Genomic DNA, 144179 nt, shown 5'->3' with positions numbered 1-144179 from the left:
GTGAGAAGTAACTTGTACTCTTTCTAAATGTTCTTTTTCATACAAGATTCTTGTCGAAGACTATATAATAATCTAACTATATATTCATACGTGAAGAAAAACTTTGTACCCCTTTTTACGAAAATTGCGCGGACGGAGGAGTTTGAAATTATTTCCCATACTTATAGAGAATATAGAGATTGCTGAATGCTAATATTATTTTTAAATTAATGCAAACTTATCATATACATTTTTTGGGTTTTGTTTTTTTGAACCTGTATTATAGTTTTTTTTTTATGATTGAGGGATTACTGGTGGCCCGGAGGCTTTCCAGTTTCACCAGGACAGGTTGGCGAGCAAGGGCTCTGCCAGGAGGGGTGGGATTTGCTAACAGCCACCCGAGCGCCTCTAAAGGACCTCTAACAACTCAAGAGTAGCTGTTTCGCGAATGAATCTACTACCGAATCGGGATCGCGACCCACTGAGAAGATCCGGCGAGAAACTCAGCGGGCTGATGTTTAGAGTAGGTTGCGACGGGTAACCCTGGTCCCTAAGCTTGCTCCTAGAACTAAAGGCGTCTAGTGCAAGGGTTATTGGATCTGGTGGATCCCTAAGGACGTCGACGATGACTGGCTCCTGCGTAATCAGGATTCGGGCAGCGATAGAGATAGATATACATATAGAGAAAAAGAAAAGTCGTGGCTGGAGAGATTTAAAGTTGAAAATCCCTTCACTCGATATGAGTAAAGCATCTTACCCGCTGCTCCTGCTATAAATCATTTATCAACAGCAAACAATAAAATACTAAAGTTTCTTTCGTATCGTTCGTAATAAATTGGTCGCATACAAATTTAAACGGTAGCTATAACAAACCGGTATATTTATCAACTGACAAATTAATTACTGGCCGACAGTACCGGTCCTATATCGGTTCGTTAGTGGCTTATTGGTGTCGTTCTCTTCATTTCATGTGGCCTTTATCTTATCTAAAGAGGACGTGCGGGTGGTAGGTATATAGGCTGCTTCATTGTTATGCATCTTCGTGGCGTACAATCGAAAATAAGCTTTAAATCAAAAAGCGTAAAAGTTAAATTCTAATATCAAATATATATTTTTTTCCGTAAATTTTCTCGCTGCCGATAACGTTGTAATTTGAAGGTTTTTGTAATCGAGTAAGGTCGTTTTTGGTTTGTCATTGACTGGTTTTTCCGGTAGTTTTACAACTAACTACAATGGGCAACTTGTTCGACGATAGACGTGTGAATAATGTAGATGGTCATCGACCAGTCGGAGTGCTGATAAGGTGAATTGGTGTCGCACAATTTTAAAACTGAACGTTTCGAAATTTATTTCACATAGCTGGCTCGTTGTAATTTTAACATTATTTTCTACCGTACTAAATGAAGCTCTTAGTAATTAATTCGTAGATAACAATGTTGCAGTTGAATAAACTGTTCTAATTCTCGTTTCACTACTCAATTCGTTTCTCTGATAAGAACTAAGAATAATTCGTAAATTCGAACAAATTTCAAGCAGTCAAAGTAATAGAATTTGCTATGAAATCACTATTACAGGTGCGTTGGAATTTAGAGGCTAAGCAAATAGCAGATCGATACTTCGATCCTCGGTACATTTTGGGTTAGGTAAGCGTATGTTGCTAATAAATTACGACTTTCTAGTTCTTAAGTAATGTACCTACCTTCTCTATTTCTCTAGGTGTTTTTTTTATTGGTCTTGTAGGCAGGCGGGCATACGGCCTAACTGATCGTGAGTAGTTACCGTCGCCCATGGACATCAGCAATGCCAGGGGCAGAGCCAAACCACTGCCTACCGCATTTACCGCACCGCTTACCGTATGACCAAGTGGCTTATACAATTTGTTGAAGGCGATAGTTTTTTGTTTAATTGCGTACACAAGCGAAGAACCTCATGGCCAACCTGATCTTGAGTGGTTACCAGAGATCATAGAGATGCTGTCACCCAACTCTTGTGTTTCAATTGTTTAGTAATTACGCAAATTACGATTTTTGTGCCTTTGATTTTTTTATACCACTTTTTTTCTTCATCGTGAAAGTTATTCGTCAAGCATGCATCGAGCACGGGCATCATCAGATAAATTTATACCTGACTATGGGATTTGAACTAGTATAGTCAAATTGCTCCATATAACATGTAATGGTGGATCCTTCCACTCTCGGTGGAACTTCCACATTCCAAGGGCCAATCACCGTTCTCGTCGAACTCGTCACAGAGTTCTACATGTAACCTAGCCTATAGACTTATAAGCTTAATGCCAGATCTTCTTAGTGGCTCGCGTTTCCGATACGCTGGTAAATTCAGCGAAGCACTGCTCTTGCTAGATAGACCAAATGTAAGCAAACTCTGTCAGACCAATTGATCTCGCCTATCAAATGACTGAAACTAGAATAGCCCTTCGAGGCTACCAGCGATTGGAAGTTATTAGCCAAAATGCATCGAGTATGTACGTCATCAAAATTTTTTTCGAGATTTGAATACCGACACAGTCGCATCGTTTGGTACGAATGCCCCAGGCTTCTTATCCTTTACGCCAGGACGTCTTCACGAAATTGCTTGCTTTTTCTTATTATGAACACGGCCAGACACAATCGAAGAATATTTCATGAAAATTTTAAGTAATTTGCTAAGCGTTGAAATTAAATTCATTACATTTATGGAGTTTCGTTAAATTTCCTAACAAACTCGCTTCGAGCTTCGGGACTTTTGACATTCTGATGGACAGTAGCCGTTGTTTACGTTACAATTTTAATGTTCGAATAGATTTAAATTTAATTTCGTCATGTCTATAATTTGTTTCGAAAAAGGGAAAGCTATCAGACTGATTTCGTGTTAAAATATATTAGGCGTTGAACGAAAATGACCGGGTTGTCGGACCTCACCATGCTAAGGTACAGTAAGATGTACTTTTTGTAAAAAAAACTTTACACCCCACGCTTTTTTTACAATAAAATCATTTTTTCTTACACTATTTTTAATCAAAATTTTTTAAATTTAATTTCTTGTTGACTTGTCATCGATCCTTAATACGAGTTAATCCGACGTTTTGAAGGGGGTCAAAATCATGTTCAAAGATTCCGTTACATACTAACATACATACGTCTGAAGCTAATAAAAGCGTATTAAAAATTTCACATATCCAATAGCATTCGTTTGTCTGATAGTATTTTGTTTACTTAAATTTTTTTTATGATAGTTTTGAATTTGCGTCGCAAATACAGTAGATCATAATGTACAATACTAAAATATACAGTCGTGAATACGTGTGATTTTAGATGGGGAGATCGGGGTCCCTGGCGGTACCACTCGCGAGTGACCACCGTGCGCCCGCACGACCTTTCACCTTAGGGGACCGAACAGACATTAGAATAGAATAGAAACGTGCTGATAAAATTTTAGGAAGCTTAAAGATTACATAATTGTTCTGATTATTCAAATCGGATCGCTATTAATATCTATTCCGTCGTACAATTCGTGTGAAATATAAATATAAAAATTATTTTCTTAATTCCATTATAATCTAAATGCCTTTCGTTATCAAAGACATTTTTATTTAAATTAGTTATTTATTTGAAGAATCTCTAGATTCCGAAAATCATTAATCACCCCTTATTCAAAATTTTTTACCTCCGCGGTGTTTCCCGAGCGCTATGACATGTCTTCTTCAAACGAGGCTTATGGAGAGTATTAAGCGGTAGGCAGCGGCTTGGATCTGCCCCTGGCATTGCTGAAGTCCATGAGCGACGGTAACCACTCACCATCAGGTGGGCCGTATGCTCGTCTGCCTACAAGGGCAATAAAAAAAAAATCTTTATCCGTAAAATATATATTACTTACTGTAAAATACTAAAATGCAAATTCAACCACATACAGTTACAATTTTCTATTAAGAATTGTTTACGCAATGTCCACTCTACAGTTTTATTCGTAATAAATCGAATCCAATACGTACAACTATCAGATTTAATGCCGTTGATAAATGAATGTGTACCGGCCAATTGCAGGGCTGTGATGAAAAAAAATTACCAAACCATGAATAATATCAGTGAACTATAACAAATCATCGTGGGTTTACTTGTAAACTTAAATTAAATGTATACCTACCTATATTTAACATATTTTACTTTCTAAACAGTTTCGGTAATTTTCAAAATATATTTTTGTCTTTGTGTTCATAGGAAGCAAGTTTGGTGTAATGATATGATTCTTTTGTTTAATTCTACATATTTATTAAGGAGTATTCTGAAATATGTGATCCACGCGGGCCCGTATCAAGCCCCACTACCAGCTATCAGGCAAGTTTCCAAATTTAGTGATTTTACTACACTACGTTCTTTCTTCAAAATAAAAGTAAATATGTAAATATTTGTCTCAAGGTTGAATCAAGGCAAAATGACACAGTGATGAGTACACCTTATCTTTTTTATATTATGCTACGAACGTTTCTTTAAATTTAAAGATAATCTATACAAAACAACTTTTCTAATTTAAAAATAAATAATTTGTTTATTTACAATTTTCTTACATTTAAAAACATAAAAGAATAATTAATAAATTACAGTATGTATGCTTTAGATAATATGAACTAAAACTTTTTTTAAAGTCAGTGTTTAAAATTCGAAATCACAAATTACTGCAAGGAATTTTTTTATTTTTTTTATTTATTATTTCTTATACTGGAAAGTATAAAGGCGGACTTAATTCCATAGGCATTCTCTAACAGTCTACCTTAGGGGAGTGCTGAGATGAAGCTTGGTAGGTGTAGTGTGAAGGTGATATTACTTAAACATATGTGTATATATAACATACATAATATTTATACATACAAATACTCGTACTTAAATAAATACATATGCATAAATATATAGATATACATAAATATATACATATAAAAACATATATAAACAAATATTATCAATTAGATGACTCTGCTAACTCTCTTCAAAAGAAATTCATACAGACAAACAGTTTCTACTGAATTGTTATTATGAGACTGAATATTATTCGGCTTATGGCAAAAGCCATGGTCCACTGGTAATGGTAGCTGACCGATTTGGGGAACGTTTTATTACTTTTTTTTTTTCTTCTATAAACGATTAATATAATGCTTACTACGCTTTAAGGACAATGCGCGGCATAAATTATATTGGACAAATACAATTTCCTCGTCTCCTTGCTTTGGATAATGAATAGTTTGTTCTATTTAATATGTGGTGACCATGAAAAACGCGATAGATGGAAATGGCTCTTTTATTTGTGGGCGACCATAATTTATGTGGATTTCGTCTTGTAATTTAGAATAGAAGTTTTATCAGTAGTTAGAGCTAGTCGTTCTTGATTTGGATTCTTCCTGAAAACGGTAGTAACGAGGAATGACTATATTAGTATTCCTAAGGTCGTAGCCGTGAATGGTTTTCGTCGCTTAGGGACATAGATATAGACAAGTTCATAGGCAGGCCGATGTCTATGTCAATTTCAATTAATGCCATCCGGAAATATTTTCTTTTTCTTTTCATATAAGGTGAATCGTGAGTCCGCACTGGTAGGGTTCACCATATTTTTCTGATGATAAGTAACTGAACGCATGCGTTCCAGTTTGAAGAGTGAGAAAATAATTATACACTTAGGTAAAAAAAAATATTGCTTAGATGGGTAGACGAGCTCTCAGCTCACCTGGTCTTAAGTGGTTGCTGGAGCCAATAGACAGCTATAGCGCAAATGCCGCCACCCACCTTGAGATATGAGTACTAAGGTCTCAGTATAGTTACAATGGCTGCACCGCCCTTCAAATCGGAACGCATTACTGCTTCACTATGTTTCGACCTTATGAGATGAATGGGCTACCAGTTGCCAACTAAGACGTTTTTATTGCCATTTCAGGCAGACGAGCACACGATCTACCTCATGATAAGTAGTTACCGTCGTTCATCGATATCAACAATGTCAGAGGTACAACTAAGCCGCTGTCTACCACTGAGTCTCCTCGAACCTCGTTTGAATAAGGCCTAGTGTATATCTATTGGTCACTTAGCCATTAAAAATAAAACAGAACTTATGGCCATTCTACTCTGCAACCTTGAGCAAATGTGTGGCGGCAGAAATAGGCGGACTTAAAAGTGTAAGCACGTAAATCAGCGAAAATAAACGCCGGAAAATCAAGTTACTGTGAATTTTCCACATTTAAACAAATAAATTAATTTTACTGCACACAAGGAATTAGTGTTATGACAAACGTTTTGTATTTATACGAGACAAACAATATTATTATAAGGATCCCAGAACACATCTGTTAGAGGACATCGTGAGGTTGTAAAACTGTACAGTCGCCATCGAAAGGTGGTTAAAGGTATTTTGTTTGAATATTCATTCCGCTATATGAGATTTTAACTTGGAGATATATATACATATATATGTATATATATATATATATTATTGCTTAGATGGGTGGACGAGCTCACAGCCCACCTGGTGTTAAGTGGTTACTGGAGCCCATAGACATCTACAACGTAGACGCGCCACCCACCTTGAGATACAAGTCCTAAAGTCTCAGTATAGTTACAACGGCTATCCCCCCACCCTTCAAACCGAAACGCATTACTGCTTCACGGCAGAAATAGGCAGGACGGTGGTACCTATCCGCGCGGACTCACAAGTGGTCCTACTACCAGTAATTACGCAAATTATAATTTTGCGGGTTTGACTTTTATTACACGATGTTATTCCTTCACCGTGGAAGACAATCGTTAACATTTGTATAGCCCTTAGTTTACCATAGGTACAAGCCACTGAGTTTCTTGCCGGATAATTTCATCCTCTTGCTAGGGCTAGTGTTAGCAAATCCTCTCAAGTTCAGCCCGTGAGCTCACCTATCCGTCCGAGCCTAGCTGGAATTATTATTTAAAAAAAAAACAATTGAAATGTTATCTATAATTACTGTCGTCCTTGCTAATTAATGCAGTCCGCTTAAATAGTAAGACTTCCATCTCATACCTGAAGTCTGAACCGACATTCACAGGGCTCATAGTCCAGTTAAGCAACTAACATCAGATGCAGCAGCGGCTTAGCTCTGGCTCGGGCGTTGCTGAAGTCCATGGGCGACGGTAACCACTCACCATCAGATGGGCCATATGCTCGTCTACCTACAAGAGCAATAAAAAAAAGATCAGCTCGTCTGCCGATTTAGTGAAATCAGCGTCAACTATGATTTTTTAACGCAACACCTAAATTCTTTTGAAAATATTACGCTCACGATTGTACATAAAAGATTGTGCAATCACACGGACGCAGCGTCATCGTCATTACACTAAACAAATAGGACGAGACTCCACAATCAAGAATTAAATAATGAAGCAAAGGCTTTACTGTCCTCTATAAATTACAACTCTATCTACTATCTCGTGACAAACAGACGCGGCGCTAAATTAAATAAAACAATCTGTTATCTGGCGAGACGCAATCGAAATGGACATAGTTCTTTAGGTTATTTACGTCATGTTATTTTGAAAATTCGCTGTGTAACGCTGATGTTTTTGTTTTCGTTTTACGTAGATGAGCAGCTGGACCTCCCGAAGTTAAGTGGCCACCAATCGAGAATAACACTTTGCTTACTTTGGGAACTTATTAGATCGAAATTTCAATGGTCTAGAAAATCTACTAAGCCATTTCCAGGAAACCAGTATTGCATAGAAATCGACGGAATCGGTACTGTAACAGCAGTATAACCGAACCTAACCCATGCATCAGCCCGCTGAGTTTCTCGCCGGATCTTCTCAGCGGGTCGCGATTCCGATCCGGTAGTAGATTCATTCGCGAAGCAGTTGCTCTTGGGTTGTTAGGTCTCTTTGGAGGCGCTCGGGCAGCTGCTAGCAAATCCCACCCCTTCTGACTGAGACCATGCTCGCCCATCTGTCCTGGTGAAACTGGAAAGACCTCCGGGCCACCAATACTCCTGCAATCATAAAAAAAGTATAACCGAATTAGATATCTTACTTATGCGCTACACGGTTCCTTTTCGAAATGTTTCACAGCAACGGTAATAAATGAATGTTAAAACTCGCCACTTTTCTGAAAAGATAATGGAAATAGTAGGTACAATCAAGAACTATCAGATAACGCTAGGATAGTTTCAACAAATATGTGTATTTCATATAATTAGCGACGCAGCTAGGCTCGACTGAGACTCATTAGTAATTTATAGTTTTCCGTGTTTATAAGCCTATGCGATTCGCTACAAGGTAAACGTTTTTTTCTCTGTACTCTGTCTTGAAATTTCATTGCGTGAACGAACATTCTTGATGTTACTAAACTACATACCCGATCCTGTAGACCGAATGGTAAGGCGTCGACGTCGCCCAAAGCACGTCATTACGGATCCTCCTGATCCATTAACGGTGCTTTTAGGCACCACAAGCACCGGTCATTGTCCTTGTCGAACCCATCGCTCGCGACGAAGGACTCAACGAGTGAATTAACCCATAGACGCAGACCACTGAGTTTCTCGCCGGATCTTCTCAGTGGGTCGCGTTTCCGATCCGGTGGTAGATTCTACGAAGCACTGCTCTTGCTAGGGTCAGTGTTAGCAACACTCCGGTTTGAGCCCCGTGAGCTCACCTACACATGTTAGGGTGAAGCTGAAATAGCCTCTCAAGGCTATCAGCATATGTGGAAAAAAAAATATGTTAAACCGTTCTTTCAGTAATAATTTACGAGCAGAAACAAGCAATACATCGAATATCTTTACCTGTAAAACAGTTTCTGACTGCATGAATTGTGTGACCCAGTAAGTTTAAATATACAAGGGTTCTGTTGAAAACTGTGTTAAAGACAACGTAAACTACCATCGCGGTCCATGCCACCCATGATCGAACACAGTGGAAGAACGTCACATGTGGTCGCGATGCTCAGTAGTGAGGGAACGATGTAGGAGAAGAAATTATACTATAAATTAAATTAGCAAGAGATGATATAATATAAAAAAAAAAAATTTCACACATATCCCTAAATTTGGAAAATCTAAGAGAATACAGCAATCTATATATTAATACGTGAAGCAAAAACTTTGTATCCCTTTTTACGAAATTTGCGCGGACGGAGGAGTATGAAATTTTCCATACTTATAGAGAATATAGAGAAGAAGTGCACAATACTAAAATGTTTTAAAGTAATGCATAAAAGATACATTAAATCAATAAAGAAAACATTACACACACTACATACCATGTATTTGACGCACACACGCATGCATACTATTTATTGTCAAACTTTTGTTCTTGACGTCTGTTGTCAAATTGAGATTAAATATTGTTTATCTTTGTTAATATTTTTATAGTGTATGTAGTCTTGGCGAAATTTGTGATTATAGAAGTATAAAATACAATCATAATAGTGTACAAACTTACAATTCCAATTAATTATAGTCGAATTTCGACTACTGCTGGACCGCTAGTATTTGTAGTTGTGACAATTGTGCAAAATACCTTGCGGCCTACCTGCTAAAGGGCGGTGACTACTCATGAACGTAGTCAATGCCATGTCACATGTCACTAAGCCCGTCACTTGCTATTAATGTTATTATTTGACATTGTAAGAGCCGCGTATTTGTTACATAATTACAAAACAAATTTTACAGTTTAACATTCACAATCGCACTTACGACCTTTCGGGATCAAATCGAAATAACATGCTAATTTCAATGCAAACACGATGTATATTTACCAACCTGCTACAGATAAGATGTGAACAATCGTTAGCTGTTCCCACTTGATAAGGGCGCGATTAATGTGGTCAAAGGAAACGCCGGTGTTTGTCTTCTAATGTTTGATTTAACCTCTTTCCTGTCGTAAGCTTTTATAGTTAATCTTTCCTATTAGTGAAGCTTGTCCGTCATATTAAATTTACACACTATTTTATGTATAACACCAGCGACCCGCCCTCGCTTCGCTTCTGGGACTATCATTTATTATTATTGATTTTTTATTTTTTATTTGAATATTCATTTATACAAATCTGAACTTGAGACAATGATGGAATTTTCAATATACTAACTTTGAAAGTTGGAATAAAATTTTCTTGAATAGCTTTTGTAGCTCCAAATGACGCCATTTGAAAGCAATCATTGTATTGCTGGATATGGGTCAAAAAATGCTTAGAATCTGGTTTATTTCCAATGAATGACCCATTTCCAAACCTATTAATGTAGTGGCTCCAGTGGCGGTACCAATTTGCAGCACGCATTCTGTCAATCTTGTGTCAAACGCCATAAGGTTATATTAAAAAATTACATATTGTGATTAAGTTTTTTTAGCTTTCCTAATTTTCCACGCAATTTTCTTATTTTTTTCTTTCTTAAGAACTTTCTCCTGGCAGTAACAAGCACAACAAAAAAGAATTAGCGCAATCGGTTCAGCCGTTCGCGCGTGATGTCGTGACCAGGGGAAATAGGGATTCATTTTTATATACATAGATTCAATGCCTAATTTCACGTTGTGATGTCTACAATTGCGTGGCGTCTTATTGACGTTGTGATGTCTATAAATATCTAAATTAAAACAAAAAAACCAGGTTGTTGTCAAACGTTGACCGCGACACGTCATTGTTATATAATAATGCACCCGTTGACTCCACATTACTGAGATGAGATATCTGAACGCGGAAGTGTCGGACCGAGCACCGTAAGCTGTCATGTCCCAGAGAGCATCAGAGCAATGGTCGCGGGACAATTTGTGCGGCAGCAAAGCGTTAAGATCGTTAACTCAGAACCTGCATTTGTCGTTTGGACCCGTGGCTAATGTGTGCGAGGGAACTGATCCGAAGCCGCCAGCGCTGTGACTATTTCATGGGTTTCGCGTTCCGTTTTGGTAAAGCAGTTTGGTTCTTGTTTAAGATTATTATGATTATTTGAAAATTATTTTTTCTTTTGTATCTAAGACGAATACGGAATCCATGTTTTTTGTCTATTACTTTAGATTTTAATCATCTGAATGGGTTTTAACACCATCCCTTTTGTGGATTCATATTTTTAGGTGCTGTAAATAGCATCCAATACTTTTTAGAATTTTTTGAAATATAAAACGTTCACCTTCTTAGTGTCGATATATTATAGTATTTATTATTCTAGTCGACAAGATATCAAGAAAAAGTTGAAATATCTACACAAGAATCTGCATTTCGTGCTTAACTAAAAAGTAATGAATAATCAAGGCAACATTGAAATGCTCTACATAAATCAAACCATTTTTTGCGTAATTCTAAGACGGTATTCCTAATAAAAAATCAGTACCAGCCTAACACAAATAATAATTATCTAAGTAAATTTATCAAATTATTATGTACACTAAAATTGCATTTGACGTTATAAAATGTCATTATTGTTTTGGTGTTATTTTTATTTGAAAATATCAGTATTTTGTAAACACCTTCCGAAGGTGGAAGCTGATGCCAATAGAAACAAGAAAATCATATCTTTATGAATCATCATACAAATAGTTATGTTAAGGATGAATTAAAACAAAGCATTTACCAATTAGAAGCTTAAAAACTTAAACGATTAAATCAAATCAAAGTACGTTCGTAATTGAGTGGGAAATCAACGCAACTCTGTAATCTAAACCTATAGTTTTACTAGCTGTCCCGGCAAACATTGTTTTGCCATATATAAGATTTCTAGGGAATTTCTAGTGTAGAAACAAAAACTGACTTATTGTAAGTGTGTAACAATAAGTGTAAGTGTGTTCACTGGTGGTAGGACCTATTGTTCACTGGTGGTAGGACCTATTGTTCACTGGTGGTAGGAACTATTGTGAGTCCGCACGGGTAGGTACCACCGCCCTGCCTATTTCTGCCGTGAAGCAGTAATGCGTTTCGGTTTGAAGGGTGGGGTAGCCGTTGTAACTATACTGAGACCTTAGAACTTATATCTCAAGGTGGGTGGCGCATTTACGTTGTAGATGTCTATGGGCTCCAGTAACCACTTAACACCAGGTGGGCTGTGAGCTCGTCCACCCACCTAAGCAATAAATAAAAAAAAGTGTAAGGATGTGGTAAATGAGTGAAAGAGGCATGTAGCGCTGTGAACGTTGAGGGAATAAATATATAATAAAAATAACAAAACCTCATTCAACCACATAATACTTCATTATAACAAAAAAAAAATGTCCAAATAAAAAAATATATGTTAGGGGTGGACAACCCTAATCACTTAGGGGTATGAAAAATAGATAGTAGCCGATTCTCAGGCTTACTGAATATGCATAAAAAATTTCATGAGAATCGGTCAAGCGGTTTCGGAGGAGTATGGAAACGAACATTGTGACACGAGAATTTTATATATTAGATATATCGAACTTATTGTAATATTTCTTAAATGACATTTAGACATAAAGTATTATTGGTAATTTAATAAGACAACATTGAAGATAATTTATATTTATGGGATAGCCACTCTAATCCTTGTCAGACTAGGTAACATTAAACTGTTCTGTCTATTATGCGGCTTGAGCGTTTTATCATCGCATTTGCTGATATGGTCCATGTCGGAAACGTGTTTGGAAGACAATGACCACTAGCACGTGTGTGGCTATAGACTAAATCATGCATGTAAATGGTTCCGTTTCTTTATTCAATGTAATTTGATCTTAATGTAATCTGATTTTAATTTGCGTAATTACTGGTGGTAGGACCTCTTGTGAGTCCGCGCGGGTAGGTATCACCACCCCGCCTATTTTTGCCGTGAAGCAGTAATGTGTTTCGGTTTGAAGGGCGAGGCAGCCGTTGTAACTATACTTGAGACCTTAGAACTTATATCTCAAGGTGGGTGGTGCGTTTACGTCGTAGATGTCTACGGGCTCCAGTAACCATTTAAAACCAGGTGGGCTGTGAGCTCGTCCACCCATCTAAGCAATAAAAAAAAACAGATTTTGATCTAGATTCTTAAGTAGTAGCATTTACAGTACGATGTCTCTTCTCCACTAATCAGTTAGATGTTGGATTGTCGATAAGCAAAATCTTTCAGATTATTTGGAACATATCTACTAAAGAATTTGTATTTTTTTTAGTATTACCGTATATTCCACGACGAGTGCTCTGCAAACTATTCTAGTTTAAGTTGGTTCTGCTATTTTCATTTTACAATCAAAGTGCTTTTTTGAAGACTGTCCCTCTAAAGCATGCTCAGAGATTTATGAGACACTTTGTTTATCTTCGAAAAAGGAGTCTTCAGTGATAATTATCGGTGTGGCTATGCCTCAAGATTTTATGAAATCCATGAGTGACCGTAACCAGTCACCGCCCGCCGGTCAGTAGGGGACCTGAACCCGGGTGTCACTACTAAACTCCGCCCCGGGAAGCTGTCCCGCCAACCGGTGTAAAATCCTGTCGTGCGGTCGTCGTGCCGGAGTCGGAGACCGGAGTGGATCCCGGCGATCGTACGCAGGGTGGACTGGGGGCCCTTCCATGCCTTGCGTCGGACTCTCACGGAACCCGTGATCGACCGCACACTATGTTCCGCGCTTTATTCAGGTGTTGTCATGTTTTCACTCCGAACATCCTACCTCACCTTATCCCACTCTCCAAAAAACAAAATGAAAATAAGAAAAAGAAAAAGGGCTATATCGGCGATCCCCTATTCCACATTTAATGTGGATTTCAGCAATGTCAGGGGCCTACATAGCAACCTTGACGCCGTACACCACCACCTTGAGACGGCGCAGCCTGCCCTACTGTTTCTGACGGAGACACAGATATCCGCTCCGGATGATACCTCTTACCTTGAATACCCCGGCTACGTATTGGAGCACAACTTCCTGCGTAAAGCCGGGGTGTGTGTATTCGTCCGGGCTGATGTTTGTTGTCGCCGTCTACGAGGCCTCGAACAACGGGACCTGTCCCTCTTGTGGCTGCGCGTAGATCACGGGGGTTGTACCCGAGTCTACGCGTGCCTGTACAGGTCCCACAGCAGTGATGCAGGTGCAGCTCTGATAGAGCATGTGCAAGAAGGGACTAACCGCGTGCTTGAGCAGTACCCATCTGCGGAGGTGGTGGTTCTTGGAGACTTTAACGCTCACCACCAAGAGTGGTTGGGGTCCAGAACCACTGACCTGCCGGGTCGGACTGCCTACGATTTCGCCTTGGCCTACGGCTTCTCCCAGCTGGTGACACAGCCCACCCGTGTCCCAGATATCGAGGGGCACGAGCCTTCTCTGTTGGACCTTCTGCTGACCACGGATCCGGCCGGATACAGTGTGGTGGTCGACGCTCCGCTTGGATCGTCCGATCACTGCCTTATCCGTGCTGCCGTACCACTCTCTCGTCCTGGTCGTCGAACGACGACCGGGTATCGAAGAGTTTGGCGGTATATGTCAGCAGATTGGGATGGATTGCGTGAATTTTACGCATCCTACCCATGGGGGCGGTTCTGCTTTTCCTCTGCTGATCCTGACGTCTGTGCGGACCTTCTTAAAGACGTGGTGCTCCAGGGGATGGAATTGTTTGTTCCCTCTTCTGAAGTGCCCGTTGGGGGTCGCAGCAGACCCTGGTATAACAATGCCAGCAGGGATGCTGCACACCTCAAGCGGTCCGCATACGTGGCATGGGATGATGCCAGGAGGCGTCGGGATCCTAACATCTCAGAGGAAAGGCGGAAATATAACGCCGCCTCCAGGTCCTACAAGAAGGTAATTGCCAAGGCGAAGTCGGAGCACGTTGCTAGAGTTGGCGAGCGACTAAAGAGCTATCCCTCTGGGAGCCGTGCTTTTTGGTCGCTCGCCAAAGCTGCAGAAGGAAACTTTTGCAGGTCTAGTCTCCCACCACTGCGCAAGTCCGATGACACTCTGGCCCACAGCGCGAAAGAGAAGGCTGACCTTCTGGTCAAACTCTTCGCCTCGAACTCGACTGTGGACGACGGGGGTGCCACACCACCGAACATCCCCCGGTGTGATAGCTCCCTGCCGGATATCTGCTTCACACAGTGTGCAGTCAGGCGGGAGCTCCGACTCCTGGACGTCCATAAGTCGAGTGGGCCAGACGGCATCCCCGCAGTGGTTCTGAAAAAGTGCGCCCCTGAGCTGACGCCTGCGCTAACGCGTTTGTATCGCCTCTCTTATTGCACTAACAGGGTTCCGTCTTCATGGAAGACTGCCCACGTCCACCCTATCCCCAAGAAGGGTGACCGGTCGGACCCATCGAGCTATAGGCCTATCGCGATAACTTCCTTGCTTTCCAAGGTGATGGAGCGAATAATAAACACACAAATCCTGAAGTATCTTGAAGATCGCCAGCTGATCAGTGACCGACAGTACGGTTTCCGTCACGGTCGTTCAGCTGGCGATCTTCTTGTATACCTTACTCACAGGTGGGCTGAAGCCTTGGAGAGCAAGGGCGAGGCTCTTGCTGTGAGCCTTGATATCGCGAAGGCCTTCGACAGGGTCTGGCATAGGGCGCTTCTGTCGAAGCTACCATCTTACGGAATCCCCGAGGGTCTCTGCAAGTGGATCGCTAGCTTTCTGGATGGGCGGAGCATCACGGTCGTTGTAGACGGTGATTGTTCTGATACCATGACCATTAATGCTGGCGTTCCACAAGGTTCGGTGCTCTCCCCCACGCTTTTCATCCTGTATATCAATGACATGCTGTCTATTGATGGCATGCATTGCTATGCGGATGACAGCACGGGGGATGCGCGATATATCGGCCATCAGAGTCTCTCTCGGAGCGTGGTGCAAGAGAGACGATCAAAACTTGTGTCTGAAGTGGAGAACTCTCTGGGGCGAGTCTCCGAGTGGGGTGAATCGAACTTAGTTCAATTCAACCCGTTGAAGACACAAGTTTGCGCGTTCACTGCGAAGAAGGACCCCTTTGTCATGGCGCCGCAATTCCAAGGAGTATCCCTGCAACCTTCCGCGAGCATCGGGATACTTGGGGTCGACATTTCGAGTGATGTCCAATTTCGGAGTCATTTGGAAGGCAAAGCCAAGTTGGCGTCCAAAATGCTGGGAGTCCTCAACAGAGCGAAGCGGTATTTCACGCCTGGACAAAGACTTTTGCTTTATAAAGCACAAGTCCGGCCTCGCGTGGAGTACTGCTCCCATCTCTGGGCCGGGGCTCCCAAATACCAGCTTCTTCCATTTGACTCCATACAGAGGAGGGCCGTTCGAATCGTCGATAATCCCATTCTCGCGGATCGTTTGGAACCTTTGGGTCTGCGGAGGGACTTCGGTTCCCTCTGTATTTTGTACCGAATGTTCCATGGGGAGTGCTCTGAGGAATTGTTCGAGATGATACCGGCATCTCGTTTCTACCATCGCACCGCCCGCCACCGGAGTAGAGTTCATCCATACTACCTGGAGCCACTGCGGTCATCGACAGTGCGTTTCCAGAGGTCTTTTCTGCCACGTACCATCCGGCTATGGAATGAGCTCCCCTCCACGGTGTTTCCCGAGCGCTATGACATGTCCTTCTTTAAAAGAGGCTTGTGGAGAGTATTAAGCGATAGGCAGCGGCTTGGCTCTGCCCCTGGCATTGCTGAAGTCCATGGGCGACGGTAACCACTCACCATCAGGTGGGCCGTATGCTCGTCTGCCTACAAGGGCAATAAAAAAAAAAAAAAAAAAAAAAAAAAAAAACCATCATCTGGACCAGAAGACTCATCTGCATTTGAAGGTCATCATACAAAAGTTTGCAACGTAAAAGCCTACATGTATACATGTATACCTAATGTTTTTCTAGATAAATTTGACAGAAATCGAATAGACAATTTTTTTTTCTACCTAAGCTGATAGCCTTGAGAGGTTATTTCAGCGTAACCTTAACTAGTAGGTGAGCCCACTGGGCTCAAACCTGACGACGCTGCTAACACGAACCCTAGTAAGAATCGTGCTTCGCAGAATCTACCACCGGATCGGAAACGCGACCCACTGAGAAGATTCGGCGAGAAACTCAGTGGGCTGTGTCTGTGGGTTAATTTACTCGTCGAGCCCTTCGTCACAAGCGACGGGTTCGACGAGAACGATGACCGGTGCTTGAGGTACCTAAAAGCACAGAGGTAGACTATTACACTTTACAACTTATGTACTTATACGATGAAGTTTAAGCTCAACAATAGATTTTATGTTTACGTATATGCAAGCCGACAAGAATCGGGTCCACATGTGACCGCGGACGCGAGCTCGATCATCGCTCGCCGTGACGAAGCTTCTAGTAGTTACTGTATGGTCAATTGCCGGAGCCCTAAAACAGCGCTGGTTAACTAAGCATTGCCACAGAAAAATAATGGAATTTGATTTAATACTTACATAGACGGCTCCTTAATTAAAATTAAACTATTTTTAAAATTAAACAGTAATTTTTCACCAGTCGAAATATCTTTATTATCTTAAATCTATTAAATTTTGACTATACAGTAATCGTACATTAATATTGTCCGTGAATTTATATATATTAGTCCTAGTATTCTACCTTAGTTCCACACTGGCTCTGAATGCGTTCACTTAAATTATATAACAATATATGATCGCTAAAATATTTCAATAATACACAACCAAAACAAAAATGTTTTAAAAGTGACGCTAAAATGTTCATTGGTTTTATTTATTATATTAATATTTATTAATAGTTAATGGATAATGAAATCAAATGGATAGCAAAAAGCAGCATTTTATCACCGAAGTCACCGTAGTCAAGGTACGGAACACGAGAGTAGTAAATTGGAAAATGATAAGAATACATTACGGTATCAGATATTAGTTCGCTTACTCAATGTACTAAATCGTACGGTGTATTTTTGCATTCATATGTCACTCAAATGTTACTTTTACGCATTTAGACTATTTGTTTTAGAACACCCCGTTAGCGTTTTTTTGTTGCTATATTTGAGTAAAGAGTCTTGAATATTGTCATTTTATTCTTGTGGAAGAAACGCGCTCGAGACAAACATGTCCATGGACATCGCAACCCATACGACCGACCTTAAGATTTGATGTCGATATTTGAATTACACTGAAGAAAGTGTTTGTTGTTTCTATCTGAAACGTTGCAAACACACGAAGCTTGAAGTATGGTTGACTGATGCAATAGTTTGATAATTTTTTTCCCTACCAATGCTGATAGCCTTGAGAGGGTACTTCAGTTTCGCCTTCACTGGTAGATGAGCTCACGGGACTCAAACCAGGAGTGTTGCTAACACTGGCCCTAGCAAGAGCAGTGCTTCGCAGAATCTACCACAGGATCGGAAACGCGATCTACTGAGAAGATCCGGCGAAAAACTCAGTGGGCTGTGTCTATAGATAGTTTGATACTATTGAGTTGTTCTAACTATACACCCGACAGTCGACTACTCTTGTACAGCTATTTTAAAACTCATTTAGTTATTTGGCGTTAAATTTCTTAACTGAATAGATTTTGTTCTTAAATCGTGTATTCACTAGATTAACTTTTTCTTAAGACTTATGACCCACCGCAAACTCACACTCAAAATTTAATGTGACGAGTTAGCCGATGCTTTTTAGTTTCACCCAAAAAAAAAAATACGTCAGGTGGTCATGATTAATAAAAACCTCTCAGAGGCACGTGGTCTCGTATTTTATGTATTTTTTATTAAAGTAAAGGCTTCTACCGGAAATAGCTTGATGGATGTCGGTCAATGGGTTAAGTTGTTAACAACAAAAACACATGTTACGCTGTAGGTTGTTTGGAGGACGAGCTTCGATTAAGGAATATATATTTCGAAGACTACATTTCCACGATGAATTAAACTTGCAGGCAATCCAAGTGATTCCTATGGTATTTCTGCCGTGAAGAAATCATGCGTGCGAGTTTGAAGGCTTTTATCCTATATTGATATTTCGATGTGTGCTATGTTTCACATTGATTAGATAGTGGACTACATCTGAAGTAAAAAAAATACTTTAACAAAATATATTTTTTTGTAAGATCTTAATTCTATTTAGTATATACCTTGATTTTCCATGAAAATTGCTTTCGCGGTTTGATGATTCTTTACTTATTTTCGCATTAAAGTATTTTGATCGTTGGTAACAAAAGTGAAAAGTGTTTTTAATTAAGTATACGACTCGCAAAATCCAAAGCTAATTTATTGTTTTTCTTCAAGAAACACGGTCCGTGTTATTAGTCCGTATTGTTATCTAGCTGTCGTGGCCTTAGTGACAAGACTCGGTCGGATCTCGTATCAATAGTTGCAGTTCTACCAAAAATAGGTACTATTTACGATGAGAAAATAGGTACCTGACACGGGTTCACGAACAACTTCTTCGATCACAAAATAACATTGTGTCAAAAAATTTAAGGCTGTAAAATTTCGAAAACGATAAATGTACTGGTACAAGTAAGCTCGCGTAGATAAGTGATATTTATATATTTTTTCAGCCCACGGATGTCCAATGCTAGGCTTAAAGATTCACCACAATAACCAGCCCTGCATAGCCTACATCTCGCGGTTTCCCGCGTTTTTTTTTTTTCACAGTAGAAAATCGCCGGATCCCCACCCGCACGGCAGGTGGGGTATGTGGGAGTCGAACCTCACTAAAAACTCCTGCGGGTCACAGCCGGCGCCCTACCCCGGACCGGGCGGGAACCCAGTCGGAGCTATTGAGACGGCCGGACAGGGTTTACGCAGAGCATATTATTATTACATAGCAGGTTTTCGGTCCATCTCGTGGACGGCGTAACCACGCTGCGCTTCCCAGTACGTGGTCACCACTCGAAAGCTTTTTAATGCCAATGGATATCTGTTCTACGAGCAATGTGCCCACTACCACTTCTATCTTGCAATCTTTCGGGCTATGTCAGTTACCTTGGTTCTTCTACGAATCTCCTCATTCTTAATTCGATTTCGGGTGAGATAGACGTTGCTTATTAAAATTGTGATTACAAATCTCAAGGCAAGTGGCGACTTCAATTCTGTGTTGTCAATATGTTTCGGGTGACCACACAAGCCCAGCTAACTTATTCACCCTCCCGAAAATTTATACACGTAACATTTTTTTTGAAGCATCCATAAAAACTTGTAACACATCGTAATTGAGAACGGAATTTTATCTCGGGATCAAAGTCGCAATAACCTTTTGTTCCATCAAGCTTTACCCCTTATAAATATGTTTTTTGTTCATTATCCTCATTGAAACTAGCTTGGTCTAGTTTTTTTTGTACGCAAGTAAACTACATACATGCAAATGAACTTCTTACCGATAACATTGTACCTTCGGATCTTTCCTAACGGAATTTACTTACAGTATACAAAAAAGACGGCGATGCTATTTTTTCAAAGGATACATAATAATGGAGTGTTTTTCGTACTAGTTTTTTCTTACTACCCTACTTAGTAGAACGAGTTCAAAGCCCACCTGGTTAGGTAATTACAAAAGTTCATTGACATCTCAACGTAAAACCACCTTGAACTTCAAGATCGACGTTTCAGCTGTATCGTATATTAGTACATTATTTGCCTCACACTGCAAACTCTTGGCTTCTTTACGGTAGAAACAAATAAGGGTGTTGGAGTTATACCTGATCACAAGTAACTTTCACTGCTAAGATAAGCCCTTTTGAGGAGTCTGCAGAATGGGTGGGTAAAGACTTGGTGATTTGCAGCACAAGCCAATAATCAGGTTTGCTGTAGACTACTCTACCACGTTCGCCATTAGGACCAAAACGAGATTAATAATAATAATAATACATAGTGTTTTTAAAAAAAAATGTATTTTTAATATCTTTTAAAAAAAATATTAATTTATTTATTAGGTACACATCACAAGCTAAAAAGATACATAAAAAATACAAGTAAAAAGAAACAAAATCTGGCTTGCAACATAAGCTTAAGAGGCACGGGCACGACTAAGCAAGACAAAGTGCTGAATTTGTACACAATGGTCCTTAAAACTATACGGCAAAACAACACGATAAAGAAAACTAATCTAACTTATAATGTAAGGAAATAATTTTTTTTCACAATATAATTAAATAATTGCGCTACTTACCCTATTATTAACATGGAGGGTGCCCTTGAACATTTTTATAAAGTCACTAACCTACAAGTAAAAATATCCAACTCAGATGACGACTTTGCCAGTTCGTAATAGGTACGACAAATAAATATAAGCTATAATAATACAATAATTTATTGCCTTTCACATAGATTTAGCTTAATACATTTAGATAAATAGAAGAAAGGAAAAATAAAAAGGCAAAAGGAGGTGGTGAAAAGAAAAGAAAAATAAAATGGCAAAAGGTTCGGTAGGCAGCGGCTTGGCTCTGTCCCTGGCATTGCTGAAGTCCATGGGCGACGGTAACCACTCACCATCAGGTGGGCCGTATGCTCGTCTGCCTACAAGGGCAATAAAAAAAAAAGGGGGCTCAGCTAATGGTGTTCAAAGTAGATGAATCGCACAGCGCTGATTTTCAATTACCCCCTTAATGAATGTTATGTTAAGGAATCCATATTCTAGCTTCTCTAAAGCATTCACAGACAAGAAAAAAACAATAATACCAGAAATGTCAATCTTTTCTAAAGATTGTTACCGGGAATCGATCTAAACGCCATACTGCACTCTTCAGAGCCACTAACTACAACAATGACGATATGATTTTTTTTTTATTGTCAAACTATACATCAAGCTCTAGTGAGAAGTCATTAGCCCACTGAGTTTCTCGCCAGATCTTCTCAGTGGGTCGCGTTTCCGATCCGGTGGTCGATTCTGCGAAGCACTGCTCTTCTTGCAGGGCCACTGAGCTCACCTACTAGCTCGGTGAATTTAGAATAGCCCTCGAGGTTACTAGAGTAGGAAAAAAAAGAGAAGTCAATCTTAATGAGTGATGATGGGCGGGTGTCTAGGGCGGGCAATAGCCACGGACCACGAGTGGCGGCGCCATCTCCGCCCCGCCCGCTGCGGACACCCCCACGAGAGCCTCACAGAAAAATGCTATCTAAGAATGAACTTGAAGAAACTATTTTCGTAAGCAATAGATTATCTAAATCGATTGAGTGTGGATTTGAACAAAAAACACATAGTGTATTCATTTCAGACGTTGCAAGGTCTTGAATGATTCACGGTCATAGTTCCAGTAAAAAACGTTTGTATTTATAAGTTTTTCACAATTTTGCGGGTTGATTTTCATGAAAGCAATTAGATAGAACAATTGATAGCCATTTAGTTTATCAGTTTAAAAAAAAAAAACAATTAAATTTGTATGTGGTGTGAGCTGAATACGAATTTCACGCATCCACGATTTTATACCGCACAAAATTTTATATGTTTAATACTATTTAATAATCTATTTAATTATGCAATAAAAAAATATTGTTTATTTAACTTGACTACATTTAGTAGTAAGTCCAATTTCCCAAAAATGTACTACAGTCTTAACTATAAGAATGTAAATTTTCTATCTTTCCTGACCTTTTACTTTAATAGACCCAAATCGGTTTACTGATGGTAGGATTTCTTGTGAGTCCGCACGGGTACGTACCACCGTCCTGCCTATTTCTACCGTGAAGCGGTAATGTGGTTCGGTTTGAAGGGTTGGGACAAACGTTGTAACTAATATACTGAGACCTCAGAACTTATATCTCAAAATGGGTGGCGCGTTTACGTTGTAGATGGCGCGTTTACGTTGTAGATGTCTATGAGCCACTATAACTACTTAGCACCAGGTGGGCTGTAAGCTCGTCCACTCATCTAAGCAATAAAAAATAAATAAATGAAAAAGATATTTCGATTTACCATTCTAATTTTTTATGACTATAATTTATGAATGTTATATAAGTATAATAAATTGACATGTTAGTAATCTTCAATTAGTTCTATATTTATTTTATATTTGCACACTTTTTATTCGAGTAAAAACATGCTGGAATTTTAAAATTTTATAATACCATTATTTATGTATACCATGTCTCCGGCAAATAAATTAGTTGAATTGAATTATATTGAATTGAAAATGGATATTGTTCGACAAAGTTGACGGACCTTTCTTCTTCAACCCGTGTCCACCCAGTGCTGAGTGTAGATCTCTTCGAATGCATCCTCCATTCCCATTCTCCCAATCAGTAGACGGACCACTAATACAATAATACATCAGATATTTAACAGAATTGTTAGGAATATGGATAGGGAGCTATTGATCCATAAGGCTACCCGGTCGTGGTACAGTCATCGACCACCGCGTCCGAGGGCGGGGCGGCGATGGCCGTGCCAAGACGTGTGACCTGTGGCCTCTGCCCACCTTAAAGTAACACTGCGTGGTACAGGTGCGACGATTTTACAGGCGTATTGTAAGCTCGTGCGAAAAAATACCACGATTCTGCCTATTTTTGTCGTGAAGTTTGAAGTTTGAAGGATGGCACAGATAATACAATTGAAACGTAGATGTCATGACGCAAGGTGAGTTGTGACATATACGTTGTGATCCGCTTTTCCGGTAATTACTTAACGCCTCATAGCTGGTTAGGCATCTATGTTAGAAAAGAAAGAAAAATTGTTTTCATCGGTTTTCATTTTAATCATCAGTTTTTGTGGTCACGAACGTCTAAGGTGTTATTCATCGCATTTGAATATTGTGCCAACTACCGTCTATTTTTCTATAAAAATAACAAGATTTTTTTAAAAAGGAAATATACGCTCAAAAATAGCTGATCAGTGAGATGGGAAACAAAGTAGTTTTATTTACTGAAAGAAAAGAAAAACACTACAGTCAGTTTTTATAAGGCAATAATAAAAAAATGCATAATTAAAACCATATCTGTCCACACGTACATGACTGTAGTTTACCAATACCAAACCCATTCAATAAGGTACCGTTTCTATTTAAAATCCGGTCAACTGTCGCACAGTTGTTTTTCTGATGTAGAATAGACAGCTCGCGGCGTGTCGCACGGAACGTCCCAGTGAAAATAAAGGCAAAGTCACGAAGGACAGTAGGTAGAGTCCCGTAGTCATGCAACCTAAAATATATTATATTAAACGTATTTATGAGATTTCTTATAATGAATTTTATAAATTTTTGTTAAATGTAAGGTCTCTGTCTTGGTAATTAAATGTAAACTTAGTTTTTCAGTGCTGGTTTCAAAATAATCTCATAATTTGTTTAAATTTATTTGGACATGCTAGTTTAAGTGAATAAATCGGACAACGTCAGTTAGTTTTCCTTTTCTAAGTACCTAAATAAATATAGCATTGAAGTATGCCAGATAAGATACGAAAGTGAAAATTCAAAATTATATCATTCGCAAAAAAATATGAAATAACATATTTATGACAAATATATCACAAAAATGTGGGTCATATTTAAATAATTTTATAATAAAATCATAGCAGGAATTAAGTGTTAATAATATAGTCCGTTATGCAATGAGTTACTTACTGTTAACTCGATCGAATAGGTCCGTCTTGTAGTACAGTTCTGCTTGGAAGATGGTGAATTTTTTTAATGGATTTTTTTAATTTTTCTAATGAAATACGTACTCAAAAAATGTTCATGATTGACTTCCACGGTGAAGAAATAACACCAGGTAATAAAAATCAAACCCGAAAAATTATAATTTGCGTAATTACTGGTGGTAAACCATATTGTATGTCCGCGCAGGTAGGTGCCACCACCGTGCCTATTTCTGCCGTGAAGCAGTAATTCGTTTCGGTTTGAAGGGTGGGGCAGCCGTTGTAACTATACTTGAGACCTTAGAACTTATATCTCAAGGTGGGTGGCGCATTTACGCTGTAGATGTCTATGAGCTCCAGTAACCGTATCTTATTTATCGATTGAGGCACTACGAAGTCTGCCGGGTCAACTAGTTTTCAAAATAAAAGTATAAAAAACACAGAATTTGATATTTGTGAAACAAACATGTCTTCATCAACAATATTACGTTACGTTTTTAATTTGTTTTAAATAATTGACTACTTAAGTCGGTTCTCGTTTAAAACGGAATCAGTCTTAAAATTATTAACAGCTGCCACATGGGCTCTCGAATGCCTTTAAAATCGAACGTTCTCTTTATTAATTACCGCCGTCAAAGATATTCTATTGTCGAAGCTGGTGGGTACGAGAATTGAAGTGCATTCCATCCCCCGCATTTAGCAATAGCTGTAACTGCGAACAGAGATCAGCGGGGTAGATACGTTTATTTCATTAATGATGTGGAATTTGTTTGCGGGTTCGTTTATGCAATTTTTTTTATATATTGCTAATATGGGTGGACGAGCTCATAGTAAATGCGCCACCTACCTTGAAATATAAGTTCTAAAGTCTCAGTATAGTTACAACGGCTGCCCCCACCCTTCAAACCGAAACGCATTACTGCTTCGCGGCAGAAATAGGCGGGGTGGTGGTACCTACCCGTGCGGACTCACAAGAGGTCCTACCACCGTAATTACGCAAATTGTAATTTTGCGAGTTTGATTTTGATTACACGATGCTATTTCTTCACCGTGGAAGTCAATCGTGAATATTTGTTAAGTACTTATTTCATGAGAAAAATTGGTACACTAATGCGAGTAGCGAACACCGGTGCATCGCTACATACGAATGCACCGGACGTCTTATCCTTTAGGCCACGACGACTAATTTTTTTTTTTAATTTTTTTCACTGAAAAATGTACCTAATGTATGTAACAGGAATTAACAAATACATTGTAAGACGCTAATAATATTTAAAAAATCAATTAAAGATTTACGAAACTACATTTTTTACTAAGTTCTTGAATTTATTTGTTGTTTTTTTTTTTGGAAACTATAACATAAACAAACACGCAAATCCATGCCGCTCGATATGAATATTATACAGGGTGTTGATTTTTTCATATCCGCCCGTAGTACTTCAAGTACTTTGATTGGTACTAAAGTCGGCTTGTCTTTGAACTATAGCGATTTCATTTATTGATTACGATTACAAAATTTCATAGAAGGTTCGTGACTCTTTTGCGCCGAGTTGTAAGGTATTTGTTTTTATACACACGCATACATATCCAAGAATTCCCGATTCTTTGGTTTCAGATTTGTCGTAGTTGGACTGGATTGACAATTTCGTGCTTTGGCTAGTGTCATTTGATCTCTTCTCATCTCATGCTTGAATGTCACTTTGAACCCTAAATTGAACGTCAGCTTCAATATCATCGTTCAACTTTGAGATATGAAGTTTAAGTCCGGCTATACTATAAGTCGGATTATAGGATTGCTTTGCGGAAAAAACAGAAATGAATGACGCAGAGAAAAAATAATACTTCAGTAATGCGAGCGTTATTGTCATGGATATGTGCGTATGAGTACCCGTGAGTATACCAATGAGCCGTGCTAAATAATAATGTTGTAAGTTGTAAACTTTTTTATTGCCCTTGTAGGCACACAGGCATACGGCCCACCCGATGGTGAGCGTTTACTGTCGCCCATGGACATCAGCAATGCCAGGGGTAGAGCCAAGCCGCTGCCTACCGTTAATTAATAGTGTGTATAATTTACTGCTCTGGTTTTGTGGACACACTGAAAATATACTACGTTTATCTTCTGTTAAATATCCGAACCGACAATTTTCTTCAATAATAAGATATTCAGATCATAATCAATGTAACCTTACAATAAATGATTTCAACGTACAAATCCTAGATCGCAAATGCCTGAATGAACTACAATTGAAATATAAAAAAAAAAAACTTTAATGTAATGTCAGCAAAAAACCTGTTTATAAAATATACGTAATGATAGAATATAAAAAAATAAAAACATTAAAACCGTTAGCTCAATCCGTTTGCTCGAACAATCAGAAACTTCATCGGCTCTTTAGAATTCACTAATACACTAATACGGCATATTGTAAGGGGTCTGCTTCTTTTCATAAAAAAAAAAAAAAAACGAGGGCCAGCAAGGTAAGAAAGGGTCAGGCAAATGGTTTTTTGTTTAAAAAATCCCATACCAGATGGCCGTGGCGTTTGCCAGCAAAAAAAACGTGCGTGCCCATGTTTTGTGCAAGTCGTTGGTAGCGGTAGAAGAGACTTTAGATCGATGATGAGATTTCGAAGCGGTTTTACAAAATCGAAATGTTCATTTAACTTACTTATTAACCTCTATTACCTGTAAAAAAAAGATTAATACACAAATAGTTACTTATGGCTATGCGATTCTATGTATTTTTTATTAGTAGGTTTGAAGGGTGGGGCAGCCGTTGTAACTATACTGAGACCCTAGAACTTATATCTCAAGGTGTGTGGCGCATTTACGTTGTAGATGTCTATGGGTTCCAGTAACCACTTAACACCAGGTGGGCTGTGAGCTCGTCCAAACATCTCGGCAATAAAAAAAAAAAAATAGTACGCAAATAATTTGATTATTTAATTTGGGCCGGCCACATATGCCGCCGCACTGACAATCGGTGGGGCACAAAAGTACTGGAGTGGAGACCTCGTACTGAACGTTGTAACGTGGGCAGACAACCAACGAGGTGGACCGATGACCTGGTCAAAGTAGTTGGTAGAGATTGGATGAGAAAGGCAAGAGACCGAAGAGAATTGTGTGCATTGGAGGAGACCTACACTCAGCATTGGGCTGGACACGCGTTGAAGAAGAAGAAATAATTTGATGAAAAAAGCAAAATTTGAGAAATCCTATATATTTGTGGACTAGTCGTTGAAATTAAATTAATTATTATTTTGCTGACCGTCCGTCCCTAAGGTGGATAGTACAAACCGAAATCGTGTGTCGAAACACATAAATTTCAACGAAATTAATGAGGTGTGCCTCTAACATTTTGATATAACAGGATCCATGGCAACAAAACAGGTGGTCATTTACCGTTTATTTTGCCACATCATGCCGTATTATAATTTACGACCCCGTGACCAAGACGTTTACCGGAATTTCGTTTTTTTGTGGCAATGACGACAAAATGCTTTAATGTTTTCTGCGTTATCTGGAATCTTTAATCGTTCTCGGAAAATACGACTTTGGGGTTCTGATGTTTTTTAAACACACACGAAATTTATCTGAAAATGATAAGTAGTTAGAACATATTGATATTTTAAGTACATATTTATTATAGGCCACGTACCATCCAGATTTGGAATGAGCTCCCCTCCACGGTGTTTCCCGAGCGCTATGACATGTCCTTCTTCAAACAAGGCTTGTGAAGAATACTAAGCGGTAAGCAGCGGTTTGGCTCTGCCCCTGACATTGCTGAGGTCCATGGGCGACGGTGACCCGTCACCATCCGGTGGGCCGTATACCCGTATGCCTACATGGGCAATAAATAAAAAATACGATATAATTAAAACTTTTGTATTATTTCAGACGGATGTTTATATAACTGATGATGGTATAAGTTTGTTCCGAACACCATTATTATCACGAAGAAGTCGTTCTTGACTTGAAGGGTCATGATTTAAATGCAGCGGGGTAATTGGTACCTTTTTTTTTTTTTTTTTTTTCCTACCTAAGCTGAGAGCCTTGAGAGGCTATGTCAGCGTAACCCTAACTTTTGTAGGTGAGCTCACGGGGCTCAAACCTGATGACGTTGCTAACACGAACCCTAGCAAGAGCCGTGCTTCGCAGAATCTACCACCGGATCGGAAACGCGACCCACTGAGAAGATCCGGCGAGAAACTCAGTGGGCTGTGTCTGGGAGTTAATTTACTCATCGAGCCCTTCGTCGCAAGCGACGGGTTCGACGAGAACGGTGACCGGTGCTTGAAGTACCTAGAAGCACCGTTAGTGGATCGGGAGGATCCGAGATGACGTGTTTTGGGCGACGTCGACTGCTTTCCATTCTGTCCGCAGGATCGGGAATGTAGTTACCGGCGGCCACGATGAGAGGGTTCTCGTGTCGTGCCGCTTTATCGAAGTGGCGCATGGACGCCGACTGAAGATACTTACTGATGGACTCTAAGTCCAGGTCGTCATGGAGGTCGACATTCCTGACGAACCACGGGGCTCCGACGGCTATCCTGCAAAAACGGGATTGAATGATTTGAAAGGATTTTAAGTGTATGCGGGCCGCGTGAGCGAACACAATTGGTACCAGGGATAGCTTATGGTTGTATGCTGGCGCTACGGTAACCTCAATTGAGGCTCTCAGCACAAAAGTGGCCTAACCCACATTTTTTTTATATTCAGGCTTATATGTATGTATATTATAATTTATTTAAAATATAATATATTTTGATGCATTATCGGCCTAGTTTCACCCATAGATAACCGATGGCTTTGTTAACATTATTTTTGCGCATATTGTTTTTTTTGCCCACTCAAATTCAAATTCATGAAAATTCAAACCTCATTGCCTCCATACTAGCTATGGCAAGCTTAGGCCACTTTTGCGCTGCACCTCAATTATCTTGCATGAAAACTTTAGAAGCTCATCGACACTAAAAATAGAACGCGGTAGTCCTTGAGATCTGAGATCAGAGTCTGAATAGAATATCGTAATAAATTTACCCTACCCCTTAAACTGGAAACAATAGTTTCTGTGACACAAATAACTAGAATGTAAGCACCCGTGTATTTAACTATGCATCCCGCAATATCTTTATATACAATACGGTGGACTTTTTGGCGGGAACGCGAAGAGTGAAGTTGTGTTATTTTATTTTGTCTATTTAGTGTTTCTTCAGGTTTAAATGTGTAATCACGCTGGTTTATTTACTGTTTAATATCTGTGAAAGTGCACAAATGTGGTAAAATGAAACAAAGCCGCTGGACTAACTTCTCGGGATCCTCCAAAAAGTCCACTGAAAAAATCTCAGTAAATGACCACCATTTTACTGAGATTACATTTCATCCCATATCATCTCATTTCATTTAATTTCATCCCAGTTGATTAATGTCTCAAGTTAATCAACTTCATTTTATTTCACTCCATATTATCATTTTTCATAAAAATAAGAATATAAAATAAAATTAAATAAGACATGACTTAAAGGTTTTAGTTACCAGGTCATAAGATCCCTTTAAAAAAAATACAATACAGAGCAGACACATTTTTGAATTGAGATCATGCAATTTTTAAATGTACTCCTACTTTTATTCTAAAATATTACGCAAGCAAAACATAGTGCAGTCGCACAATAATCGTTTCTCAGACACGAAACTTGAATTAAACGTATGATTAATCATAAAGAGCCTTGTGTCAGCCTTCGTGGTACAGTTAAGCCTTTTGTCGCATATTACGAGTGCACGTCTACAATCAAACGAGACATTAAAAAGAATTATTACTATATATAGTTGTCAAACTATGAATGGCAAATCCGTGGATTTATCTGTGAGACTTATAGGTTATGTCGGGCCGGTGAACACTTGAAGTAAGAAAAAGAATATTGCCACTTATTAGCGGTTAAGTTGAAGAGTTAATAGGTAGCATTCTAGATCTGATCTGAATGATCTGATATCTCTGCCTTACCTATATCAAGCTTCAATAAAATTAAAACGTGGTCTTTAGATCGATATTTCAAGTCCCCTTTTTATGGCTCTAGGCAAACGAGCGCACGACCCACCTGATCCTAAGTGGTTACCGTCGCCCATGGACTTCAGCAATACCAGGGGCAGAGTCAAGTCTCTGTCTACCAAACGTACTATCTTGTCATAACGTGACGTACTTTATAATTGGAATGACTTATTTTAAATGCATGTGGGCGTTATGTGTATCACGTTTCGCTACTGAAACAATACATATATTTTGTGTACATTTTCGTCACTTTCATCTCTTGAGATAAGGCGGGTTGAACGCATGCGCGATAAAACGCTTGATGGACGATCGCGGTCGACTACGTTCTCACTAGAGTATAAATAATCGAATAGACATGACTGAAAAAAATATCCAACGCCAATTTTTTTTTAATATTAGGTTTTATTTATACAGATATAAAAAAAACAATATATAATAAAAACAATGAACCTAAAACTAAAAAACCTTAAAAAATATAATATAATAACTAACATATATTATTAAAAGCAGTCTCTTTAGGCAAGTTTCCGAAGATACTGACAGCGTTCCCCTTTGAATAGCTAGACTAATTCTTGTCTTGTCTAAGATAGCTGCCAGCTCTTCGGTCTCCTGTGATGTCGACTAACCTTTTTGCTATTTCTTTAAAAAGTCTTATAGCGATAGGACTCCACGGACCAAATGTCTCGACACCGAATATTAGGTTAAATGTTAATTTAATAAATTATATTAAAAATCGTGGATTTGAAATTGGGCTAATACTTCTTCAGTTTCCAACATATAAATTTAAAATTATGCGTTCACCATATCCTACTATGACCATAATGAGCGTTTGATTCACATTGTCAATGTCATAGGCAACGATTATGCCAACGCTTGAAAACGTTTGCTGATTACGGCATATTCTGAACTCGCTCACCCGTACGTATCATCTGTCTAATACGATTATAAAAAAGTCATTTGTGTGTTTGAAGACAATAGACCAGCTTACAGCGCTGGAGTATACAGACATCATAATGCAAATATACTAGTGTTGCAATATTAAAAAATAAAAAATAAACTTAATTAGAATCAGGTTTTTTTCTTACCTATTCACTGATAGTAAAAGCTACGCCAGGACGGTGAGCTCACGGGCTCAACCGGAGAGAATTTGTTAACACTAACCATAGCAATAGCAGTGCTCCGCAGAATCTACCATTAGATCGGACAAGACATGTTATGGGCGACGGCCAATGCGTTGACCTGTCGCCTGGGTCGGATAAGATAATCATGTATGAAACATTACAGACGATTATAAAAATGCCGCTTCTAATTGTATGTAGGGTCAGAGTCCGCGAGCCGGATACTCGGATGATAATGCACGCTTGCTGATGGAGATTGATCGCGTCAACGATGCGATGTGTACACACCTTTATGTACGTGCGAGACCGGTGCGGGGGTGGGTAAACTGGACCGCTTTATACACATTTTCATTAAAAAATACAACCGAAAAAAAATCTCCTTCTCACTAGAAGTCGGTTAGCAAAATCTGTAATTAATTGCTTAGGCCTCACTGTGAAAGCGTGATTATATGCAATAGGCATGAAACATAATTTAAGATATGAGTTTATTTTTATTATAATCGATATCAAAATATAAATAAGTATAATATTATATATAAGAAAATATTAACTAAATAAAAATATCGTATACATGTATATACACAAATAATATTGCTAGATACAGGTAGGTGACACAGGATCGGACGTTGTGGCGAGGATTGGGGTAGGTCTATGTCCAGCAGTGGACATCTGTGGGCTAAAAAGTAAATAGATATCGTTAATTATTTTGGAAAAACCGACCAGAAGATACTTCGATGTTAAGATAATGCAATAAAAAAAATTGTCACCCAAGAAATAACATCCACTTTTACTGGCGTAACAGATATCGTAAGTCACCTAGTAACAGTCGGCTACCAGAACCTATTAACGTCACAACGTAGGTCCTGCTTCATTAAAGCATGAAGTGAATATTCTGCTCCATTGTGTGACGGCACAAAACTTACGCTAAAAACTGGTTAAATCAATCAAATTAAATCAAAAAAGTTTTATTCAACATAAATGAAAGTACATACTTGTTGAACGTCAAAAGAACTACCGCCAATTCACAAGAATTAGCCTCCGTCCTGAGAAGAATTGGCAAGAAACTCAGCGGGCATTACTTTTTTTTTTTTTTAATATTAGAAATTTTTTTTTATATTTTTTTTCTTTTAATATTCAATAAGTAATTATAACATAACAATTATTACAATATTGAAATGCCCGGAGCGAGCAACTCATTCCCACTTTGTGCAATCTTCTAGATAATCATTGACTTTATAGTAAGCTTTATTGCACAGATGTTCTTTAATAGTTTTCTTAAAACCTATGTATATGTAGGTTCTGAACATCTTAACTAATCCAAGACATGAATAACGTTGAAAATTTGGAAAGCAAGGTGAAATGTGATAGGGAATGCTTACTTAGATATAACCACTCGGTGCTGAGTAAAATATACAAAACAAATTACAGAGCGCGCCGCAATAAACATCATCGTGCAATACAATAATTCAGTAACGCCACAGATTCGGTTGTGGCAGATGGTAACCAGCAATAAATCGGTGTTGTTTTACGAGAGACGGGCCCTGCAGGTGATCACGATACGTGACCCTTTAGTAGGGCTTTGCGGTTGCTGGAAGGTACTCGAAAGTGGTGAAAGAAAACGTGCAATAACACTTATATAATCTATATATTAATACGTGAAGCAAAAACTTTGTATCCCTTTTTACGAAAATTGCGCGGACGGAGGAGTATGAATTTTTCCACACTTATAGAGAATATAGAGAAGAAGTGCACAATGCTAATATTTTTTTAAATAATGCATAAAAGATACATTAAATCAATAGAGAAAACATTACACACACTACATACCATGTATTTGACGCATACACGCAAGCATACTATTTATTGTCAAACTTTTGTTCTTGACGTCTGTTGTCAAATTGAGAATAGATTAAATATTGTTTGTCTTTGTTAATATTTTTTATAGTGTATGTAGTCTTGGCGAAATTTGTGATTATAGAAGTATAAAATACAATCATAATAGTGTACAAATTTACAATTCCAATTAATTATAGTCGAATTTCGACTACTGCGGGACCTCTAGTAATAATACTTACACGTATTATAATGTAGCCGAATTACTTATTGTTACTGAGCTAAACATTTTTTTTATTGCTTAGGTGGTTGGACGAGTTCACAGCCCACCTGGTGTTAAATGGTTACTGGAGCCCACAGACATCTACAACGTAAATGCGCCACCCACCTTGAGTTCTAAGGTCTCAGTATAGCTACAACGGCTGCCCCAACCTTCAAACCGAAACGCAGTACTGCTTCACGGCAGAAATAGGCAGAGTGATGGCATCTACGTCGTGCGGGCTCATAAGACGGTAGACGGACCAATAACTACGCAAATTATAATTTTGTGAATTTCATTTTTATTACACGATGTTATTATTCCTTCATCGTGGAAGTCAATCGCGAAAATTTGTTAAGTACGTATTGCATTAAAAAAATTGGTACCCGCCTGCGGGATTCGAACACCGTTGCATCGCTAAAAACGAATGCACCGGACGTCTTATCCTTTAGGCCACGACGACTTCTTAAGCACATTTACTTATGAATTATGTTGGATTTGCTTTCATGAGCATTGAAAATTTTAGCTTGTTTTATTAAGGGACTAACTCGGTGATGCATTAGCTAGCGGCTCCGACTGTTTCGCGGAGAGTTCCATTCCCATATCAGGTAAACATTCGTGTGATGAACAGATTTTTTTATTTATCTGGGTGCCTATTATCTATATGTGTATACATTTAAATCTAGTTGATTTCCGCGATGTTAGCCGTGGTTATTCTCGTACCACGGGTGACGCCGCGGGGCGAAGCTAGTCTAAAAAAAGTAGCTTCAGCTACTCCTTATATCATCAGCTACCTATCAGTGAAAGTCTCGTCAAAATCGGTCCAGCCGTTCCAGAGATTAGCCGGAACAAACAGACAGATAGACAGACAGACAGACAAAAATTAAAAAATATGTATTTTGTTATATTTTATGTACTGTGGTACGCATTTAGTAAAAAGTGGTTATTTTATTATTACAAACAGACACTCCAATTTTATTTAGATGTATGTATATAAGTACAAGCGGACCCGGCGAACTTTGTTCCGCCACACAGTTTGTTTTAAACACATCAACTTCAAAATACTATAATTAACCATAGAATATATTACGTTTAGCTGTCAGTTGCGTTTTGTTATTCCATATCAGTTGCGTTTTGTTATACCACGTTTAATGTCACGTCCCACGGGAACGTGATAAAAAGTATCCTATGTCCTTCTCCTGGTTCTAAGCTATCTCCCCACCAATTTTCAGCCAAATTAGTTCAGCCATTCTTGAGTTATAAATAGTGTAACTAACACGACTTTCTTTTATTTATATAGATGTATATCAGTCTCTGGTTCTCATAACATAAGGAATCCTAGTTTAGGACCGGATGACCGTGCGTAATTTTGTTTTCAGTTATTTATTTATATTTATTTTTTTAAAACAAAAATATATATTCTTTATGTAATATTTGAAGAAAATATAGTTCAGTGAATCCTGAACTTAGTAATTTGAGAACGGACGTTGATTGATTGGATATCGGTAGCACAAATTGCATAGCAAAGCGATTGCCCACTGAATAAACCATTAGATATTTTAAGCCAATCGCAATGGCCGTTACGTTTCGCATCAAGCGTACGCGTTAAAAAATCACCAACTAATCTGAAACCAAAACTTAATTAATAAACTGAGACCAAACATCCGTTGCCCAAAACTAAGGACTATCACAAAAAAGTCACCAAAACCTTTCCCACATGCGGTTAGAGACGACTGTTTTACATATGCATTCATATTCGAACTGATCGCCTTATATCTACCTGTATAGAGTCGATTTTATATTTTAATTGACTTATACGATGTTGGGTTTCGTTTGTTTTTTTTTTTTTTTCATATCAGGATAAATAGGTCGCAGGTTATTTGCCATTTGCAAGGTGCAGGCGACTAACGGAACATATGTACGCGGTACGGTAAAATAAACGAAACTTTGTTGGTGTTATATAGATAAAGGAAGCTATTGTTTTTATGGTGAAACCTGTGTTTGATTTCAACGGATATCCTAAATAAAACTATGAGCGATTTTAAAAAAAATCATAGGTACATGAAGCTGGAGATTAGAGTGTTATTGTTGATCTGAATACGAATTTACGCTAGTGGTAGGACCTCTTGTGAGTCCGCACGGGTAGGCACCACCACCCTGCCTATTTCTGCCGTGAAGCAGTAATGCGTTTCGGTTTGAAGGGTGGAGCAGCCATTGTAACTATACTGAGACCTTAGAACTTATATCTCAAGGTGGGTGGCGCACTTACGTCGTAGTAACCACTTAACACCAGGTGGGCTGTGAGCTCGTACACCCATCTAAGAAATAAAAAAATAAAGAACATTGTTTACTAAGATCGTTGATAACAAATTTAAAGTTACGTAAATTAAAAAAATCATATTTAAATGAATAATAGTAACAATAAGACATTATTACTTTTTTTGAAATTCTTTATTGAACTTTCCACAGTATCTCCGTGGACCGAACGGTGGTTAAAAATAGTTGTAAAGGTGGACAAAAAATTAAACCGCGGCCCATCTGGGCTGACTCCACGCAATATGGATTCTGACCCTGTTACCAACGGATATTTGTTTTATCATCGGCTTATCCTGTGGGATTTCGTATCGTGGTAAAATTAAAACAACTGCTCAGGGAATTAAGACTCAGGGTTTGACTAGAGAAATTAGTCTAGGTATAGCCAATGACAACTAGAAGTGCTTTTTATATTCAATAATAACTTAAAGTACTTGTCACAGCAGAGTTGTGCAAATATTTTGGATTAAAAAAATGTTGATTATTGTGAGATTTTTTTTATTGCTTAGATGGATGGACGAGCTCACAGCCCACCTGGTGTTAAGTGGTTACTGGAGCCCATAGACATTTACAACGGTAAATGCGCCACCCTTGAGATATAAGTTCTAAGGTCTCGGTATAGTTGCAACGACTGCCCTACCCTTCAGACCGAAACGTATTACTGCTTCACGGCAGAAATAGGCAGGGCGGTGGTACGGGGTACCTATCCGCGCGGACTCACGAGAGGTCCTACCACCAATACAAATAATAAATAAGAAGTAATTGGTCGAATTGTTAAGTTACTCGTTGCTAGCACTCATACCGAGTGATGCTACTATTACCCACTATATTTAAGGGTTCAAATCCACCGCAAGGCAGCTATTTTCTAAAGTCCAATTTTGTCAATACCTTCGCTCTAACAAACGACTTGCTCTGACTTTTTAAATGCTATAGTAACTCCGGAGCAGTTCAATTAAAAGTCGTGTCATAAATTATGTTCACACAAGGATAGCATAAAAATGGTAACATTATTAAGACTTCACTTGCTGTCATCAGTAATCAAATCAGACAAGATATCTTAAGCTGTAGCATTAACTGATACTGCAATTTCTTAGCATTATAAGCTTGCTTACGCCTACATATCACATATATTTTTTTGTGGTCGGCACACTGTAACGGTGTGGGCATGGAAACGACATCCAGATGTGGCGCTTAGCGGTGTTCAATCGACTTGAGAGAGAAATACGCAAATTAACTTTTATTCAATCATCGGAATTATTCGTGCCTATCCCAGTATCGAATCATGGCTAATTCGAATGACTTTGAGCATTTCACTTATTAGGTCAAAGACGCCTAAAAAACGATTTTTGAATTGCATTCACTGCTTCACATCACATCATCACGTCGGCTGATTAGGAGAGCTTACTGTAGCTAGAATTGCAAACGCTACCGTTTAGAACGTTATCCAAGAAGCTAATATACGAATAGAATCCGAAAATGAGAAAATGAAATGAAAATTAATAGTAATAGGGAAATGGATTAAGTTGCACGATAATTGTAAGCTTGTGGTGCTCAGAATACCTACAGAAAAATTCTGAATTGTGGTGATATAAAATTGTATCTACACAGGAGTATTTTAGTCAATCATAAATATTTCTATGAAAGAAAATGTAAAATCGTTTTTGTTTGTTTATGTCCGTACTTAAATTCGAATTTTTCCATTTTCAACTGATGTTTTACCATTACCTACTTATATGACGCTGGCCGAAACTCTGAAAAACACCGTAATGCTGCTATGTCTTAAGATTAAAATTGACTTAAAAATATACGCATATTACATTTGCATGTATTATTATGTCGTTTTATAAATGTACTGGCTTGTATAGAGGACATTATATCAATTTATTGAGCCAACATTTGTCGCGGAGTGACCCATATGGTCAGACTGTATGAAAATATTTAAACATATTATAACGGCCTGTACTATTACCAATAAAATATGTTTGTGATATTTAATTTTAAGTTGTTTAAAATTAAATTTGTATAATTAAAACTACTTTTTATTTTCATTATATTATTTTTAAGGTTTCGAATACTCTTGCAGTTTTCCGTTAAAATAAACTTGTTTTAATTACGTTAACAACTCGCGAAAAACGTAGATGATATAAATAATATTTAACTTCAAACGACGCTTGTTTCTGATAATTTGTTTTATTGTAGTGTCTGATGTATTATGATATATTAAAATTGTGTTCAAAGAATGAATAGGTTTTGTCATTATTTCGAATTTCGAAAATCAAGAATGTTAAATTAAATTTTGTAACAAAAAGATATGCTGTGTTAACAAAAATATAATAGCACCATTTTTTAAATCCTATTGAGAAGCGATTTAGTTAGAAATGTGTTAAAATGAAACAATATAATCTAATGTGTCTCGCAAATTGTGCTATTTTCATCTAATTTTTAAAAACAATTCATTGAAGAAATCCACGTTGTGTTTGTTTAAGAAAGATTATTATATTATGGCTAATTTAACGTTATTTTTAATTCTAATCATTCAATCGCTGACTTTGACTGTCCAGCACACATCATGGGATATAAATTCTCATACAGGACAAAGTGGCCACGTCACATATGTCCGAGCTGCGCACATGTAGAGCTGGCGACCACGTGTTCTTCGCTATTATAAACGCCCGGCTATGTGTCCTCTGAAATACTTTATAATATACTTTATACTTTATTTATACTTTAATATTATTAGAAAAAAAGGTAAACAAAACAATAATAAAACAAGTAAAAAAAGTAAACAATTATAATATTTAAAATATGTATTATCATACTATACTAATAATATTTATACTTTTAAATTTTAAGCCCCAACAAAATTCGAATTTAATATTTTCATTGAGCATCGAAAATAATACAAGAAATTTCCTTTAATACCTCAGTCGGCATTGTTGTCATTAATAAATCAATAAAGAATATCTAATAATTAATTAAATAAATAACTGGGAACCTAATTCACGCCCGGTCCGGGCCCTAATTAGGATTCTCTGTATTATCGGAGACCGATGAACATATTTGTATGTGTTTAAATATATACATATATAGATAATGACCACCCAGACAAAGAGCAAACAAACCTGTTCATCACACGAAAGTTCAGGAATGGAACCCACGACTACTTTGAAGAGGACATTGAATAGTATGACTTAAAATCGAACCTTTTATGGTCACCAATAAATATTATTAAAAACTTTCATCAGATGTCATAATTTTTTTTTTTTATATTTTTAGTATCGGTACAACGAATGTTCTCTTCGAGATATTTATGTAATTACTAAATAAAAAATTAAGGTATTGTGTTGAAGCCGTGACTACTCATCAATATTCGTGAAGATGTCTACTTTATAGGTATTTAAAAGAATACTAAAGCGGCCTTGAACTCACAAAGCATAAAGTTTCGTTTGAATAAATAATTTGTTTCAGCTAATAATAACACATAAATTCTACATTTGTTTTTAGATAACATAGTCTAATATGAACATAAAAAGTTGTGTTAAGTAATCATAGATCCATTTATCAATCCACAAAAAAAATGGTAGGTAAAAATCAAAACGCAATGTCCGTTTGTATGACAAAAGGCCAGAGCGTGATATCACGTTCCACTAAAGGTTGCATCTGAAATTGTGACAGGTACAATATAAATCACGGTCATTCTACGTGAGACACGAAATAACCGAAAAATGACCTACGTTGTGACAGAAACGATGGGATAGAGGGATGTAGAATAGAGCCGCGCAAAAAATCTGTTCGCCAGATCAATATCTGCGGACTTATGTTTCGAATATTCGGTTATTTTAATCGAATATTTATTCTTGTCTTAATGAAAAAATAGATTTGCCACGAAATATAATAAAAATATAACATAATTGTTATGTCTATGCCAGAAATGAATAAACTAGGAGACAAGGGATCTAGTAATGTTTTTTTCCTACCTATGCTGATAGCCTTGAGAGGCTATTTCAGCTTCTCCTTGACGTGTAGGTGGGCTTACCGGGCTCAAACCGGGAGTGTTGCTAACACTGCTAGCAAGAGCAGTACTTCGCAGAATCTACCACCGGATCGGAAACGCGACCCACCGAGAAGATCCAGCGAGAAACTCAGTGGGCTGTGTCTGTGGGTTAATTTACTCGCCGAGCCCTTTGTGAAGACTCCGTGACTATTGGCTATGACATTGGTTCAATGCGGTTTTTTATAACAGGAGCCTCTTATAAATTTATTAAATGATGTCAAGACAAGACCATAACTAGCCGCAAACAGTTATCTCGACTAAGAATCGAACCCCAAGATGTCTCGCTCGATACGTCCCGGGCATACGAAAACGAAACATATTTTTTGTCGATTCCCGTAAAACTGTAAAAAGTTTACCGTTATGGCCACGAAACACGTTTTGCATAAATCATCTCGAGTGGGCCTTATGGGACCATTTTGAGACCAATGAATTAGTTATATATTATGTATTTGTTTTGAAAATTCGAACGAGAGTTTTACAGTTTCATAGACTTTAGTTTAGGGGTTTAATAAGGCGAGTTAGTGCACCACTGAATCCAGATTCGGTTCCCGATCGGATTGAATTATACTTACTCTTGATCAAGATAATATGCTAGTCTTAACCCTAATTTTATGGCATAGTTCCAACTACACGTGTACATTCAAGCCCTGTATTTTAGCATAATTTAGGAAATCAGGATGAGTGCCGTCAAATCAAATCAAATCAAATAAAAAAAAATATATTCAACATAAATGAAAGTACACACTTGTTGAACGTCAAAAAGAACTACCGCCAATTCACAAAAACTTGCCTCCGTCCTGAGAAGAACTGGCAAGAAACTCAGCGGGCATATTGTCTTTTTTTTTTAATATTAGAATTTTTTTAAATATTAATTTTTACAATGAGTATTATAACGTAACAATTATTGCAATATGGAAATGCCCAGCGAGAACTCATTCCCTCACTTCGTCACTTCCTCAGTACACGATGGTCTTTGTCGTTTAAATCTAAAAAATCTGTCACTGATAAAATGCCATTGTCAACATGAAACGAAATCTTGCTGAGAACTATTTTTGCTAAGAGTATACGGGTTCCATAATTTTTATTTGCGCAGTTTGTGGTGGGCCTATTTTAGCTTTTATGGATAGGTTTTCATATCAATTTTGGCCGCAAAGCCAAGCGTTCGCAGGCTAAAACGGTTAATCTACAATTGAGGCTTCGACCTCAAGTCTCAAGGTATTCTCATTGTGATGTCGATGGGTATCAGTAACAACCTAGCAACATGTGCATGTGTCCGGTGCATTCGTGTTGAGGGATGCACCGGTGTTCGAATCTCAGGCGGGTACCAATTTTTCTAATGAACTGACTGAACTGAAACAATTGTTCACGATAGACTTCCACGGTGAAGGAACAACATCGTGTCTTAAAAATCAAACCCGCAAAATTATAATTTGCGTAATTACTGGTGGCAGGACCTCTTGTGAGTCCGCGCGGGTAGGTACCACCACCGTGCCTATTTCTGCCGTGAAGCAGTAATGTGTTTCGGTTTGAAGGGTGGGGCAGCGTTGTAACTATACTGAGACCTTAGAACTTATATCTCAAGGTGGGTGGCGCATTTACGTTGTAGATGTCTATGGGCTCCAGTAACCACTTAACACCAGGTGGGCTGTGAGCTCGTCCACCCATCTAGGCAATAAAAAAAAAGTAAGAAATAGAGTCAAGAACTTTAAAATTTTGTTGTTGCAAATGAACCGCCCACAATAATGCATTTCATCTACAAAATCTAAAATTGTAAATTGTTAAATATATGCTTCTAAATGTATTCGAATGTAATTTTTTTTAAAGTAGTCACGGTCGTGGACTTTGAAACAGTTTAACGTAAAATTTTAGAGATTTTTTTCTGGTTCCCTCCTTCATTAGTTAGTGAAACATATGTTTGATATTATCGAAGACCAAGAAGGAACCATTAAAACGGATCTTTATTAGTCCGATAAGGTTCGAACGAAAAAAAACTTCAGAACAAATCTTTCAAGTGACCACCCCAATAAATAAATGTTTAGCTAATTTTAATTAATCTTGATCGGAGGTTTTCTTTTGGTGACTATTAATTTACGACTAGAGGTCCCGCAGCAGTCAAAATTCGACTATAATTAATTGGAATTGTAGGTTTCTACACTATTATGATTGTATTTTATACTTCTATAATCACAAATTTCGTCAAGACTATACTTATAAAAAATATTCACAAAGACAAACAATATTTAATCTTATCTCAATTTGACAACAGACGACAAGAACAAAAGTTTGACAATAAATAGTATGCATGCGTGTGTGCGTCAAATACATGGTAAGTAGTGTGTGTAATGTTTTCTTTATTGATTTAATGTATCTTTTATGCATTATTTTAAGAAAATATAAGCATTGTGCACTTCTTCTCTATATTCTCTATAAGTGTGGAAAATTTCATACTCCTCCGTTGGCGCAATTTTCTTAAAGAGGGATACAAAGTTTTTGCTTCACGTATTAATATATAAATATTGCAGTACACATATTTTGTGGTTCACTGCAGGGGGGTGAAATTTTAAGCACGTTCGCTTTGCCTAAAGCTACTTACGTATTTTCTCTACGGATAGTAATTTATTACACGAATTATCTATATATTAATACGTGAAGCAAAAACTTTGTATCCCTTTTTACGAAAATTGCGCGGACGGAGGGGTATGAAATTTTCCACACTAATAGAGAATATAGAGAAGAAGTGCACAATGCTAATATTTTTTTTAAATAATGCATAAAAGATACATTAAATCGATAAAGAAAACATTACACACACTACACATCGTGTATTTGACGCACACACGCATGCATACTATTTATTGTCAAACTTTTGTTCTTGACGTCTGTTGTCAAATTGAGATAAGATTAAATATTGTTTGTCTTTGTTAATATTTTTTATAGTGTATGTAGTCTTGGCGAAATTTGTGATTATAGAAGTATAAAAAACAATCATAATAGTGTTACAAACTTACAATTCCAATTAATTATAGTCGAATTTCGACTACTGCGGGATCACTAGTGTTGTTTATTCTCCCAATATTTAATCAAGGGTGAAGAATATGTGCTTCTCGCTGTCAATCAATCTAGTTCCTGTCAGAGTATGTTTTTTTTTAAATCTTTATCAAACTTTAATCGAATACCGATTGAAGCAGAATAGACACTTTTTGCTGTCCAACTCTTTACGTAATCTCAAAGCATTTTTCAAATATAGCGAACAATGATTCCGGGTCCGAGGTCTATCCTAAGGAGGTCTATCATATAGAGATTTAGTTCGATAAGACGACAATGCCTGTGGGCGTTCGAAAGAAAAAAACACTAAGAAACATGAAACGGAGAATTATTCGCAGCGTCTTCTTTGAGTTCTTATAAAACGGTTTTTTGTTGCAAAAAAACATAAATGAGGGTGGATAGAAAAAAAAATTTGGACAAAGGCCGAATAACAAAGCTTTTTGATGCAGCTTTTTGCTGATGACCGTGTAGTTTTTCGATGGCTTACACTGGTAGCTTACCTGTGCTAGAAGGTTTATAAATTAATCGTAATTTTAATGGAGCTCTAGACCTGAATAAAGAATGATGCTAAAATAAATACAATATTCATATAGATCCTAAAAGCTATACAACGTCAATGTATCTAATATTAAACATTACTTCAAATGCTTTTTTTATATATAAGTTCTAAAATCTCAGTATAGTTACAACGGCTGCCCCACCCTTCAAACCGAAACGCATTACTGCTTCACGCAGAAATAGGCGAGGTAGTGGTTCCTACCAGTGCTGACTCACAAGAGGTCCCACCACCGGTAATTATGCAAATTATAATTTTGCGGGTTTGATTTTTATTACACGACGCTATTCTTCACCGTGGAAGTCAATCGTAAACGTTTGGTAAGTACCTATTTCGTTAGAAAATTTGATACCCGCCTGCGGGATTCGAACACCGTTGCATGGCTAGATACGAATGCACCGGACGTCTTATCCCTTAGGCCACGACGACTTCAGATTTATTTGGCTATTTTAATCAAACGTAATAATTCAATAAAAAGATGTGTGGTGTCGTGGGACACGGGAAAGGAACGAACTTCTTTATTATAAAAATATTAATTTTAGGTTCTATTCGAGGTATATAGAAAATAAAACTGGAGGTTTCGCAACAATCCACGTTCATTCGGTAACGTGCGAACTTATTGTGGTACACTTCATTCACGGTTGTTTGCGTAAGAGTTAGTATATTGCGCAAACGAACGCTCTGAGATTGTGGTCAATGAATGATAAAAAAATATCTTATTTTTTGTACGTTATTACAAAGTTAAGTCGTACACTGTGCTCATTACTAATAAAAATCTTACGTTACGGACGTTTTTTCCCGGTTAAGGTACCCCTCCGCATCGTCCCATAAGGAACTCCGTTCCAAAACTTCGTTCCAAAAAGGCGAAACAGAAAATTTTAATTCGAAACGTTAAAAAGTACAGTCGCGTACACAAGTTTTGACACGCATTCGTTCGATCGTGTCGCAAGCGACCGCGAGCTAGTTCCGAACACAATCATTTGGGTTTCGAACAGGGTGGAGCGCCGACAGATTGCGCACGTCCGTTAATGACAGGCCGTCGCGTCGGTGCGCGTGTGTCCAGCCCGCGTTCATTCAATGCAAATATTGTTTTGTTGCGCGCAAGAATCGCTCTAGACACGACACAAAACATGTAACGTTGTTGTGAAACTACAATCGTAAGTTTTGAGATTAGTAAACTGAGTTAAGTGAATTATTAAAGCTTCGAATATGAGGCACACACATAACATAATAGTCTTCTAGAAAATGTTTATGTACAGTGTGTTGTTTTTGACATGACATAATATAGTAATAGTATCTTAGTAAAGTATATATTTTAATGAATTAGTATATTAATGAAGCAAAAACTTTGTACTCATTTTTACGAAAATTGCGCGGACGGAAGAGTATTAGTATACATTAATTATTAACATGTTAATTAATTTCCATACTAATTAACAACAATACATACATTATTGTCAACTTTTGTTTTTTAAATTCTGTTGTCAAATTGATAATAGATTATTTTTGTTTTTCTTTAATATTATTTGCCTATAGTGTAGTCTTGGCGAAATCTGTAATTACAAAAGTATAATAGTCATTGATAATAGAGCCATAATAATGTTCAAATATATAATTTCCATTAACTATATCACGTCGAATTTCGACTACTGGGGGACCACTAGTCAACTTAAAAATTAATTCCGTCGTATTGGAACCCACATTGAAACCCACAGACAAAAGAGCTACTAACGTTGCAAATTTTAGTTTACACATAGTATTGTAATTTTAAAACTACTAAGTGATCGAAATACCTATAGTTCATTACAGGAAATGAAGGTAAAGAATTACGTCTCTTCTTCGTAGTACCTCGGTCTTCATTCTCACACAATGACCTCTCCCTCGATGACAGCGCGCCTGCCCACGCGCACGCTTGTTCTAATCACACCTATCTCGGTACAACCCGTCCATTCATGCATATTTGAACGGATTTTTATTCAACGGTCACGTGTGGGCAGACGTTTTGTTTTATTGTTTGAAGATATGGCGTTTAATCGTTTTGTTATTAATAAATTTAATGATTTGTTTGATTTTTTTTTTATATTTTATATTCGATAATTTGCAATCCATTCAATCAAAAGATCACAATTGTAAATATTGACTATTTTGATTATTTGTGAGACGAGAAAGATTATTTTATATTTGATATTTGATTGTTTTAGTTTAAAATACATTTTAATTTGATTCGCTCAAATATAATTTATTTCAATAAAATTATATTCGTAATAAAAACAAGAATAAATTAAAGAAATGAAGCAACAGTTAAACTGTTCCGCTTAAATTATTCAAATTAAGAAAAGGCCGGGTCCACACTGGCCAGTATGCTAATAGCTGACAATAGGAAATGTCAAAACTAGACAGTGTTATGTTGATGACTGTACATTTCTATGGACACACCCTTTTATTTGACGCGTTAGTAGTTATAACATTTTCAATGGGTCATCATTCATAGACTGATTTCATTCATGCTTGTTATGTATTTTTTTATTTTAAATTTGTCTGTCTGTCACTCAATGCTTTTTAGATCGTTGTTATTTTTTTTTAAACAGTGTATTTATTAAAACAAGGTCCGATATTTTTGGCAGTTTCTGAAATGAATCTGAATTCTTTGATTATAAAATTAACCACACAATTATGTAACAAAATTAGCAGTAATGATTTTTATTGGATCCTAAGACTTTTAGAGCATCAAAGTTTGAATATTATACACTTACAGCACAAAATTTCTATTTTTTTAATTATACTGAAATAGTACATGTACATAATGGTTATAATAGATTGTGCCAATACGCATTCCAGTTTGAGGAAAGGAAAATCTTCAATGCGTAACTCTGAGTCTCAAGATACATGTCGTATTGTCCATTCTACCTTTCGTCGTATTCCTCACTGCTGAGGGCTATGACCACCCTTTTGTATCACCTTCGCACGCGCGATCTTTCTCCATCTATTTTTGTCTCTAGCGGTGTGGAGGGCGTTGTGAAATTTGGAACCAAGGACGGTGCGGAACTGGTCGGACCAACGTATTGGGCTGGGCCCCCGAGGTCTTATCCCATCTATCTTACCGGTCACGATGAGCCTTCCGAGATTGTCCACATCGTATTGTCCACATGCTCCGATAAATGCTGACCACCAAAACACAGTCACTGTTTACCAAGTCATCCTCAATTAAAAATATACGACTTAGTAACAATTAAGCAATACTAGCCTTCAGCTTGAAGCTTCGCCTGCGTAGAGTACGCATAAATCGCGTGGGTCGAGATCAGCTGAATGAAAGGTAGTCCATATTCATTTACAGGGTTCAAAATATTTCCATACCGAATTTGGTCCAAATCAGCGCAATGACTTGGATTACGTGAAAACGTATCTGACAGTTTTTTTTTTCCATATTTATAACATTAGTATGGATTATTGAAATTGAATTGTTTTATTAATTAATTTCATTAGTAAAAAAAAAGTTTTAAGTCAATCATTGAATGAATCATTGTACTTGCAGAAAGATCCTTTGCATTATCTTCACCCAGTAAATTTATTGTTCACCAGTCAACGCATTGATTTTTTTATTTGTCCCACTTAAAATAAAGCTCAACTTTGCTTGCTCATATAAGTTATTGTTTCGTCTTCGTCTGATAGAGTATTCAATAGTAAAACGTGGGCGAAATGAATTATGGTACAGTCGTGAACGAATTAAACCATTTTTTATTAACAAATGAATTTAAAATCTAAAGAAGTTTATGAATGCCAGTTGATTCTCGAGTGTTTTTAAAATAAATTCACAAAAAACAGAAAGGAGGTCAATGACATCACTTTCGCTGTAAACGTTTGAGGATAAACGAATGAAAAATAAACATGCGTACGCCATAACACATAACAACTTACTTGATTATCAAGAGTTTGTACACCGCAAAACGCATTCGTGATTGTTACGTAGCCTTCCGCGAAGCTCTGGGAGTGGTTTTGATGCATTTCATTTTAATATCTTCATTATATTTCGCCATATACCTGTTTTGTTTGAAGAACTACAGTGCTTAATGACAAATTTTACTGGTGATATGACCTTTTGTGAGTCCGCACGGGTTGGTACCAACACCTTGCCTATTTCTGCCGTGAAGCAGTAATACACTGAGATCTTAGAACACATATCCCAAGATGTGTGGCGGCATTTCAAATCAAATCAAATCAATCAAGCAATTAAAAAAAACCTTTTTATAACCTTCTTAATTACATTAATGATCAGAAAACCATCAGTACGATTCAAGTAAGTGCCCTTCGGTATAAACATGTTACGATATAGCGTTAATTACTCTTGATGAATCAAATTACTGTTATCAATTTATTACTGAATACAAAAATTGAATATTGATTAAATACCGTAAGCTCCTGCAGTCCTATCATTTAAAACAGAAGTAAAAAAATTTATCAATAATTATAATTAATGTTAGCACTTTTCTAGTCGACTGTTTCGTGTAAAATATAATACAGTTAGTTACCTACGCATCCAGTGGGCAGACGGTCCGTTTAGCAACAGCTCTCTAGCTCATCATCGTGAGCTTCATTAATTACACAGCGTTTACCTCTCATTATAAATAGACAAAACCAATTAAATCTTTCACAACACAACACTCATTGTTGCCGCTTGATTTATTTCTCTTTTTACGGCGACTGTACTAGAGCTGAGCCGTTTTGCGTAACGGTAATGATTCACAATTGAAAGTGTTTTTTTTTGTTATATGCTGGACGACGTTGAGTATGGATCGCATGAGAACCGGGAGAGAAATTCTATTTCCTTTTCTACAGTACAATGTTATTATTACTGGTGTTATTACTGGTGGTAGGACCTCTTGTGAGTCCGCACGGATAGGTACCACCACCCTGCCTATTTCTGCCGTGAAGCAGTAATGCGTTTCGGTTTGAAGGGTGGGGCAGCCGTTGTAACCATACTGAGATCTTAGAACTCATATCTCAAGGCGGGTGGCGCATTTACGTTGTAGATGTCTATGGGCTCCAGTAACCACTTAACACCCGGTGGGCTGTGAGCTCGTCCATGGACCTATGCAATAAATAAAAAGTGTTGAAATAGAAATACACCAGAGTTAATTTAAATTGCGAATGCCTCAAACATGTTATACTATTAATAGTTACAGTAATACACTCCTAATCAATTTGATGTCATAATGCATTAGAAATCTTATTTTACCTGAATTGTAATTTAAATATAAAGATGTGCATATTGTTTTAAATGGTATCACATCTCAACTTGTTTTATTTTTCATTTTTTATTATGAAATTCTGCCATTTTATGATAACATCGTCTTCTGTATTATATTTAATACTAGCTGACCCGGCAGACTTCGTAGTGCCTCAATCGAAAAATAAAAGACCTAAACTTTTGTACAAAATAAACAAAAACAAACAAAAGGAATCCGTCCGACGAGGGACACATCCAAGGAAAAACAAAATTGTTATTTTTATTTAATTCCGAGCATTTTCATATCTATCCACCTTTTAAACCTTCTCTGGACTTCCACAAATAATTCAAGACCAAAATTAGCCAAATCGGTCCAGCCGTTCTCGAGTTTTAACGAGACTAACGAACAGCAATTCATTTTTATATATATAGAATAAAGGTTTAGGCTTATCTTATTATTAGCTTCAAGGGCAATAAGATTACCAAAAACATAACCTGGCCACTACTTTCTACTACAAGGCAAAATAACAAAACTGAATCTAACGTCTACACTATTAGGGACTTTAACTGAAGAACTTTATAAAAAGTTAATTCTGTATTTAAAAACTATCGATATTTCAAGATGTTTCCAATATTACTAACGAGGGCTATTTGGAGGGCCGGTTGTTTGACATGGGGCAGTTAACGGAACGACACGCCGATCACACCTTCTGTCGTCTCCATCGAGTGCTTTAAGATTAAAAGGCACAGTAGACATATCTGTTTTGTTTACGCTAAGACTTGTGGAGAGTATTAAACGGTAGGTAGCGGCTTGGTTCTGGCCCTGGCTTGCGACGGCAACCACTCACCATCAGGTGGGCCGTATGCTCGTCCGCCTACAAGGGTAGTAAAAAAAGGCAATAAAATAAGAGTAGTATCTTCTCTTAGCCGTATCAACTGAATCCTCCTAGTTATGTCCAATACCTCTCTTCTCGTCTCTGTTTAGATTGAGTCTGGCCGTAAATCTCACAAAATAGAGAAAAACGTTGAACCGGAAAACGACGCATTTTTGAAAATCTTCACTCGTTCTGATACTTTTTAAAAGAAAGTAGTACTTTGGCCATTAACGCGAGTCTTGGCTGTCGAACTGGTGTCACTTGCCAAAATAAAAACGAGCATGAACGTGAAAGTTTGACCAGAACCCAAATGTCTTATTTTACATGCACTCTCGACCGCAGAACAGGGCTTATTTAGAAATTGCATACACTTTAGAACATATGGCCAATATGTTCATAAGTTGGATGCAAATGATGGTCCAATTTACCGCAAAATGACTAGTATTTGGTCAAGAGGCGGATTATTTTCACTGACATCGGGGAACATGTCTTTCGAGTCTTGTTGTTCAATATAATGTATTTATTTGAGGACGGTGGTCCAATTTACCGCAAAATTATTAGTATTTGGTCAAGAGGCGGATTATTTTCGCTGACATCGGGGAACATTTCTTTCGAGTCTCGTTGTTCAATGTAATGTATTCATTTGAGGACGATAAATTAATAATAATATTACTGAATTCAGTTAGCACCAAGCTTCATGATTTTAGGTGAATTTATTTATAGATATTACGGCCGGTGCAATCGTTTCATGCGTGGACTATGTTGGTAGACACGTTTTTGGTTTGATATTCAAAATATGAAAGCCATTTTTTTAGGAGATACATAATTAACTAATGTTCACGAATTACCTACGCAATAATGTAATAACATCGCGTTATAAAAATAGCAACCGTAAAAATTATAATTTATGTAATTACTATAGAAATCCACTCAACAGTTCTCAAGCCTCGAGACGAAGGGCGGCTTTATGAAATACTTCCAATAATAGCTAATTTCCCGAGCACTACGTATGCCCTGCTTCCAACAAAGCTTGAGGAGAGTCATCAGTAATAGGCAGCAGGTTGACTATGCCCCTGGCATTGCTGACGTCCATAAGCCGCGGTGACTACTCACCATCAGGAGAACCGTATGTTCGTCTGCCAACAAAGACAATAAAAACGAGAAGAAAATTACATCTTTTTTAATACATTTTAATCTACTTTTAATAATGAGTGCGTCATATAGGTAGTTGTATTTTTTACAAGGTTGTACGAGGGGTTCGCGGGTTCGAATCCCGCCAAGGGAAAATATTTTTTTATGAGAAATATAAAATGTCTTTTCCAGGGTTATGGATGTATATTAAATGTATTTAATATGTATGTGTATAATAAAAAAAAACACATTTAATTCCGTTATCTGGTACCTGTAACACAAGTTCTTTACGAACTTAGCACGGGACCAGTTAACGTGGCGGGATTGTTAGTAAATGTTTATTTATTTATTAATATTTATTTTTATCATGCATTTTGACAAGCAAGTTTGGATTTCTGTCGAGAGTCGGCCGCCAAGGATGCCGTGTGGTAATCATTCTATTGACAATGCAAAACGTATACTTGTCATGTCCGAGGATAATTTGTTGGACTGAACAAAACGTGGAGTAGAAGAATGCTACAAAAATTGAGAAAGTTTCTTTTTCTTTTACAATACATAATAAATAATTGATTATTTCGGGTTCTGAATTTTTTTCAAGATAACAGTTTTCAAATCGAAAAAATATACTTTAATTGGACAGATGTGAATTACTGTATTAGGGTTTAAGAAAAATTTAAAGAGCTACTTGTGAGCTCGTAACCCTTTCTGGCTTTCATTAAACGCTGAAATTCATTAGTGAACCAATATATCTCAAGATCATGTATTATGTTTTCGTGCTGGTACGAAAATACAAACTCATAGTACTGTTTTGCAATACATCTTCAGGGTCTTAGCTATTTCGCATAGTTCCTATCGATAGCCGTAGCGAAGCCAAATTGCACTAAGAAGGTTTTTCTTGGCAACAAAGAAATAAAACTCAAAATAATAATACGAGTAATTTGTATCCAAGATATTTAACTTTAATGGAGACTCCACGTATTCCTGTTCAGAAAGAATGACAACATTTGGTTGAACCGCGAAAGTGGTATTATTGGCGTCATTGTTTGACACACGAACTACACGCGCTCCATTATGAAAATAATTCATTTTTTTTAATACTCATACATTTAATATAATACGCCGGCCACTAAAACGTGAACTCAAGATAACAACGTTTTGTTCGCTGTCATTGTAAATTTCTTTATTGTAAGCAACGTCAGCCAGATGTCTCGGCGCAGTTTTGTAGGTTATATTACTTAAAACATTCAGTCTTTAGTTTATCACTACTGTCCATAAAATTATTTGAGTACACACTGGTTTAATGTTATTCGATAGTGTGGTTCAGATAATAATAAGTACCCCCATAGACACAGATCACTGAGATTTTCGCCCAATTTTCTCTGTTGGTCGCGATTCCGATTTAAGGAAGGAAAGAACGGAAGGTAAGGAAACAATTAATAACTTTTTTTCCTGCCTATTCGCTGGTAGCTTAAGGGGCTCAACCTGAGAGATTTTGCTAACACTAGCTCTGGCAAGAGCAGCGCTTCGCAGAATCTACCGTTGGATCGGTGTCGCAAGATACTAAGAAGATCCGGCGAGAAACTCAGTGTGTTGTGTCTATGGGTTAGTTCACTCGTCGAACTCTTTTTTAACGGGAACGGAAGAAATTACTTCAGTTTGGCTTTAGAAGTGAAGTAATCAAATTACATTAAATAATAAATAAATCTTCGATGTTCAATGTTTACTAAGTGTTTTTTTTATTATATATTATTTTTGTATTGTAATAAAAATGTTGTTGAATATAATATACGATGTTGTACGACAAAGAAACCCGTTACAACTAAACACTTTCGCTTGCAGCTTTTGTTTAGGAGTCGTAAAAATGGCAAGCCTCATTAATAAACTGATAAATGCCTTACTGCGTGAATACAAATATCCTCAAACGTACATACATATATTTGAACGTAATTATTAATAACTAGAGGTCCCGCAGTAGTCGAAATTCCACTATAATTAATTGGAATTGTAATTTGTAAGTTTGTACACTATTATGATTGTATTTTATACTTCTATAATCACAAATTTCGCCAAGACTACACTATAAAAAATATTAACAAAAACAAACAATATTTAATCTATTCTCAATTTGACAACAGACGTCAGGAACAAAAGTTTGACAATAAATATTATGCATGCGTGTGTGCGTCAAATACATGGTATGTAGTGTGTGTAATGTTTTCTCTATTGATCTAATGTATCTTTTATGCATTATTTAAAAAAAATATTAGCATTGTGCACTTCTTCTCTATATCTATACTAATATTATAAAAAGGAAAGATTTGTTTGTTTGTTTGTTTCGAATAGGCTCCGAAACTACTGGACCGATTTGAAAAATTATTTTTCCATTAGAAGCCGACATTGTCCCTGATGAACATAGGCTACTTTTTAAAAAAAAATTTTTTTTTTTTTTTTTTTCATGTGTGTTTTAATGTTTCGGAAGCGAAGCGAGGGCGGGTCGCTAGTTCTCTATAAGTGTGGAAAATTTCATACTCCTCCGTCCGCGCAATTTTCGTAAAAAGGGATACAAAGTTTTTGCTTCACGTATTAATATATAGATGAAACGAAACGCGACTCTATTCTGTAACTCACCTCTGTCATTGCAACTACAGCTACAGGGTCAAAGATTAACAGTCAGATGTTCAAGTTGCGTAATGCTATGAAAAGGGATACCGAATTCAAAATTTAGAACGTACATGACCTCCAACCCACATGACGCGGCCCACACCGATCATTTAAGATTCAGGCCGCGTATACGCATTGTTTTACGTTTATTTGTATTTCGTTTCGTTTGCCTGCACAGGGGTTCAAAACCGACCGGCCAATTTGACTGTTACTGTCACATATTTAAAAAGTAGTTTGAGCATAATAAATACTTGTGTCCTACAAACATTAGTCCTGGGCTGTGAGCTCGTCCACCCATATAAGCAATAAAAAAAATAATAATAATGAAATGTTAAAATTATAAGTGTTATATAGATAAAAGATGGAAGATAAAATCACTAGCAAATTCAAGGGCAGAATATCATATGAATATTGTCGCATGTTAGTGTAGCTACTTAAGTTGCATACCAAAAAAAATATTGAGATTTTCTTGTGAAGCTTTTCGTCAATTGTCCTTTAAGTAACTCAATATAGCGCAACGGACTTTTGTCAAAATATTTACTTAAGTCGCACAGTTCCAACAATGGGACTCTTGACGCTAATAATGCAATTCGTTCCATTCAAATCCGTACGAATAATTGTTATTTTAATTTTGTATTATTCTTTTCTTTGCGCCGATAATGCGACATGCGAGATTCAGATCTCGAGATAACATTCGATATCGTGTTGGGTCGTGTTCGATGTGTGCCTTTATATCGATAGTTTTGACAGCTGCGAAAAAAATCGGCGCGACTCTCAGTTGCTATTGATTTTAGCATTGTATTTAATAGAGTCGTTTTTTATTTATTGCATAGATGGGTGGATGAGCTCACAGCCCACTTGGTGTTAAATGGTTACCGGAGCCCATAGACATCTCAAGCGTAAATGCCGCCACCCACCTAGAGATATGAGTTCGAAGGTCTCAGTATAGTTACAACGGTTGCCCATCCTTCAAACTGAAACGCATTACTGCTTCACGGCTAAAATAGGCAGGGTGTTGGTACCTACTGGCTTTTTTTCCCTATTTATTCTAGTAAGCTGGAGAGGTTATTCTAGATTCATCGAGCTAGTAGGTGAGCTCACGGGACTCAAACCTGACGATGTTGCTAACACGAACCCTAGCAAGAGCCGTGCTTTGCAGAGACTACCACCGGATCGGAAACGCGACCCACTGAGAAGATCCGTCGAGAAACTGAGTGGGCTGTATCTGTGGGTTAATTTACTCGTCGAGCTCTTCGTCGCAAGATCGGTTCGACGAGAACGATGACCGGTGTTTGGGGTACCTAAAGGCACCCTTAGTGGATCGGGAGGATCCGAGATGACGTGTTAATAAACGCTAATGATGTTAGTCTAACACTAAAAATGTATTTTGGTGTGTCTCTAATACGATAACCGTTTGCGAGTTTAAAATAGAAGCTACTCAATTTTGACAGATAGGTCTTGGGTAATACATAATACAAGAAAATAAGATTCACTTTTGTTTGAAAACGACGGCTTAGTGAAGACAAAAAGTGACCCCTATTGATGGCTTGGTCACGCACTTTTTGTATTTAAATACGTTGTCCTTGAATTCACCTTAGAAAAACTAGAAACGAACTTGACCAAAGGGTCAGAGGTTATTTAGTGATTGACACACAGATGACGCTAAAACGTTTGTGTGATATTTTTTGTTAAGTTCACGGAGTTACATGGTTGTTGTTTTGTTTTTTGAATTTAATGGGTATTTTGAAGTAAGCATAATGCGTTTCTTACGACTTTAAGGAAATCATTTAAATATGCTTGAGTACAAAGTACTGCCAGTACATTCCTACAGTTTGAACGTTGGTGGTAGGATGAAGGATATCGAACATTGATAGATGCATTAAAATTTGGCAAAATTCGTCGTGTAAATTAACCCACAAACACAGCTCACTGAGTTTCTCACTTGATCTTCTCAGTGGGTCGCGATTCTGATCCTGTGGTAGATTCAGCGAAGCAGTACTCTTGCTAGGGTAGATCTTAGAAAAGTCTTCTACTCTGAGCCCCCTGAGCCCGCCTATAAGGTTGGCGAAGCTAGCATAATGCTTAGAGGCTACTAGCATTGGGTAGGCAAAAAAAGGCAAATTTAGTGTTAACTACTTTTCTTACTTTTTAATAACTTTTCCAAGCAATAAATTTGTATTAGTGGCTGCTCAACCAGTTATTTATATGTTCCGGATATTCGAGCCTTCGGATATATATATTTTTTTTAATAGAACACATCGTCTATATCAGGCATCGTCACTAGGAAGCCTCAACTGATTTTTATGTCACACCCTTGAAGCTAAACACTAGACTATTTTGAAGTCTTGAAGTCACTTCTATCAGTTCTATCACTAGTTTTTACCAATGCTACATACATTTCTCGATATATATATTTTTTGTATATTTTCACTACATAATCGTTGGTATCCTTAGCGGATATTTCAACTATTCTCAGACTTCTTCTAAGACTTCTTTTATAATTACTTTTATGTTCAAAACATTCGGAAACTGTTTACGAAATCGAAATATTTCCGGTATTTTGTTTGGCGCTCAGCTCTATTAAGCATTAGCTCCATTATAAAATTAAATGTATAGTCCCCTATTATTCTAATTGCATCAAAAAGAATGAATGACAAGCAATTTATTTGTGGTCGTTTCTATGGTAACAGCGAGCTAATAAATTAGCTTGAAGGACGTGGTCGATCCGGTCAATACGTGGTGCCGGGCTGTACCGCGTTGGTCTTAGCAATCCTGAGTGAACATTGCTTCAAGTTTTCTAAATGTTATAGACGTGTTAGATAATGACGTAAGTGGATTAGATTAAGTATCGGATACTCAGGAACGCGTATGTGTGTGTGTTTTCATGTTCGTGTCTGTTTTCTTCTGCGTGTGCGTGTGTGTGTTCACACACAAAAGTAAAATCCGCATAGGTACTCTATAAAATTAGCATAGACAAGTGGACGAGCTCAGGTCACCTGATAAATTGGTACCCGCCTGGGATTCGAACATCGGTGCATCGCTCAACACGAATGCACTGAACGTCTTATCCTTTACACCACGACGACTTTTTTTTCTAAAAATTGGCGCAGATAAACAAATTTAAAATAAATAATTTACCTATACAGAGTTTTCGTTATCGGCCCCATGTTTAGTACTAAACAAAGAGTACTCGTAATCATACGGTAAAAAGGGTCCGGTGCGGTGAGGTGGGCGCGTGCCCGCACATTGTGCAGAAAAGCTGCGATAACGGCGCCGGTGTGGACAACCCTTTACTTTCAAATTACGCGTTTTTTTTTTGTTAAAATTTATTATTTATACGGGGTGTTACTTTTTTTTACTATTCTCTATTTTGTTTGAGACGAGATTTGCTGGGTTTGTTAACGAATTAATTTTAAAAGAAAAATTTTTGACGTCCGCGAATCTTGTATTATAATATTTGTTTGTCCGGTTGTTCATGAAGAGGTTACTCAACTTCGGACCCTACAGGGTATTTGGAAATGCTTAACGATAACGGGAAGATCTTCCATCGAGCAGGTGATATTGCTCGGTACACCCAAAATCCGAATGTTGTTGTTCGGAGCTTGTATATAAGCAAGGTTATCTTAAAAAGGTCGTAAGCGACATTTAGGCATCTGTCAAATATCTTGTGTTCTGTGATGGCTATCGCCACAAGGTACATTCTTTATTTTCCTGAATAATTCTTCTTCAAATAACCTTAAGTATCAACTTGCCACAGGAATTTAGTACACACCTGGTAACAACCCAATTGGCACCACTATCCTATCTGCCTTGAAGTTAGTATAATATTAGTCTTTGAAAGGTAATATAATATTTATTTCATCAATACTTGATTTTGTCTCAAGACAACGACACTATAAGATAGTATTCATAGGACTCTACCATACAAGCATGGTGTATATTACAAGTCATATAATTTGTATTTCGAACGATACCCTCCCGGATACGATAGAAACGATTATGAATTAACATTCCCTAAATTTCGTATTTGGAACAAGGTATATATATATTTTTTTAAATCTAATCACGGAATCAGCCTGTACCCTCACCGAGCGGGTGGCACTGGCAGGCACGATGTATTGACCGGCGGCCGCAGCTATTCAGACTTCTCGGGTCAATTGGCTCAGGTGGAATGCTTTTTGAATTTCGAATGGAAATTTTAAAAATATATTAAATTTAATTTAGAGGTTTTATGAAGCTTTTCTAATTCGAGTGTCGTTGCATTCTGCCTTGTGATCAAGATTTAGATTGTGTTATAATTAATATTAAGAATATTTCATGACATTATTAGATGACTGGTACTGAGTTGAGGACGGTCTCCAGTAGCAATGTAGAGAATATAACTAACGAGCGAACTTGTAGCCTCTTTCATGTCACTCAAGTCAAATCTTCGTGCAAATGTGCAACATTTTAGTCTTAGTAATCGCGGAAGTAGAAATTGAACCGAAATTTATCATAGGTGTTCTAAATTCAATTTGAAACTTTCACGTTTTTTTTTCACGTTGAAATTTTTACGTTGAAAACAATTATTGTATCAAATATCTCATTCGTTTTTACTAACACTTATTGATACACTTACTGTCGTCACACGTAAAGGTCTCAGACCGTTGACAATTGCAAGTGAGTAGCTCGTATGTACATTATAATATTTATTATTTTATTTTTATTGCTTAAATGGGTGGATGAGCTCACAGCCCACCTGGTGTTAGGTGGCTACTGGAGCCCATAGGCATCTACGACGTAAATGCGCCATTCACCTTGAGATATAAGTTCTAAGGTCTCAAGTATAGTTACAACGGCTGCCCCACCCTTCAAACCGAAACGCATTACTGCTTCACGGCAGAAATAGGCAGGGTGGTGGTACTTACCCGCGCGGACTCACAAGAGGTCCTACCACCAGTAATTACGCAAATTATAATTTTGCGGGTTTGATTTTTATTATTCTTCTTAACATTCTTCTTAATATTCTTCACAACCTCTCCACGATTTGAACAATCTGAGAATTTTATAACTAATTCTTTTCCTCAAAAAAAAAAAACCATTGTGTTTAATACATCGTTTTCAGCAAAAGTTCAGTGTTCTATAGTCTCTAAGGTCATTTTTATAATTTGGTTTTTGCGTAGTTCTTAATCTACACTATCTGGGTTTGTTTAATGAACGTCCGATCCGCACAAACAATCTCTATTGTGAGGACATTTATATTGTTATAAGCATTTCTCAATTGATGAGTAAGGCTCAGATGGTGTGGGTGTCGGCAAACATATACTTTACCAATCGAAATACCCGTGAACCAATTACAATGGACCTATTATTTATATACATAATTATTTCTAGAAAGCTTAATGACGAGTCAGAGATTATAGGCCTTTGAATAAAGCTTGTCTTCTAGAAGTGATTGATTTAAGTTAAGGCATAGCTTTTTAGACGAGGCTTGTGGAGAGTATTAAGCGGTAGGCAGTGGCGTGGCCTTGCCCCTAGCTTGCTGACGTCTATGAGCGACGGTAACCACTCACCATCAGGTGGGTAATAAAAAAAATAGATTTTCCATCAGATAATCGTATTACTAAAACTATCTGGTAATACGAAATCGAACGTCTAGTCTGGTCTAAATCAAAAGCGTAGGTTTCACCGGATCTTAGCGGTTCTATTTGCACTTTCACCTTTGCGCCCGTAAGGTCGTTCGCCCAAGACCTCCTGTTTGAATTAATGCGAAGCCTCTTCTGAATTTATAGCGCACGTTGGCGGGCACTGCATTTAGCGCTTAGCTACCGACCTATTAGCTCGCTTAGACGACTGGGATTCGCGCTACTAGTGTTGCGGGTGAAATTTATCGATAGACTTTAAGTATTACTTGATTTTGATTGTTAGCTCTTATCTATCTAATATTATAAAGCTGAAGAGTTTGTTTGTTTGAACGCGCTAATCTCAGGAACTACTGGTCCGATTTGAAAAATTCTTTCAGTGTTATATAGCCCATTTATCGAGAAAGGCTATAGGCTATATAACACCACGCTAAAACCAATACAAGCGGAACACCAATAAATAATGTTTTAAAATCGGGGCTATTTTTACCTTTTGAGCTTCCGATGCGTGAGCTGCAGAAACGGTTAAAGTTTCGCTAAAATAATGTGTGACAGAATGGTTCCCCTAAAAAAGATCTAAAAAAAAGTCCGCGACAGCATATGTCTATATGTTAAGGTTGACTCACTATAACGTCTTTTATGCTAACCAAATTTCTTCTAAAATAAAGCAACATTTGTGAACTATTTTACGCGGACGAAGTCGCGGACAAAAACTAGTTTCATATATATTCGCTTTTTAAAAGTAGAACTGTTAAGAATAATGCATAGCATAAGAGATGATTTAATGAATGGATCATTGAAAAGATGACTGTCAATCTGGTAAAGTTACAAGTTTTTACCATATAAAGTTAGAATTTATACTGTATTTATTGTATATTTATACTTTACTACATTTTTGCGCTGGTATGGACTTAATTTTTGTTACTTCTTGGGGGTTGTTGGTTGACTGCTATCGATCGCACTACCAAGCTCTGTGTTGCTATACTTTAAATTTAGAACATTAAGGCTATAAGGCAATTGAAGAACAAAAGTTTATATATTTTTCATCGTAAATTAAACCTATATTTTAACATTTCCCATCCTTATACTAAAACTTGGTGACTTATTCGGCGAGCACTTGATTAGGAGTATCGTAGGCGATGATTCACACTCGGATTCACCGGAGTCTATCCTAATTAGTTTTATTTACATCTTCATAAACAAATACGAGTTATTGCGACAGTTCATGCCGTTCATTAATCTAAGGGCGCCATTTCTATTTTATCATTACTTTTGAGCTCCCATTATGGCGAAGGTGTCTTCAGCCTACTGAGTTTCTCGCCGGATCTTCTCAGTGGGTCGCGATTTCGATACGGTGGTAGATTCTGCGAAGGACTACTCTTATTACGGGTAGTGTTAGCAAATTCTCTCAGGTCGAACCCGTGAGCTCACCTACCTATTCACAAGATACTGTAATAGCCCTTTAGACTACCAGAGAATAGGTAAAAACAAAGGTGTGGCTTTCTAATTCTACATGATACATGACTCATTCGTACCAAGGTAATGTCGCCCTGCATAAATATACCATTTATTTTTAAAGTAAATACTATAAATGAATTCCACGATAAAAGAAAATCGTGTAGTAAAAATAATTGGATGATTTGCGTTATTGCTTTCATCCGCTAGGTACAGCCATACTGCCCATTCTTACCTAAATGTAATCGCACGTACCTCGGACTGTAAGGCTTAGGTATTCCAATGGTACACAAACTTTGGTATCAAGTTGTAAGCACGAATATGTCTATAATGCCAAAAAACATATTTCTATTATTAAAGGTTGTAATGGATTGGGTGATTGAAACTTGAATAAATAAAAATAAATAAATAAATAATTAGTATTTACTAACAATCACGCCACGTTAACTGGTCCCGTGATAAGTTCGTAAAGAACTTGTGTTACAGGTAGGTACCAGATAACGGAAATAAATGTAAGATTTTTATTATACACATACATATTTTATTTTTTTATTTTTATTTTTATTGCTTAGATGAGTGGACGAGCTCACAGCCCACCTGGTGTTAAGTGGTTAAATACTGGAGCCCATAGACATCTACGACGTAAATGCGCCACCCACATATATTTAATATACATCCATAACCCTAGACATTTATATTTATCATACAAATATATTCCCTTGGCGGGATTCGAACCCGCGACCCCCTTGTGTAGTGACCATGTCACTTACCACTACACCAGACTATAATTCTTTTACAGTGACATTACGGCCGCTTTGTCTTCATTTTTTAAATCGACAAATAACTTGATGCGAAATTTGTACGTCAAGCGTATAGCCAAACATACTTGTGAAATTTTAGATCAGAAAGCGCTTTGAACGTTCGAATGTCTTTTGGTTTGTCCGAAAACCCTCTTAACACCGTGTCCGTTTTAATTTTAAAATGGTTAAGTTTCTCGTCCTCACCCCCACGTTCGCATACTATTTTCGTCAGCAGGACCAACACAAACCATTAATATTTCTTGTCCTTTTCTGTTAAATAGACATTCGAATTTCGTAAATACGTCTTACCTAATGCATTTTGCTTCATACTAATAATAATAATAATAATAATGTAATTTTAGATTCTTGTTTTGTATTTGGAAATGTAGATGATGATAATAGTAAAATACAATTAATAGAAACAAAAACGGAAGAATCAACAGAAGAAGAAACAGAAAAAGTCCATCTCTACAGCACCTATGGAGATATAGCCAAGGAATGGTGAAATGTGGGTGGCGCATTTACGTCGTAGATGTCTATGGGCTCCAGTAATAACTTGACACCAGATGGGCTGTGAGCTCGTCCATCCAACTAAGCTATAAAAAAATCCAAATCTATGCTATGACTTAATTGAAAATGTAGTTATGAAGAAGTTGAAAAGAAAATACACAACAATATTTAGCGATAGTCACTCATTCTATTTAGCCGGTCATTGTTAGGAGTGTAACTTGTAAAGTGCCGCAGTAGAGTTGATTTTAACATCCAACAAACGTGCTTAATCTAATCTCCTATCCTATTTTATAACTTCATTCAATGTGGCTTAACGAAGGTAAGTCAGACATCAGACAAACAAAAATCTGTATATTAGCCTTTGAACTACAAAATCGTAAATAGTGAAACTTGAAAAGTTATACTCCGTAACGCGTCCCTTCAGAGCCCTTCAAAGATATAAATTCTCGGACACACGTGCGCCACAAGCCGCGCCCTTGAAACCCTCAGTCTATTTCAGGAATTGTCCCTAGCATCATCCGAATAGGGCACGTATTAATTAAAGAAATAATTTACGAGTTCAGATCATCAATAAGCTGCTTCGGTCGAGTTATTTTAATACATTATTTTATGTTAATTGTCTTAGTCGAATTATTAATTATTAGACGTTACCAATACCTTAAAAAGCCTTAAGCTTTAAGAGACATATTTGTAGTGGATTGAACAGACAGACGCCTGATCCTAACACTCATGCTAAATCCATATGCAGCATGATAAAAGGACATACTGCGCCGACTCCATATATTGTGAGATTAGAGTAAGAAGAAGAAGTTTAACTGAAGTGATAAAGACCGCTTTTCTGTCGCAATGACAATAATCTAGTAACGGACCAAACTCTTCCACATTTTCAAATATGAATGTGTCTTGTAGTCCTGGCAAACCAGCTATCCTGTTTAATACGTCCGAGAGAAACCCCATTAGTTTAATGAAAATTTAGTTTGAAGATCCCCTTTTTGTTAGGTTTTAGATCGCGATAAAAAACCGACATGGTAGGTATATGAGTAATCTAAACCTGTGTTCACTAAGTACTGATTTATTTGTGTGTTGGCAATCTAAGAATTAAAATTTTAAACTGTGAGTTTATAAACAGAATTCCCTTTTGATTGTTGTATTATAGTATCCCCGAATATATTTAGCTTAGAAATTTCTCTGGCAGCCGCGCACGGCACCACACAGGGTGGGTAGACCGCCAACGAGTTGGGCCAACCTTGGAGGTACATATGACCAGCGTTGGTACTCATGACAATTACAGTATTCCCAACCAACACGATATGAGTTTGTCCAAACGTTGAACCTAAGATTCTGAAATGTTCAAATATGTTCTTTTTTTTTGCTGAAGTATATTTCGTGAAGTCACCGTTGTCAACACAAATTAAACTCGATACTTTCACGAATATAACGTTACGTGTCTCAAATTGAGCAATTTCTCCATATCCTGCCCCACATCTGTCCCGCAGGAGCACACAAAAAAAAACATCCGTTGTACTGTTACAAAAAGAAACGTTATGTTACTAGCGCATTAGAACGAAACACATTGATTAATAAGTCGTAAGAATAACGTTTTTGGGCAGTGGTTTGGCTCTTGTTGTTGAGAGACGTCGGCTGCTTACAGGCAGATGGGCCGTATACTTGTATGCTTATAATGGCAAAAAAAAACAAAGAAAAAAGTTTATAAAACAAATTTGAAAATAACCAATTCCCATTCTTAGTGCAATAAATTGACGATAAATATTCGTATGAATTTCAGACGGTCAAAGCTTGCTAGAGCATAAAGTTTAAGAATCACATATTGAACAAAATAACCTTTTTATACTAAAATACTGCGGCACAAGAAGGCCATATCATTTTAAAACTAATTTGTTTAAAAAAAAAAAGCTGGGACGAGATAAACGGACTTTGAGAAAAAAAAACCTTTTCATTGTCTGAAAACAGACAAGTATATATAGATTCCTTTTTTTATTTTTTATTTTTATTGCTTAGATGGGTGGTCGAGCTCACAGCTCGCCTGATGTTAAGTGGTTACTGGAGCCCATAGACATCTATAACGTAAATGCGCCACCCACCTTGAGATATAAGTTCTAAGGTCTCAAGTTAGTTACAACGGCTGCCCCACCCTTCAAACCGAAACGCATTACTGCTTCACGGCAGAAATAGGCAGGGCGGTGGTACCCACCCGCGCGTACTCACAAGATGTCCTACCACCAGTAATTACGCAAATTATAATTTTGCGGGTTTGATTTTTATTACACGATTTATTATTCCTTCACCGTGGAAGTCAATCGTGAACAATTGTTAAGTACGTATTTCATTAGAAAAATTGGTACCCGCCTGCGGGATTCGAACATCGGTGCAACGCTAGATACGAATGCACCGGACGTCTTATCCTTTAGGCCACGACGACTTACACTTACTTAATTTGTTAAAAGATAATTAATATGCTCTTTTACGTTTATAATTGAAGGAGAGAAGACAATGATTAATAATATTAAAAAAAAAATCTGTCGCTGTTAGTTTAAAGGGCTATTGCAACTACGCAAGAATGGGTAAGTGAGCTCACGGGCTCAACCTGAGAGAATTTGCTAACACTAGCCCTAGCAAGAGCAGTGCTTCGCAGAATTTACCACCGAATCGGAATCGCGACCTAATGAGGAGATCTGGGTTTTTTTTCCCCTACTTAGCTGAGAGCCTTGAGAGGCTATTTCAGCGTAACCTTAACGAGCGATGACCGGTGCTTGAGGTACCTAAAAGCACCGTTAGTGGATCGGGAGGATCCGAAATGACGTGCTTGGGGCGACGTCGACTGCTTTCCATTCTGTCCGCAGGATCGGGAATGTAGTTACCGGCAGCCACGATGAGAGGGTTCTCGTGTCGTGCCGCTTTATCGAAGTGGCGCATTGACGCCCACTGTAGATACTTACTGATGGACTCTAAGTCCAGGGCGTCATAGAGGTAAGATCTGGCAATAAAGTCTTTTTTTACGTTTTTACTAATGAAATAGTTATGACTTACAAAAACTATTAATGATACTTAACACATGTTCACGAATTCTTTCCACGACGTATGACTAGTGTAATAAAAATCACACCCACAATACTTATAATTTGCATAATTATTGGTGCTGTGGTATCTTTGTGAGTCCGCATGGGAACATACCGCATACCACCACCCTGCCTATTTCTGTCGTGCAGCAGTAATGCATTTCGGTTTAAAGGGTGAGGAAAAACGTTCTACTATAAAACTGAGACTTAAAACACGTAGATATCGTCATTTACTTTGTTGATGTCTATGGGCCCCGGTAACCACTTAACATCAGGTAGACCGTGAGCTTGTTCACCATTAAGCAAAAAAAAAAATTTTAGATATTTTTATTGTCCCTTAAAATATGAACTTAATTACTTGAGTTATGTTTCCACTTAGGAACTAACCCAGGGTTCTTACACAAATATTTTCAGCGCCTCCTAACGGTGAGTAGCGTCGGGAAAATCAAAATTTCGACATCACTCACTATCCCTTTCCACATACTCACGTACTCCCACACATGAACGAGACAGCCGTACATCTAACCTGTTACTCCCGGGTTTCCGCGAAGGAAAACACCCAACCCTTGAGTCGTCTCAATTTTCAGTATCCACATGTATACATATGAAAGAGATAGTATTATTTTATATCGCGCCGGACAGCTGTAGTGACCAGTTTAACTAAGTTTGGAATAAATAGCCTTTGGGGGTGTGTTTGGTCAAGCGGTACTTAAACAGTTCCGCGTTAGAAGACGAGATAAATAATGAATATTTCAAATATTTTTTCTCTCCTGACAAATTTATTTTTATTTATTACTTTCATAATATCGGAATAAATAGGAAAACAGATGACGCAGTGTCATAAAAACAGACCTTAATCAAGCGATACTCTAAAGCGTGGAATTGCATACGAAAATTTAAATTTTTGCCGCAAATAATCCAAAACAACTGAACGTCTGATAGCCCTGATAGATATTTACTTCTTCTACAACACAGTCAAACAAAACACAATCACAAACCTAAAACAATCTCGACATTCTTAAAACAAAACAAAAAAAAAAAAAAAACAATTCCAAAATCAAACGAACCGAGATTCGAAATTTTCAATAATCGAACGCCGTCAAAGTCTGGAAACAATTATGAAAAACTTCGTTTTCGTGGCTCGTTCTCGCGCCGGTTAAGTCTCGACTGACACTCATAAAACTTATTAAAGTCAAGGACCGACCGAGATAAGTTGTTCGTGGCGTCTTAAGTAAAATAACGTTGAAGAAAAAACGCCGGAAACTTTCAGTGGAAACGACAGTTTGGCTACGTGTTGCGCTTTTACTCAAATTAGACGGGTTTTTAACGTTTAATTTAGTGATTGGAGGAGGGTTATTTTTCTTTTCTGCAATTGTTAAGACGTTTCTTTTTTTTTTTTTTCGTAGGCAAACGGAATAATATCACGCGCGTATATAACAACATAATGAGATTTATAAATCGTAAATGATATTCGCTTTAGACGCTACTTATGAGAGCGTAAATAAAATATGCAATCAATGCATTTTTCCAAATGTTTTGTTGCTAGGGAAAAACATTGCTAGCTCGCGTAGCATGCGTAGCTCAGTACTACGGAGGTAGAGTCTGGTAATGTTTTAAAAAAAATAATGCTTATACAAAAAAATAAAATAATGTATTAAAAGAACCGGGTACCTAATTTCATAAAATGGACTTTATTTAATGAGATTTAGTGAAATTTATTGGTAGTAAGACTAAATGCATCGTTCTCCAATTTCCTGAATTTACTTTGGACATCCTAATAAAATTTTGGACATATTTTACTTATAAAATCATACTTTACGTATTTACCGTTTTATCGTTCAGGCTCTTAAAAGTTAAGCCTCACAATAAAAGTACCTCACAACTTCAAACGAGCACTCAAGTTTCGGAGCTTTAAATATAAGCACGCCCTGAAACTGTACACTGACCGCGCTTACCGTCCCTTCAATTAAAAATTCCATCTTCTAATCGAGTCATGAAATATGCAAGCAAATATTATCCCTTTTTCTTTTGTACGCGTTGCATCTTCGCCCCACCCGCGCACGCACACCAACGCACGGCACTTGTGATTTGTAGCCGTCTCTTTCGGGAGCATGTGTGAGCTGATCGGCGTCGGCGGCAGCCGTCTCCGTCGAACAGCCGAGACGGCGGCGACCGAGAGTAACCCCTGGCTACTTCGTATGGACTCGCACGCGGCATCGTCGGCCGGCGGAGCGAGACGGCGCTAGTCGTGGACACGCGGAGGCCGTGGAGCCCTCGCGTGAAGGGACACAGGACAGACGCTCTCGGACACCGGGCGAGAGCGGGCGGCTGGCCTCGCACCTGCCTCGCACCGCACGCGACACATATACGATCGCGATCGCTCTCGTAAACATTACGAAATATTCACGTATATTTGCATAAAAACCATTTTATTTTAATACATTAATAACGTTCGTAAATTTATTTTATTATTTCGAATATCGACTATAGAAATTTCGACGACGGACAGTGACTGAAAATTTGTTATTTCAAGTGAAGAAGTTTAAACAGATGTTAGTAAATGGAGTGTGACCAAGCGAGCCGTTTGCCGAATCGCAGGATCGCCACTAGGCGCGGATAGATTAGATAGTGCACTGAGACGCTCATTCAAGTGTTGATAAGGCCCTATTTATGACCAGTCGATTTACGCGAAACATTCAACTAACGTGTGAACTGATTTGCCGCAACATGAAAAGGAAAAAGTAACTTAAGTACTGTTTGTTTTTCCGTGCGATGAGTACTTTAAGAAAATGATTGAGCGCTCTAAAACACCGTCGGACACTCGTAGGAGGATTTGTGATAAGTCGACCTCCGTTATCAGAAACGTTTTATGAACACGATAAACCGCTGGACCGGCGGCGGCACATGTGAAGTTTAACGAACTGTCTTCTGATAGAGACATATTAAGATAAATTGTTTCTAAGGATAAAACAAGTTGTCGAAGATCTAAAAATAGGTGACCAAATCAAGATGAGAATCAAAATGCCAGCTGTACGCATCGCGCAAGGTAAGGCCCCGATAATGATTTATTTTTGTACGAAAATTGTCTTTAGCGATATCGAATAAAACACGTCAATCATTGTGTGATAGTGTTAATTTATGTTTTCGAACATTTTTAAATAATACGGACGCAAATATTAATGATGTGTTCAAACAAAAATATCGTTAAAATCTAAACCTAAAATCTAAAGCGTATGTTGTAGAAATATATTTTACTTGTTCAAGGAATCGCAATTCAAAAATAAATAACCAAAAACAAACATCTTGATGTGCATCTAACTTATTTAAACATGTTTCAATGTGAAACATGTACATAATTTCAAAAATGATTTATCTTTACTCTTTCATGATTCTTGTTTATCTAACGGTGACCTGATAAATTTCTCTGTTATGGAGGTTAGACGTGAATCAAAATTTGTAATCCACTTTTTATTTCTAGAGTAATTAATAAATTAGAAACTAAATAGAACATAATATATGTTATACATTTTACTATTTTTAATAAAAAAAACGTAAAGAAAAATCATTTTCTCGGTACAAATTTAAAAAGTATTCGAACGCCAGATTTAGAAGAAAAAAAAAAACTCGCAAACACACATACGACGTCATCCCATCTGAGAGTCTATTCATACAACGACGAGCTACTTATTACCCCGTCTTACGTCAACATTGACATTACGAGGTGGTCACCATTCGTCCGAAGGGAAAATGAATGGAGTGGCCGCTTTCATACATTCTCGGACAGTTGATGAGTATTTTTTAAGGGACAATGACGGAATAGACCGCTGACTTTTAAAAGTTGACGTTCAAAAATATTTCATTTTGTTACATAAATAGGCAGACGAAATCTACCGCTATTTAGATGCTTCAGAATTATACTATTTTATTGTTCTGTAAAAAAATTAAGCAAACTGAAATCAAGAAATGAATGGACACATTTTTCGAAATTTCAGACTCCGCAAAAAAGACAGTCCTGTGAAAAAGTGTTCGTATTTTTTTTTAATATTGCAAAAAAAGAACTTAATATAATATATTACTAACTAAAAAATAGATTTATCAGCTAATTATCAACTTAGTTTGCTGTAACCGTTGATATTGTATTTATGGATTTAGTACCTCGGTACTGCTAATTTCTGAAATAATTGTGGAAACGTTAAAGGTGTTTTAAGTTGTTAAGGTTCAGCAAAGAGTGAGAATTCAATTGATAAGAACCAAGTCAGTCACGCTAAAACAATAAAAATGAAAAAAATCGTTCACCGACGAAGTTCATAAAATGAAATCCAATATACAAATATTAATAATGTAAGAACCGCAATGACCATTTGCTTTTTTACAAACGTATGGCTACCTTTTTCTTTATTTCTTTAGACAGCCACTTTTGTTACTAAAATAATAATACAGTTTTAATTTATTCGAATAACACATTTTTCGAGGTCACGGTTGATTAAGATATTATTTATTTTAAAGCTTAATTTTCAAAAACCCGTCAATAGTTTGTATAATTATTTTTGATTCTACTGAAATCGAAGAATGAAGACTCTATATTCGATATAACGAATAACTCCATCTTGCTACCTCCGATTTATCCTATTTATCAGCGTGGATTGAAAGTCATGGCTTGCCTTAACCATAACACCTACAGTAGATCTATATTGAAATAAGACCTCGAAATCTCAAATAATTATTTTTCTTTACAATAAAATTGTGATACGTAATAACATCTAACAGATCTTTGTTCTACTATTAGATTATTTTTTTATTGCTTAGATGGGTGGAAGAGCTCACAGCCCACCTGGTGTTAAGTGGTTACTGGAGCCCATAGACATCTACAACATAAATGCGCCACTCATCTTGAGGTATAAGTTCTAAGGTCTCAGTATAGTTACAACGGCTGCCCCACCCTTCAACCCGGAACGCATTACTGCTTCACGGCAGAAATAAGCAGGGTGGTGGTCCCTACCCGTGCGGATTCACAAGAGGTCCTACCACCAGTAAATTATTACAATACAAGTATTACAATAATAATATGTCTCAATTTATATTCTATTGCACTTATGACATTATAAATAAAATGTAACGAACTTGATTATTACTAATAGCGGCTCCTATTCATGAAAATGGCCTAATTAAAACGAGCTTAAAGTCAAATTCGTAGCGAAACACTTGAGTACTTTCTTCTTCGGATATAAATCTATCAACATAATTAATTTAGAGTAGATACAGGTGTTAGCTTAAATAACTTTTAATTTTGATTAATCCATTTGAGTTTTGTGCGCACTTGTACATGCACTTTAGTGGACCGAAAAAAAGAGTTTCAATAAGTAAAAATTAGTGGAACTTTTATTGAATAATAAGTTTCTTATGCAATTGTTAGAACAAACGGACGAGGAAGAACTAATAGCTTGAAGAGGCTCGCATCGTATACGCGTAGCTATTTAATTGTACCGGATTTACAAGAAGCCTATTAAAACACAAAAAAAATCTCTGTCAATATGAATTAGTGACGAGAATAATCGGCGGCTTTGTCGCTCAGAAGCAATATCTTACCTACCCTACCTTCGGTCCAGGATGCTTATTTCTGCACTGAAGTATCAGGTGTACCTTTCTAAAGACCAAAATTCGTCGTTATGATATATGTCATTAAGATTCAAATTCATTTTTTAGTAAACATTTATGTGCGTGTTCCGGTAACCGCATAGACCCAGATGGTATATCTATCCATCGATCGATAATAGTGAAAAAATATACCCATAGACATGTACAACGTAAATGCGCCACCCACCTTAAGATATAAGTTCTAAGGTCTCAGTATAGTTACAATGGCTGTCCCACCCTTCAAACCGAAACGCATTACTGCTTCACGGCAGAAATAGGCGGGGTGGTGGTACCTACCCGCGCGGACTCACAAGTGGTCCTACCACCAGTAATTACGCAAATTATAATCGAAGCTAGACAAAACATTCATTATACCTTGAGTTTATTGCCGTTTGTTCTTAACTGTGAACCATTCCGAATCGGTGGGACGAGTTATGTCGATTTGAAAGTGCCTAAAAAGATCTACTTGAGTATTATTTTTTTTCAAGTGTCTTATGATAAATTTGTTCATATTTTTATTGTCTTATACGGACGGACCCATTCACAGCTCACTAGGTTGAGTAGTTACAGAAGCACACGCAAATAGCATCGTGAATGCCGCTGACCATTTCGAGACGAATGTAAGTCGCCTTGGTAATGGACTATCCTATCCTTCAGATGGGAACGCACGCAGCAGAAAACTCTACCGTCGTTTTAATTAAAAACAGAAATAATGTAGGATCTCACGAGTAAGATATTTGGGGTGTAATACCTAGGGGTGTAATAAAAATATTGAAAAGGTTACAGAGTATCTTCTTACAGTAGCACTCGTTCACAAATTCTAGAAGGTGGTCTCAACAAAAATCAAACCCGCAAAATTACAATTTGCGTAATTACCGGTGGTAGGGCCTCTTGTGAGTCCGCGCGGGTAGGTACCACCACCCTGCCTATTTCTGCCGTGAAACAGTAATGCGTTTCGGTCTGAAGGTTGGGGTAGCCGTTGTAACTATACTGAGTCCTTAGAACTTATACCTCAAGGTGGGTGGCGCATTTACGTTGTAGATATCTATGGGCTCCAGTAACCACTTAAAACCAGGTGGGCTGTGAGCTCGTCCACCCACCTAAGCAATAAAAAAAAAGCATCGTGGAAGTGTCATTCATATTATTTTCAGTTTTAATCTGTTCCTGTCATTGTTTATTACAGCATGGCAGGTGTATGTTCATAAATACACGTCCTTACGGATCCATCAGATCCAATAACTCTTGCATTAGATGCCTTCAGCTCTAACACTAGGAGCAGGCTTAGAGACCCCGGTAACCGTACTCATCGAACTTAACACAGAGGTCGACGTGCAACCTAACCCATGCATCAGCCCGCTGAGTGTCTCGCCGGATCTTTTCAGCGGCTCGCGATTCCGATCCGGTTGTAGATTCATTCGCGAAACAGTTGATCTTGAGTTGTTAGGTCTCTTTTGCTAGCGCTCGGGCAGCTGTTAGCAAATCCCACCTCTCCTGTCTGAGCCTTTGCTCGCCCACCTGTCCTGATGAAACTGGAAAGGCCTCGGGGTCACCAGTCATCCTTAAAAAAATGTTCATAAATAATATGAAAGCATTAAAATAAGAATAATTATGAGTATTCTTCAGAGTAGATATCGAGTGGTGGATAGGCTATTTGGTTTAAGCGACACTTCGCTTACTAGCTGGTGGTAGGACCTCTTGTGAGTCCGCACGGGTAGGTACCACCACCCGCCTATTTCTGCCGTGAAGCAGTAATGCGTTTCGGTTTGAAGAGTGGGGCAGCCGTTGTAACTATACTGAGATCTTAGAACTTATATCTCAAGGAGGGTGGCGCATTTACGTTGTAGATGTCTATGGGCTCCAGTAACCACTTAACACCAGATGGGCTGTGAGCTCGTCCACCCATCTAAGCAATAAAAAAAAATTGCTGGTACCTATTATACTGGCGACATTTATCTTTGCATTTAAAGGTGCTATTTATTGGTATTAGCATCAACAGTTAGATGTTTTTAATAGACTATATGTAGTATAAGTGGTGACTTGGCTGTGCCCCTGGCATTGCTGATGTCTATGAGCGACCGTAACCACTTACCATCAGGTGTACCATATGCTCGTCTGCCTACAAAGGCATTAAAAAAAAAGAATTTCATTTAAGGATATTTCATTCAAACAACTGAAGAACTTTTTCTGTTATGTTATATTTTTTCCTAATTTTAAACTTCAAATATCTCTCCTGTAAAGTTGCAAAAAACTTTTCATCCTTCGATACAAGCAATGAGCCAAACCACGGCCAACTGCAACTTACGCAAAATATTATTAAAACAAAAACAAAAAATGGCATTTGCGAATGAATCACAAAAACTGCATACTTGAGTCGACTATTATCAAAGCCGGCAATGTGACTTTTGGACAATTATTGGTAAATCAGAAAAACGAATTATTGACTTTGTATTCCATTGGCAGTCACAAAACTCTTCTGAACGACATCTTAGATAAATAACAGGTTAAGTATTTACCTTTATATAATGCAGGTTTTGAACCGTATTCTTTGAAGGAGACGATTATATTGAAATCAATCTGTATTGACATATCAATAACATTTTTTTGTCCAAATGCACAGATTGCCACCTTTGATAATAGACGACTCACTTATCCATTATTCAAAGATCAATTTAATATGAACAGAGAGACAGTAAACAATTTTAGCAAACGCTAGAAACCGTTTTAAAAGATTTTTATTAATGAGCACCGGCCATTGTTTCCCCATCTCACATTCCCACTGGCCAACAGTAAGAGTTAATTGTGAACTAACTAGTTTTACTAATGGATTTGTTTGTGTTTGCAGTTCAATTTGTAGTTGCGTAATTTTGTTTTGGCCTTTTTTTATACTGCAACTTCGGTCTAGTGTCAAAAGGTGGTATCAAATTTTATTACCTTTCACACTAATGAGTTCTCATGAACGATGTGTCTTTTTCACTGGAATAGCAAGAACGTCCTTAATATTGTAATGGCTGTTTTCTATAACTGACAGGGTAGTAGCATTAGTAGCAAGTACGGTATCATGCTGTGCTCCAACACTGATTAAATCATCTAAACGTAATTCCATATCTTTATTATTAACCTTTGCAATAGTTTGGTCAAAACCGCTAAGGCACCCATGAAAATAGCACTAATCAATTTAAGCAAAATGGATTTTAAATTTCACTTTTTTTCTACCCTTTTTTATTGCACTTGTAGGCAGACGAGCATACGGCTCGCCTGATGGTGAGTGGTTACCGTCGCCCATGGACTTCAGAAATGCCAGGGGCAGAGCCAAGCCGCTGCCTACCGCTTAATACTCTCCACAAGCCTCGTTTGAAGAAGGACATGTCATAGCGCTCGGGAAACATCGTGGAGGGTGTTTAATCTTTACTAACTAATTAACCTACCTATTCTTATGACCTCAAGGGGCTATGCTAGATTCACCGAATGAGTAGGTGAGCTCACGAGGCTCTAACCAGGAGGCGTTGCTAAATCTAGTCCTAGCAAGAGCAGTGCTTCGCAGAATCTACCACCGGATCGGAAACGCGACCCACTGAGAAGATCCGGCGAGAAACGCAGTGGGCTATGTCTATGGGTTAAATTAAAATTTCACAATCATATTAATTGCATACGACAAATGCTCATATCCTCTTATCATATTTTAATTTTCATCAACACTATTATTTAGCAAAACTTTTGTGTGTGCGGAAAATGTGAACGCACAAACTAAAGAGCTAGATTATATTTTTATGTTAATAAAGATTCTTAGATAAGTTTAAAAAGCATTATAAAATATTTTCGCATGCTTTACTTAGACAACAATAGATGACCGTTCGGACTTAAAATAACTTAAGCAACTTCTATCTAACGGAATAATCAGAACGCATTATTTAATTTCGGCTTAATGACGATTTAGAGATTTCTCATTTTCGACTCGGCTGTTGAAAATTAGATTTTATATTCAGTACATTTATTGTCAGTGGACTTGGTATGTTTCTATAGAGCGCGTATTTCTGATGGGCTTATTGTATGAGTGTGCGTTGACCGTCGCACGCGCACGGATTCCTCTTAAAACTAGTGTTATCGCACACATGGGCAATTAGCCCGAGTTGACCGGAGTCGACGCGCCGCCCTGATTGGCTGCCGACGCCGTGACGTCACCGTCGTCTGCGGCCGTCGCGCCTGATTGGCCGACACGCGTCATTTCATCGATGACACGTTTGTTCTTATTTTGTACTCGAGTTTAGTTTTTGTGAGCAAACAATAAGGTACGTGCCCCCCTATTCGGCATGTACGATATGGATGACGTTATACCTTAAATCGAGGAAATATAATTACGTGTAATATCAAATTCTGAGCATTTGGAAAGCATACGTTTGTAAAGAGAATCTCTTTTTTTCCCTACCTATGCTGATAGCCTTGAGAGGCTATTTCAGCTTCGCCCTAACATGTAGGTGAGCTCACGCGGCTCAAACTGGAGTGTTGCTAACACTGGCCCTAGCAGGAGCAATGCTTCGCAGAATCTACCACCGGATCGGAAACGCGACCCACTAAGAAGATCCGGCGATAAACTCAGTGGACTGTGTCTATGGGTTAATTTACTTGTCAAACCCGTCCCTTGCAACGAAGGGCTCGACGAGTAAATTCACCAGGATGGTGACTGGTGCTTGTGTTACCTAAAAGCACCGTTAGTGGATCGGGAGGATCCGTAATGACGTGTATGGGCAAGAATCTCTGAGTTTCGTCATGAGCTATTTGACAGAGTAGGTAGCCTTAAAGAGAAAGTAGTAGACTTAATTTTATTTTTAAATCTTAAACTATCACCCGGCACCAAATTAGGATTCCCTGTAGGTACTATAGTTACAAGAGACTGATATAAATACTTATATAAATATTTACATAAATATATATCAAGATATCAGACAAGATAAACATCAAGACAAACAGCAAACAAGCCTGTTCATCACACGAATGTTTTGTCCGATGTAAGAATCGAACCCCCGAACCTCTGGCGCATCAATCAACAGCACTAACTACTGCACCACAGAGTCGGTAAAAAAAAAATTGATTCGAAACTTTACGGATAAAGCTTCTAAAGGAACCGGACCGTTATACGCAACACAATCAAATTAAAAATTAAAACAATCAGGAGACCTTAACGCGATCCCAATTAGGTCGGTGGCGCGTAGAGCTCTCCTTTTTAAAACCCTCTTCAAAACTGCGCGCGTATTACGGAATTTGGAAATTACTTTATCAGGTGCGACAGGGGCCAGACGGCATCCCGCAGTCGCTTCCAAACTTTTCAAAAATCCAAGTTAACTTCCATCTTAAATAAAACACAGCGCCGTTTTTACTTTTCGCTTGTCGCTAATTGATATGGGTTTGGTGACGTCGAGTTTTTTTTAATTGAAATTGTTTTGTACGGATTTATTGTTTTACGGGACTTATTGTTGGACTTAATAGAGACCCGTGTCGTTTGTCGTTGGGATTCGATGGGTACGTACGGCTTTTTTTTGCTCTGACTAATCTCAATTTAGATATACAGAGTATCTACTTTAATTTGAGCAAACACTACAGGTTTTTTTATTGCTTAGATGGGTTGACGAGCTCACAACCCAACTGGTGTTCAGTGGTTACTGGAGCCCATAGACATCTACAGCGTAAATGCGCCACCCACCTTGAGATATAAGTTCTAAGGTCTCAGTATAGTTACAACGGCTGCCCCACCCTTTAAACCGAAACGCATTACTGCTTCACGGCAGAAATAGGCAGACTCACAAGAGGTCCTACCACCAGTAATTACGCAAATTATATTTTTGCGAGTTTGATTTTTATTACACTATGTTTTTTACTTTTTATTTCTTCACCGTGGAAGTCAATCGTGAACATTTGTTAAGTACGTATTTCATTAGAAAAATTGGTACCTGTCTGCGGGATTCGAACACTGTTGCATCGCAAGATACGAATGCACCGGACATCTTATCCTTTAGGCCACGACGACTTCAGTGTATTAGTCACTACAACAGGTATCAAGTGTTAGGTATACTAACGCTATTTTTCAACAGCATCTTGAGTGATCGACAAAAGCATTTTCCTAAATAGGAATATATAAAAAATTGGGCAACGGAATACGAGTTGAAATGGACGCTTTGAAATCATGTCTCCAGTAAACTCTTCACGTTAGTTAGGTCACGGGCCCGCTTACCAATCTAACCATTCCAAAATCATTTTTGCGGTCGTGTGACGTTCCGTGATTGCGGGGGTGGTATCAATTGAAATAAAAATCTGCCAGAAAAGTATAGGTAATACCGTGTAGTGAAGCAATCAAAGTAATCTCTGTAAATAGTTACTGTTGGCATCTTGTGAGCTGACATGGGACAGCTTTGAAGTCGTCGTGGCCTAAGCGGTAAGACGTCCGGTGCATTCGTGTTGAGCGATGCACCGGTGTTCGAATCTCAGGCGGGTACCAATTTTTCTAATGAAATACGTACTCAACAAATGGTCACGATTGACTTCCACGGTGAAGGAATAACATCGTGTAATAAAAACCAAACTCGCAAAATTATAATTTGCGTAATTACTGGTGGTAGGACCTCTTGTGAGTCCGCACGGGTAGGTACCACCACCCTGCCTATTTCTACCGAGAAGCAGTAATGCGTTTCGGTTTGAAGGGTGGGGCAGCCGTTGTAACTATACTGAGAATTTAGAACTTATATCTCAAGGTGGGTGGCGCATTTACGTTGTAGATGTCTATGGGCTCCAGTAACTACTTAACACCAGGTGGGCTGTGAGCTCGTCCAACCATCTAAGCAATAAAAAAAATTAAAAAACTGAATTGGGACAGTTAACGTCACGCCATGTGTGAGTCGGCACAAGTCCCGATTCAAATAACCTATCGATGATCACCTCTTGAATAAGAGATATTCAAGAAAAACAAATGCTCTAATCCAATCGGGACTTTGATTAAGGTAATTGAATGGTGCTTGTTAAAAAATTGGAAACTAAAATCAATAAAAATCAACCAATCCACCATAAACAACATAATAAGGTTCCAAACAAAATCAATTCCCGGCCATAATTAAATTAACATTAACTAACAATTGATTGTGAATCAAAACGGAAACAGCGAAAGGGCCTCACGTCAATTTAAGTATTGGCTACATCTTGTTAGCTTAGCGATTCAATATGCCTTCATTAAGGGAACATGGGAGCATCGCATTTATAAGCGGATCCTTCAATCTTGGTCCCTGGACTCGAGTTATTGGTCTCTCAAGCGTTATTTTGGCCTGTTAAAGCAAATTATTGTGCGTAGGTCTTAAGTCGCCACTACTAAGTTTTTCTTTTAATTTTTTAAGGTCAGGTTTGATTCTGAAATCAAGCGTTACTCGTGTACGTTGGCTTAAATTTAATAAAATAGAGTTTAGGTTTAAGAGATATTTGCTATATAATAAAACGGTTCTAAGATTTTTACGATTACATCAATAGATAATTTAGTTCTTAATTAAAGAAATTCTGTCTAGATTCCATTACTGAGTCTAAGAATTTTCAAATTAACGGTCTTAGAGTCTGAAAGTATGTAAATACAATTATAAAATGATGAAGTTCGTGTAATATTATTGTTACTGAGTTTGGGGAAAACGGTACATGAAATAGACCTTTTTTTTGCAAATACATAGCTATAAATTTAAATTTCGAATATCAGAATAAATATTGACGAAATAAACGGTAAAATTGCTGACTTAGACTAACTAAAGCTATACAAGCTCTGAAAAGAGAGAAACAGATTTGCAACAACAATCCAATTTTGCAACACCACCGTGGGAACAAAACATCGATATATTTCGATCAATCGAAAAACGGACAGTAATTAGAATATGAAAAAGAACAACGAAATTTACAACTCAGACGATATTTAAATTATGGGAGTGAAGTTAATTTTCTTATAATAATGAAGCGGAGACCGCGGCCACCCGTTTTGTATTTCCGACTGGACAACTTTTTTTATGGTCGCGACCGATCGCGGCATTTCGTATTTGTGATGCCGAAGATAAAGACGTATAGATTTACATATGTTATGTCAGCGGAGGTTCTGGTAACATTTAAATTGGATTTATAAGTCCGGTTCCATTAAGAAGTGCACGACGTTGGGGGCAGCAACGCAGCAGAAATAAATAATCGATGGTCTAAAACAAAACGAGTCAAGCGATTTATAGATTTTAAATTGCCAAGAAATGAATAGTGAATTGTCTGATCATCGCAATTGTAAAATTAGTCAAGAGTTGTGACGGACGGTTGTTTAACAAAAAAAAACATTTTGAAGAAAGGATTAAGGGATAAACAAATCGCGTTACAAACAATCACGAGTAGCTAAGCTTTTTTTTTTTGTTATTGTACATAATCTGTACAAAATTGAGATGTCGTTTTGAGATTTAAATTCTTGTCCTATCTAACGCAAGTTATCTTATTGTGTTCAAATAAAAATCGAACACCGATGTAAATATCAAAGGATTAGATTAAGACCTTTAAGTTATCTGATTTACGAGAAAACTTATTAAGATGTCCATTATGTTAAATTCACTAAGCCCTCGATGCTTTATTCAGGTTCAAAATTTAATATATTATAGAAATCTATTTGGATAGAAGAACTCTTTTGAATGGCTTTTCAACAGATCCTTTGACCAATGTCCGTCCATTACACGCTTAGAAAGTAGAGATAAACACAATGAGATAAAAAGATGTTCATAATCAGGCTTAATTTATAGTTAGGAGACCACAATCAATAGCCAGGGAGTGGGTGGACAGTTTCTGAAGAGTCCATCTTTGTCAAGCTCTGATACCGATTTGTTATTGTCGGCCTTTCAACGTTAGACAATTTAAAGTTTGGTAGGTGTTGTCCTCCTTTATTTTAAAGGTATCAGTTCAGAACAAAGACGCAAGCCTTTCGGATCAGTCCTTTACCATTAATCAAGAATAAAATGTGCGTCTTTATAGACGAATCAAAAACACAATAAAACCCATGATCAAAGGGAAGATTTTATCGAAAATCAACAAAAGCTCACAACAGGTTGGACAATGAACCGATTTTGATAGAGGCACCTGAATCTCCAATATTTTCCCATGGTCAAACTTCGATAAACACCTTCACAAAAAATAATGTCAGCTTACCTTAGCAAACAATTGGTCAAAAGGATTTTTTTCCCCAAACATTCAGGAGTCCGCACCCACATGAGTCGGATCGCCGATAATATTGTAACAATACCGAATAGGGTTGTATATGAAGGCAAAATAACTATTGTGTATCATTATTTGACACTCTTTCATCAATTTTACTAGAAAAGGGCTTACAAGTGTCACTTTCTTCTTTTGTTGGTGTTTGCCTTCTTAAAACTGACTCTTTTTTATTTGAACTGATTTCGTTTTATTAAAATTTCCTTTATAGAATAACTTTTTTATTTTTTACTTTTATTGCATAGATGGGTGAACGAGCTCACAGCCTGCCTGATGTTAAGTGGTTATCGGAGCCCATAGACATCTACAGCGTAATAGCCGCCACCCGCCTTGAGATATAACTCTAAGGCCTCAAGTATAGTAACAACGGCTGCCCCACCCCTCGAACCGAAACGCATTACCGCTTCACGGCAGAAATAGGTAGGGTGGTGGTACCTACCCACGCGGACTCACAAGAGGTCCTACCACCAGTAAATATTTCAAAAGCTCCATCGTTTTGATCAATATTGTCATATTCCCAAGTTTTCTAGGGTAGACTGTTGTACAGTAGCAGTACGATGATTATTTGCATCAGGTGGGCTGCATGCTCGTTTGCCTATAGAAATAGAAACAGACGGGCTAGTCATGAGGAAGTTATAAGGGTTCCTTTGTTTTTGCCTACGGCTTCTTAAAGACAGAACGAAAATGTGATACAAAGCAGGAGTAAGATGACAGTTCAAGCAACCAATCAAGTTCACAACATACAGCGAAATTCCTCTTACTTATCTAATAGTGAAGTCGTCGTGGCCCAAAGGATAAGACGTCCGGTACATTCGTATCTAGCGATGCACCGGTGTTCGAATCCCGCAGGCGGGTACTAATTTTTCTAATGAAATACGTACTCAACAAATGTTCACGAATGACTTCCACGACGAAGGAATAACGTCGTGTAGTAAAAATCAAACCCGCAAAATTATAATTTGCGTAATTACTGGTGGTAGGTCTTCTTGTGAGTCCGCACGGGTAGGTACCACCGCCCTGTCTATTTCTGCAGTGAAGCAGTAATGCATTTCAGTTTGAAGGGTGGGGCAGCCGTTTAAACTATACTGAGACCTTAGAACTCATATCTCAAGGCTGGTGGCGGAAATTACGCTGTAGATGTCTATGGGCTCCGGTTACCACATCAAGTGGGCTGTGGGCTCGTTCACCCATCTATGCAATAAAATAAAATAGTCAATCCAACATCCCGCACAAATTGATCTCAAGTTTTTGTGATCTATAACAACTTCGAAATTCACAATGATCTTGATTCAATGCATTATTCGATTGAAGGGATGATTGCTACGTGCCAGAGTTTACCTGATCCGTCAGACCGATCGTTTCTCATCTAAGAATGTCGTGTCTACATGAATGATTCCTTCGTGACCATTGTCCATATACCTTTTGATTCTCTATTTAATAACTCGGATTAGATTTTTTCTTTCATTCACCATACGGCTTACATGTCAAATTGGACGACCGCGGCCTTTTGATAGAACACGATCAATTCTTTTTAGTCGTATTTATTTTTGTCTGTTTAATCTGGTTCTTGTTTGAATAGTACTAGACTGTTTTAGTGCGATATTCTGTGAATTGGTGCTTTTTTTTTATTAAAATAGCACTTTGATGACACACAGTAAAAGTTCTAGATTAGATTTCCTTATCCGTAATACAAACCCATAACGTCTCAAAGATTAAGTGGGTGTTAAAAATTACAAGACGTATGAAGTGAAAGATGATAGTTCGGTATATTATGATTTATATCGTGTTATGTTCCATGTTCGGTATTGTTCTTGTCACACGTGGGCGTTCGTTTAGATTTATAGATACTCTTTGACTAAATACTCTTAATGTTTTGTGGGTGCTATGAAAATCGATGTCCAGAGTAGGTGAAGTCTCCTTATTTAAAATAAATTTTATAGATTTGTTTGACGGTGATTTCTTTCGATTGTCCAACTCACTTCATTTATTGAGAAACTGATTAAACAAAAACCAAGAAAAAAAGTTTTTAAATCTATTTTTGTGTTTAATCTCGAATTTTTATTTTTATTATATTATATCTGACGCTTCGAATACTTTTTATGGTATCTTCATTCGATATTCAAAGAAAACAATAATTTTTTTTGGCGATAATGGCTGGAATTTGGCCTTCATTGAGCGGTGTCATCAAAGAACCAATATTGTAATTCTCATTTTAGCATACTGATGGTAGCGCATATTGTGCGTATGCTTGCTTAAGTACTATCGTTCTACCTCTTTCTATCGCCAAGCAATCGAGTTCTAGTTTTCAGAATTGGACAGCCGTAATGTGATTAAGGCTTCGTCAACATGTCTCGTGATGGTCGATATCGTTAATTTCGTGATGACTATGGGCTACAGTAAGGCGTTCTTGAGTAGCTGTTAGCAAGCCCTCCTGGCTGAGCCCTTGCTCGCCCACCTGTCCTCGTGAAACTGGAAAGGCCTCCGGGCCGCCAGTTTTTCCCTCAATTATAAAAAAAAAACCCTCAGCAACACGTGCTGTGCCCTCAGCAACGCGTAACCAAATTTAGCAATATAAAAATCAACTTATGAAATATACCTACGTGAGAAATTTTTTGACGTCATATCAGACTGGCGGTAAATGTGATAGAAGTCTTGTAATCCTTTGACACCCTTCAACGCCGTCTTGAGTGGGCGTTGAAATCCTATTTCCGTCCGCGATATCAAGAAATGTGTAGAAATAAAGGATATTATTATATTTTTGAATTTGTTAACATTTTTTTATATGTATTTTTATATCATTGATTTTAGAGTAATTAATTTGTTGAGATGTAATAATAATAATATGTAATTGGTAATAATAACTGGGAATAATTCACTTACGGTCATCCGGCCTTAATTAAGAATACCCAATGTTATGGGTACCAGACTGACGTACATACTTATTTACGTTGAAACATATATGTACGTATATAGATAATAAACACCCAGACAAAGAGCAAACAAACCTGTTCATCGCACAATGTTTGCCCGATGTGAGAATCGAACCCATGACCCTCGGCGCAACAGTCAGAGCCGCTAACCACTGCGCCAGCGAGTCAGTCAAACGTGAACAGATTTCGAGTTGTTCTAACAACGTGACTATAGATTTCTGCGTCAGGTGACGTCATTAAAATCAAACCACAACTTAACGTGCCTCAATGCAAAATTCATTTACGATTTAAAAAAAATCATTTACGACTTTGCGAAATAAATTTCATTGCACCTACCACTATCCACTCTGCCCTACCTTTGGCTGACTGGTAGGGAATGCCTTAGGCATTAAGTCTGCTAATGTAAATTTTACATGAAGTGTAATAAATAAAAAATAAAATAAATAAATTACGGGATGATTTTTAAAGCAGTTTACAAAATATGAAATCACTGAACCAAGAATTTCAATTTGTTATTATTATAGATAGTAAGCACTCTAAAATCAGATTCATAAGGTTGAAATTAGGACATCAATGATTTCAAATAACTAAAAATAAATATTATCAATTGAAATTGGTTTTTATGTAGGTATGATAGATATCTATGAGAGAGTTGTTGAGATAAGTTTTCTATATTTAAATAGGCAAAGACAAAACAATATAGTACCATTATTTCATTTATTTAAATCAAATTTTTTTAGCGACGAAGCTCTAGCTTTATAAGTTTGATACATTGATTTTTCTATTCTAAAAATAAATGTAAATAAATAACAAAACAAAAGAGAAAATGTTATATACATAATGCATCTAGAGCATGCATTGATTTTGATCGAAATTTGACCACTGAGCGAACACTAGTTTCAATAATTGATCTAAAAACATATTAAAAGAAGTCAAAACTGACACACGAAACCGCTAATTTGCCAATAAAAGCTAGTATAAATAGTTAAGTCTATATATGCAATAAATAAATTCAACTTTATTTTAAAAACTATAAGAGCTGTTTCTGAAATTTCACTAAACACACACAGCTCCTTGCAATCGTCATGTCAAAGGGTCAAGTTACTATGAATACTGTCCTTCATAATAAGACTGCATTTGACGAATGAATGGATACGGCATCACGGATGCAATCAGTAAAACTGTAACACTCTCGCTGTACAGAGTCGTAAGTGAATTTGTATGCTGAGAGCTTTCCCATAGCGGGCAGTTCGTGACCGTTCACCTTGTTAGCCGGTGAGCTTAGATTTATACATTCAGAACTAAGATGAGCCGTGAATTGTGAGCAAAAATATACGTGAATTTTTTAATGTTTCCTTCCAAATTTTAAGTTTTTCTTTTTAATACGCTTTTATTAGCATCAGACGTATGTATGATATTTGTAACGGAATCTTTGAACATGATTAAATTTGAATTAAAAATAGTGTAAGAAAAAATGATTTTATTGTAAAGAAAGCGTGGGCTGCTTTTCAGGATACATATTATCAAAATAACCCTTCTACTCATATCTGTTCATAAAATATTTATAACTACTTATACCATGCACCCCACGCTTTTTTACAATAAAATCATTTTTTCTTACACTATTTTAAGTTCAAATTTATTAAAATTTATAGTCTATTTTTTAGTTGGATTTTCTATAAAAGCGTGATTGCGTTTTTTTTTTGTTTTTTTTTCGTTAATGTGTTGTCTACCATTTTTAAAACATGTCAAAGATTACGGTGATATAAAATTTAATGCTTTAGTAAGTTGAATAAAAATGTTTCAAGCAAATGGGAGAAAAAAAATGTTTCCATTAACAATAACGTAATTATTAATCCAAATAATCTTTATTAAACTGTTGACAAATCGAATTAAACGTCGAGTAGTGTTGCGCACGCAAACATACAGAGCAAACAACTAACTGTAAAGTTAGAGGCGAACAGACTAATAAATTCTATGGCGCGGCGGGGCCGCATAATATCGGCTTTCTTCCGATCGGCAGATAACCGCCAACTGACCCGCGTGCGAGTTAACATCCTATTGTCTGCCGCTGATAGCGCTCGCTCGCTTCAGTTTCGTGCGAATCTCTGTGAATTTAAATTCATATTTAATACTATGTAACACAAGGAAATTCGCTAAAATAAATTAATAATCAAGTAATTATAATTTGCGTAATTACTGGTGGTAGGACCTCTTGTGAGTCCGCGCGGGTAGGTAACACCGCCCTGCCTATTTCTGCCGTGAAGCAGTAATGCGTTTCGGTTTGAAGGGTGGGGCAGCCGTTGTAACTATACTGAAACCTTAGAACTTATATCTCAAGGTGGGTGGCGCATTTACGTTGTAGATGTCTATGGGCTCCAGTAACCACTTAACACCAGGTGGGCTGTGAGCTCGTCCACCCATCTAAACAATAAAAAAAATGATACACAAGGAATCACGTTTAAAAAAAATTGAATATTGGAGATAAATTACTTGCCTATACTTAACTACTTAATACAGAATGCTGTATAGCAAAAAAGCAACAGTAAATATTTAATGGCCGTGTCTATTTCATAATATGTCTGAGATTATAATCATTGACCCGTGCGACTTAGTTCACACTATACACATAATTGTTTTAGTAGCGTTTGAAATCCACTATAAAATGGTCTCTCTGCTGCGCACCGTGCAGCTACAGCCAAATAGCAAATTAAGGTGGTCTTGCAACTATGTTGAAGCTTATTAAGAAATTATGAGAATAAGAATATAGATGACCTAAACTGCATTTAGATTATCTTAAGTTCAATTAAGTCCCCTACTTTGTTAAAGAGATTTTTATGAATACTCTTTGGTAGCACAGATCCATTCTATGGACTAAGTGTCACATTAAGCTGTGTGGTCGATGACATGTACTTTAGATTCCAGAATTCAATACTAAAACAGCCACAGTCCGATAGAAATTAATAATACTCTACTAATATACTATACTATAATATAAATGACTTAGATTCTCTTAAATGTTTATTGTTGTTTGTGCGCTTACTCCCACGCTGTCGGTACCAATTTTTTTTCTCAAAAGGTGGTATGCCTTTTTTGCAACCCTTTGAGCTTAGTACAATGATAGCCACAATGTGTGTCTTGACCAGAATCGGAGCACTTTTGTGAGACTCTTTCTGGTAAATTGATTTGCGAATGTGATTCGATTCTCGAACTTTCCAGTTGTTCTAATTTAATATTTGTTTCGTTGATGTAATAAGCATGTCAACGTATCTTATATTCGTTGAATTTAAAAGAATTGGGAACGAAAAAAAATATATAGATAAAATGACGCGTTTAAGATATTTCAACGATTATTACTAGAAATTTTAGAATCCTTTGTTTTGTTTATTAACAAATAAAATTTTTTTTTATTGCTTGGATGGTTGGACGAGCTCACAGCCCACCTGGTGTTAAGTGGTTACTAGAGCCCATAGACATCTATGACGTAAATGCGCTATCCACCTTAAGATATTAGTTCCAGGGTATAGTTATCAGTATAGTTACAACGGCTGCCCCGCCCTTCAAACCGAAACGCATTACTGCCTCATGATAGAAATAGGCACGGCGGTGGTATCTACCCGCGCAGACTCACAAAGGGTCCTACCACCAGTAATTACGCAAATTATAATTTTGCGGGTTTGATTTTTATTACACGATGTTATTCCTTCAACGTGGAAGTCAAACGTGAACATTTGTTGAGTACGTACGTATTTCATTAGAAAAATTGGTACCCGCCTGCGGGATTCGAACACCGGTGCATTCGTGTTGAGCGATGTCTTTATTCTTTAGGCCACGACGACTTACGTTACGTACGTTTTCATTGTTGAGCGACCGCCAAAACAAAAAAAAATCAATCCTTCAAAACGATCGTAACAGTTACAGCCGCGCTTACATTGCAACGCGAAACCACATAATAACGTAACACCCAAAAATTACCTCCAAATAAATTTTACAACAAGAACAGTAATACAAAAGGTTCGAGTATATCGCACAATTGGAAAAGAAGACACAACAGAAGTAGCCGCGGACGCTCAATTCGTAGTGATGGGTATTAATTTATAATAATATATCGACTAAGTACCGTCATAAGGTTGTTTGTCCCTTGACAAATCTTATCACGAATGGTACAATCAGTACGATCAATTATTGACAACACCTTTTGAAAACGTTCGTATGTAAATTAACTAGTTTAATGAAATCAAGATCCACATAAAGTTATAAGCTTGCGTAGCGTACCTAGAAGACAATAGGCCTTAATCAAATGTGAGTCTTCTCAAATAGATATGGTCTATCGTATTTCTACTATAAAATAATCAAGCATTCTAGTTTAAAAGGGGGGGCAGAATTTTTTTTTTCTTCTATTGTTTCTACCTATTTCTATCTGGTAGCCTAAAGGACTATTCTAACTACACCCGGAGGGGTAGGTGAGGTCACGGGCTCAACCTGCGAGAATTTTCTAACACTAGCCCTAGCAAGAGCAGTGCTTCGCCGAATCTACCACTGACTAGGAATCGCCACTGAGAAGATCCGGCGAAAAAGTCTAGTGGGCTGGGGAGACATTATACAATTTAGATGTCGACTTCTGATTGAAGTTAAGTGTCTGATAATAATGTCATGTCTGATAATAGCCCTAGACTGCCTGGGAGATCCTTTGTAAATGCAGAGCATTAAAAAAAAACACGAATCAATCACTACTAGTACAATTAGAAGAAATAAATTAACAAGCCATATTGATTGTCATTTCGATGTTCCATTATAGGTACATATACATATTATGTTGCACTTATGCGTAATAAATATCTATTAAAATACTATGAGGTATCTTTTCTTTCGTGGCCAAGCACCTTCTCTCGAATACACGCCCATCACGCTGTTGTATTGTCCAGCTATAATTACAGGTCGAACGGAAGACGGGCCACAAACACCTGTTCATTTTTCACACGGTCGCACAACAGGTAAACTCATCCGAATTTCGATGGAGATCGAACAACGGTGTAACAGTATCCCTTTTTGTGGGTCTGTCGCGATTTTTTTTTGTACAATCGACCTCTCTTGTGTTCTGATTTAAATTTACAGGTGAATTTCGTCGATAATTATTTTTTTGTAGTATCCCTTACGCTTAACACAAAAATATGTACTTTAAATATTTTCATTAAGGCGACTTCTCCAGTCGTGATCATCGTGACCTCCTCTATTAACTTTTTTCCCTACCTGTTTGCTGGTAGCCTTAGAGGCTATTTCAGCTACGCCCGGACGGGTGGGTGAGCTCACGTGCTCAACCTGAGAGAATTTGCTAACACTAGCCCTAGGAAGAGCAGCGCTTCGCAGAATCTACCATCGGATCGAAATCGCAGCCCACTGAGAAGATCCGGCGAAAAACTCAGTGGTCTGTGTCCATGGGTTAGTTCACTCATCGAAATCTTCGTCTTAATCGACGAGTTCGACCAGGACGGTGACCGATGTAATCTATGACTTTCGTCCTCATAATCTTGTGCCATTTCATCCTCACTTCGGCTACTCGGAGAGCATCGTATACGTTGGAATCATGGGAGGTGGTGAGGATCTGGATAATACGGACTATTTGGTTGATGTTTCATAAGGTTGCTCCTACAATCTCCACAACCCCAGGGGGTCTGTCCCTCAAAGATGCGTATAAATAAAAGCTATAAGAAATTAAAAAATTTGGTTCGCTATCAAAATTAAGCTACCTTACCATAACTGACCAAACTAAAAATCAAACTCCAAGAACCAAAGAATTCGAACATTAGTATATTTATTTATTTGCCGATGCCATCTAAAATGTAACGTACAATTTTCCGTTGCGTTCCATAGAAAAATCGAATTACCCTGTTTATTCCCATTATTTGCGTCAGCCCACCAGATGTACAATCGATGTCAATCTTTCTTGTTTGTTTACGTAGAAATAGCAAACATTTGGTCTTCGCAGGGGTCACTCGCCTGCGTTGTGACCGACAAATTGGATTGTCATAATTTTATTACGAATCGCTCCGTGGTAAATGTCAAAGGCCATGGAAAAATCTAGAAAACAAGATTTTCAAACTACGGAAAACATAATCGTGTAAATGAGCAAAGATACAGTGCACATTTTAAAGTTATGTCATTGTTTATACAAACGCCACGAAACTAGCCACGAATTACTCATAACTAATGAGTAACTCTTAATTTTGTGATTAATTGCCATATTCTTAAATAAAATGACCATCGCGATAAAAAAAAATTATAATGTGGATAAATTGTTAAGCTCAGAATAAAATCATAATGGTGAAGTAAGATCAATAATTCATGCTAAATATAACGCCACACAATTATAAGTCATCCATTCATTTCGATCCATGCATGATGTTCATCCACTAATACCATTTTCACAATGATATGCACTTTTTGCCATTCAAATGGGGGACAGTTGTATTTTTTCTGTATGGATTTAACGACGGTTCCTATTCGCGACGGCCACGGTACACGATTACGCATATTTTTGCTCACACATTATTAGGGGTGCCGTGTGTGAAAAAAATGTACTATTATAAATAAGAGGAGCCCAACAAAGGGATGGGAGAACGATCGGGGTCACTAGGAAACAGCGGTTTTGATACGAGATTTTTTTACCTGGCACTTTCGGGGGTATTTTTTTTTTTCATTAATATTCTGGGGCTCAACTTTTACGAAGTTGGCAAGTCAGTCTGTGTTCATCTGCGAAGATGATCACATGCTTTATGACTTTGGATGTCTTGCAAAAGTGGCCGATGGTCTTTTGGACTCTGCAAACTGCGAATTTTGGAGTGACCGTGTGAACAATAGAAGAAAACTGTTTTTAGTGCAACATTTGTTTTGCGTCACAAATGGATCTTTCAACGAGGAGTAAGTCAAGATTTTTCGACTCCGGAATCGACTTAAGGCGTAAAGGTACTTTAGTAAATTTTCTGAAAAATTGACACGAAAATAACATAATCAACGAACACAGACTCTGACAATAAAGGCCCAATAACCAATATTCCGGACAAATTGGAAAGTAATAAGACTGTGAAAATGATATCTTGCCCCGAAACTTATCTTTGTATAGATCAGAACGAAACCAATGCCATTCGCATTAACATATAAATGAGGACGTAAGTGGACTGAATGATACAGTATATTTATGTCCCTCACTTCTATAGACTCTGTGTTTTATGGACAACAAAACGGATATTTAGACAAACTAGTTATAGTATTATCTATAGGCAAGTCTTTAAGTGCAGAAACATATTTCATATAAAATCCTAAAGCTTTGGATTTCAAAGTGCCAGCCAAGAAATCTCAGTTATGTATTAACATAGAGCAATATTACAAGTAAAGCGATATTCCACTGATGCATTGACCGCAGATATTTTGCCGCACAGGCAGTATGTCAAAATAACGACCACAAAGTAATAGACGGAGAATTTTAGAGGAATGCGGCTGAACAATTTAAAAACGTTATTTTGTATTTAAATCAACATCGAACAAAATGTACTGTCCATTTTTCTGTCTCCAAAATATTTCACGTTACAGTTCTATTAACTAAATATTAAATAAAGCGACTTAGTTATTTATCTTAATATTAAATTTCTTTTCTATTTTTGTGGTGTGAAGAAAATAAGATTTCACAGTTTTATTCATAACAATTCAAGTTACATCCAGCGTGGGTTGTGCCAGAAACCACTGGCACTAGTCCCGACCGGACGTCGCTAAATGACCCTACTTTTATTGCTTTGGGAATAACTGTATCTCTTGTTTCATGGCCTTTGAAATATTATGCAATTTGCGTTGCGAATGCTTATCTATATAGGATATGGGAAGTTAGATTCTATGAACTAATAGTAAATGCACTCTTTTTTATTTTTCTTATACAGACAGATAAGCAATACCCGATTTTCAGTTGTTATAGGGTATATCAAGGTGCATGCCGTCTTCTTAGTATTTTGGCTTAAAAGTAATTACTAGCTGCAGTACAATAATTTTTCTTTTTTATTAGAATTTACTGTGATTCTTTACTGATCTTAAAATTACATTTGAATACATAACATATATGTTTTCCATATCTGCACGTTTTATATATAAGCCAGAAACTCTCGATGTAATAAATACAGTTTCTGGCAATAATTACTGGCGGGCAGTTAACGACAGTGGCGGAATTAAGATTTTTGCCATAAATGCCCGCGACGGGTAGAACTGCCGCTTCGAGGATTAGGGGTTAAGTGTTCGCTTTAACGGGTATTGTTCTAGAGATGTGAGCGGTATCGATAATAATTTATAAAGGCAATGATCATTTTTAGTTTTAGTATCTATTCATTTGATAAATTCCAATGTTATTTTTCTTTTTATTTTCATTTGCAAAATTTAATAAATTAATTGGAATAATCAAAGTACATTGACGGTTTAATCTAGCATTTTTTCGTTTTATTTTTTTATTATTTCCAACGTTTCTAATACTGTATAGTTTTTGTGGTCACGGACAGTTTATTTTTATTAAAAACTGAAGAAAAAAATGTGTTTTATCTGTTCAATAAACGATGATTAATTATGACAAGTTTTAATTACTGAAGGTGGAAGTAACAATCTAAAATAATACAGTAAGGTCAAATCCAACGAATATAAGGAGATGTTTGTATTAGAAACTGTATGAATCTCCCCAACAAATTTAGTGGGATGAAGATTCAACCTATTTTGTCGTTTTTCGACCATGAAAAGAGTAGAGATCTTTTTATCACTCTACATGGGCAGATAAGATTACGGTCCATCTTGTATTTGACAGTTGTAAAAGTGCTAAACAGCACAGATATTTACTACCCGGACTTCTTCTCAGTCGTATGCACTCTTGGCAGAGTGGTCGTGGTCATCACTTCGGGTGGTGGTGCGCTTCACCAGACGTCGTCATTCCTCACGTACCGCGGACCTACTTCTGCATTCGTTAACGGGATCGTTTAAGCTGCCTTTATTTGGTCGGTCCATCGTAACGGTGATCTGCCACGCGGTCTTGTACCCTCTATCATGCCCTGCACCACAAGGCGCTCAACCCGGACTACCAAAATGAAAAAAGGCTTAGAAAAATTCGTACCTCCGAGATTCGCACACTGGCATAATCATATCAATCGATGTGCATACACCGGTAGTCCTACTCATCAAGCTAAGGATGCTTCATAAAATACACAAAATTTGGTCGTTTTTGAACTATTCAGCTTATTTTTTTTTATAACAAGCATTTTAATTGGTTCTACAATAACGAAATCCTATTTAATCTGTATCAGTTTAAGACAAAAACCAAACGAAGCAAATTATCTAATATATAAAATTCTCGTGTCACAATGTTTGTTCCCATACTCCTCCGAAACCGCTTGACCGATTCTCATGAATTTTTTTATGCATATTCAGTAAGCCTGAGAATCGGCTACTATCTATTTTTTATACCCCTAAGTGATTAGGGTTGTCCACCCCTAACATATTTTTTTTATTTTGACTTTTTTTTGTTGTTAGAATGAGGTATTATGTAGTTGAATGAGGTTTTGTTATTTTTATTATATATTGCCTCATCGTTCACAGGACTACATACCCCTTTCACTCATTTACCACATCCTTACACACTTACAATAAAGTTTTTTTTTCTACACTAGAAATTCCCTAGAAATCTTATATATGGCAAAACAACGTTTGCCGAGTCAGCTAGTATCATATAAAATCATTGCCACAGTATTATATATTATGATTGCTCTGACCTAATTAATGAAATTTATTGTGGAATATCGAACAGAAAATATGATATACTAAATTAGATTTTTATCGATTTTCGGAATCGTGTCCCTGCCCTACGCTGTCGTAGTGTGCTTGCAAGCAGTCCGGCGTGACGTTTTTATTGACACTCGTGCCGTGACAAATATCTACAGGAAGAAGTCACGTAAGGTGTGTGACTTCAGTACAACATGACTTTCTTATTAAACTTTAGTAAAACGTATGGATCTCAAGAACTGTGCTACTTAATGATGTGAGTAAGTACATCGGATAATATTTATTAGAATTGAAATCCTGTAGCTATTACTTGAGTTACCAATCCAACGTGTTATTATGAGGTAACTCGACAAATCTATGATACCAAAGCTGTAATGCTGGCGCTTACTTTGATTGCTTCGCAGAATAAAAATATGCAAGACGTTATCCTCGACCTGTATGGTCAATATTTTCATACCCGGCTTGTACTCAATTTAAAAATGATTCGTAAATAAAATCGTATAGTCTCTACATAATTAATAATTACAAAAAATACTATTTGCCTCATGATCGAACCACATCATAATCGCACGACTGCACCGCCTTCACACGCTTTCGACCATGGCAATAATATAATTAATCAAAATACATCGCAAAATCAATTTCCATCCATTGAATAAGTGTTCATAAATTCATATTGTGGACATAAGCTTTCCAATTTCATCACTAATTTTAAAATCCTACCTTAACGCCATTTTCACAAGATCCATTTCGGTACACCCTAAATAGTACGTTCCACAGTTAAACCGATACCGAACACCGCTCGCCAAAAATTGACAGTATAAATTTACGTTCTCAATTTTTATAACAAGCATTTTTCTATTAAGGGCTGTCCATCGCGTTCCCCAGAGGAGGCATCACGTTACACACCTAAAGCGAAAACGTGGAAAGAGAAAAGAAAAAGAAAAAATTCAAATCTCTCTAACGAACGGGCCAATACACAGGAGGCCTCTGTTTTCCTCTGCTTATTCCGAATATTCAACCAAGTATTCGGTATCGGTAACACGATTACTGACCCAGCCCTAATTTCATCAGCCATCGTTGGCCGCAGTTTTTTTACGGGCGAACCCGAGGGATTCCATTTACCTGTTACAAATGTACACAAAAAATAATATAATGCAATTTCACGCGCAAACATACTTTCAATGTTTACGTTAAAAATATGCACTGCAAAACTTCAGTACGTGTTTGCACAGGTGAATCAGTTGCATATCAAACCTATTATGTAACAGCTCTTGCAGAAGTTTAGAATAAGTATTTTATGAACGCTATTAAAATAGGTTTCCTTAAGCGAAAAAAAAAAAACAACAAATTTGGCGTTGGACAGTGATCCTTTTGGTTCCCCAGGGCCGACGGAAAAAAAAACAAGACGAAGATAATCAGGCGTTTTTGTCGCGTGGAATTACGTCGGATAATTTGATTAGCTATCGGTGGGCGAGAAGCGTACCCTTAAGAGGTAATCCTATTTTATAGGCAGGCCCTTTAATCTGATCGATGTTAGGTGTTTTATATTGGAAGCTTCTGATTGTGTACTTCGTTTATTAGTATTATTATAATCCTGCCTATTCGTTTAAAATAGCGATGTACTTAATCAAGCTATTGTAAGTTATTTGAAAGAGCCAACTGAATATTGTACCACGAATCGAGATTCGATAATCCTCCAAAGATTTTTGCGAGTTGCTTTTGGTTTTTGGGCTTTGGGTTAAACTGGTTCTGGTCCAGTATGTTTTTGGGCGCCCATAACGGAGAAAATCATAAGTAAGACTTGCCAGAAATGTAGGAAGAAAAAAACATACACATACACTGAATTGTACAGATTTAAAGAAAACAAGTCATTGTATCATGAGTAGCGATTTCGTTGTTTGCAATTCCATCTTGCCCATACGGGTATGCAACCTCGGTCTCATTAGCACGGTAGCCAATATTAATACATTTTTATGCTTTCGTTCTTGTAATATTCTCGTTAATTGTCTACCAATTTAACTCATACTCTCATCACTATCCAGATGCGTGTACACCTAGATAGCACGTACGATATTCGAACAAGTTTGTACTGTCTATGTCTATCTCAAGCCGATCAAGGGTTTTGGATAACCGATTCCAATGTAGTTATGTTTGCAAAGTGTATTTGGGCTGTACAATTTATGATATTTGTCTTTGCTTTTGTATTACATCTATAAAATTGAAGTTTGAAAAGCGTAATTGTCTTCCACAACCAAACTTATATTTATTTAGTGGGACGCATCTTTTAGTCTCCATATCGATTCAAGAGGTAGCACAAAAATCTAGTATTAAAAATCGGTCATTATTAGTCACAAGACGTCCACTCTCAGATACAAGCCTCTTCCAAGGTTCGTCAAGCAAAACGTTCAGTAATATCCGCAACGACCTGACCAACTTTGGTAAGGCGTATCGTAGACCAAAACTAAAATCCTGGTGATTTCTGCCGATAAGCAATCATGCCAGACCAAACCAGAACGGCTGGCAGTCAACAGCCACTATACAATGCATTAGAGACTTCAAGCTCGTGTGTCAACGTTGGTAACGGTATTCATTGTGTGATTTTTATGGCTCCTGGTCACCATTTAAAACCAGGTGGGCTGTGAAATTGATTCATCATGAATACCAAAAAATCTGATAGAAAAGTTTTTTGAGGATAAGTTCCTGTTAGCACGAATTATTTACAGAAATATTGCAATTTGATTTACACGATCAATGAACAAAAATAATTTGACGAGAACTGAACACTAATTGATATTGTAAAGCGGTGAATTTTACATAAACGTCCAAGGAATCTTGAAGTATTATCATACCTAATATTAATTATCTTATGTACTGAAGTTTTCAGCTTGGAATTATAATGCATGTTACGTGACTTGAAGTACATTAAAGTTTGACGCCATATGTACATAATACGGATTCTCCCGCGCCATTTGCTAAGTGAAATAGGTGAAAAAGCAAGGGTAGCAGAGTGGCCATGTTGAGAGAAGTGTGACGTCATTAGTTTGCTGTTGACATAGCCCGCCTTCTAAACATGAATAGTGAAGCAAAACTGCCGACATGGGCGTGGTGGTTTTAATACCGTGGGCAAGTATAATACATGCCTTCAGCTTAATTACTCAGTGCTTTAAGTCGATTTTTCATTGCAACGGAAAACATTTAAGATTTTGTTTAATGCTTTGTAGACAAACGTAGTGTTACAGTTTTAGTTTTGTCATCGTTTGAAAATGTTTTAATTGCCCGAATTCTCAAACCAAGAACGGACGTGTTTTATTTTATTGGTATGTATGTTCGCTAGTGATATATGAATTTATTTAATAAAAACACCTGGTGTTAAGTGATTACCACAGCGAATAGAGACATGATCTCAATATATAAGTAATTATGTAGATAAAAAAAAATTAAGATGCTAGTAGTCCATTATCGTGGAAATCATTCCTGAAGAAGGGTTAAGTGCGTGGTCCATTAAAAAAAATAGTAACTTTCTGCGGGATTTAAGGATTGACACAGGCGCAATGCTCGATGTGAGTAGGTGCACCGGGTGTCTTATCCTATAGGCCATAAACGCTTCACAATGATTATCTAATATATCCGTTTTCGATCATCGGCTGCAATGGAAATTCACAAACATTCCATATTCCAAATTTAGAGAGAGAGGGAGAGAATAAATACACTTTATTGCACACCAAAACACAATTTACATTCAAAAACAGTCAAAAAGCAGATCGATTTGTACAATAGGCGGTCTTATCGCTAAATGCGATCTCTTCCCGACAACCGTTTAATTTAGAGAAATTCTGAAAATATATAAATATAAGGTATGTTGCGGTGTACCATTGACAATACATTATTATCGAAAATATAAACATATAATACAATAAATAGATATAAAGAAATATAATTTAATAGGTCCATAAAAAACCATTTTAGGTTTTTTTTTATATTTTAATGAAACACAATATGTTATTAATTAACGGGTCAAAGAGAACAGTTTTCGTGCCGAATTTCAACGAAGGAAGGCACAACTGAAGAATTTTATCTCGGTTTGCCGGCATACCGCATTTTTGAAAGGCTTTTGTATGAAATGCCCATTTCCGACGTCTTGAGGCATTGAATAAGTAGCCGTCAAAGGAGCCGATGTCAAAATTCACATGGTCCTTTACCGCGAGACGGAATAAAGGTAGCTAAGTAAAATTATATGATGATTTCATATCGTATTCGCATGACGAACAAAAAAATTTACATAACATACTTTTATGTTACGATTGCACTGAGATAATTTGGTAAACAGGGAACGCGTATGTACTACATTTTTGTAAAATGACAAATATGTTTCAATTTTTTATTATAATTTGTGTAATTTTTTTTTTATTGCCCTTGTAGGCAGACGAGCATACGGCCCACCTGATGGTAAGTGGTTTCCGTCGCCCATGGACTTCTGCAATGCCAGGAGCAGAGCCAAGCCGCTGCCTACCGTTGAAATATCAATTTTAGTGTACTAGTTGTCCCGCAGTATTCGACTACAATTAATTGAAATTATAAGTTTGAACATTATTAAGGTTCTATTGTCAAAGACTTTTATAATCACAGATTTTGCCAAGACTATTCGTAGACAAATAATATTAAAGATAAACAATATTAATCTATTCTCAATTTGACCATAGACTTTATGCAATAACAAAAGTTTGACAATAAACAAATATTCAGAATTTGTGAATATTGTGAATTGAATTTGTAGTGTGTGTAATGTTTTTTTTATTGATTTAATATATTTTTTATAATATGCATAATTAAAAAAAAATGCATTCTACACTCTTTTTTTATATTCTCTGTAAGTGTGAGAAAATTCATACCCCTGCGTCCGCGCAATTTTCGTAAAAATGGCTACACAGTTTTTGTTTCACGTAATTAATATATAGATAAACAACCAAACATTATATATTGTTGTGTTATAGGAGGCAACTAGACTCCATTGGATAGGTTGAAAAATTCGTACACATTCATATAGTCAAACATCGAACATTTATTAAAACTCAGCCTTTAAATACAACATAAATTATTATAATACTTTTGCAATACAATAAACACACCCCCGCTAAAATTCAGTAACGATTCTTATTATTTTTATTCTGATACTCTCAATAGCGTATTCGTGGTCACATTGGGGTGTCAATGTACCCCTGCCAATTAACATCAGACACAGTGGTCAGAGATACGTCAAAAATATTTTCTACGAATAATACTCGTATGAATGACGCCGGGGTCGCTGTTCCAATAAATCCAAGTTAACGGTAAAATTCAATTAATAATTTATTTTTAATTGCATTTTTTACGTTTATAACCCAATAATTGTTTACAAGAGTGACCGATATGTATACTGTTAGACTAATATTTTCGAATATGAAATTTGAAAGCACTTGGATTGTCAAAAGAAAGATCAAACGAATTAAATATGTATAATATTGTGTAGGTTTATGAGTCGTGCCTATGTTAAAAAAATAAACTTATATTTTTTATATTTTTATGAAGACTAGTGGTCCCGCAATAGTCAAAATTCGATTATAATTAATTGAAATTATAAGTTTGAAGATTATTATGATTCTATAAAGAAGTATAAAGTCTTTGACAATTAGCGAAATATGTGATTATTCACATATATAAGACTAAACTTTACTGGTGGTAGGACCTCTTGTGAGTCCGCACGGGTAGGTACCACCACCCCGCATATTTCTGCCGTGAAGCAGTAAGGCGTTTCGGTTTGAAGGGTGGGGCAGCCGTTGTAACTATACTGAGACCTTAGAATTTATATCTCAAGGTGGTTGGCGCATTTACGTTGTAGATGTCTATGGGCTCCAGTAACCACCTAACATCAGGTGGGCTATGAGCTCATCCAACCACCTAAGCAATAAAAAAATAAAAATAAAACTTTAGAGATATATTAATAAACAAAACCAATATTTAATATATTCTCAATTTGACCACAGACTTTAAACAATAACAAAAGTGACAATTGACTATAAACAAGGAGTATATTTGTATGTATGTGTTGTGTCAAATACATGGTAGTATGTGTAATGTTTTTTTTATTGATTTAATGTATTTTTTATGCATAATTTTAAAAAACTAATAGCATTCTGCCTCCTTCTCTATCTATAAGTGTGCGTAATTTTAAACTCCTCCGTCCGCACAATTTTCGTAAAAAGGGATACAAAGTTTTTGCTTCACGTATTAATATATAGACAAGTAGAATAATTAAAATTTTAATAATGTTCATGTTATTGAGAAATAACGTAGGAATGTAGCGTTTCAAATAATGTCATCAAGAAATAGGGATGACATAAAAACACAATATTTTTTTTATTGCCCTTGTAGGCAGGCGAGCATACGGCTCACCTGATAGTGAGTGGTTACAGAAGTTGGTTGGCAGAGCCAAGCCACTGCCTACCGTTAAATTTGTAATGCTAATAAACTTAATTTATACAAAAAACAGTCTCAGATCGCTTTGTATACAACAAATACTAACAGTTTCGCAGCATCGGAATCAGTGTACCGAAATCGAATTCATAATTAATGCAACGCTCAAATAAACTTTCGTTTCAGAGAAGTTGGTGCGACGCGGTTTGACCTTTTCTGGGGAAAAAAATAAAACGTTGATCTAATATAGGATTGCAGGACTTTGTGTTTTTCCTTTTTTTTAATTTTTTTTTTATTGCTTAGATGAGTAGACGAGCTCACAGTCCACCTGGTGTTAAGTGGTTAATGGAGCCCATAGAGATCTACAGCGTAAATGCGCCACCCACCTTGAGATATAAGTTTTAGGATCTCAGTATAGTTACAACGGCTACCACACCCTTCAAACCGAAACGCATTACTGCTTCACGGCAGAAATAGGCAGGGCGGTGATACCTACCCGTGCGGACTCACAAGATTTCCTACCACCAGTAAAAAAAATTTTTTTAGCGGATACGAATTTGTAATAAAACTTAATTGTGAAATTACTATTCAGGCGGATTAAGAGTCCGTCTGGGATGTACCACCGTCTCTTTAAGACTTTGAGATCATGTTAAAGATATGTAGCGGCATTTGTGATAATTGTTTAAACCAATAACTATTTAACACCAAATTAATCAAAAGCCCATCTAATGGAATCTTAAAAAACATTCGACTGTACTCCAATTGTTTTATCAAGTACTAGCTGACCCGACCCGGCAGACTTCGTAGCGCCTCAATCGAGAAATAAAAGACCTAAACTTTGGTATAAAATTAACTTAAAAAAAAAACAAAAGTAATCCGTCCGACGGGGGACATTTTCATATTTTTTCACCTTTTAAACCTTCTCTGGACTTCCACGAATAATTCAAGACCAAAATTAGCCAAATCGGTCCAGCCGTTCTCAAGTTTTAGCGAGACTCGTTAGTCTCGTTAACAGCAATTCATTTTTATAAGTATAGATAGATGAAGATGATAATTTTACATCTTAGTGTTACCAAGTGAAACTATCAATTTCCATTGATTCTGAAGCACTGTATAACGTCCACACACAAAACCCAGATATAACATGGACGTTGCCGTGTGTCGTAACGAGCTAATTTAAACTTTTCCTACCGTCCTTTGAAGGGTGGCTCCCCCTATATCACCTGAGGCGGGGTACTTGCCTAGATTTTCAATAAGCTAAAAATAAAATACGGATTCGTTTTGCTTTGTGCCTTTGTGTGTTTCGATTGTCATGAAAATTTATTGTAAATACAGCTTACATATTTTTTTTTATTTTATTCGTTTTAAATTTATTTTGTCACTACATTTTGTGAGGTAATGTAAGATAGCTTTATTCTCTAAAAGTTTATTGTGTATTTCCTCAGAGATGCTACAACTAACTTGCTGATTTATTCATTAAATTTTATTAAAAGTGTTTATTGATGTGAATGATATATGTATATCCCATAGAAATCATAACCGTATATCAGTGCCGTCTTTAAAGACGATGGTTCAATTACCAGCCAACAAAGCTAACTCTTGAAGGTTTAAAAAAAGTAAAATTCTCGTGCATTCCCCAGTAGACACTAAAATTGTTACTAAGTTTGAAAAATTAAATAGTATTTAAATTAAATGGATAATAATAATAATAATTATATTAAATACTAAAATTAAATGGATTGAGCAATTTTAAACCCAATAGCTCTTAACTTAACTTACGTTAACAAAGCAAGACATAAATTGTCCCAAATCCAAATAACAATACACAGCTACCAACCAATAAATCTGACGGTGAAAATAAACAGTTTAAATGTGGGTGTATTTAGGTAAAAGGATGGACGATGGGTTGGCCACTGTCCGAGTACCATTCAATTATGCCACCCTTAAGTAATAAATCAATTGAGTAAGCGTCAAATGATTTGTGACTGCTTCTTTTGTAGATGGAATTTGTATATAGCGCTTAGAAACAATAACCAAGCGTTGATTGTCTTGAATACAATTAGTTTTGAAGGATAACAGTAGATACGGTTAATTAGTTGCTTGGCTCTGCTCTCAGCATTGCCGATTTCCGTGAATGGTAACCAATTTTGGACAGTTAAGCCTTCAACCACCTGCAAAAAGACCAAAAATAGATTTGAAAGTAAAGACACCTAAATATACTTAACGACTAATCTACACGCTATCTTTAGAGATCAAATACGGGCAGCTATTAAGCGTCCAATAAAATTTAGGATTAATTTTCAGAGCAATTCTTATGAACTGGTGGTAGGACATCTTGTGAGTCCGCACGGGTAGGTACCACCACCCTACCTATTTCTGCCGTGAAGCAGTAATGTAACTATACTGAGACCTTAGAACTTATATCTCAAGGTGAGTGGCGCATTTACGTTCTAGATGTCTATGGGCTCCAGTAACTGCTGAACACCAGATGGGCTGTGAGCTCGTCCACTCATCTAAGCAATAAAAAAAAAGGAAGACAATTGCGTTCATACGAAATGTTCGCTAAATTTTCACTTTTTTTAAATCGATTTTACGGTCATTCTTAACACGGATTAATTAAACAAAAATGTATTATTCTATTACGAAGTATAGCACGTCTCAATTTAACCTTATCATCTATATCTATCTATAACTAGCGACCCGCCCTCGCTTCGCTTCAGAAACATTAAATTTTATTATTGAGGCGAAGTCCGCCATGTTGCGCGCGGTACGACAATAATTGCGGGTGACGCCGCGGAGCGAACCTAGTCTAAAAAAGCAGCTTAAGTAACTCCTTATATCGTCAGCTACCTATTAGTGAAAGTCTCATCAAAATCGGTCCAGCCGTTCTAGAGGTTAGCCGGAACAAACAGACAGACAGACAATAAAATATGTTATTTTGGTGTATGTACCGTATATATATTCATATGCATGTAGTAAAAAGCGGTTATTTCAATACTACAAACAGACACTCTAATTTTATTTATATGTATAGATATATTATGTGTAAATTGTGGGTGTATTTCAATCCAAAGGGCGCATGTGTCGGTTGACCATTGTCCGGTCACTACTGGGCAGTTTTTCGTAGGTGGGAGTGGCCAGAACGATCTTCTTCACACGGTTACTTTTTCGTCACCTGTGTAGTGTTAAAGTTTGATTAATTCAATACTTATATTCTGATATCTAGCTCAGTATAAAAGTGATTAGGTAACTATGATGTCATAAGAGAGTGTGCTTTTTGCGGCGCGATTTGGAAGCAGTAGTAGTTTATTAAATTAATAGAAAGGAATTTTACAGTTTGATCCCGTTTAAAATTTGAGTAATTGTTTTTATAGATAAACAGACAAACAAATATCGACAAATAAGACTTTAGTCACCGGTGGCCACGAAAACTGTAAAAGTATTTGAGATCTCGAAAATAATATAGTGGTAAAAAAATTCAAGATTAAACCGAAACACTAATTATAATTATGTAATTAACTCGCCAAAACTAAAGAAAATTCTAGTCTGTTAACTCTCTGTTACCAACGCCCTGAGAGAAGCCGAAAACCGAAGCAAATGGAAGCTGAGGGTACAAAGAGCCACGAAGGGCTTTCAAGGACACGACCTTCAGCAATGAAGTATTCGACTAAGAAGAAAGAAGAACTCGACGAAATATTGTAAAGCTAAACGCCACCTTTAAATTACTAGTGAACCAAAAAACAATACGTATCATAATTAAACAAGCCTCAACCATCCGGAAGGAAGTGACCGAAAAAAGCCATTTGCCACGAGCGAACGTTTGTTCCGACAAATCTGTAAAAAATTAACCTCAACAAACGTATACATTTACATAATATACCCTTAAAACAAACTTAGGTACGGCAATGTAAACAGAACAACCGAATTCCGTAGTTTTTTTCTTCTTTGCTATATTAATTTGGTACTCGGGTTACAATCAGCCCCCGTGTATATTAAACGCTGTACAAAAGAGAATCCGAGTAAAAATAATAACGTGAGGGAACCGTAAGGGCGTCTATACAGTACTTATGTGAAATTAGCTCGCGAGCTCTTTGATGTGCCGGCCAATTGTGTGCGGCTTGAATGTGAAAACGCCTTTATAATTCCAAGGCGTCGGTCCTGAAGGCGGCTTATTTATTGAGCCCATTTAAACGTTCGTAATGGCAGTCGATGTGGTCGCGATGGAGTCGCTGAAAATTAGACCGATTAGTACTACTAGAACAATAGCGGATGTGCCTTGAACGCGCTAAGTAATATTCGACTCTCTCCGTTACCTGAAACAAATCACATAAAAAATTCAATGTCGATTTCTCTATATTTTAATACGTGAAGCAAAACACTTTGTACCCCTTTTTACGAAAATTGCGCGGACGGAGGAGTACGAAATTTCCCACACTTATAGAGACTATAGAGAAGGAGTGCAGAATGTTAATATTTTTTTAAATTATGCATTAAAAATACATTAAATCAATAAAAAAAAACATTACACACACTACCATGTATTTGACACACACATATATATGTACATACTCTTTGTTTATTGTCAAACTTTTGTGATTGCATAAAGTCTGTGGTCAAATTGAGAATAGGTTAATATTGTTTGTCTTTAATATTATTTGTCTATAGTGTAGTCTTGGCGAAATCTGTGATTATAGAAGTATAATAGTCTTTGAAAATAGAACCATATTAATGTTCAAACTTATAATTTTAATTAATTATAGTCGAATTTCGACTACTGCGGGACCACTAGTATTTTCAAAACGGCGTCCAAAACGATTCAGGAATGCCAAAACAATTTAAATTAAAACAAAAAAAAAACGGACCACTAACAGCCCTGATTACGGTGATGCGTATCCTCCGGAGAAATGTGGCCATCCCAACTGACACCTCCGTGAACGAAACAACTTATAATTATCCGTAATTTCACATTTAAAGGGCCAAAATACTATAGTCCTGTCACTGTCCATATGTTGTGAAACTGCCTTTTGTGTCCCTCAATGACATGTCTCGAGAAAGTGTGTCAGAATGTTTACCTCGCGACAGCTGTGCAAATAATTTGTTGCCATATAGGAGTGTTAATTAGGTGTCTAATTGTATGTTCATTGCTAGGGTATTGGAGACTAAAATTCTATATACTTGTAAAATATTAAACATAGTTACTGTAGTGTCGCATAAATGCAGCGATGCTATTTTAGAACAGCAATGTACAGTGATTAAAAATCGTTGTACATAACTGGCAATCTAATGAGTAGTAGTTCTATTTTTCCAACTGAAAAGGCAAAGGTCACCATACCATCCAGCCTAATCTTTTGTAATAGTATATTCTATTTTATGAATGTTACGGACCGAAATGAAATGAAGTTGATTAGTTTGAAACTTTAATTATGAAATTAATTAAAATTATACGATACGGGATGAAATATGATCTCAGTAAAATGGTGGTTATTTTTTTTATTTTTATGTTTCATATTCGTATAGTACATTTGTCCACTTTCACAAATACTAAACAGTTAATAAACCACCGTTATTACAACATTTAAACCTGAAGAAACTTTAAATATACAAATTAAAACGATTCACACAACTTCGCTCCTCGCCTTCCCGCCAAAAAATCACAATCTAATGAATTGTACTTATGTCAATTTCAAATATACCAAATATCAGTTACTTATCACAATGTTACGGATACCAACTATTGTTTTATGCCGCTCCTTTTTCCCAGCGGATGCGGACAGCGCGGCAGAGGGCGGTGGATCTCCAACGCCCGGAGTTCCAGCAGATACCCTGACCTGTGGGGCCTGCAGGAGAGCGTTTGCGCTGGCTGACATAATCAGGTTCATCCAGCACAAAGTCTCGTCCTGCGATAAAGAGCTCACGTCTTATCACTGCTATAGCGCTGGTAAGTATAATAAGTATCAATAGGGTATCCACTAATATTTTTGAGTTTTGAGATATAATCCTTTACATAAATCTGAGATATCAAACATTCCTTGTTGTGGATAAATGAAATTATACTAGTTAAATAAGAATTTTACACTAGTAACTTCACTCTATACCCATATATTAGAAAGATTCACAATTTACCTACTACCGGTCGTCGATGATCCTCTACCAGAACACTGTCCACGGTGATAACCATACTCGATCCGGTGGACCGAATGGTATACAGTCGACGTCGCTCTAAGCACGCCATTACGGATCATCCCGATCCATTAACGGTGCTTTTAGGTACCACAAGCACCGGTCACCGTCCTCGTCGAACCCGTCGCTTGCGACGACGGGCTCGACGAGTAAATTAACCCATAGACACAACCCACTGAGTTTGTCGCCGGATCTTCTCAGTGGGTCGCGTTTCCGATCCGGCGGTAGATTCTGCGAAGCACTGCTCTTGCTAGGGCCAGTGTTAGTTGGCAACACTCCCGGTTTGAGCCCCGTGAGCTCACCTACAAGAAGAAGAAGCTCAAGAAGAAGCTGAAATAGCCTCTCAAGGCTATCAGAAATTTCAGGAAAAAAAGTGATAACTTTTTTTTTATTGCCCTTGTAGGCAGACGAGCATACGGCCCACCTGATGGTGAGTGGTTACCGTCGCCCATGGACTTCAGCAATGCCAGGGGCAGAGCCAAGTCGCTGCCTACAACTAAACAAAAATTAAAAACAATAAGATAAGCATGGAAATACATAGCCAGATAAATATTCCTCAATATTATTATACTTTTCATTAATAACAATAGAAGATACGATCAAAATCAAATCGTTTATTTAACAGGTCCGAATTCAGACCAGGAAGACGGGTCCAGGCCAGGTCAGGTTTCAACAGCGAACTCTAGCGGTCGAAGACCCTCGCTTCTGACCGCAAGGCGACTTCCGAACAGCAGGATCCACACACCGCCTTTGGCTAGTCCATCAATAGCACCGCCTGACCTTTTAGAAGATGGAGGCGCTTCGAGCACTCCAAAAAGACTTCTCGATGGTATGCAAAAATACTACGATTCACATACTAATAAGGACAACATTTTTTTTAAATTAACAATTGTTAGTACAGTAAAAGCTTCTTAATCGTGCTTCCTTCATTCGCGTTTTCAATAGTCGCGGATTAAAAAAATTCGACTCAATTCTTATATTCGCGGCTAGAGATTTATTTATTCGCGGATTTAATCTATTGTACATCGATACATACAAATTGATTTAAACAATTCCAATATGTAGGTATCCAACAGACTATCTAACCGATTCTGTATTCGCGGCATATTTACGGAACATATGTATACCCCGCTAATAAAGAGCTTTTACTATATTAGGGCGTAACCGGTATACGTTTTACACCAAAATATTTTGCGTTCCAACTAGGACGGACATTGTACTACAACCTTATGCCTCAATGTGGACAAAAGCATTCATTTTGAACTCTGAATGGCCAGAGACCTAACTAAACAATACCAAGGTAACTAAAATCAGGAAAACTGGGAATCAGTCTGTCTACGTCATCATTAATACGTCATCGTCATCGTCAATACCCATATGATAATTGTCTAATCTGATAATTTTAATTTGAACATTAAACAATATTAATAAGTATACCACAATAATGAAATTACCTTCTTAAATCCGTTCATAGAGTAATTAAATGTAAATGAGTAAGAAAATATACACATACATTTGATGAGGTTGCCAATTTAATAAATGCAATTTTGACAAGAAGATAAACTATAATAGTTCTAATCTATATCTATACTAATATGTAAATCTACAGTGGTTTTACGGATATTCCGTTATAATTACTGAACCATGCATCCTATTGGCTTGAAACTTGGTATCCATGCAGAAAATACATGTACTTAATGCATAGGCTAATATTTATATGAGTGCTGGGCTTCCTACTCCAGTTGCGGGTGCGTTCATGAAATAATAATGTTAATTTTAAATGCCCAGCAAAGCGGACGGGTACAGCTTAATTCTAAATCTAATTCTTAGTTTAATTCTAAAGGTGAACCAAAATAATCATGATTTCTTATTCAGAAGCCGAAACTGAAACCTCAACACCCAAACGGCGGGCCTCAACATCACCGTTACCTTCAAGTTCGCCTGATGAAGATATCAAGCCTAAGATCAAGCAAGAGCGTATGGATACATCGGGATCTCCTGAAGACCAGAAAAAGTCGAGAACCGAGGTTGCCGACGCTGAATCAAATACCATGCATAGTGGTGAGTACAAAAATTTCAAATATGATGTATTCAATTCGGTAAAACATTTAGTTTGCGATTAATTTAATAAAACCCCGTTCTTGTTTCTATAAATTTTTGACTATTTAGCTTGTTCTCCCATCAAACAAAACATTATAGACACGCTAAGCAAAACGTATATTGGATTGCCAGGCTAACGGAAGAAACACGTGCGTTTGACAAATTCCTTTTATACGTAAGTTCCACGTCATCGCCTTTTCACGGTACGATATTTAATATTTTTATTAATGATACTGGGCACTGGTTGACATCAAAGGATTTGGCTTGCGACGACATTTTTATCTTTGCTCCATCCTTTGTACTCGATGCAAGATGTTGCACAACATCATTGTTGGACGTTCGGTAATGCTTACGTCATCGTAGATCCATACATTCCGTACACACACGCTGGGCGTAATCTCCAAACCCGATACATTATAACAAAGGAACGCAAACGAAATATATTAGACACGGTCTGAAAGCCACATTGAAAGGGGCAATGTTAAAAATACACCCAAATGAAAAGCTGGCGCTGAACCCGACTAAAAATAGCGAGATTTTTTCCTTAAAAATTCAAAACACTTCAATTCACTAATCCTTAAACCGTCTGATAAAAAGAATCCTCCGTAACATCTGTATAAGCGAGCAATCTTGCGGGGGTCGGTCCGGGGAATAATCTATCCGAGAGAGCTAACCCTTTGTGCGAGCAGATGCGGTGTCATTCGACACTTTTGTAATAAACCGTTGCACAACAAAGCTTTTCTTAAACCCGAAATTTGTGCATCGGTGTATTTTCAACCCGCATTTTGTTCGCTTCGTGCCGCTGTAAAGCTGTTTTAGCAGCGAAACCTTCGTAACCAAACAGTTGCGGCTCACTTTAATTATTTCGAAGCTGCATTTATACCTCATACTAAAGTATTAAGAGTCAAAATTTCTCAAACTTTATACGTTTACATTAATTAGGTTACCGTAATTAAGAACTAAGACTATGCCTTTTTTCGTCCTAATATATAATCGGCTCGTCATGTAAATACAATTGCGCTATTGCATGTCAATAACAGGTTTTCCCTTGACACCAGTTGTTTCGGATTATTGAGTTTATCCTAAACGTTCATATTAACCCTTTCGAGTGAGCTGTCAAGTCATATTCAATAAACCATGGGGTCCCGCTGCGATAAAATAAATTGATAACCAGAAACAAAAGAGTTTCAATCCATAAATCTATTTAACTGTTACAACCGCATTCAAAAGGAAGCTCATTGTCAAAACAAGAATATAATTCTAATGGTGACAGTAAGTCGCGACCTCGTGCCAACGAAAAAAGGATCTTAATTTTAATTATATTTTATTTATAATATATTAATTAACCCCATCGCTTTAAGGACAGATAAAGGGATGTTTTGTAGAAAAAAATTATTTGCATGAGCGCACGATTGACGTGCGTTCATTGTTATCATCTGCCTTTTGTGATGACCCTTGCGTTAACTGCCGCTTCGTCATTTCAGAAAGGACGTATCTTTCCTCCCGGTTATGTTGTATGTTCAACGCATACGTAAGCTGTTATAAGGTTCATTTTCGGAAAGGTTTCATTGTTTTAAAATCCTTCTAAATTACGTAGCGAGCGATATTATAATTGTCAAAGATGCTACCGAGGCTCCATTGTTAGGAGCGGTCTTTTATAATTTTTTCAAAGATAAAAAATGTTTGGCGTGTTTCTGACACGTGGTACACGTTCGTGCGTTCGCCGTGACCTATGGAACTTCTTTGAGCATGACACAATGGTTTGAATATATTTTTAGTTTTTGTATGGTCGGGAAGGTGGCTAAGTGGCTGGTTTGTAAATAAGTGGGTTTTTAATTTTAAACGTGACGTCTCTGCGACTCCGAAACGCAAGGGGGAAGATGTCTCGTGTCTATCGCGTGTCCTTTGACTAGTTCATGTTTATATTTAGCGACAAGATACCGTTACTCACCCTCGAGCAATGTTTACGTCTAGCATGTTGATCGAATTTTTATCATCAACTTTTACGTTATAATTTCGTCTATGTATTAACAAAGAAAATGAGCCGGTTTTCGGAATCTGGGTCCGCATTGTGTCACCAAAGTCATTAACATCACAAAACGGTAAACCGATGGCCGTCAGTTATTTGTATCAAAACAAATATTGGAGCAAGTGTGAATCGGGTCCAGTGTTTGGTCTGCGTTGTTTAGTTTACAAATTAATGAAGGATTGTCGGGCCGGATGAGTGTTTCATATTCAAATTGTGCTTTAAACATTTCGTTGAGAGAATTGAAATTTTTGTTTAATGTTAGTGTCAAATTAGTGTTAACTCTGAATGAAACTGATCTGCGATTAGATTATTACAACAATCCCTCTGTTTTTGTCAGAAGATGTAATTCAGATGTATTTTGTCTATATTATATTGTACTGGCACATTTCTGCCCCTATGGAATTATCGTTTCAACTTAAGTATGCATGGTCTGTCGCACCGCAACACGGTAGGTCAGATCTAAACAAGTACGCCTTTTTATTCGTTCTCTCATGCAAATAAATATCAACAAAGGCTTTCGAACGGTCTTTCAATTGTACCTAATGCTTTCCGCAGCTAATTACGTATTCGTGCGTGGCCCTGATAAATGATCGCCCCCGCAAATGATTCCTCGATTAACTTCCCGTCCGAGATATTTCCATATTATCAGGACATGTTTTCTTGAGGGTCGGTCACAAAAGGGCCATCTTCGTGCCCAATCTTTAATCCTATCTCGGGACCTTTGCGGGCAAATTTAAATTTCTTTAGAAATATCTTCCTTATTATGAACGTGCGGGTTTCTATTCGTCGTGACGTCGGCAGAGATAACGTGAGTTAAGTCCGAGAGGAGATTGTTGTGAAAAAACTACCGCTAACTTTGACGAGATCCCATCTGCGGCGATGCGTTCATACGATTCTAAACTCTATGCCTTCGATTTTAAGCATTAAATTGGCGTGGCGATTTTTGGATTAGTACAACCTTATTTTGTATATGAGGTGATAAGTCTTTATGAGGGGTCAACCTTTTCTATAGTGAAGTTCACCCTTTTAGTGAAAAGAGTCCGTTGATAGCTGATTTAGGAATGGCGATAATGCATTCACTGTGTGTAAATATATCGTGGGCTTATGATAGATGGCCTAGTCACTTTGAGTGGATGTGTTATAGAAATGTTTTCTAGAACTATGAACGTGTTTTGATTCTATTGTGTTACTGTGGAGCCTGCATATTGTATTCGAATGAGACAACTACTGGTTCGGTTTTTCGGTTAACATAAAGGTCAAAAGGTCAATTGTTAAACGTTAATCATTTTAATTCTAACTGTCATGCATTAAAAAGAAAAGTTCGTCTCGTATTTTTATAGGGCTCTGGCTTTCGACTACCAATATTAAAGATATAAATTATGGGGAGGAGAAATTACAGCAGATGAATGAATAAAGTGATATACTAAAGTGAACTAGTGGTAGTTTAAAAAGAAAATCGTGACTTTTATTTGGGCTATATAGTTTCGGCAGCAAAAGGTCCTGAGGTTGCAACTAAACGCGTTGGGCCCATCAGATATGCACCACTGTAGACGCGTCTTCATCTAATGCGTTTGATGTGGCCGAGAATAAGAGAAGAGGATGCAACATTATAAAGAGAGATAGAGAGAGAAACGTGGTCACGAACCTTAGATACATTTTGAAGAGTAAATAGTGAGCTCGCACAGGTGTTCACTATTCTACCTATTTCTGCCGTAACTGCCATGCGTTTCAATTTGAAAAGTAGGACAGTCATTATAGAATATAATGAGACTTGCAGTCGACTTGAAGTCATCGTGGCCTAAAGGATAAGGCGCTCGGTGCATTCGTATCGAGCGATGCAACGGTCTCAGTGTTCGTATACCGCAGACGGGTACCGATTTTTATAATGAAACACGCATTTAACAAGTTTCACAAATCATTTCCACATTGAAGGAATAACATCGTGTAATAAATATGGAACATTGCAAATCCAAACATTAAAATTTGCCGCTTGTGAGCCTCCACGGGTACGTAACACAACCCTGCCTATTTCTGCCGTGAAGCAGTAATGCGTTTCTGTTTGAAGAGTGGGGCAGTCGTCTATACTAATATTATAAAGAGGAAAGATTTGTTTGTTTGTTTGTTTCGAATAGGCTCCGAAACTACTGGACCGATTTGAAAAATTATTTTTCCATTAGAAGCCGACATTGTCCCTGATGAACATAGGCTACTTTTTTTTATTTTTTTTTTATTTTTTTTTTGGTTTCATGTGTGTTTTAATGTTTCCGAAGCGAAGCGAGGGCGGGTCGCTAGTTGTACTATAAAAACTGAAACCTTAGAACTCATCTCTCAAGATCTCTCTCATTTACGTTTTCGATGTCTATGGGCTCTGGTAATTACTTAACACCAGGTGGCCAGTGAGATAATTTACACATGTAAGCAATAAATAGAAAATTTATATTGTAACCATAACGTCGATACTTTCAATATTATAAACCTGATTAACTCGTGCGAAACCGGGTGAATGGTTAGTGGTCTTATAAAGCAATAAAAAAACATCCATTTTGCCCTATAAAGCCCTTGTATTATAAAACTGAGACTTATAGCTCATTTTTCAAGGTAGCTGGCCGCTGACAATATGAAAAGCCATTTTTGTAGCCAAAAAATATCCACATAGTTTTCTTTATGCACTACTACTATATCTAGATATTTGTAAAGGTTAGGTCGCTTGGACTGAATGTGTGCACACGTGCATGTTTCGAAGCAGATAACTGTCATGGCTGGTTTGTTGACAAAGGGGCACCGCGCTGACCGATACGCGGAATCCGATAATTAAACTTTTAGTGCAGATTTTTATAATCGTTGCCTTTTTAATTTCTATTTGATAAATCTATGTTTTTTTTTTATTAAATTAAAACTACAGTAGACTATGCAAATAGTTTAATATGTTATAATAATATCGTCAACACGCTTTCTGTCTTCGCACTTATGCGCTAGTAAAGTTATGCAGTTTTTTTTCTCTACGTAATCGTTGTAGCCTAAGGGGCTATCCCAATTATGCCAGGTTTGATAGGTGAGCTCAACCACAAAGTATTTGCAAATACTAGCCCTAGTAGGCAGTGCTTCGCTGAACTTAGCACCGGATTGGAATCGCGTCCCACAAAGAAGATCCCGACGAAAAACTCAGTGGATTTAAACGGATTGTTTTTTTTATTGCTTAGATGGGTGAACGAGCTTACAGCCCAGCTGGTGTTAAGTGGGTATTGGAGCCCATAGACATCTACAACGTAAATGCGCCACCCACCTTGAGATATAAGTTCTAAGGTCTCAAGTATAGTTACAACGGCTGCCCCCACCCTTCAAAAATTACCTGTTTGCCGTAAAGTTACATTTACCATTTGACGAAATTCGTATAAGCTGCAATTTCAAAGAAATTCACAAGCCCAACGACCCCGTTTACGACTTGATTTTTAATTAATATACATTGCGTGCACTCGGCTTTTTTTCGATCACTTGTTGTTCAGCTTATGCGGCAGTCGATGGTATATGCTCAACAATCTCCACAGAACTGATTTTAATAAACTTTTTCTTCGATGTTATCTATTCAAACATAAAGTTAATAATACTTTTAAAAATTATTTGCGATAATTCGAATACTCAATTCAAGTCTCCGGTTGTTGTCTCACTCTTCGTAACTCTCTATGCAAAGGATCAAGAAGAACAAATCACTACACCTCTAGATATTGTTAGTTCTTTATGTGTGCAAAGAAATATAAGGCGATATTTTTTTTTAATCATAATCAAAACAATATTTAAAAATTGACGATTAATACCTTTGATGTTTCCAACCACCCACCCAACAAGAAAACTGTAGAGTATTGTGAATGTAGAAAATGATAAAAGCAATAATTAACGCTAATTAGAATTTTAATGTAATTTCAGTGGCATATTGATTGGAGTTTGCACGCTTCAGTGAATAAAATTAAACTGAACTAAGAATATTTTTTTTAATATTTCATTTATTGAATTGTTGACATAATATAGAGAAGAAATGGAAAATTAAGTTTCAAACTCAAACAAAGTTTGCAGCGACATCCACAAATCAATTTAAAATCTATGTCGCTCCGTCCACTCAGTATCTTCGCCCCTCTTATTTTATAGTTTTTCCTTCATTTTTTGTAATATGTGGTAATGGTCCTCACACATGTGTCGACAACGGTTATTACGAGTTTAAAATAGCCCCACACATCGCATCAGAGCAGTCTCGAAACAATTTTGGAACACATATTTCGGTGTCACTAAATGTTTTTTTGGGGAAGCAAAACGCGTCACCGAACAATCCCTAATCCGAATGCACTTACTTCTTTTATTTAAAAATTTGCGTTTCAAATATTATTTCTGACTAGCTGACCCGGCAGACTTCGTAGTGCCTCAATCGATAAATATAAAAGACCTAAACTTTTGTATAAAATAAACTTAAAACAAACAAAAGGAATCCGTCACGGACGGACACTAACTTGTTATTTTTATTTAATTCCGAGCATTTTCATATTTATCTTTACCTTTTAAACCTTCTCTGGACTTTCACAGATAATTCAAGACCAAAATTAACCAAATCGGTCCAGCCGTTCTCGAGTTTTAGCGAGTCTAACGAACAGCAATTCATTTTTATATATATACCTAGTCAGGTCATAAATTCTGTCACATGTTTAATGTAAAATAATTGAAACAAGTTTATTCATTATGTAACCATTCATATACCAAAATGAACTTAACAAAACATAGATTCTTATGACACTAAAGTTTATTCAAAATTACCTCCGTGATTTTGAATACAGGCCTTCAATCTGCGCGGCCAGTCGTCTATCGCAGCACGAACGAGGTCCATGTCAATATCGGCGGCTGCCTTAATCAAGGATGTCTTGAGTGACTCCAAATTGGGATGAGGCTTTGAGCACGCCTTTTCCTCCAAGTGTTGCCATATCTTGTAATCTAACGGATTCAAATCTGGACTGAAGGAGGGCCAGTCTTCGTGCCGGATGAAGTCGATTTCACGCGCCGCCAGCCAGGCTTGTGTGCTCTTCGCTCTATGAGCTGGCGCCGAATCTTGTTGGAATACCCAGTGCCTGTTATTGAACATGGTATGAGAAACAGGTTCCACAAGGTTCGTCAGGACTGTATTTTGATACACAACTGCATTCGTTTTTACACCTTTCTCACAAAAATGTACCTCTGTTAAGCCCCAATAAGAAACTCCCAACCATACCATGAGCGAGGATGGAAAATGACCTCGTTGGACACGCGGAATACGGTTGCTCGCTTCTTCACTACTGTGTGCGTACACCTTATCATTTTATTTGTTGTAGCTCTCTTCTACGGTAAAAAATTTTTCATCCGAAAAAAGAATTTCCCGATATTTTTTTCCCGCGTACCGCTTCAACAAAGCGCGGCATCTCTTCAGTCTCAGGTCCATTAGACGAGCATTCAAACGATGTCCTGTTTTTCTTCGATATGCCCGAAGCCCTAAGTCTTCATTTAACACCCTTTTCACCGTGGTTCTGCTTAACCCCATCTGAAGGGCCAACAGTTTCTGCTTACGTTTGGGATTTCTTTGAATTCGCGCCTTCACAGCTTTTATCACTGCTGGAGTCCTAACAGACCGAGGGCGACCACTTCTTGACCTGTTATCTACACTAGAGTCTCCATTGTATCGTTTGATGGTAGATAAACGAATCTTTTGGTTATATTCAAATTTTTCAGTATGTTAAAAATTTGAATTGGCGCGTAACCGCAACGATGCAACGCAATAACTGCAACACGGTCTTCTTTAAGCGTCCACTCCATATTTAAAAATGAGTAAAATTCTAAAAGTTATACATTTTTATTTTCATGTACAATTCGAAATGCGAATTCAATAAACTTTTTTGTGGCCAGCATTCTAAAAGAAAAGTTTTTGAAGTGAAACTTCCTTATCGGCGTTGGAAAAAAATTTACCGTCACATTTTTCGGTTACGCGTCACATTTTTCCGTTACGCGCCATCTTTTTTGTATTCATGTCTATGATAATAAAATCCTTTTGTTTAAACTTTATCTAATTTAACTTTATTTAACCAATTTCTAGAAAGTTGCATGTAGATCATTTTTCGAAAAATAAGGCCATAAAGAAGTTTCACTTCTTACGTGTGTACACTAGTACACGCACACATTTTTTATTACTGTGTGACAATACTTATGACCTGACTAGTTAGAAGATTAAATAGATCACTTATTATTTGAATTTGGAAGTTTGTTGTTTTTGTTTTCTGTTTTATTATTCGCTCACCCATAGTGACCTACTTAAATAATGACACCTAATGACCTTTCAATACTAGCCCTCGACGTCTGCTCACAGCATATCCGAACCAAATCTAACATAAGAAAGATGGAACCTCGAGATCAGTAATACACGTCTTTGAACCTAGTACAGACTTCAGTTCTTTCAAATACTAACAAAATAAATTTCAATGTTAATTTTTATTCGTGCTATATCTTTAACTGGTGGTAGGACGTCTTGTGAGTCCGAACGCGTAGATACCACCACCCTGCCTATTTCTGCCATGAAGCAGTAATGCGTTTCGGCTTGAAGGGCGGTGCAGCCGTTGTACTGTTACAAGTGAGACCTTAGAACTCATGTCTCATGGTGGGTCTCGGCATTTACGTTGTAGACGTCTATGGGCTCCGGTAACCAATCAACATCGATCTAAGCAATAAAAAAATCTATTAGAAAAAAAAAACTATTTGAAAATTATTTTTCCGAATAGACCGCCTTTGTAAAGCGTTTTATAGTACTTTTCCCATTTTTTTAATTTTTTAATTTTTATTGCTTTGATGGTTGGACGAGCTCACAGCCCACCGGTGTTAAGTGGTTACTGGAGCCCATAGACATTTACAACGTAAATGCGCCACCCACCTTGAGATATAAGTTTTTTTTTTTTTTTTTTTTTTTTTTATTGCTTAGATGGGTGGACGAGCTCACAGCCCACCTGGTGTTAAGTGGTTACTGGAACCCATAGACATCTACAACGTAAATGCGCCACTCACCTTGAGAAATAAGTTGTAAAGTCTCAGTATAGTTACAGCGGCTGCCCCACCCTTCAAACCGAAACGCATTACTGCTTCACGGCAGAAATAGGCAGGGCGGTGGTACCTACCCGCGCGGACTCACAACAGGTCCTACCACCAGTAATTACGCAAATTATAATTTTGCGGGTTTCACTTTTATTACACGATGTTATTCCTTCACCGTGGAAGTCAATCGTAAACATTTGTTGAGTACGTATTTCATTAGAAAAATTGGTACCCGCCTGCGGGATTCGAACACCGGTGCATCGCTTCAACACGAATGCACCGGACGTCTTATCTTTTAGGCCACGACGACTTCAAAGTTCTAAGATCTCAGTATAGTTACAACCACGGAATAGATAAATAAGGTTACAACGGCTGCTCTACCCTTCAAACCGAAACGCATTACTGCTTCACGGCAGAGATAGGCAGGGCGGTGGTACCTACCCGTGCGGACTCACAAGAGGTCCTACCACCAGTAATTACTCAAATTATAATTTTGCGGGTTTGATTTCTATTACACGATGTTATTCCTTCACCGTGGAAGTCAATCGTGAACATTTGTTGAGTACGTATTTCATTAGAAAAATTGGTACTCGCCTGCGGGATTCGAACACCGGTGCATCGCTACATACGAATGCACCGGACGTCTTATCATTTAGGCCACGACGACTTCATTTAACGATAATCGCACCTTAAATTGTCGTAAATTGAATAAATTGAAAATATTTCTTTAACGAATTGAGGGTCACTTAATAATTGTCCTTTTGATAGCAGCGGTCGAATCGGTCACTGTAAACGCTACACATAAATTAAAACAATAAGTAACAAATTTATTTTTTCAGTTGCGCTCTCACGACCCAGACATCATTGGGTTGCGTCATTATGTAGCTATTATGTTCAATTCAAATGTTTGTTAGTGAAAATTAAAAAAAAAAAGGTTTTAATATAGATAAATAATTTGTTTGTTGTTCCATTTAATGACAAATACAACAATGGCCTTTCAGGTTTTGTTTCGGATTTTCGAGGCGGTAAAATTAGCTATTTTAAAATTGTAGAAATAAATATGGAATTATCTGGAATGACGACACTATTGCGTAGTAAATTTGTATGTTAGAATATTTGATATCATACTGCTCTCGTTTGATATGGTAAAAATTAAATATATTATATATTTTAAACCGGTTTTTACCAACTCGCGTCGGCATATATTGCAGGTCCACCGGCACTCAATTTAAGGTAGAAAAACTTATTGAACGTACAACGGCGGATGGAGAATACAAATACAAATTTAAAATGCCTTCTATTCTTTTTATGATTATAATTTGAATAAGAAAATAATTTAATGAAACGTGATTGGTTGAAAAATATTCGGTCACTCACGTTCTATTTTCAAATTTTATTTTCCGTCATAGCCGGCAACATGTCTCGCAGTTATGGGTCACAATTTGCACCATTCGGGTTATAACTTGGCAAAAGCATAAGGCCGTGTTTACATTGCAAGCGTGTTGCAGGTTGGGGATTAGCTAAATTGTGATGTATATGAATTTATATGACTATGGTCCGAAAACATTGTATTTAAATTTTTTTATATAGAAATTACGAAATTGTTCATATATTTCTTATCAAATTATCGAACCTATAGAAATCAATGTTCGCTTTTATAATTATCTAACTAGAAAATTTTATTAATTGGTATTGTGCTTTCTTCCATAATACTATACAAAAAAGGGTGCGTGTACTTATGTACGCGCGTAAGAAGTTATACTTTTTTTTTTTTTTAAGTGTTAAATCATTAATAATAAATATTTAACGTTAATAATTTAATAATATTTAGTATGAATTTTTAGTATAATTTTGTCATTTATATTACTAAAAAGTGAATGCTAATAACACTTTTTTTACCAGTGTACATGCGCGAAAGTTCACCTGCGGCTATATTCAGACTCGCCAAGTTACGTCGGTCGTATTGTAATGAGCGATTTAGTGGACAACTTCATTTCTGTTAATTTTGTGTCACGGTGCGCGCGCATCGTAAAATTTCACTCTCATCAATTTTTCATAATCCGCCTAAAGAAGTATAACTTCAAAAAAACTCTAGGAATAGTTGAATAACCTCTATAAAATATTAGTATCGGAAAAAATTCTAAATTGAAAACTTTAAAAAGTTGAAAACGCTAATCGCTGTTCTTGTAACTCAGCCTTGAAGGGGTGGCAAGGGGTCGGAAGGGGAAGGCGGTCATTCAGCGCAGCGGCGCGACGGACATCCGCCGCATAACAAGTCGATGGCGACTCACAGTTGGAACGCTGCCGTTCTTATTTTAAAAAAATATATATGCATAGATCAAAAACGAAACTAGTTCTTAGTATTTTTTATTTTTTTTTATTCATAGAATTTTTTTTTTATTCTTATTTTTTTTTACAGAGGAAATAGTTTAACTCTTTGAAAACTATTGCTCCGTTTCCTATAATCTGTATTTGGATAACGAAGGATAGGTAACATTTATTTTTGGTATACCTTATATCTTAGGAATGGGTCAGATTTAGTATTTTTATATAGTGTGAAGGTATACTGTGTAAGTGAGAGGCGCTGGGGTGCGAACAACTGTTGTCGTCAGAGGAAGCGGCGCCGGCAACTTCCGGTGAACGTTCAGTACTTAAAGAACGAGAGTATCTTGCGTTTTAAGATTTTTTTATTTCTTTTTTTTTTTGTTCATTCTCTTTTCAATTAGTTTTATTTAATAATTCATAAACAATAGAATTTTTATGATTTACTATTAGAACTACTTAATTTTTTTACAAGTAGAGAGTTACGAGATTAGAGTTCTTTTTTTTCGAGAGTTAGGGGAGATACGAATTATTTTTTAATTATTTATTTGAACATTTTAATGTAAAAAACTCTCGATTAAGTAGATGAAATTACATTCATAGACTTACATTCTGAGACTGCTATTAGACGAACTGTTACATGGTAGAAGTATACAAGCCTACTATATCTACCTATGTGGGCTTATAATATATTATATTACCTTCAGAATCAATAATAAAAAACTAGAGGTCCCGCAGTAGTCGAAATTCGACTATAATTAATTGGAATTGTAAGTTTGTACACTATTATGAATGTATTTTATACTTCTATAATCACAAATTTCGCCAAGACTGCACTATAAAAAATATTAACAAAGACAAACCATATTCTATTCTCAATTTGACAACAGACGTCAAGAACAAAAGTTTGACAATAAATAGTATGCATGCGTGTGTGCGTCAAATACATGGTATGTAGTGTGTATAATGTTTTCTTTATTGATTTAATGCATCTTTTATGCATTATTTAAAAAAAAATAGCATTGTGCACTTCTTCTCTATATTCTCTGTAAGTGTGGAAAATTTCATACTCCTCCGTCCGCGCAATTTTCGTAAAAAGGGATACAAAGTTTTTGCTTCACGTATTAATATAATACATAGATACCTTTTTTAAATTAATTATATTTAATCAGTTCAAATACAATTAACATTTCGACTTAATATCTCAAATTAGCTGGCGACATTCTTCACGTTATATCTATCTACTACATAACTATAGTCTTCTGCTTCTTCTTCTATATCGTTCCCTTACTGCTGAGGATCGCGACGACACGTCATTGTGACGTTCCTCCACTGTGTTCGATCATGGATGGCATGGACCGCGTGATACAGACTACCACCAAGTGCTTGATGACCGCATGATGTGTCCAAAGAAGCTCATAACACGTTCCCGGCAAATGGCAGAGAGCCTTTTTTGGATGTATAACCCCCTTAGAATGGACTCGTTAGTTCTCATGGCAGTCCACGGTATTCGTAGCATCCTCCGCCACACTCATATTTCAAGGGCATCGATCTTTTTGCCATCGGGGCTTTTCATGCACTATGTCTCCGCTCCGTAGAGGAATATGGGAAAGACCAGGGCCCGCACCAAGCGCGCTTTGGTCTTATAGCGAATGCTACGATTTTTTTAGATCTTCCCGAGTTTGGCCCTCGCACTTTTCGCCATAACGGATCTTCGGCGTATTTCTTCCGTGCAGCCATTTTTTTTTATTGCTCATGTGGGCGGACGAGCGCGTAGCTTACCTGGTGTTATCTTGTTACTGGAGTCCGTAGACATCTACGACGTAAATGTGTCACCCACCTTGAGATATAAGTTCTAAAGCCTCAGTATAGTTACAACAGCTGCACCACCCTTCAAACCGAAACGCATTACTGCTTCACGGCAGAAATAGGCAGGGTGGTGGTTCCTACCCGCGCGGACTCACAAGAGGTCCTTCCACCAGTAATACAAGCCATACCGGATCTTCGGCGTATTTCTCCCGTGCAGCCACCCTTAGATGTTATTTGCTATAGATAATATCTATAATAACTATAGATCTACATGGCATCAATCATATTAATGTATTATATAGTATTTCAATGTTACCGACTAACGTACAACGCAGTTTAAACATTTTCGGGGCACAAACCACATCCGAAGGTCTCCCCGTCTAGACCCTCCTGTGTTTAAAAATTTCACCCCCACTGCCTCGGCCACAATGCTCCGTAATTACTGATCGCCCTTTGATATCGAACCAGTAGGACAATGTACAACGTGTTTTTTGAAATTCTTACGACAAATTAAAGAGTCTTTCATTTTATAAGATACTAGCTGATCCAGCAAACTTCGTACTGCCTCAATCGATAAATAAAAGACCTAAGCTTTTGTATAAACTTAAAACAAACAAAAGGAATCCGTCCGACGGGGGACACGTCAAAGGGAAAACAAAATTGTTATTTTTATTGAATTCCGAGCATTTTCATAGTTATCTACCTTTTAAACCTTCTCTGGACTTCCACAAATAATTCAAGACCAAAATCAGCCAAATCGGTTCAGCCGTTCTCGAGTTTTAGCGAGACTAACGAACAGCAATTCATTTTTATATTTTTATAGATTATTTATTTTTTCGATGCGCCCCAGTAGGTACTATAAGCGCGCGGAGGAGTTTCTTTAGACACATTTCCAGAAAGAGAGGTAACAATTTAGAGAAGCTACTGGTAACAGGCAAGGTATGCGGAAGAAGGCCCAGAGGCAGAAGTCTATAATGCACTGGTCGGACCAGATATGCTGCGCTCTCAACACTTTAGTCCAGAGCTATCCACACAGCCAAGGATAGGCAGGAGTGGCGAAGGATAATCCAGGAGAAAGTTATTAGAGGAGGCCACAACCGTCAGCATTGATGATTATCGACCCAAAGAGGAGATTTATTTTTAAGTTGTCATAAAAAAATTAGGCGGTTTCATTGTTGATAGTGGTAGTTAGGGCGCTGGCTTTATATATACATAAGTAAATCTGAAAATCGAATATCTAAAGGTAGCTGAGTTTTATTCAACACTCAAAGTGCTAAGTGCATACAATGACGATGCACTTTTTTAAGTGTGTGTATGTGTGTGTGTTTGTGTGTGTGTGTTAGTTTTTTCGAAATTCAAATCGATTTTTAAATCATCGTAAAACTCGTATTAAAATTAAAAAGTACTGCTATTTATTTATTTATTTTACCACTAATTTTTCTCTATTACAAAATATTTTGCATTTAGTTACGTAGATAGATCTCCGCAATCTAACATTCTACGATTGTTTTTTTTTTTTCATTTTATGATTACGCATACGGCTTAATAAACATACTACGGCGATATTTAATTTTAAGACGTCCTGTGTTTATGTAACTGCTGATATAACGTAGACCGTGAACTGGCAAACAAAAAAATCGGACCCTTCGAAAATAAAATTACTTTATTGTCGTGTTTGAAATTAGTAAAATTACAATTTTAAAATCTCGGTGAAATAAATTTTTATGATAATCAATCCGAATTGAAAACGTCGTAAATTGTAAAATTAACGTAATAAACACGAAATTAAATAATTTCGTAAAAGCCTTAATAAAACGACCTTAACACTTTTCCATGGGCCACGTCGAATGTGCTACTATATATCTACATTTTAAAAACAAAGTTTAGTTCCGCAACAATTTCGTGACTTTTTGACAAAACAAATTGAATACAGTATATTTAATTGCTCACCAAAAGCAATTACTCGTATACTCGTAAATACTAAAAATAATAATAATTGAAAAGTTTTTTTTTTTTTTATATTGCTTATATGGCTGGACGAGCTCACAGCCCACCTGGTGTTAAGTGGTTACTGGAGTCCATAGACATCTACATCGTAAATGCGCCACCCACCTTGAGATATAAGTTGTAAGGTCTCAGTATAGTTTTATAACTACATAATCGATTTCAGTGTAACAAAATTTTATTAGATGCAAGAATAATGATGTAAAATTGTTACACAAATTTGGTTACGTTAGCAGATATAAAATATACATCGCGTTATTTTTTATTAAATTTGATTAAAAAAAAGAAGTTTGTTTCCACAATAGTTCAATATTAATTTGGATTTTCGAATCACCAATTTAAAAAAGTAAACAAAACATTTTTCTGTTTAAGGTCATTGACCACACGTGTACATAATATAATAATCTTTAATGCCACACGTAGTCCAAAAACCGATCTTATCTATAATATAAACGATAGAAATTACACGCTCTCTAATCTGCGTAAGTCGGTATCAATCGTTGTTGGTACGACATGCTTTGTTGCTGACCCTACTTGTATTAAGCTACATTCGAGTACGATCAACAGAAAAACGAGTTTCTTTTTTTGGTAATTAAATCAATGATTATAAATTAGCCTTAGCTGTAGTTGTTTTAATGATACTCATAATTTGATCTTTTCTTCTCTCTTTTTGCAAAGACATCTATAAAAACTGTTACTAGAATAATATTTTCAATGGCAGGGTGTGTAAATAAGAAAAGTAGTAGAGCACACCAATGGTCTTTTTTTTAAATTCCCCTTGTAGGCTGACGAGCCATACGGCCCACCTAATGGAGAGTGGTTACCGTCGCCCATGGACTTCGGCAATGCCAGGGGCAGAGCCATGTCGCTGCCTACCGTTAAATACTCTCCACTATCCTCGCTTGAAATAAATTTTAGAAAAAAGAATAAATTTTTGGACTTCATCAAAAAGCCAAAATTACTACAAGGCCTCAAAAAACAAAAGATATTCTAATAAAAAAATATGTATTATATGTGTTTCTAGAAAACTATAATGATTGAAATAAAAAAATGAAAATTATGTTGAAATTGGCACTGAAATAAAACTAAATTCTTAATATAATTTACATTGCATGCAAACGTGTACAGTTAAACAAATAATAATTGTTCGCACAGTTCGTCTAAAGTACACAGAGAAGTATAAAAATCATTTTAAATTTTTTGTTTACGACGGTACATTGAAAACGATGACCAAAACTCCAATACAATGAACAATGCTCGGACAAAAAGGTCACAATATTGATATCGTGATAAATGACACGTATATACAGCGTGATGTTATTTTATACAACGTATCCAATACTTCCTCAATAACCATTTACTGGTGGTAGGACTTCTTGTGAGTCCGCACGGGTAGTAATGCGTTTTGAAGGATGGGGCAGCCGTTGTAACTATACCGAAACCTTAGAACTTATATCTCAAGGTGGGTGGCGCATTTACGTTGTAGATGTCTATGGGCTCCAGTAACCACTTAACACCAGGTGGGCTGTGAGCTCGTCCACGCATCTAAGCAATAAATAAAAATATAACAAAAAGAACGTGTTTAAACGTTCATACTTGTATAAAATTAGCGAGTACCGAATTAATTGTCTTATTAGGCACTTTTTAGGACTCAACACTATCTGCTCATTATTATACTGGATTCTGCGCACATTGAATGCTACCAAAATTTTCAGGTATTTCTTATCCTACCTATCCTGAAAGAAAACGTGCAATAATACATATACGTATTATAATGTAGCCAAATCACTATGAGCTAAACATTTTTTTTATTGCTTATGTGGTTGGACGAGTTCACAGCCCATCTGGTGTTAAGTGGTTACCGGAGCCCATAGACATCTATAAAGTAAATACCGCCACCCACCTTGAGATATGAGTTCTAAGGTCTCTGTTTAGACAACGGCTGTCCCGCTCTTCAAACTGAAACGCGTTACTGTTTCACGGCAGAAATAGGCAGGGTGGTGGTACCTACCCGTGCTGACTCACAACACGTCCTACCACTAGTAATCAGCTTAAAGGCAATATTTTTCTTTTTGTTAATTAAACATTTAGCGAAATTTAATATTAATATCCTCGAAGTGTTAAAAGTATTTAATGTGTCGTCATAAGTTCCTTAAATGTCAATAATAATTTGGGAGCTTTAAAGTTTGTAATGAGCATCAACCTGTATGTTCCTTCTTTCCGGTCGGTCACAATCTGACCGTTACATTTCAATAATCGTCTTAACAGTCGAGATCGCTTATCGGACCGCGCCCACCTTAGTGACGGGACTGTCGAATAATAATCGATAAAGATTCACTAGTGGGCGTCTAATCGATATTAATCATGTTGGATTAGAACCACGCACATGTGCCTTAAAAAGATCTTGCCAATGTTACGGGTGTTATTATGTGATTGACATTCGTGGCCTAAGATAATTAACACTGATTAATAGTAGCGTCTTATAGTATTATAAATGTGCATTGAATGAAACGATTTCGGTTTCAGATTGAATAGTTCACAATCTCACCGTTCGATTATGTTAATTTTCGTTCACATCACTAAAAGAGTTGAGACACGACCGTATGGTTAATAAAATGCGTCTCGGGTTCACAATGAGCCATCAAATTACTGTTGAAGTGGGCGCGGCTTGACCACGTGACCTTATCACGAAACCGTTCAGGATACATTCATCACTTATGAAATCCCACCACATATGAGAATTCATGAAACGCATTACGCACACATTACATCCTTCGCTAACTATTATCTAACAGCTTCGCGGAATCCGTTAGATAAATATTCTTTTTTTTTTTTTCTCTCTCTGAATCCGGATAGCGTTACGTAGATTTCAATATCAACAGTCTCAAACCGCGCGTGCGTACGTGATTCCGGCCCGCGTATATTTCATAAGATTTTAGAGGTGCATGAATCAAGCGAGACACGGAACGGCGATCACTCACCGCCGCCGCACCGAACCCTCGGACCTTCGCCTGATTAGCATTCGATCCTCGCGCGCTCCCTAGGCCCAGCACTACGATATGTGAGAGCTATTACTAGACACTTTGCCAGTGTTAATATTGCTGTAAATCTTCCATCGGAAAGCGTTCTCATCAATTTGGCTTTTACATGTTTTAACAGAGCTTTCTCTTTGTCCACAGAGCCGAGTAACTACGTTTGTTCAACTTGCAAGGCTCGCGTGCACTCTGCGTGGAGATTACTTCAACACGTCCAACACGTGCACGGCGTTAAAATTTACGTGGAAACATTGCCCCAACCGCATCTCAACAAACAGAACCATTCATCATCAAGCACGTCTTCCTCAAGTTCTGGTTGTTCTTCTACGGGTGCACCTCTTCCTCCGCCCACATTGCGCCATCATCCTCTACTGCCACCTCCAGACATGCATTCCCCTTTTGGAGTTGGTGGTCTTTTGCGAATGCCGCTACCTGGTAGTCTACCTCCATTAGCCCACCCATCTGTTCCTCCAGCTCCATTATTTGCTCGGCCGAATCACCATGACCATCGCTTTAGAATGGAACAACTCGTTTCGGAACAATTTCGTCACCACGGACTGAACCTTGCAGCCGCAGCGGCCGCTGTAGCTGCTAACTCCCTTCCACCACATCAGGCGTTTCCGTCACCGGCGGATCGACCACCTGTAATACCAACAACAGTATCAGCTCGAGACAGACCACCACCAGTATCTCAACCACTTTCACTTGAACCCCAGCTGGATTTTTACTCGCAGCGCTTGCGGCAACTGGCCGGTACGACCAGTCCAGGGGCGGCCACAGGCAATTCGAGCTCTCCTAGCCCCAGGAAGCATTCGCCTCCGTTCGCTTCCCCGTCGCCCTCCCGAGTCGGTCAGACTCCACCGGTGGGCGCCGGACCCGGAACGGTGGATACCCCTCGTGAAGCGATCAAACCACATAGCTCGACTTCACCAGAACGCCGAATAGAGCCAATGGCAGCCGATGCTCCCCCTCCCGAGCGCTCCACGTCTACTCCGCCAGTGAAACGCAACAACGATGAGGCTATACATTCCTGTGAGTTTTGTGGCAAGAAATTTAGATTCGAAAACAATTTAATTGTACATCGACGCTCTCATACTGGGGAAAAACCCTTCAAATGCAGCGAATGTGATGAAACTTTTGAAAAAGCATCTAAATTAAAGAAACACATGAAAGTACATCGATTACCAGATGTAAATGGTGAAGATGGAGAATCTGGTGGCGACACTGGAGAAGATGATTCTGATGATGACATGGAAGATGAGGAGCTCGAAGGTGAAGACGAAGAAGAAAATGAAGATGGAGAAGATGTAGAGGAAGCAGAAGATCTAACTGTTTCCAATAGTAGTGCTCCTACTGCACCTTCGAGGAAGCAGACTCCAGCGATACCCGCACATCCCCCAACGGCTTCTGTTGTTGGAGAATTAATGGATAAATTTGGACTATCAAATATTGCTCAATATAGCGAAGCTTTCAAACAAGCACTCCAAGAATCTGGAAACTCACTGAAATGGCAGCTTGCGAAAGATCGGGATAATAATAATGGCCCTCCTAGTGACAAACCAAATGGTATGCCACCGACAGCAGCTTTACGGTTAAAAGAAGAATTTGCCAAAATGCCGCCACAGCCCCATCCTCTTTTTAACCCTTTTGAAAATCCTTTCGAAGCTTCTAAGCGAATGAAACTGGATATGGAGAGAAGTGAAGGATGGTGGCTTCCCACATTGCATGCCCAGAGACCTCCTGAAAATATATTTGAAGGCCTTAAAAACAGCGGTAACGGCCTTCTCCAGAACCCTTTATTAAAATCTAAAGACGGACGGCGGAATGATACCTGCGAATTTTGTGGCAAAGTATTCAAGAATTGCTCCAATTTGACGGTTCATCGTAGATCTCACACCGGCGAAAAACCTTACAAATGTGAGCTATGTTCCTATGCGTGCGCTCAGAGCTCAAAGCTCACTAGGCACATGAAAACTCACGGCCGACTCGGCAAAGACGTGTATCGATGCAGATTTTGCGAGATGCCTTTCTCTGTGCCCTCGACTTTAGAGAAGCATATGCGCAAGTGCGTTGTGAACCAAAGCAACGGCGCTCCTTTGGCCTTGTCGGATGATTCTAACGCATGTAGAGACGAGGCCTCGTGACTCTACCCGTGGGGTGGGCTACGCCTGCCGCCGCCTGCGCCTCCCAGCCAGATCTTCTAAGATCATAAACAAACCTCACCATTCGTCGCTTCCTATTTTAATTTATTAGCTGTTTGGCACGAGCGGTCTCAGGTCCTAACATTCTGTGTCTAGTCTTAAGAGTTGAATTATAAGGACATTAAAATTGCAATACGAGCCCAAAATTTCGTATCGAAAGGCATTATTTAGTTATCGTACCTATCCCACGAACGGAGCAAGTGTTGAAATTACCCGTTAAATCATTGTTAATGTTGATTTTAGGTGGATCATTGTTTATTTTTCGGAGGCTGTAAGGTACTTCGGACGTTTTTTTTTTTTATGTTACGTGCATTCATTCGATCTTGTTTTGACATGTTTTATTTATAGACAAAAGAAAATGTGGAAACCAATGCCAAAGTTAGCTATGTTGATTTATGTCGATCTAATTGTTTAGTTGTATAGTGTCAATTAAATTAATAAAATTTTCCAGTATTCATAGGATCTTCATAGTTCGATGTAGTACGTGTTTCTCGGTTAAGTTGTTTCGTAATTTTTAGGGATTTTATCGTGTATAATAAAAAAATAAGAAAAATGTTTCCTATCTTAGACGAATATTTGTGTAAATATATGATTTTAAGTGAATGTGTAAATGGAGTACCTACCTAATGATGTTCATGAACATGATTCTCATACATAAACCGAAAACGAATGAATACGGTAAGTTTCCTGAAATCGATATCTACGCGATGTAAAAAGCAAAATTGGAATCGATTTAAAGGTTAGGTTATTCGTAATGTCTGTGTTTAAATTAGTAATAAAAAACATATTTAAGAACCAGTGAGTGAATCGTATGACGTCGTTTCGCGTTTATTTTTATTGTACCCTAGTTTTTTTTTCTTTCTTAAGACTGACGTGAAATAATTCCAGTTTTGTTTTTCGATTGACTTTCCCCTGCGGTCTGCGTGGAATGAGACTTCGGAAGCACCATTTAGTCCAATCGTGAACCTATCAGTATACGTACTTAATGTAAAATAAATAAAAAAAGATAGAATTTATATTAGATAATTGTGTAAGTAAATTATGCGAATGTTTTGTCGTCCATTGTCGGTTCGTTGTAATTAAGGACTTCTTCGGACGATATAAAAAATAAAAGACATAATATAATTCTCTGGTATGTCGTTTGAATTAGTCCTTGATTCTATTTAGCTTAAATGTCTACAGTGAATATTTTTGGCAAGCAGATGGTTCAGGACACAGAACTGAAGACGAAACTGTTTGTTAAAAATATGAAGAAAAAAAAGAAATAAATCTGTATAATTATTATTTTCAAATAAACTACACATCTAACCACTGACTTAGGTCAGAGAATCGTGACGCAAGTAATAAAATTATGAATAATTTTTTTCGCAATATGCATGTTTGCAATATTAATATATTCATTTGTTTTTTTCATTTAAAGTATTGTAATAATAATTAGCGACAAACGGACGATAAATTGGACAAAACATTTGAAGTAAAAAAAAAAATAAGACAAATTTTATTGTGTAACTATGTGAAAGATGGAACTGTTTTTATTATTTTTCATTTTTATTATTTTTATTTCAATAAATATCCGTGATTTGTTAATCGATTGAATTGTTTTATTTCACCTATAGATAGTTGCCATAATGAGTGTTATATTCCATAGGAAACAATGACACCGGCTAGATTTATGATAATAATATGCAGTTTTAAAGTTGAAGTCTAAAAATTTATTTGCACATTACTGAAAGCAGAGTTTTTGTAGCCACCCATGAGCCCATGGACAAATTGAATATCGGCGCCCACCTTGAGACTTGTGGTCTATATCTACATTATAATAAACGCAAATTGAAATTATTGAGGTTCAATTTTTATTACACGAATTTTTTATTATGTAAACCCAAATTAATTATTTAAAGAACGATAAGAAAAGAATAACATTATTTACATACAAGTTTATTTAAAAAAAAATCGAGCTTAGTTACGTTTTTCTCTCATTGCATTTCTACTTCAATTTAGATCCTCCTCCTCGCGTCGTTTCCTCACTGCTGAGGGTCGTGACCATTATATGTCGACAGGATTTTGCTCCTTGTAATGTCCCGCCAGCGCCTCCGATCATTGGCCGCATGAGGGGCGTCGTGGAATGGGATCTCTAGTGTGGTGCGGATTTGGTCGAACCACCTTGTCAATTTAGTATAAACCATTAAATGATTATATAAGCTGATCTTTTTTTTTTTTATTGCTTTCGATAGGCAGACGAGCTTACGGCTCATCTGATGGGAAATGATAACCGTCGCCCATAGACATCCAAACTACATCAGTGACTCAGATGCGCTGCCTATCCTGACCTGGATGGGCAGCCTTATGTATGTTACACCGGCTATCCTGTCCTTCAGACCGGAACACAGTATTACTGTTTTACGGCAGAAATAGACAGGACGATGGTACCAACCCGGGCGGGCTTCTACACAGAACCCTACCACCAGTTAAACTTTAAATAGCGTGTAGACCGTGTAGTATAACTAGATCCTTCTTCATATCACGTCCTTCTTCAAACGAGGCTTGTGGAGAGTATTTAACGGTAGGCAGCGGCTTGGCTCTGCCCCTGGCGTTGGTGAAGTCCACGGGCGATGGTAACCACTCACCATCAGGTGGGCCGTATGCTCGTCGACCTACAAGGGCGATAAAGAAAAGAAAAAAAGAAGATAGGTGATTAAGATACTATAGCCTTCAAGGACTCCCATTGGAGTACTAATGTTGTCCTGCAACCCTGACATTCTTCTACGGTGTCCTCGTAGGTGGCTGGCAAATCGAAACCCGCTCATACGACGGTTGGCACGGACTATTTTATACTTATTAACAGGTTAGGTTGGATCTCTTCCCTGTCGAAAAACTGTGAAAGGTTTTTTATTTAGTTTTTATTGCCAAGATAGGCGGACGAGCTCACCGCCCACCTGATGCTAAGTGGCTACCGGAGCCCATAGACATCTACAACGTAAATGCCGCCGCCCACCTTGAAATATGAGTTCTAAGGTCTCAGTATAGTTACAACGGCTGCCCCACCCTTAAAACCGAAATGCATTACTGCTTCACGGCAGAAATAGGCAGGGTGGTAATACCTACCCGTGCGGACTCACAAGAGGTCCTACCACCAGTAATTACACAAATTATAATTTTTCGGTTTTGATTTAATTTATTTTTATTACACGATCTTATTCCTTCACCATGGAAGTCAATCGAGAACATTTGTTACCTACGTATTTCATTAGAAAAATTGTTACCCGCCTGCGGGATTAAAACACCGTTGAATCGCTCGATACGAATGCACCGGACGTCTTATCCTTTAGGCCACGACCACTTACTTTCTACAGGTCTCTTTATATAGTAGTGGCCGAGAGGCTGCAAGCTACCTAAGATTTTTCCGGGACGGGAAACTTATGTGAATATTGACGATTATGATAGCTTGATCGTCAATATTCACAGAAGTTTTCCGTGCTGAGTAGAGGACTACTTAGCACAGATGGTCAAGCAAATGCTTTGTTTGTATGTAGGAATATACAAACAAAACATTTGTTTGACCATCTGTGAATGTAAACAAAGGATAAGAAAGCTTAATAGTTTTATGAATGAGTCTTTGTACCTTTGCCGACTCAATAGCAATATCCGTAAGGGATTTCTGGGAATCTGTCATGAATAGTTCATAAACACAAGTCGCTATACCCGAAATTGGCGCTATATCCAATCCCGCTATTACCGAATGAATTTCTTACGAAAGTACATATTATGCTTTAAATTCAAGGGACGTAAGTTTGACGTCGCTATAACCAAAAAGTCGTTACAACCGATTAATGAAACCCACTGTGATTGAAATAGCCAAATATAAAACTTTTAAGGGCAATTGTACTACCCGCCACCTGTTTAGTTTGTCCCTACTACCTAGAACCACTGCGTTCATCCACAGTGCGCTTCCAGAGATTATTTTTGGCACGTACCACCCGACTTTGGAATGAACTCTCCTCTACGGTATTTTCCGAGCGCTATGACATGTTCTTCTTCAAACGGGGCTTGTGCAGAGTACTTTACGGTAGGCAGGGGCTTGGCTCTGCCCCTGGTATTGCTGACGTCCATGAGCGACGGTAACCACTCACCATCAGGTGGGCCATATGTTCGTCTGACTACAAGGGCAATAAACAGAAAATTTAACCTCATCTATCAAAATATTCAAGTCAGTTGAAACTAAGTTTTAAGTTTAATAAAATACAAAGCAATTTAGCAATAAAAAGAAAATTTAACCGGATCTATCAGAAAATTCAAGTTGAAACTAATATATAGTTTAATAAAATTTAATGCGCTCTCAAAGTGTTTCGAAAAAACCTCTCGATACTGTAATACCCAAATACTGACCTGAATGAGATGGAATAGATTGATTGATCTGCCTCTAACATCCTAAAACTAGGAGTAAGCCGTCAATCGCGTGATAAGATAATATAATAAGTAATCTGTCAGTACGGAGCGAATAATGCAGAATCTGTTATTAGGGTGTGTTAATTAGACCAATATAAGTAGCATTAAAAAGTATTCCGATAATAATAGTAAATTTAACGTGAGCGATGTTGTTAACTCGCTAAGAATATCTGAAAGTATATTTTAATTATTTTAAATTTTTTATTTGTAATATTAACTAAAAATAGAGTTAAAAAACAGAGGATTAATTCTTTTTAATAGTTAAATTTTAATTAAATTTCGCCGAAGCAGTGGTGGTTAAACAATGATATGTCTATTTGTTGAAAGATGTACTAAAATGATTAAATTTTATAACAAACTTACTACTACCAGCAATGAATTGGTGTCATTCGGAATTTGAAAGAATATAATAATGATACATCGTTGATATGATAATTCAAGTGATGGTCTATTTTTTTTTATTTATCCTTTTAAGACAAATGGTCATATGGCCCACCTGATGGTAAGTGATTACCGTAGCCCATAGACGTCAGTAATGCCAGAGGCAGAGCCAAACCGCTGCCTACTATTAGAAAGGTTAGATTTGAAAGGTTAAAGTCTAAAGACATTTAAAATGCGTCCAGTTTTTTTTTGTAAAGACAACTTGTAGTTTCGTTCGAATATCGCTCAATGGATGGAATAAACTCATTCGTTGAAGCTATACGTGCGCCCCCTATCGTGCGTTGGTAATGCTGTGAGAAAAACTTCCCCGAAGTACCAAAAATAACGATACCAAGTTGCATCACAATCGGATGAATGGTTTAGAAACGCATAGAGGACAAACAAAAAAAATACATACTTACATAATATTTATGTATTATTTGGATTTGTATTGAAAATTAAAGTACTTAAATAATTCCTGATATTTGCTAAGTTTTTAATGAAGTACGATTTCTTTTTTAATTGGCATCTAGAAGAAGAAGAAATTGGTAATTCATTAAAAAAAGACCTATTGATGAATCTTGGAAAAGGCAAATTCGTTACAATTCAAAGCCGTAATTGCAAATCCGTAACTGCAAATACCTTTAAAGCACATAATACATGTTGAAAAAAATTTATACAAAGAAAACCCTATTTTTTATTTACTGAGCATACCTAAAACAAATTCAACAGCATTTGACACGTTAGTTCAATGTATGTTCAGTGTAGAGGTGAAATTAAAACACAATTGTGAAGTAGCGCCATCTAGCGTCGAGTAGCAAAACAACTGAAAATTTGTTTTGGTGCTTGGTACAAGTTTAAGCAATTTTCATTTATAATCCCACAATATTGGCATTTAGTAAAATAAGTGAATGGTCACAGTAATTTAAAGAGAAGTTTCGTTACATAAGTAATGAAATGTAGGTATTAAATTTAAGCCAGAGTGAAATTATAAGCTCCATTTTACATTGATCTATATAATAAAGTCGATGACAAACAGATACCGCTTATTTTCAAAAATGTTTTTCATGTTGTGCAATTAAGTCTTCCAGTTCTAAATAAAATATTATATGAATTTAAAAAAGCTAATTTAATATTAAAAAATAAAGTCACGAACTATAGATAGATTCTTATAAGAAAATATATAAATTTAATCTCATTATTTCATGGTTGGTTTGAAGAATAAGATTTTGTTGTATCGATTTATTGCAGTTGGTTTCGTAGTGGTTCGCTAGATGGCGTTAAAATTTTAGTATTTGAGTAACCATTTGTGATTTTACATTGACAATACTCCACTCACTAATTGTCAAAAATTGAAATGTAACAACCATAAATAAAAATACATTGTATTTTCTCCACACAAAGCTACCAGAATTAGTTTATATTTAATAAAATTTAACAACTTTACTAAGTAAGAACTCACATTTTTTGTTTGACCAAAGCGTTTAGTCGATGACACTGACTGTTCGATACTTCACCTTGTATATCTTCACGCTTTAGAAGAAGCTGACAAATACGTCAAATTTTAGGTATCCTACGAACGATACTAAATGTATGCGCTGAATCTATTAGGCTATATGTCAGCAGTCGACTCAACTCTTTCTATCCATATTGCGTAGTCTGACGAAATTTACTCAATGTACAAAATCAGACTGCCTTTATATTTACATCGCTTATTTTGTACTTACATGATGTTTTTTCCCCTACCTAACCACTGGTAGCCTTAAGGGTTCAGCCTGAGAGAAATCTCTTACACCAGCTCTAGCAGGAGCAGTGCCTCCCTGAATCCACCACCAGATCGGGATCGGTGAGAACTTCAGTGGATTGTATCTGTGGGCTTGCGACTTGACGCGATCCACTGCGACTTATTAGTTTATTGACGTGTGTCGCCATCTGCCTTCTGATGAAGGCGACGCCATTTGATTTCTAAGATGTGTACTTATAAATTAAATTTAACTGGATGTATTAGTAAAGAATTAATGCGTTACGTTTTATTTATCTCAATTCAAATAAAGTTATATAAAGTAGTACATAATTCGAGAGGAACACAAATTCCAATTAGAAACTCCTTTTCGTCCATGTTTTAGATTCATTATTAAAATGTATTCATTCAGTAACATCACATACTTAACAGTTATCATAAACATACATAAATAACATACTAAACAGTTATCAAAGCGAATGAGAAATCAAATATCAATATTAATACTCCAACTCATTTAAGATGAATGTATAATCTGTGGTGTTTTTATTTAAAAAAATCAAATTGGCTTAAATGTCTCGTTACCAGGGCATAAAAACTTCAAAAAAACATAATTTGATTTAATTTCAAAATTAAATGTTTAATTTTTAAAATTAGAACGATCTAGCTTCGAATAAGAATAGTCAGTGGGAGTCAATAATCAAAGCGCTCAGTCAACCGAATCCCCATAGTACGGTATAGTTGACTGACCAATGGACAGTGAGTGGCACGTGTGACCACGCCTACAGCTTGGACCGTGGTCACGTCGAATGTTAATCCGAGATTTGTTTAAATTTCGATCGCGTTCTTATTTTGAATTTTTTAAACTTTTGTTATTGATTTAATTTGAACAATCAATTTTTTTTTGGAGGAAATACAATAAAATCTATTCGAATTTCAAATTTGTTTCACATTTTTTTTTTTTTAAATGAAAATTATTTTGTTATTGCACTTTTGATACTGAGCTATTATGTTTTTCTGAACATTATATGAGTGAAGTATGCTCACGAGTACTCACGGTTAGCGTTTGCTGCCACAATGTACGCCGCTTGCTAGTTCTCGTATGATAGCACATTGCAAAAAAATAATTAAAAAAATTATTACTGAACGAAATTGACCGTTATTTATGTCCATATGGATATTAATGTTACCATTATAATGTTTGACCATCTGCCTATATTTGACAATGCATATTTTTTTGCGAATGCATTTCGCATTTCCGAAAAGGGGTACTGAAAAAACTGGTTCTTGATTGAAGCATTCTCTATACAGTTTAATAATAGAGATGTTCTAAACTTATTTAAGTAAATAGTTGTTTGCATATTTTTTTTGGCATTTTGCCATAATTCTTACTGGTGGTAGGACCTCTTTTTGAGTCCGCGTGGGTAGGTACCCTGCCTATTTCTGCCGTGAAGCAGTAATGCGTTTCGGTTTGAAGGGTGGGGCAGCCGTTATAACTATACTGAGATCTTAGAACATATATCTCAAGGTGGGTGGCGCATTTACGTTGTAGATGTCTATGGGCTCCTGTAACCACTAAACACCAGGTGGGCCGTGAGCTCGTCCACCCATCTAAGTAATAAAAAAAAAAAGACTTACATATATTACATATATTAACAGAATATTAGTAGTTTTGGATATTACCTATTATTATTATTTTTTAGCATGGTTGGCTCCTGGGATACCTGGTGTTAAGTGGTTAGCGAAGTCCATAGAAATCTACAAGTTGAATGCCGCCACCTACCTCGAGACATGAGTTCTGCGGTCCCAATTCTTTATAGTACAACGGCTGGTAATAATATAAATTGACAGTAGTACTGGCTGTTAATAAAACTTCAGGTGAGATAATGACGTAGGCGTCATACGATGTAGAGCTGCATTTAGTCGTGTGCAAGTACTTGAATACTTGTAGAAGTACAACTTCAAGTGCAAGTGCAAGTACAAGTACACGTGCAAGTGCAAGTGCAAGTGCAAGTTATTACGACGAAGAGTTAGACGAGCGAACTAACCCACAGACACAGCTCACTGAGTTTCTCGCCGGATCTTCTCAGAGGGTTGCGATTCCGATTCGGTGGTAGATTATGCGAAGCACTGCTCTTGCTAGGGCTAGTGTTAGCAAATTCTCTCAGGTTGAGCCCGTGAGCTCACCTACCCGTCCGGGCGTAGTTGGAATAGTCCCTTGGGCTACCATCGAATAGGTAGAGAAAATAGTACAAGTATACTACTATACTACATTTGCAAGTAACGAAAAGAGTAGTTTTTTTACCTATGCTGGTAGCCTTGAGAGGCTATTTCAGCGTTACCCTAAGATGTAGGTGATCTCACGGGGCTCCAACCCAAACTAGAGGTCCAATCTGGTGTTAGGACCTCTTGTGAGTCCGCGCAGGTAGGTACCACCGCCCTGCCTATTTCTGCCGTGAAGCAGTAATGCGTTTCGGTTTAAAGGGTGGGGCAGCCATCGTAACTATACTGAGACCTTAGAACTTATATCTCAAGGTGGGTGGCTCATTTTCGTTGTAGATATATATATGGGTTCCAGTAACCACTTAACACCAGGTGGGCTGTGAGCTCGTCCACCCAACTAAGCAATAAAAAAAAAAATCACAATCACTAGGTACATCAAAACTAATAAGTCATCACACAACCAAAATGATTAGTGACATGTTTGTTACCTAAACGATATTTTTATTTATCACGAAAATACATTTTTCACCCCATAGATAGGTACTTGCTTGGGGTTTTAACAGAGAAACGTTGAAACGGGTCAGCGAGGTCACTCGGAGGGTTGTAATAAAGGGTTAAAACTGCCCTAATAACTGTCCGCTAGGGTTCCATTCAATGTGTTATGTACTTTCGTAGCTATTTTTTTTAAACGTCCATAGCGTTTATCAACTCTCCATCGGGTAAGCCGTACGCTAGTTTGCATACAAAGACAGGAAAAAATTAATTAAGTCTATTTAAGCGGGAAAAAGGTAGGTTTTTTTTTAATTGCTTATATGGAACCCATAGACATCTACAACGTAAATGCGCCACCCACCTTGAGATATAAGTTCTAAGGTCTCAAGTATAGTTACAACGGCTGCCCCACCCTTCAAACCGAAACGCATTACTCCTTCACGGGAGAAATAGGCAGGGTGGTGGTACCTATCCGCGCGGACTCACAAGAGATCCTACCACCAGTGATATCACAAGAGGTCTACCACCAGTAAGTTTCTGCATTAGTTTTGTACTTTATTACTATTTAAGCTCAATGCTTTAAGCTTAATGTCGGTTCTGGATAACACTCTAGATTTATTCCAAGGTACACTTATTATAAGTTAATAAAAAAAAGTATCTATGAAATGTATTTACTCTATTGGTTTTTTAAATCAGTAATTTAGTTAAAAAAATATTTAAAATGTAGGTAATTTTAAAATAGAAAGTCTGTGTCTAAGATGCTAAAAGAGACAAAACTTTACACTAACAACAATGGCACTTAAAGTCTCCAAACATCAAACACCACGTCTTAAACATTCAAAATCTTCATTTAAAGACCACTTTGCTGAATGTAATCAAAGCAATAGCCAGAATAGGTGTGCATAGTTACAATATAACTAACGGATCCTGGTCTCCGTACCAGTAACTCGATCAACCAACTAAACAGCCAACGGGAGGTCTAAATTAAACGGCCGAGTTGTTACTCGACAATTCGAATCAGAATTCAAAACCGCGTCTCTCTTAATCCGTGTTGGGGTTCACAATAAAAGGTAATACATTTCGACTTTTCTCTTTGTTTTGGGATTCTCGATCTTATTGTCTGCTCGATTATACCTAAAACACCTCGACGGGGTCAAAAATAAGATTATCCGAGCGAAAGTAGAAGGTGAAAGGGAGACATTTCGTTTTTAAGGCTCGACATACAGCTGCCAGATTAATTCTTGTTTTATATTTAATTTATAGGGAGTTGTAATGTATTCTTATAATATATTTTCAGTGAAGTAACTTTAAACTTAGATTGAAGGTTATAATAAAAAATGTCATAGAAGATTAGATTTTTTGTAAAGTAAATAAAATAAACCAATATATCTAATTTAAAACGACGTGCGTCTCCCCGTTTTTGGCATTATTTTACAACAGATTAAAAAAAATTATTCAAGTTCGAGTTAATGATTTAAGGATTCACTTTTATACTTTTAATCACATACATACTTTTAATCCCTAGTTCACCTTTTTAAACAATAAACATTTTTGAAACGCCCCAAGTCACGTGCTTTTTTAATTATAACCAGATCTTCCGTCTTACTTTTTTTACCTTATTGCTTCATTTTAGAAATCGTTTGTGACTAAGTTTGGAATGTGTATTTACTAAAAAATTTTTTTAGCTACCGTTAGATTTGATCTCTGGCATAGTCGCATCACCCCAAAACGAATACACCGGGCGTTTTATCCAATGGGCCACAGATTTTTGCCTCGTACCATCCGGCTATGGAATGAGCTCCCCTCCACGATGTTTCCCGAGCGCTATGACATGTCTGTCCTTCTTCAAACGAGGCTTGTGAAGAGTATTAAGCGGTGGGCAGCGGCTTGGCTCTGCCTCTGGCATTGCTGAAGTCCATGGGCGACGGTAATCACTCACCATCAGGTGGGTCGTATGCTCGTCTGCCTACAAGGGCAATAAAAAAAATTGTGTGTGTCGTGGGACACCGGATAAGAACGAAGTTCCTTATTATAAAAATATTAATTTTAAGTTCTATTCGAGGTATAAAGAAAATAATTATTCGGGTATACATTTTTTATTATGATTTTTTTATTGATAAAAATAAAAATAATCGCAAGGGTCAACCACTCCGCAGTGCAATGAAGCAGCCTCGCCCTGGGGGAACCGCCTGCGTGATCACGGATCCCTGCGCCAGCTAAGTATAATTTATCCAGTTTTTTTTTTCATTTTTCCTACCTCAGCTGATAGCCTTGAGAGGCTATATCAGCGTAAGCTTAACTAGTAGGTGAGCTCACGGGGCTCAGACCTGACGACTTTGCTAACACGAACCCTAGCACGAGCCGTGCTTCGCAGAATCTACCACCGGATCGGAAACGCGACCCACTGAGAAGATCGGGTGAGAAACTCAGTGGGCTGTGTCTGAGTGTTAATTTACTCGTCGAGCCCTTCGTCGCAAGCGACGAGTTCGACGAGGACGATGACCGGTGCTTGAGGTACATAAAAGCACCGTTAGTGGATCGGGAGGTTTATCCAGAGAAATACGAGAACGTCTATCAACTGTCAGCTCGTCAGTGCGATTCAGGAATTGTTGAATTTACGTGCAGCGACATCCGTTGATAAAAAACTAAATAGAAAAAAATCTTACGTTACGGACGTTTTTTCCCGGTTAGAGTACCCCTCCGCATCGTCCCTTAAGGAACTTTGTTCCAAAAAAAAAAGATATTTCCTTACTTCAATTCATACATTTCTAAATAAAGTGCAAGTATATGGCAAGATATTTCCTTACTTTAATTCATACATTTTTATTTAAAGTGCGAACTGCAAGTATATGGCAAGCCTAAGCCCAGGTGTCGGTCGGCTATAAGCGGCGTAGATGGCGCCCGCTCATTTGTGCTCAGCAATTAACTCGTAGATTCGCGAGTCGAGCCCGCAAACACTTGGATGTTATCTTTGTTACACTACAAAGTTGTTGTTGCAATCAAAATATTTTGCGGACAACAAACTCCGTTGAATTATTCCGTTTGTTATAAATGTTAAAATATTTCTGAGTCGGTTCATGTCTGTTGTAATTTTTTTTTGTTAAAATTAAAGCTATGTTTATTTGTATAGTAGCTGACCCGGCAGACTTCGTAGTGCCTCAATCGATAAATAAAAGACCTAAACTTTTGTATAAAATAAACATAAAACAAAAGGATTCCGTCCGACGGGGGACACATCAAAGGAAAAACAAAATTTCTATTTTTATTAAATTCCGAGCATTTTCATATTTTTTTACCTTTTACCTTTTAAGCCTTCTCTGGACTTCCACAAATAATTCAAGACCAAAATTAGCTAAACCGGTCCAGCCGTTCTCGATTTTTAGCGAGACAAACGAACAGCAATTCATTTTTATATATAAGAAGATAAGAAGAAGATGAGTTAATCTAGAACTGCTTATAAATTTATTTAAGCCTTGTACCACAAAGTACGTACTATATTAGGCAATGATCTCCATTACAAACGTCTATAATAATTTTGTTCAGCTCTTGCAAGCCTTGCTGCCGATGGGAATTGACGATGAAGCACCATTAAAACCATTACCTACTAGTAACGTTTTAATCAAATTAAAGATGGTGTGAATCCCAGCGAATACAACATTACAAGTCTTAAATAATTACCAACGTTTTGAAAAACGTAAAAAGATTTTAACACATTCCCCAAACTTGCATAATGTGAATACTTGAAAACCAAACATTGACTTGTGTTATTAAGAAAACGAGGGAGAACAATTATTTTTCACAACGTTATTTATGTGTGCATCAATTCGACATACTTAATACATTATTAATTTGACGATTGTACTGGTGGTAGGACCTCTTGTGAGTCCGCACGGGTAGGTACCACCGCCCTGCCTATTTCTGCCGTGAAGCAGTAATGCGTTTCGGTTTGAAGGGTGAGGTAGCCGTTGTAACTATACTGAGACCTTAGAACTTATATCTCAAGATGTGTGGCGCATTTACGTTGTAGATGTCTATGGGTTCCGGTAACCACTTAACACCAGGTGGGCTGTGAGGTCGTCCACACATCTAGGCAATAAAAAAATAAAAAGATTTAATTACATACAGAGATTTTTAAAAGTCAAGCTGACAGTATAATAATATGCTTGATTGAGAGGTTCAAATTTTGATATCTCCCGCCAATTTGTTCGATAACTTGACAACCAACCTATTGCGATACTAGTGCCACGCACTACAGCAGAGTGGGCAAAGCAAAAAAAACTGCGATACTTTAAGACAAATAATTTTCTGTATGGAAACTAGCGACATCTTGTTATGGATGCCCCTAAACTTATATGTTGTTAAAGTTAAGGCATTTAATTAGTGTATAACTAAACACTGAAAATAATAAAACAATAAATCATACAACTTTTTATTTGTTATAGACAAATTGATTCAATTTTATCAATTTGTGGTTTCCGAAAATTTTCAAAATCCTTCATTATAAATAAAATATAGGATAGGTAATATGTTTATGCCATCTACAGGAGCAACGAGAAACTAATCGAAGCGAAGCCATCTAGTGGACGACGCCCGTAAACATATGGTATGGCGGTGATTTTCTTAATTATATATAACTTTAAAATACATTAATACTGAGCTAACGTACAGTATGCATATTTCGATAAGTACATAGTATATTAAATGAACTATTAAAATAAATAATTTTGGAGCTCAATGAAATTACGCCAGGACAAAAAAGGATTATAAAATGCTATCAAGCCGCATGAACTATAACCGGCATGTGTCGTTTGCCGTCATCAAAACAAGGAAGTACATTACAATGAGGTAAATAACAAAGAAATATATAACAAAAGGCTTTCACGGAGGGAATGTGGACAATTTTACACGAGTATTTACAGCCCGCTGTCCAACGGTCTGGGGGAATTGTCGTGTAGAGCATGCAACAACCATCGATATGTTTGTCGATGAAAAAAACGAATTAATACAAAAACATATTTTGAAAGATATTATTCTAGAAAATTCTTTTTACGTGTGATTGGGTAATACAAAAGATAGTTTTATTTATTTATTGTATTCATGGAATTATAATTTGAGAGCGTTAGATATTGTGTTTTTGATCTGTACATGGTATGTATACAGGAAGTTAATTTTTCAGTTGCAAAAAGTAATGATTATCATTGCGGTGTTTGTGCACTAAATTCATAACTTGAAGAAACAATGAAGAAGAAGAAGAAGCAATGGCCTTTATTAAAAAAAATCTATGTAAATAAACTTGTTCCATAACGATTTCTTCGAAAAAGACCTGATATTCTGATGTGTTGTTTATCGACATTGTTTTATTTCATCGATAAACAAAATTGTAGCTCTAGCAAGCCGTCATCAACACCGCATTCAGAAAATCTACACTTAACCAGAAGAGCTAGCCCTCCCATTTATCCTTACACTCGCATTGTCCGGAGAGGGGGCAGACTCGGTGGGGAAACGGGTGCCTAATTCGGGGGGAAAGGGCAGTCAGCATTTAGTGCAATTTACCGACAATTTTTATATAATTCACAACGAATTACTTTGATGTTTCTCCGTTTGATGTTTCAAATGTATTCGAGTCAGTGAAGTTGAATTAAGTACTATGTTACAAAATAACATAGCCTAACAACCAATAGTGGAATAGATAATCACAATAAATTGTGTTTTTTTTTTATATAGCTATAAAGTTACAATAAAGTTTTATACAAATATATACATGCATGGTCTAACTAGCATTAAATTAAGGACGCTCCAAACAATTCCGCCATTTTAAGGACACACGAAAAAAACAATTGCACACGAGATACGTATGAGATCTTAACTTCACAAAATACGTACGCAAAATAACCCATCAAAAACAAAACATAATTAAAACCCCACACGGAGGGCGCTCCCTCCTCCCTCGGAGGGAGAACGTTCCGGCCCATCAGTCTGGCCACGGCAATTCAGATGATGAATTAATCCAACAAATGTGACGCTATCACTTAGCCCTAATGTACGGGTGTAATGTTACACCGAAAATTCGGAGGCTGCGTCGGAAAATCTTGAGTTAATGCTCGACTTGTGTTTTGGCAGATTATCTCCGGTTTTTCTGTAGACCGCAGGATCTACTCGCAGAGTTTTTATTTTAAGAAAACATATTATTATATAACTTTCTTTATCTGAGTATACATTTGTATATCCTAATAGATATCATAATTAAGTTACTATAATTTATCGCAAATATATCTTTTGAGCCCATTCTAGAATGTAATTTTTGACCACCGTTTACTTACGCATTTAAATTACGCTGTAGTAGATAGGTACCGTCAAGCTAACTCATCTTTTTTTTTTCATACATTATTCGCCATAGCACTATTAGTCCTTTTGCTGGCCTCTTCTTTGTTGTGGTTATTCTATGGTTTTGTGAACGAACTCACGGTCCATCTGATGGTTACGAGAGCCCATAGGCACCACAACATGACCACCATCAAACCTCATCCTTAAGTCGATCGACGTCTCAGTTATAAATCAAATCGGAAAGCAAGACTGCATCACGGTGGGAATAAGCAGAATGGTAGTGCTTATAATCCCGTACGAGCTTATTAAACGTCCTACCCACCAGAATTGATTAGCTTTTAGATCACAAGATCGGTGAAAATCAATCTTAGACAGAAAAGAATAAAACACTAATAAGCTATACAATATAGTTTAAACAAGAACAAAAGATACAAGACAATAATTTTAAATATATAGGAGCAAGCTACAAAGATTATCCATTTCCGTACAAGAAATTATGGTAATCACACAAAACGCACACAAAACTTGGCATTGCTGAAGTCCATGGGCGACGGTAACCACTCACCATCAGGTGGGCCGTATGCCCGTCTGCCTACAAAGGCAATAAAAAAAAAAAAAAAAAAAAAAAAAAAAACGCGATCTGCTCATGAGATTCTCTCGTCCACAGATATCAAACTAAAACTCGTTAGAAAATGTGACTGCTCTGAATAAAGGTGTTGTTTTAATTACATT

General features: G+C 37.2%; 1 protein-coding gene across 1 annotated transcript; it reads left to right on the top strand.

Annotated features, from left to right (window-relative positions):
* The first annotated feature begins 66855 nt into the window (after positions 1–66855).
* On the top strand, positions 66856–129392 carry LOC101739459 (B-cell lymphoma/leukemia 11A). The gene is made up of 5 exons (XM_004928144.5): positions 66856–68020; positions 104797–104973; positions 105841–106044; positions 107091–107276; positions 125745–129392. Exons 1-5 carry the CDS (start codon positions 67984–67986, stop codon positions 127742–127744), a joined length of 2604 nt encoding a protein of 867 aa, XP_004928201.2. The 5' UTR covers positions 66856–67983; the 3' UTR covers positions 127745–129392.
* Positions 129393–144179: the final 14787 nt, after the last annotated feature.

This window comes from Bombyx mori, chromosome 18 (genome assembly GCF_030269925.1).
Source record: "Bombyx mori chromosome 18, ASM3026992v2".
Taxonomy (NCBI): Eukaryota; Metazoa; Arthropoda; class Insecta; order Lepidoptera; family Bombycidae; genus Bombyx; species Bombyx mori.
This window is presented reverse-complemented; position numbering and strand designations above follow the sequence as displayed.

What these genes read in the sequence shown, in the direction of transcription:
- LOC101739459 (XM_004928144.5), top strand. Translation starts at nt 67,984, where the DNA reads ATGAGAATCAAAATGCCAGCTGTACGCATCGCGCAAG. An exon ending in TCCAAAAAGACTTCTCGATG is followed by an intron (nt 106,045 to 107,090) that starts GTATGCAAAAAT and finishes TTTCTTATTCAG; the next exon opens with AAGCCGAAACTGAAACCTCA. An exon ending in ATCAAATACCATGCATAGTG is followed by an intron (nt 107,277 to 125,744) that starts GTGAGTACAAAA and finishes CTTTGTCCACAG; the next exon opens with AGCCGAGTAACTACGTTTGT.